The 133,508-nt window shown below is 45.7% G+C and overlaps 4 protein-coding genes across 15 annotated transcripts; 3 read left to right on the forward strand and 1 right to left on the reverse strand.

Annotated features, from left to right (window-relative positions):
- The first annotated feature begins 666 nt into the window (after positions 1 to 666).
- Positions 667 to 42,920, forward strand: luzp1 (leucine zipper protein 1). Of its 2 annotated transcripts, XR_010877401.1 has the most exons (6): positions 667 to 870; positions 13,148 to 13,228; positions 25,871 to 29,192; positions 36,497 to 36,753; positions 36,982 to 37,190; positions 37,584 to 42,920. XR_010877401.1 is itself a non-coding variant. In XM_067243096.1 (5 exons), the coding sequence occupies exons 3-4, from the start codon at positions 26,097 to 26,099 to the stop codon at positions 36,713 to 36,715; spliced, it is 3,315 nt and encodes a 1,104-aa protein (XP_067099197.1). In that variant the 5' UTR covers positions 667 to 870; positions 13,148 to 13,228; positions 25,871 to 26,096; the 3' UTR covers positions 36,716 to 36,753; positions 36,982 to 37,298. The 2 variants fall into 2 exon arrangements, 1 of the variants encoding a protein (XP_067099197.1); XM_067243096.1 differs by lacking the exon at positions 37,584 to 42,920 and having other exon boundaries at positions 36,982 to 37,298.
- A 3,152-nt stretch (positions 42,921 to 46,072) lies between these two features.
- On the reverse strand, positions 46,073 to 60,030 carry kdm1a (lysine (K)-specific demethylase 1a). 8 transcript variants are annotated; one of them, XR_010877382.1, is made up of 23 exons: positions 59,975 to 60,030; positions 59,174 to 59,225; positions 58,185 to 58,478; positions 57,555 to 57,723; positions 57,276 to 57,409; positions 57,057 to 57,135; positions 56,756 to 56,848; positions 56,504 to 56,610; positions 56,170 to 56,251; positions 55,897 to 55,991; positions 54,227 to 54,244; positions 53,749 to 53,891; positions 53,546 to 53,636; positions 53,284 to 53,418; positions 52,025 to 52,098; positions 51,824 to 51,935; positions 51,189 to 51,321; positions 50,712 to 50,899; positions 49,473 to 49,587; positions 49,250 to 49,377; positions 48,799 to 48,945; positions 47,271 to 47,994; positions 46,073 to 46,922 (listed from the first exon to the last, which is right to left on the reverse strand). XR_010877382.1 is itself a non-coding variant. In XM_067242659.1 (22 exons), exons 2-22 carry the CDS (start codon positions 59,216 to 59,218, stop codon positions 47,803 to 47,805), a joined length of 2,571 nt encoding a protein of 856 aa, XP_067098760.1. In that variant the 5' UTR covers positions 59,219 to 59,225; positions 59,975 to 60,030; the 3' UTR covers positions 46,073 to 47,802. The 8 variants fall into 8 exon arrangements, 5 of the variants coding, with proteins under 5 accessions (XP_067098760.1, XP_067098759.1, XP_067098761.1 ...); XR_010877384.1 differs by having other exon boundaries at positions 46,073 to 46,783; positions 46,843 to 47,994; XR_010877383.1 differs by having other exon boundaries at positions 46,073 to 46,783; positions 46,814 to 47,994.
- Positions 60,031 to 61,463: 1,433 nt separating this feature from the next.
- On the forward strand, positions 61,464 to 66,432 carry tmem30b (transmembrane protein 30B). Of its 4 annotated transcripts, none has more exons than XR_010877385.1 (9): positions 61,464 to 61,680; positions 62,157 to 62,367; positions 62,560 to 62,667; positions 62,798 to 62,905; positions 63,027 to 63,117; positions 63,219 to 63,356; positions 63,492 to 63,698; positions 64,375 to 64,668; positions 65,475 to 66,432. XR_010877385.1 is itself a non-coding variant. In XM_067242664.1 (8 exons), the coding sequence occupies exons 2-8, from the start codon at positions 62,176 to 62,178 to the stop codon at positions 64,551 to 64,553; spliced, it is 1,023 nt and encodes a 340-aa protein (XP_067098765.1). In that variant the 5' UTR covers positions 61,466 to 61,680; positions 62,157 to 62,175; the 3' UTR covers positions 64,554 to 65,263. The 4 variants fall into 4 exon arrangements, 1 of the variants encoding a protein (XP_067098765.1); XR_010877386.1 differs by having other exon boundaries at positions 65,495 to 66,432; XR_010877387.1 differs by having other exon boundaries at positions 65,525 to 66,432.
- A 59,190-nt stretch (positions 66,433 to 125,622) lies between these two features.
- htr1d (5-hydroxytryptamine (serotonin) receptor 1D, G protein-coupled) lies at positions 125,623 to 127,618 on the forward strand. The gene has a single exon (XM_067243259.1). The coding sequence runs from the start codon at positions 126,101 to 126,103 to the stop codon at positions 127,256 to 127,258; it is 1,158 nt and encodes a 385-aa protein (XP_067099360.1). The 5' UTR covers positions 125,623 to 126,100; the 3' UTR covers positions 127,259 to 127,618.
- Positions 127,619 to 133,508: the final 5,890 nt, after the last annotated feature.

Below are 133,508 nucleotides of genomic sequence, written 5' to 3' on the forward strand. Positions count from 1 at the left end.
AATGAGATAGAGAGAGAGAGAGAGAGAGAGAGAGAGAGATAGAGAGAGAGAGAGAGAGAGAGAGAGAGAGAGAGAGAGAGAGAGAGAGAGAGAGAGAGAAAGAGAGAGAGAAAGAGAAAGAGAAAGAGAGAGGCTTGGTTTGAGGAACAACTTGGCCTGGTTTACACTAGTGATTGGCCATGCAGCCAGTGGTCTGTCTCAGTCCAGCAGACGACGTTTAAATCACAAAAGGGACGAATTCTTCTGCTGCCGAGTCGTGTCCACTCAGGTAATCCAGAAGACTGAAAGTCTGCCACTCTCACATCACCATTGTCACTCATTGCTGATCTCACAATTATCAATTGTTGATAATATCATAATATTATGGTGAAGAGTTTTTTTTCAAACTGCATGTATTTTTTTCATAGGCTTTTATAATGTTAGGGGTTACAATAACCGGAAAATTCTAGGAACAGATTGTTATCCATGTCTCATACTCTTGGGTCTGAAATCTGTTACTACTAACCGGCTACATTTCCACAGGAGAGGCGGGCTGCTCCGCGAAGGGCGTTCTTTCTACGGACAGTCATACAAGGGGTGGGTCCTGCAGCGCTGAAGGAAAACCCACCTATTTCATTGTTAGGGACGCGGTGGAATGCGATGGTTTGATCCTGCAGTGCAGGGAGGGGAATAGGGAGAGAAAGAGAGAAAGAAGAACAGCGAAGCCAGTTCGGAAGAGAAAAAAATCCCCTGTCCCGCTGGTCAAGTCAAATGAGAGGAATCTTTGGAAGACTAGGCTACAAACCTTCAACAGGATCATCTTGTCGGCACCAACTTCGATACCAATCGTGTGAATTTTGGGGGATTACAGCGGATGTTTCTCGTGGAACGGTAGGCTAAGTGAATATAGTCATTTGTTTAGAGCAGGTTTTGGGTTAAGTTAACGGTTATATTCCGGTGATTTCCTGAGTTCGTCACACGAGCTGTCTGCTCTGCATAAACTCCGAACTGCGGCAAGTTTTACCCCTCCTCCCCGCTCTTGCTTCACTGCCGCAGCCAAAACGAAGCCTGCTGGTAACACCGGACTGCGGCTAAAAGCCAGGTGTCGAGAATGTCGCAGAAATAATTGAAATTTGGAAGATGTCTATTTCTTTATTGAACCTGTGAACATGTGGTTCATTACCGCAGCTACTGTTGAATGGACACATTTTGATTTCACGAGGCATAGAACTATTTCTGTGCACGTCAGCAAACGCAGTAGGCTACCTTGGAAGTTTTAGACTGGCTCGATGGAGTCATTTTATTCCTAAAATAATTTTCAGAAGGTCGATGCAAAAAATGTGACGGTAGCTTAAACAGTGTAGCTATCTGATTGTATCTGCATGTCTCTCTAGCTTTACTTACAAGGGAGACGCTCAGCTTCGCTCTTCGGACGTGTGGCTAGCGAATTCGACAGGAAAAGAGATGTTTTCCTCGAGAACAATGTAGCATAGGCTACTTTCTACCGGTTCCAGGCGCGCAGGATCTCCTCGATGTTCACTCCCACGGTTGGGCCGATTCTGTTTTTGAGTAGTCTAATATAGATTTCTCGTTTTTATGGTACTCTTTGGTAGTGTTGGTATTCAAACATACTTTTTGTCAGGCTACATATATAGGCCATCCAAGTTGTTGCGGATAGGTGTTCTACCTGGTTACTAAATGCGATGTTGACAGCCATGATGGGAAATTGCCTTCGATTTCACCTGTCGAGAGTTATTTGAACGTGCTAATAGATTAACATCAAGGTATTCTCAAACAGTTGTTTTGGTTTAGAGGCGTATTCAGGTGTGCGTGCATTTTTGTTGTTGTTGCAAAGGCAGCCTCTGTACACTTACATAGTGTGTGTCTGTGTACGGTATGTTAATGAAAGTGGTGAGAGTAAGCAGCTCTCTTTCCACCCTTGGTTCGTCAGCATCAGCAGCAGTGGAATAGTGATCTGCCAGGTGGAGCCCTTAACAGAGAAGGCGGAAGGGAAACTAGAGGGGGAACCTGCCTTGACCTGTTCCAGACATGAAGGCAAATCACTGATGGCTTTCCAGTAAGTCCCAGAGCCAGCCAGCTACCAGCTAGATCCACAGCTTCTGCCTCAATCCCTGCTTCTGGTTTAGGGAATGCAAGTAGCTGCAAGTCCTGTTGGCTGGGCAAGCAGACGGTCACAGCTGTGTGTGTGTGTGTGTGTGTAGTTCATAGTGAGTGGCTAGGTATCTATTATCTACATTACTCGATATACTGGTCCAAACACACATTCACACACAGTGCAGACAAACTAAGTCCGGCCAGTTGTCAATGCATAGCCATATGAACCTTACTCAGCCTGGGTATGAGATGCTTGGATCTACACCCCCCCCCCCCCCCACACACACACACACACGCGTTCCCCAGAGGCCCTTAGCTGCTTGACTCAGCTCCATTATACAGGAGAGCTGGTGAACTTTGGTACCTTCAAAGGGTTCTCTCTCTGACCGAGAGTGAAAGCAGAAATGGACAGAGTGAGTGTGTGCCTAAGTGTCGCCCATGCCAAGCAACCCCCCCCCTGCCCCCCCCCCCTGCACAGTACACACACCCCTTTCCTTCCTTCTTTTATGACCTGACGTTCTCATGATTGGTTTTCCACCCTGATGGCAGCCGTGCGACCAAAAGGCATCTGGTGCGTTCTGGAAAAGCCAAAGCCTGATCATTATGGGTGTCCAATAAGTGTAATTATCAGACTAACCATCAGACCTGCGGATTACACTGTGGCTAAATCACTAGTCTGTGGATTAAATTGAAAACGGCGGTTTTCTGCCTGGGCTGCTCAGACCACTGGGCACGTCAGAAGGAAACTGGCAGTGCCTGGGTATCAGAGCCGGCATGGTCGACACATCTGCAGCATTTACTTATAGACACGCTATGGTCAGAGCCGGAATGTCCATCACTGCATATTGAGCCTAGTTTAATAGACATAAAAGTAGCTGCTGGATAGAATGACATGGTGTTGATGTGTGAATGTTATTCTTAGGCAGACACTTCTGTGTTGTAGTCTCGTTTCTCCTGAGCCCGTTTGCCTGGGATAGAAGCAACCTTGACCATGCAGAGGGGACGAGGTTTCAGATTTATAAAAAGTCTCTCCCTGAAATAGCCCCATCTGAGATGAATCATACCGTTGTGAGATGGGTTTGTCAGCCAAGCCTAGAGAAGCGCACACACACACACATTGTGGTAATGTAATAATGGCTGCCGTACCCTGGACAGAGGCTGTGTGTTGACGCTATGCAGGCCAGCTGGACTCTGCTGCATGGACGCCGGCAAAGGGAGTGGATTCATGCCACTGGTAGTCTTATTTGGGTGTTGTCTATGTGCTTTTGTATTTGAATGTGTTCTGAGGATGTTGTGTTTGTCTTTAAGGGGGTGGATATAGGTGTTTGGGACAGTGTTTGCGTGGGTATTTGTGTGTGTCGTAACAGGGTTATAAAACCCCTCCCTTAAGACTGCTAGCTCCTCAGACTGGCCCTGCCTGTTTGGCCTGGCCTTCAGGCTGTGTTTATTGGTGTTTTTTCCTCCAATGCTGCCTGTGTACTCAAAGACCCTGGGAAATGCCCCTGTCCCCTTTTCCTGCCTGGGCCCTGCCCTGGGCTGGCCTGGCCTAGCAGCCCTTTATCACAAGAGGGTGGAACAGACCAAGGGGGTGAGAGGACTGGGCCCTATGATTTGAGCTGGAGGGCAAACCACTTGTTATTGCTGCACACACAGAGAGGCCAGAGTGCGATGGCTTGGAGCTAGATGCATGTACAAACACCTACTCCCACACACCAATCTGTCATCAGGTACTAGAGAGGGAGAGTGTCAGGCTGTCAGCAAGAAGCCATGTTCACACAGCTGTTAGGGCCCTTGTTAGCTGACAGCTTTCTCCTGATCTGCTGTCACTCGTCAATCTTACTTAAACACGCCATAGTCACTACTCTAGTAGTGCCATGTACACTGTTACTAGTTTTTGTTACACTGTAAGGCTGCTAATGTGAGGCTACAAATGTTTTTTAAATCAAGCTGGACATCATGCTAACTCCATCCCACCCAACCAGAAAAACAGTCTAATCAGTGGATCATGTGGATCATGTGTCTCCTGTATCCAACTGTGTAGGTGGCTGCGAATAAAACAGCATCGTCACCCCAACCCTTCACGTCTCCGTAATCTGAGAATAATCCTGCCGGTCACAATAGAGCAGCACTCACGGCGTGGTACAGGGTTAATCTGAGTCTCGTCAGCACCAACCTGCTGCATGCATGGGTGGCCTTCACTGAGTGGCTCTCTGTGTGTGTGTGTGTGTGTGTGTGTGTGTGTGTGTGTGTGTGCGCGCTCGCACCCACCCACGTGTGTGCCTGCGTGTGTGCCTATACAAAAGCCACAAGCCAATAGGGAAGCAGTGTCTAGTTTGTTGACTGCACACCCTTTTGTATGGTGTGTACATTCGCTGTCTTGGTGTGTGGTCCATATGATGGCCTTCCGTGTGTGTGTGTTGTGACCACGATCAAACCTCTTTGTTGGAGACCAAACGGTGTGAAAGGAACGGGATGCTCATTACCGTCTGGTGGGCCTTGCCTTGGCCCACCTCCCCATCACCCCGCAGGCGTGATTGAGGCCCGGCCATGAAGCAGGTGATTGTGGGGAGGCGAGCGCGGGCCTCTTTGTGCGGTGCCGTGGGCGCTCACTCCGCCGAGGTCCGCTGTGAGGGCGCACGTGTTACCGTGACTCCCCTGACTTCCATCCCCTGTACCAGTGACATCACCGTGTTGTGATGGCCCCCCCCCCCCCCCCCCCCCCCCAGGTCTGTGTTTCTCACGCCGCTTGGCGCAGCAGGGCTGGTCCCGGACCAGTGCTGTGGTGGGATTTAACGGATGTGGATATGTTAGGAGGCTGATCCCTGGTCAGTGCTTCTACTCTTGAAGGCACAGAGGGTTGCTGTGTGTTGCCAGATGTTGTGAGTTCATCTTCCTGGATCAGGGATTGGCTCTTAAACGTTATCAGGCTCCCACAGGCACACCTAATGCCTTAGAAGGAAATCACCGTCAAGAAGTTCATACCAGCCCAGCCTGGACTAGCATAGCCCTTCTCAGCCAGTTCTAACCTAGCCCTTCCCTTGATAGCTTAGCCTAGCCCTTCTCCTACCAGCCCAGCCTAGTTTAGCCCTTCTTCAAATCTGGCCTAGCTTAGCCAAGGTCTGGCCTCTCAGCTTGCATGTAAACCATAAGAAGGAACGGAAGGAATTTAGAAAAGCTAGAATGTTTGAGGCAGAAAAAGTGCCTGATCATCTGGTCTTCATTTGGGATGTTCAACAGACCAGCATTTACTTATCATTGACACACACACATACATTGTCACACACATACACAAACAGAGTTCATGTTGTCCATACTGTTGATGTGACAACAGCGTGTCATCATTCTTGTGGTTTTGTTTCATGATGAGTGGCACATGTTTTAACTGCTGTCTCCCTCAGAACACGCGGGCATTCCTGCTTCCACTCAGGATGGCTGAGTTTGTAACGTTGAGTCAACTTGTGACAAGGATAACCATATCTACCCAATTCCTTCTTTCCTTCCCTCCGGTTCTTTTTCTCTGTCATTCTCTCTTTCTGTCTTTTTAGCTCTCTCTCTCTTTCTCTCTCTTTCTCTCTTGCTCTCCCTCTGTATCTCTGGCACTCATTAAAAAGGGAACCAAAGAGGAAGGGCATTGAGGAGGCAGAGTGCTGAACTGGGGGGGGGGGACATGAGGGATAAAGGGAGGGACAGGAAAGTTTAACGGGGCAGAGAAAAGTTGAAAGACATGTCTTGTAAATTCCTCTGCCACATTTCTTTTGTGTGTTCTTGAATCTTCTGGACAGGCCAATATTTCCAACACGGCTCCCACTGATTCTTATCTGTGCTCTCATTCTCTCTTTCTCTCACTGCTCTCTCAATCATTCTCTCTTTCTCCTCACTGCTCTCTCAATCATTCTCTCTTTCTCCTCACTGCTCTCTCAATCATTCTCTCTTTCTCCTCACTGCTCTCTCAATCACTCTCTCTCTCTCTGTCTCTCTCTCCCTCTCTGTCTCTCTCTCTCCTAGGAGCCCCCACCTCCTCCCCCATCCTGGTCCGGGGGTATTTTTGGAAGTTAATGAAAAGAGAAATCTGAACCGCTTGCCCTTAAAAGGCACGTCTGGGTCAGTTGGGTGGAAACTTGTTATTAATGTCCTTAACATTGTGTGAGTGTTGAGCACAGGGGTTGAGAAGAGCACAGGAATGCTGCAGGTTGGTGGGCTGGGGGGTCATCTGCGGACAGGGGTTGTCTTCTTGGGCTGATGGGGGGAATTTTTGGCATATTTCAGCCATTCCAGGGTGGCTCAAGGTGAATTCTTCCTGTGGAGAAGAAGCAAATGAGTGAGACTGACGGGGAGATAGAGTAGCTTGCCAACATCATGCTCTATTTCACAACATCTATTCCCAACCTGGGACCTTGTGATTTCAGGAAGGGCATTTTTATTTATTTTTTTACTCGACTTGTTTATGATGAAATTGAACTACTTGCTTTGTACATTCTTTCAAACCACATATCTCTTTATCATCCAACAAAGGTGTAGCTTGACCAGTGGATTTCCCCCCCTGTAGAAGTGTGCTTTTGAAGGCACAGGCACCACTCGAATCTGTGCTCTTTATACTTGGAATTGTACTATAAAAAGTCTCTTTCAACTCTGCTTTCATGGTATTTTAGGAAGACAAACGTTCTCAAGCTTCTCTTTTTCAGCGCTGGCAGGATTTATGATGTTTGGTCTCTTATTTTCTGTTGCCTTTCCTGTCGAGGCGCTTTGGACTGTTTGGTGCCTTGTGGTTGGCAAGGGGCCGCTTCTGTCCTGCCAGGGCCCCAGGAAGGCCGGGTTCATCCTTGGGGCTCGAGTTGGCGCTCAGCCCCCGACAAAACTGCTGTTTCTGGGGGAGTCAACAGGCTGTCAGTGTGTGGGTGTTTGACAGGGGTGACTTTGCCAGAAGGGGCCTGTTCTCTAGCTCTCGCTTTCTCTCTCACGTTTGTTCTTGCTTTTTCTCCTTTTATATTACCCTTTTCTTTTTTTTGTTTCTTACGTTCTTTCATAGCTACCAGTAATATGTTATTTTCCATGCTTAACTAGTTCCTTGTCTGTTAAATATGAATGTTCAGATGGAACCTGCAGAGGAAGGAGAAGGGAAGGAGAAAGAAAGAGAGGGAGAGGGAAGGATGGGGAGAGTGCACACCAGGCGTCAAACTGCAGGCTACTTGTAAAACATGACCTATGGAGGGATCAGGAGCTGTGATTAGTGCAGCTTGCCAGTTGCCATCTGGCCCACGGAATAGAACACAGAGGAGAGGAGATAAGGAAAGGAGATGCAAAAGGAGCGATGCAGGGAATGAACGAAGAAGGGGTGACAAGGGCTGAAATCCATAGAAACAGGGAGGAAGAGGGAGCGTACGAGCTCAGAGGAGAGACGAGCACACGAGCCGAGAGGAAGAAACGGTGTAGAAGAGAACAGGAGTGGGAGGCTGCGTGTGAACACTGGACAGATCAAATAGAGGAAACACACAGTGGAGAGGAGAGGGGAGGGAATCCAAGCTCCGAGGAGAGGAAGAAACGCTGGGGAAGAGAGCAGGAGGGCTGCTGCATGTGAATGAGCCCTGGCAGGGTGATGATGTCACTAGGCATGTGTGATAAGAGCCCTGGCCTCCATCCAACCATGGGGTCCGGGGGCGGGCTTATCACTCTCGGCGACTTGCGTTACCGTAGTTACCAAACAGCCTTGCGTGGGACACGGATATCTCTCTCTCACACACACTCTTTTTTTCTCTCTCTCGCTCTGGCTCTCTCGCTCTCTGAGTAAAATGGCAACTAAATTACATATTAGGTCGAGCTCCTCCACCCCCTGCAGCTGATGGATGGTGAGGGGGAAAACGAGTGGGAGGAAAAGGAGAGGGGTGGGGAGAGAAGAATGAAGGATGAGCAAACACCTGTATCAACATCTGTGGACTGGCCTTCATAAATCTGCTTTTTCGGTCTGCATTTTGCAGGCCAGACACCATGGCGTTTGTGTGTCTGTGTGCGTGCTAGTATGTGTTTTTGTGCGTTTAGATCTGTTTGAACATGGGGGAAGGCAGGGTGACTTGTACTGTTGACTGGACAGGCGAGTGACTGGGAAGTTAAGGGTTAACTCTGTGTTGTTAGAGGGATCCTATTGCTCTACTACACACACACACACACACACACACACACAGCTCCCTCCCTTCCTTGTGCTAAGCCTAGGATCCAAAAGGCGGCTCTCAAAATAAAATTCCTGCTGCAGATTATTTTTCTTGTGATCAGAAAATATACATGTTCCCAGAGAGAGGAATGCCCGGGCGCCATGGCAACCAAGGCTTCCTTTCCCTGTACTCTCCCCTCTTCCCCGAGACTCTGCCCTGAGACTCTACAACGAGGCTCTGCTCTGTTGTGGAGCTGTGTTCAGCTCCAGTGTTGCTGCCTCCAGACACTGACTGACAGACTATTTTTACTCTGCTCCTCTAGTTGTTACTCTGGAGAAGCTTCATCCATCAGTCACCCCGCCGAGCCACAGGCCTGGGTTTCCTTCTCTTCCTCCGTGTCGTCCTCTCATCTCTCTGTCCTCCTCCTCACTGAGGCCAGACGTCCGTACCTCATGCAAGTCGCCGCGGCAGAGTGGCAAAGCCCAAGCAGGCCGGCTGTAAAAATAGAACTTTCTGGTTAACCACAATTCTAGCTCCAGTCTAATGAAGAATGTGAAAACTGTGGGCTCCTTTCATGTCCTGGTCTGAGCCCGGCCTGGCCTGCTGTCTGCTGGGCTAGGCTAGGATACATAAGTGGGGGGGGGGGGGGGGGGGTGTCTGGAGGCAGATAATCATGCTCACACATACTGGAGCATGCTCTTACACATGAAGTCCTAGACTCATAGTCAACAACCACACGCACACACACAGTCTCACACTCTTAATCACACTTGTGCTATACATATAGCATATTATATACACACACTCACACCGCGCAAACTCTCTCACACACGTGTACACACGCTCGCACACACCATATCACCTCTGTCTTACCATCTGGAGAACATTCTCTCCTTCACCAACACTCCCTCCTTTTCGCTCTCCTCACCGCTTTTCCCTTTTCTGTTCTTTTTCCATGATTGTTCAGAGTTCTCTCATTTTATGCTACATTTAGTCTGAGTTTGGTTTAATATTATTCTTTTTCTTTCATATTCCTTTGAAAAATCGTCCTGTCCCCAGAGATAGAGGTGCTTGTTTAATGTGGCTGTATACGCACATACCAGCATATGTTAGGTATTTCCTGGTCTTAAGAGATGTAGTTGGCCGCTGAGTTTGAGCTGGCCTGTGACATAATGGCCTGCCTTTGTCCCATCAGTGCAACAATGTTGAGTGCTGGAAGGTCCATTCTTGGACAATCTCAGCCCCAGCCTCCAGTTCTAGTCTAATCCTCACTCTCAGTCCTATTCCCCTCTTCTGGAGATTCCAACCACAGCCCCTTTCCCTGTCCCTGCCCCTGTCCCAGCCTCCGTCCTGGCCTTTGTCCCAGCCTCCGTCCCAGCCTCCCAGCTCCCCAGGATGACTTAAACCCTACCACACGTGACTAGCTCAGTTGGGTTCTGCGGAACACCAGGCATTTAGATGATCCAATATTCTGGACGTTCTCTTTTTCACGTGGATGTATGAGTCCAGTTAAGCTGCTGTGGCCTCCCTCCTCTCCATCCCTCTTCTCTCCATTCCACTCCTCTCCTCAGACCTGCCATGTCATGTAGAGTTCAGTGGCTACCTCTACCTAGCATGTTGTGGGTTCACTGTGACTGTCTGTAGATGGGATGGAGGAATGGAAAAGAAAGAGTGCATAAAGTAAAGCAAGACAGATGGATTGGTGTAACCGGAGCAGGACTAAGTGGGCAAGGTGTTTGTCTGGGTCTTGGCAGCCCCTCACCACGGTGCCCTGTGTTTGACCAGGGAGGAAAGGGCCTACATCTGGAGGTCTGTTTACCCCTGGCCTGGACCCTGCGTGTGGACTCTGGAGGACTGAGGTAGCACTGGGTTATCTTCCCCTCACACAGGCATCTGCTCTCTCAGTCATGCCAAGCACAATAGACGCTACCTTATAAGGAAGCAATACAGATCAATTGGCCATTCCCTCAGTCGTTGCAATGAATACCTCCACACACATGGCTCTGGTTCTGTATTTGTACAAGTGTGTGTGTGTGTGGATGTGTGTGTAAACATACTCTTCCCGCTCTTGACAGGTGTGTGTCACAAAGCCTGTCTATTCAGGGGAATATCTAGCTGGTTCTCACTGAGGTACAAGACATCTCAGTTGGACAGGTTGTTCAGGTTTGGGTAGTATTGAAGCAGTGGTCTGCTGTGGCAGGCATATGTAATGTATGTGACAGCTCTGGAAACAGTCGACAATATTCCTCCTCACCTATCCCTGCCGGAATGCCAATACAAGCAGGAGGAATGCAGTTTGCGGTTTAGGTGGCTGTAAATGAGAAATCGATTTGGTGTTCTCTCCTTTTGTTGTGTTCTCTCTCTCTCTCCTCCCTCCCCCTGCCTGCCTCGTTCTCTCCATCCTCCTCCTGCGCCGGTGTGGCGTGTTCTTCTCAGGGCATCCTGTTCAGCATGTTTGATTTGGGCATTCCTTTCCTTCGCTCGCAGACAAAACAACCCGAGACCTCTCCGAGCTACACACATGCGAACACACACACACCCACGCACACACACACACCATGTCTGCTAATCACAGACAGGAAATGGGCTTCCATGCTAACTAGCTCTGGAGAAAAGAACTCAACATGTATTTTAAGGCCCTGAAATGTTGAGTTTAGGAAATTGAACATGATCTCCACCCCCTCTCACTTTCTTTCTCTCTCTCGCTCTCTCGCTCTCTCTTTTCTACAATTCTTCATTCGGTACCCCTTGTTGCATTTCTGCATGAATTTCTCTCTTTTTCCTTACGGATAGCAACAGTTTGGCTCATGCCTTCAACAGTGTTTTTGTTTAATCCCGTGTGTAAGAGTGTGTGAGAGAAGGGAGGCACTCGGGAACCTTATCGCTGTTCTTCTGTTGTCCTCAGCCTGATAAAAGTTTCAAACAAGACAAACATTAGGCTACATGCTGGAGCGATACACACATGGGAGGCAGTGTGATTAGTTTATGTATTCGTTAGTTTCAGTGTTTGACAAGTATTATAAGATTTACATTTACATTTAGTCATTTAGCAGACGCTCTTATCCAGAGCGACTTACAGTAAGTACAGGGACATTCCCCCGAGGCAAGTAGGGTGAAGTGCCTTGCCCAAGGACACAACGTCAGTTGGCATGACCGGGAATCGAACTGGCAACCTTCGGATTACTAGCCCGATTCCCTCACCTCTCAGCCACCTGACTCCCAAGATGCCAGTTTTCAGTGTAACTAGGTCTTCCTTCATGGCTAGACCCATTCTTGATGTCTCTGACAGACATTATCCACAGCTAAACTCCTCTGACGTGTTTTCTAGTGCAGAGAAATGTGTCTAATTTTCATCTCTCCATGTCGGTGTGCGTGCCCCAGGGTTGTGGTACGCCTGTGGGCATTCGGCCCTGCCAGGGCCACTTGTTAGTGGGCTGATGTTTGATGTTCAGATGACCGTTTTGGTTTTTGATGATCCCGACAAACCCACAGGAAAAGTGCCACTTCGCAGTGTTTGTTCTCCGCTACACCGATGAGTCACCGAATATCATGCGAGCGAGGCAACAAGAGGAGGGGGGAGTGAGCAGAAGAAGGAAGGAATGAGGGAGAGAGGGAGGAGTGCACGATCCCTTTTTCCTTCTTTATTTGGTTGTGAAACTGAGTGACTGTCTAGCCCGTATGTGGTCACTGGTTGTCTCAGACGTTCGTACCCTGAGGAATGCCTCACAAACAGACTGGATCTCTGCTGGGATGAAGGGGAGGGTAGCAGGATGGGGGAGCCCTGATATAGCAGGCCAGGCACGGTGATGAACCAGAGCTGGGATCTCCTTTTCTCCAGGGCCTCTCAGTCTCAGGTCCCATCCAACACTCAGGAACAGGAGGGGGAGCAGGAGGACTGAATAGTTACACAAGAGGGGGCTGGAGGAGGAGGAGGGGAAGGAGGGGGCGGGGGGGGGGGTGCAGGATGAGAGATTGGGGTGACCTGGAAACGATCCTCCTGTTATTTCAGACCTTAATTTGTCTGTCTGAAATCTGGTGTTCACTGAGTCTGTTTTTCTCTCGCCCGCTCTCCCCGTCTCCCTCTCTTGTGGTCCAGCTGTCCTTACTTCACGAGTCTGCATATACCTGGCTTTAGATACTATACTATAGATTTGGGACTTTTATCCCAATTCCCTCCCTCCCTCTCTCCCTACACACACACACACACACACCCACAGTAGCGTGGACCAGATTTAGAGCATTCCATTACAGTAGCATTCCATATGTTTGGTTAAGCACAAAGAATCCTGCTTTAAGACTAGATGTCTGGACTGGATTATTTGCAGGGTGTGTGTGTGCTGTCTGCATGTAAGTGAGTATGTATGGTTGTGGGCATGTGTACTATGTGGTTTCAGAGGAGTGTGTGTCAGAGTAGGGGTGTGTGTGTCTATGAGTAGAGTTGTTGGGTGAGTGTGTGTGTGTGTGTGTGTGTTGGGGAGTAGGTGAGCGAGAGAGGATGAGAGATGGCCTGGTCTGTATGGAAGCCTGTGGTATGGATGGTGAGAGGGTGTCCCAGCCAGATACAGATGAATAGCGCTCTGTGTTGCTCCGCCAAAGCTACTTGTCCTGTCATGCATGAGACTATTGCAGCGCAGCAGAATGTAGCACATATCTGACCAACTAATGTCAGCTCCACTCAGCCACCCAGTGTGTGTGTGTATGGTGGTGTGTGTATGTGTGTGTTTGCGTGACTCAATGTACAGCGATGGTATTGTAAGCCAGGCTGCCTGAGGGTATATGCCAGCGTGCCAAGCACAACAATAGTTAAAGGATGGTATGACTGTGGATATTAAGACCATGACTGGGCTGCCACTTGGACGGCTCATACTAACGTGTTATCTCTCTCTCCCTCCCCAACTCTCTCTTTCTAGGCCTGTGGATGAGGTCCATTGAGAGACTGAAGCCTGCTGTACCTGCTGGAAAGAAATAATAAGCCTCTGATATTTTGTAAAGTAAGTCCAGTATATCTAGTAGATGTTAGTGACTGCTGTATCAGTACTGTGTGTGGGTGGGGGGTGGAGAAAGATGGAGGGAGGGAGGGAGGGAGGGAGGGAGAAGGGGGGTGGGGGAGGGAGGGAGAAGGGGGGTGGGGGAGAGAGGGAGGGAGAGGGAGAGCAGAAGGAAAGAAGGCTTTAAGCTATTGAGTGCCTGGGTCCAGCTGCCAGGCTGGAGGAGGAAGTGGACTGAGAATGTGAGGAAGGTTCTGGATTCCAGGGTCTTACCTCGGAACCCTTTGTGATCCAGCTTCCTGGTTGGCCAAGGGGCGGGGCCTGTGGTGGGTCAGGGCACTTAAGCCGGCGCCGTGTTTCCTTCCTTCCGTGTGTGTGTGTGTGTTGCTTATGTGTATGTGTGGGATGTACTGATTTTATGTGCTCTACAATGCACACACACACACACGCACACTGCTTTAGAGATGCCCTGAACCAGCCACTCCCACTGGTGTGTTCCCAGGCTGTCATTCCCAGCACAGCAATCAGAACTGATCAACCATGGTAGATGGTTCAGGGCATGTCTGGGCTGGCTGGTTGACTGAGTGGTTAGCTGACTGGCTGGCTGGCTGTTTGGTTTTCTGGCTTGTAGTCTGCTTGGCTGGCTGGCTGGTTTGCTTACTGGCTAGGAAGAGTATCAGTCAGTTTTGATTGGCCATTGACTCATGCTGCAGTATGTATCAAATAGAAACTGTTCATGTCTGATTTATGACATTCATCCTGATGTTACACAACGCTTTGTCTAAGTTTAGTGTCTCTTATCATTGTGTATGCGCATGTTGTAGCGTCTATCTTCAACCTTACTGCATGTTCCTTTAAACACCTCCATATCTGAGGTGGGGAGGGGGAGGAGGTGGAAAGGGAGGAGATAGAGTGGTGACGAACGAGGGTGGTTGGGTGAGCGAGAGGAGAGGCCGCGGTATGGAGACTGGCTGAAGGTGAAGAGAAACGGGAGAGGGTAAGAGGGAGGGATGGGAGGGAGGGGTGGAGAGGAAAGAGAGGATGGGTTTTATGGTGGTCTGACGTCTGTTCCGCAGGCAGCCACCATACGTATGTGTTCACCACCAGGGCCGGATTAACCATTAGGGCAACTGGGCACTTGCCCAGGGGCACATGACATCTAAGGGGCCCTGGACAATGTCAACTAAAATGTTACATCACGTTATGAACGCAGTCCTAACTTTCCTTAATGTGAGTACTTTATTACAACTCGTTCGATCAAAATGTCATGTTAAAATCACGTCAAAAACAGTGTTTGTGTAGTCTAGTAGTAGCCAGTGCCGCCGCTCCCATAACGCTCACTACGCGCTGTGCGTAGGGCACCAACTCCTGAGGGGGCACCAAAAAATAGCCAACTGAAAAATCATCATAGTTATAAAACCGATATTATTTTAGTATAGAAATATTAGACACGTATATTACAAAACAGGCAGAACAAGAGATGTAGCCTATTTAAATGCTCACAAAAAGTTACGATGGTGCCCCCCCCCAAAAACAAAACAAAACAAAACAAATAGGCTACACACTCAACTTCCCAAGCTCGCTGTGGGTGCCCTTCCCTTAGTGGGCTGACGAACTTTGACAGTAGGCTAGGTCAACTTTTCTAAGATGGGCTTAAAACGATAACAGGATTCAGGAGAAGGAAAAAAGAAAGAAAGAGACTGCGAGATGGTGCCCGTGCATCACTTTCAGGTAAGTCCATGTTTAATCATTGTTAAATACGGGAAATGTGCTACTAATTTAATGGTTAGTATATGCATACACCTCAAACTTGCTGACGTTATTGCTAATGTTAGCACATATGTTAACTTAGTTAGGTGCAAGCTAGATTGAGATTTTACTGTTAAACATTATCTATGCATTTTACAAGTAACTGCGCCAGATAGCTGTTACTTTCTTACCTACTGCCTGCAAAGATTTTACCAATTGAAAAACGGCTTGTAAAATGTTTATTTTACATAAAGCTCAAAAAAAACAATTTTGCGCTCAAATAAAGGCCCAAAAAGCATTATTTTGGACATCCGTAACTAGCATCACATCAAACACAGGGGGGGGGGGGCCTTAAACCTTGTTGCCCAGGGCACAGAAAATTGGTAATCCGGCCCTGTTCACCACAAACATGCCTCCTCTCCTTCCTCTCTGTCCTACCCTTCCCCCTTCATCTTCTCTCCTTTATTCTCTCCCTCCATCCCTTCCACCTTTCATGCCTTCTCTCTCTCCCTCCCTCTCTCTCTCCCTCCTTCTCTCTCTGCTGCATTCCTACTGCAGTGTTCCGGTCTGGCAAAACCCTGCTCAGCATTCTGTGGGCTTACTCCTCTCTCTCACTCACTCACTCTCACTCTCTCCATCTCTCCTGCTCTCTATCTCCCTTTTTCTCTCCCTCTCTCTAGCTCTCTCCTTTGTGCATGACTCCCTTGCTAATGCTCTCTAGTTCCTTACACACCCTACCACCCCATTCCCTCCTCTCTCCCTGTTTGTCGCCTTGTTCCTGAGAGCAGGGAAGTGAAGACCCCACAGTGCCGTGCAGCGACCTCGGCAGCTGTTCTGGGGATTACATTTAGTCATTTAGCAGACGCTCTTATCCAGAGCGACTTACAGTAAGTACGGGGACATTCCCCCCGAGGCAAGTAGGGTGAAGTGCCTTGCCCAAGGACACAACGTCAGTTGGCATGACCGGGAATCGAACTGACAACCTTCAGATTACTAGCCCGATTCCCTCACCGCTCAGACAACTGACTCCATGGCAGGATGTCAGGCACACGGGCAGTTTGAATCGTGCCCGGGGGCCAACCGGTCTACAGGCTGGCCTCCTCGTCTATGACCTTGAAGTGTGTTGTCTAGCCCACTCCCCCCCCCCCCCCCTCCCTGACTGACTGTCCGGGACATGCTGTTGACCTTGACCTGCTGTGCTGGCTCCGTGTGCCAGGGTGTCCCGCTCGCTCCTCGACGCCGGTGGTGCGTCTGTTCCACCTGGCAGAGGACGGGGCGAGGGTCCGCCGCGGTGCCCCCCCTTACATGCTTTGTTTGCGTGTGTGTGTGGTCTGTGTGTGCGCGCGTCATTGCGTGCGGACATAATGGAAGCAGTCAGTCCCTGACTGTCCGGGGGCCAGGCTGCAAATGGCCCATCAATCATGTTTTTCCACCTACCTGATCAGTTCTCAAACCCCTCCTGGGAAGGAGGGGGGGCGGGGGGGGGGGGGCGGAAGAAGGAGGAGGGGGATGGAGGGAGACAAGAAGGAGAGTAGAGAGGGGGGGTTCAGGAGAACCTTGGAGGAGAGAGAGAGAGATGGAGAGGAGGAGAGCGAACGGGTGATTGCAGTATGGAAGAGGAAGGAAGAGAGCTGTGGGGGGAGGAGAGGGTAAGAAAGGGAGAGGGGATGTGTAGGAAGGGAAGTAGAAGATGAATTCTAATGAGATGGTACGTGTGGTGTATCCTTGAAGATGGATTACTCATGTATAGCGACAGAGCAAAGTCTAGACCCTCAGACAGCATTTATGCTCCGGTAGGGCAGTTCACACTGTCTGGTGGTGGGTGAATGTGTGAATGATTGCTGGAAAGTGAGAGGGAGAAAGAGAGAAAGAAAAGACAGAGAAGGAGGAAGTGTTTTTCTCCTGACATCCGTTCTTCAGTAAACAGTTTGTTTGCTGCCGGCCAAAGCAAACAGCAGGTTGCCAGTTGGACTTGTACACAGACAGGACACTCTCTCTCTCTTTCTGTGTGGGTCTCTCTTTCACACACCCTCTCTCTCTCTCTCTCTCTCTCTTTGTTTCTTTATTGTTCTTTGTTTCTTGTCCTCTCTTACTGTCCATCTCTTTCTCAATCTCTCTCTCTCTCTCTCCCTCCCTCCCTAGTATCTCCAGTCTTATCAAATCACTAAGCGACCCTCCTGGTTAGGTTATGTAACCAGGTAATAAGGATCATAATGTTGTTCACCCTACAGGCCCACCCTGTGTGCGTGTGTTCGTAAGTGACAGTGTGCATTCCCACCTGATCACGTCACCCTCGGCCGTTGGCCCCGGCCCTATCTCTCATCCATTCTTACCTCAGCCGGGGACAAGCTCATTCAGCTGCTCAGGGCAAATATAGGCAGTCCCAGCTTATCTCCACAGCCTGCCTGCCTGCTCTGTCAGCCTTGTGGAGGGGCTCTGAAGAGGCCTGTTGGCTGCCTGTTTGTCCTGCAGGCGTGGTGTTGAGATTAATGAAGCAGGATGGGGAGAAGGAAGGTGTGGGATGGTGCGAGGGAGCAGAACTGTTCCTGTTTGGGTGTGTGTGTGTGTGAGGATGGTGTGTGCTGATTGCACCTGGAAGGGGTGGTTCTGAGGCAGCCCTGTGTGTGTTATCAGACCTCCCAGGTGTGTGTGTGTATTTATGTGTGTGAGCTCCTACTCATTGAGGGCTATTACATAAGCACTATTCTCTGTCTGTAACTTCCAGGGGGTAGCTGGCGGAAGGGATGGGGGAAGGAGGGAGGGGGGGTAGGAAGGGATAGGGGAAGGGAGGAGGGATGGAGGTAGGAAGGGATAGGAGAAGGGAGGAGGGAGGTAGGAAGGGATAGGGGAAGGAGGGAGGGGGGTAGGAAGGGATAGGGGAAGGGAGGAGGCTGCTATTGATGATGTCATTCCTATGGAGGTGGGGCCTTGACTCACAATGTCTCTATGGACTTGTGTGTTTCACAACAGGACTTCCTATTGATCACACCCCCCCACGTATGCCCAACACTCTGAGATCTACCATATAAGGCATGAAAGACCTCGGATCTTCCTGCAACCCTTACAACTGACCTACTGTGGTCTCCAGCTACATAACAGTGCATGTGATATTCTTGTAGTCTTGTGAATAGGCTTGTCAACATTTCTGGTTTTGGATTACTTGGGTGTGCCTGTTTGTGTGTGTGTGTGTGTGTGCGTGTGTGTGTGTGCGCAGTTGAGTGACATGAGTCTAGCAGTGTGGTGGCAGTGGTTTCATAGTAAACCTGACCCCTGCCCTGTGAACTAAGAGTCAGGCAAACTTCTCAGAAAGCCAGTTTCCGTGTAGGAGACGGGAAGCCTTGTGTTTACAGTGGAAACAAAACAACAACCCTCTTTGTCAACTGTCTCCTGTTCCTCTTCTTACTTCTAACTTCATCTCCTGTCTACATTCCTAACCTCCCATCTCATGTCCTCCCTCCTAACCTCCCCTACTAACCTCCTCTCCTAACCCCTCTCTCCCTTGCCTGGTTCAGCCTTCTCTCTCTTTCTTGAGGTCATCCCTGAGCAGACGTGATTGGACAGGTGAAAACACGTGCTTCTCTGGCCAGCTCTCACTGACCCAGGCAAGTCAGATCAGTGATTTTCCGAGGATGGGTGGAAGGAAGGTGGTATTGTAAGAGAATCTGTGTGTGTCCCCGGTCTGTGTGGCATGTTTACGGGACGCTGAGTAGCGATGCTCAAGTGTCTGTTTGTTTTACAGCCCAGTTCCCTAGAACAGACCACAGCTTGACAGAATGGGTGCGAGTGCGCCGGCCGACATTCCAGACTGGGTTAGACAGAGACGGGGACAAATATTTTGATTTGGGTTGAGAGGGTTGAAGGGGAAACGGCCGCCATTGTTGCGTCCCAGTCCCGGGAGGTGAGGCATAAACAAGCCCCTCGGCTCTCCTGCGGGGCTGCCCCCTCTCTCCACGGACGAGGCCCTGTCTCAATTCTCTAAAGATGCGGACTTCATCCTCCCCTCCAAAGGCCACCTCTCAACTACAATCATTGACGATGTGCCATGCCTCTGGCTTCACCAAATCAGCGATTGGAATGGAGAAGGGATCTGTGGAGTATTGGAGGTCGTCAACACATCCCATCTGACTGATTGATGGTGATGGGCAGATGGCGGCCATTCTGGCTCTGCTGTTGCGCTTCCGTTTCCCTCACATGCAGGCAAGCTGCTGCGTCTGGCCTTCCACAGGGACGGGGGACGTGTGTCCTGGCTGTCTGAAGTTCACACATCTCACTCGAAAAACACTGCTCTGATGTTTTGAGCTTCTCCAGGTCTATCTATCTCTCCTTCTTTTTCTCTCTGTGTGTGTGTGTGTGTGTGTGTGTGATGGAGAACATGCCTCAATATCACGTCTGTCTGTGTGCCAGCAGTGCTATATGGGGTTGGAACTATTTGAGCTGTTTAAAGTCAAGTCCTCATTCAGCTCGTAAATACCGCGAGCAGGCCAAAAGCATCCTCGCATGAGATCCAACACGTTGCACCCTGTAAATCCCTCTCTCTTTTTTTCTCTCTCTGTCTTTTTTTCTGTCTGTCTCTGTCTTTCTCTCCGTCTCTCTCTATCCATGTTTCTACGTGTCTCACTTTTCTCTATCCAACTCTCTCTCTCTCTCTATCCTCCCTGAGTGAAGGATGGGCTGCTGTCTGATAAAAACAGGCCCTGGCTTCCTGGCCAAATCCCTGGCTTTAAACTCCCAGCAGACGGGCAGGCAGGCAGGCAGGCAGGTCAACCTGACACCCTCTGCCCAGATCAGCCTCTGGTTGCTGGCCTGGTTTTGTGTTGGATGGAAGGTAGTGGTATGAAGCTGGGCTGTAGTTTTCATCCTGATCATTATGACCTTTTAAGGAGTTCAGCAGACTGTGTGTGCGTGTGTGTTTGTGGAACCAAGTCAAACACAGGCCACACCACAGAACAATGTTTTAACCTCATTCATTCATTCTCTCTCGCTCTCTGTGTGTGTGTGTGTTAGTGTGTGTGTGTGTGTCTCTCTCTCTCCCTGTTTGTCTCTGTTTCCTGTTTTGGTAGAGGGAAAGTGTTTGAAGAATTTACCTGTCGCACACACAGACACACACACACACAGCTGGACTGCATGTTGCTGGGGTCTATAGTGACAGCATTACTCTGAGTCAGATTTGACTGTGCGTGCTGGGCATAACTACTAAGATTATACTGGCCAGGCCCCCTTCTGGAGGGAAATATTTATCCAATAATCTCTTTCCTTCTTTGTCTTATTTTCTCTCTCTGGTCTCTCTCACTCTCACTCTCTTTTTCTTGGAAAGACATGCGTTACGGCTTTGTGACTCTAAACAGAACTCTTCTTGAACAGTAGGCGTAAAGCCTGTGTAGAAAGGCTTGGTTGTTTTGGAAAACCTGATTTTTGGTGTGCAGTCTAATGACTTGACATCCGAACCCCTGAACAAGCTATAGAGTCATGTTTCATGTTTCTGAATGTTACAAATCTAGTAGACTAGATTGTAAGACACACATGGGGGGAAATGAAGGTTGTAGTCAAGTTAATCCTGACACAATGTAGTTAACTGTCGATGTATGTAATATGTGTAATCGTTTGTGTACTTTCTTGTATCAGTAAGGATTAGGACGTGATTGAAGTGGGATGATGACTAGCCTGTTTTGAACTTCCTTGTTTTGAAGATTCCTTCTCTGATAACTTCTGTTTGGTCAGAGAAAATGGCTAATGAGCCCGTAGGAAGCAGACATAGGCAGAGCACAGTTCTCAGGGACTGGACACCATGCAGATAGCTAGGGTCAACAGAGGTGTCGTCCCCTCTGACGGTCTGCTTCAGCCATGGGTGCTGGGTCTCTGGGTCTGGGGCCCTGATGGGCTGTCACTGTGGGTCAACATGGAGGTCACTACCAAACAAACCCAGCCCCTTACGAGACACGCCTGTTTACACGCTGAAGCACCACATTTCATCACAAACAGCAAGCGGTCGTTCTTCTCTGTCTTTGGAGAGAGGAGAACAGATTACAGGATATGAATTTCTGTTTTAGTTCGTTCAAGGATTACGGGTCCTTCTGTTCTATATTGAACTGAATCTGAACATTGCCTTTCAGTGTTACCAGAAACTGCAGACGGGTCAGAAAGAGAGGGAGCGAGAGTGAGCGAGAGAGAAATGACAGTCCAGGAACAACCAACCAAATATTCTAGGATGGTTCTTTTTTCCTTGGAAAGCCATGAGAAATGCAGACTTAGCATCAGGTTGCCACCATCCGGTGGCTTCGTAGTCTCTGCCAGGATCCAGCCCCAGCCACGGCCATGTCTCAAAACTGTCCTGTGGCTTCCTTAGCTGTGCCAGCACCCAGCCTCAGCCATGGCCAGGTTTCAATACTATTCTGTGGTTTCCTCCACTCCAGCAGTATCCACCCTCAGACCCGGAGCTGGGGTTGTGTTTGGCGGCACCTCTGCAGCAAACCGCTGTTCTCCTGTCCTTTAGATGGATGAAGGTCCTATGGAGGATGTCCATCACACATCAGATCCTTTTTGTATAGGTCAGCAGGATCTGGAGGAGGGAAATGGAACACTCAGGAAGCCGCTTGGTGTTCTGTGCATTGTAGCCTAGTGCTTTAGAACAGGCACACTTACAATCAGAAACAAACAACAAATGTGTATTCACACGCGCCCACACACTCTAACCCACCATGTGGAGATGGACTCCAGTCCTTGTCAAGCACTGGAGACTGAGAGTTGAGGGTTATTAACTACTGTTTATGGGGAATAAGAACCAGGCAAGACTTCCAAAGTAACGTCAAGTGCAGGGGAAATGTGTTCTTTTTTTTTTCCTCTTTTTTTTTCCCCCCCCCCTCCCTCTTTCAAGGAGGGAACAGAATGTCCCAGAGAGAGCCGGCAGGAAGAGCGTGGCTAAGGCCTTAATGACATGGTGCATGATTGTAACCTTGGTGGAGAGGAGAAACCTTTGGTGTTGTTGGCATCCGAACATGATGCAGCTCCTCTCTTTTTCCCATTCCTGATTTCTCTTTATTTTATTTTTTTCTTTCTGTGCTCTTTGGTACTTCTCAGGTTCCTCTCATATTCGTTTCCCCCTCCTGGGTTCTCTCTCTCCTCCTCTGTATGTGATTGCTCCCTTCCTCCTTCACCTCCTTGCCCTTTTCCCCCACTGTCCCCTTCACTTCCCTGAAATCTCTTCTCTTCCTCTATACTCCGCCTAATCTCTCGGCTTTCTTATTTCCTTCCCTCTCCACCTCTCCGCTCTTTCCTTCAGATTGAAGTGGATCCTGTCATAGATCCTCTCTTCCCTTCTCTCTGCTCTGCTGCATTTAAGCCTCTGATCTTTCCTTCATCTTACATCCATCTTTCATCCTCTAGCAACCTCTCCTCCTACCGGCCTTCTACCTCTATGCCTTTATTTGCCCCCAGAATGCATCCTTGCATCCTTTTACTTCCACTGTGTTGTTCACTCATATTCCTTTCCCACGCATTCTCCTTCCGTTGCTCCTTCCTCCTCTCCCTCCACCCCTTTCTCTGTCTCTCTTCTTTCCCACCTTCCTTTCCTTTTCATGTCCCATGTCTTTACTCATCTAACCGACAGTGGTTCGAGGAAAAGAAAGCTTGCTCATTGTCTCACTGTGGAACACTTACAGTACAGATCTGAGTGTGAGGTCTGGGATTGCAGACCAGGTCTGTTTGTTTAGGACGGTGACAAGTGATGTGTCTGTCATTACAGTGACCTGAGTGGTTTCATGTTGCATTCCGACACATTGTTCATTCTAAGGTCATGGCTTTGAGCTTTTTGCAGGAATAAAGGTGGTAATTTCTATCATGTCAGTGGAGTTGTTTTTGAAAAAGGTTCTTTATTAAATTAAAAGATGATGAATTATCAAATGTTTTTACGCTTTTTGATTGATGGTCCAATCTCTCGGGCAGTCTGGTTTGCTGCCCGTCAGACCCATTTGTCAGGGTCAGGAATGTTAACTAAGCCACAAACTCCCGTTTCCCGTAATTGACTAAACAATGAGCACGGAGGTCAGGAATTAAACTATGTACAATCTGGTCTCCGTTCAGAGTGCTTTAGAAATGCGGTCCCCCACACCTCTTTCTTCCCTTCCCATCCGTAACAACTCCCACACGCACACACCCACTCACACACATGCACACGCACACAAACCTGTTCTTGCCCCAACAGCTCCACACCTTTGCCTTTGTGCAGTCATAATAAAAGACAAATCGTGTGATCTCATTGGATAATCAGTCAGAAGAGCTCTTGGCACTGGGGCAGTGTTGCCTATGAGAAGAGAGAGGGGCGTGGCCACAGGTTATTTTCCGCTCTCAGTTCGTCACAGGCACCCAAGTATGAAGCTCTGTCTTTCTCTCCCTCCATCCCTCCATTCTCCTGCTGGGCTGTCAGCATCTAATGAGGCGCCATTGAGTACTGTGATAAGGGCAGGTATGTTGATTGGCTTGGCAGAGCAGATTGCCCTTGCCACAGTCATTTTGCACGCACCACTTGGCTTTAAAGGTTTGAGCCTGGCAAGTCTGTCTGTGTGTGAGAGAGGGGGTAAAAACTTGGCACAGCCTGAAGGCAAATGCTGCCAGAGCACGACCAAGAAGAAGCCGGGACTAAGACTAGAGCACTGGGATACGCACCAACAACAGCCCAGAGCTAAGTCTGGACCATAATTGGAGCCCAAACTAGGACTTGGTTGGGGGAAGACTTGTTCAGAACCATGATAAATATAATATTCCAGTCCTGTCTTTTTCCTAGATAAACTTGGACGAGACTGGTGTTAAATCTATGCAGGGCCTGGACCAGAAGCACATCACGTTCATCTGTCTCCATGAAAGAGATAGTTTAGACACATACAAATCATCCAGTCCATTTGGAAATGGTTGACTTTTGGAGGAACCGACGGCTCGCTCAAGTGTCTTTCTGATCTCATCCATTGTTCCTTTGAACGTGGCACCTGCAGGAAAGTGTTTTGGAAGTGTGGATATCATGCCAGCACCCAGCATAGAAACCACCTTGACTGTGAAAGGCATCGAGGGGAAAATCCAGCCTGGCACAGTGTTCTACGAGCAGGCAACAGCTGGGAGAAGTTACAGCAGATATCTGCTTTATTTAGTAAGGTGTTTTGGCACCGAAACGGACAAGCATTTCTCTGAGAAACCCACCTCAAGCACCGGATGAATTCTTTCTTTCTTTTGGACTTGAAAAACTACTGAAGTCCCAATTTCAGATTACTAAACCACCAGACCACATCAAATGGGAGAATAATTGAAACACTTTAGAGAAATCCTTTGATTTATTTTCTTTTTATGGAATAATCATTCCCATATTTACTCTTAATCCTGGCTCCCTTGATTCATGTCGAACAAGCCTTTTAATGAATTGTGGGTGGAGCGGTTTAGAGTGTCATACCAAAATGAAAAGATAAAACGTATACAAAGCCATGCTGAACTAGACCATAACAATTTGACCTATTACTGGATATTAAACCGCAATATGCAAACATTCCTTGGGCCTGTATGTTGGCAGATAGATTACAAAGAAAGCATAATATGTCATATTAGTTCATGCACATTAATTATCTCAAGACGTAAAACATTACTTCCAAATGCTCTTTGAAGACTGGATTGCTTTACTGGTAAAAAGGCAGTGGCTTGCCTCACAATCTCTTCTTACTCGTTTTTTTTTACCTTGTTTGGTGTGGATGATTTATCTGATTATGAGAAAGTATTATATTGTTTGAGGAACTGCTTTGAGAATAACTGAGGGCAATCGAGCCAGGAGGACAAGAGGCTGTCGTGTGTGTGTGCGTGCGTGCGGGTCTATAAATAAACATGTGTGCAGATGTCGTCAACCTGGATGAGACATCACATGATGATCATGTTCATCACCCCATCTTGGTAGGGAGGGGAGAGGGGGATTAAAGATGGTTGGAGACCATAGAGCAGTACCTAAATCATGCAGAAGAGGAAAGTGTTGATGTCTAGATTTATAGGAGCCATCGGACAGGCAAGGCCCCCTGTAGTAACGCTTCCGGGGGGGCTTAGCTCTCTTACTCCCCTTTCCGCCCTACCTCCATAGCCCCTCACCTACTCATATGAAAAACTGCAAATAAGCGGTGTGTGTTTTCCCCCAGTCGTAGATGTGTTTTTCAAAACGGCTTTGTATGAAACATAATCTGCATTTGTGGAGGGTGAGAAAAGCAGCAGCATGTGTCGCATCCTCAGTGCTTTAGTAATGAACGGCCTGCAGACATGATCCATTGAAACAGTCATTACCATGGCAACATACATGAGCATGTGCATGCCTGCGTGTTAAGAGTAACTTGTGTCTGAGATGTGCTTTTGTCAGCAGAAATGATGGCCAGGCAGAAATCAATGCTGGGGACATTGGGGAAGGCATGGGGGAGGGACATAGGGGAAAACAGGGTTTAACCAACCCTGTCTCCAACATGTCATGTTGCCATGTCTCCAGTGGCTATATTATACTACTGTAGTTATAGGTGAAGGCTAGGTTAAATACAGCTATATATAGTCTGTTTCAGGCCATGCTCTAAGATTTATGAAGCCATATCACCCTATCTGACTCGGATAAATGTGTGTACCTGTGATAGTTTGTGTAATTTATCTATCTTGCCGCCACCTCCAGCATTCCTGTGCTGCGCTGACTGCATCCCAGCTCCACACTGGGTTTGTGTAATCAGACACAACTGTGAATATATGTTGCTGAGTGTGCAGGTCTGCTTCAGTGTGCAATCAATCTGAAGCAAATCTGCAGGCCGCCTTCTTTTTCAGTCAAAATAAATTTTTTTCAGCTTGACACACTGTATAGCTTGCGAGAAGGGATCACTGTATTAATTATTTTCTCTGTCTTTACAGATGAGTCGTGTTAATCGGCAGCCTGAGGGAATGTCTACCAATTAAAGGAACATCTAACCTGAAGAAAAGAGAGAGCATATAGGGAGCCAGTCTAAAACCCTCATCTGAGACTTGAACGTCACCACAGGAGACAGACGACCACCACGCAAATGTGGACCATCCAAAACGTCATCAAATAATATCCTCTTTCTCTGAAAACGGAAGCATATAACATCGACAACAAACCATGTCTGAATACAAAGACACCACTAACCGCCACCTGCGGCACAAGCTGCAGAGTCTGGGCCGGCGCCTGGACGAGCTGGAGGAGGCAACCAACAAGCTGCAGAAGTCTGAAGACGAGCTCCTGGACCTGCAGGACAAGATCATTCAAGCTGAGGGCAGCAACTCCGCCCTGCTGGGCGACGTCGAGGCACTGCGCAAGCGCCTCCTCAAGATCGAGGGGAAGGATGAGGAGGTGTGCAAGGCGGAGGATCTGTGCCGCACAGTGAGGGAGAAGCTGGAGGAAGAGGAGAGCTTGACCCAGGAGTTGAAGACGGAGATCGAGCGCCTGCAACGGAGGATGGCTGAGCTGGAGAAGCTGGAAGAGGCCTTTGGGAAGAGCAAGTCTGACTGCAGCCAGCTGTGCCTGAGCCTGAACGAGGAGAAGAACCTGACCAAGAAGTTGTCCTCGGAGCTGGAGGCCCTGAAGGCCCGCATGAAGGAGGTGGACACCTCCGAGGCTAAGCTAGACAGGGCGGAGCAGGCCTTAGCTGGGGAACTGGAGAAACTCAAGAGCTTCACCCAGGCGTTTGTGAGCGAACGCAAGCGTCTCTTGGATAAGCAGCGGGAGGACGAGAAGCTAATCCTGAAGCTGACTGAGAAGCTGGAGAGGCAGAAGAACAGGATGAGCCCGGCCGACCCTGGTCGTACGGACGTGAGGGAGCTTCGCATCGAAGACGACATCTCATCCGGCTTGACCAGCAAACTGGGCCGCAAGAAGAGCCTGGACTACATGAAGCTGGAGGACGTTGGGCTGAGGAACAAGTCTGAGAACGAAAAGAACAGCCTAGAAGGCCAGGAGGACAACAAGGTGAAAGAGCTCACCCAGGAGGTTGAGAGGCTCAAGAACAGGCTGAAGCAGCTTGAGCTGCTGGAGGAGGACCTCAAGAACACAGAGTCCAAGAACGGAGAACTTCAGGATAAGTTCCAGCAGGAGAGGAACCGAACCCGGGCCCTTAACGAGCAGGTGGAACAGCTCAGGATGCAGCTCAATGGCAGTGGCGATGGCAGCAGTAGTCATGGGAACGGTGGACCCACCGGTAGCCCTGCCAAGGTCCTGGAGAATGGCAAAGCCGAGAACGAGGAGATCAATGTGAGGGGAGGGTTCAGGCAGGACAAGCCCAAGTACAGGAGTGCAGCAGCTGCAGAGCCCACCACTCCAAAGCATAAGAGTCGAGAGCTGTCACCCCAACACAAGAAAGAGCCAAAACTGAGAAGCAAAGAACTGGCCCACTCTGAGGATGGCTCTCCTAAAGCTGCAAGGAGGGCTCTCAGTCCTGCACACAAGAGCAGGAGGACCCCCAAGACCACTGCTGCTTCTGCCATCTCTGCTGCCTCCGATAACGGTGTGAAGGAAACTGGAAGAGGAGGAGAGGAGAGTAGCAGAGGGATTGCCTATAGCTCTGTGAGTTCAAACTCCACTGATAGTAAAAAAGCATCTGTTCTCAGTCGCTACCCACCAGCAGCAAACGACCAGAAGTCGTGGAAGTCCTCTCAGAAACCTGGAGAGCTTGAGAGTAAAAAAAGCAGAGTTGATAAGTTTTCAAGACTGTACGTGGGTAGTGATAGTGAGTCCAACAACTCTGATGTTGTGCCAGAGAGCTCCAATAAAACCAACAACTCTTCGCCTCCAGAGAAGGACACCTCAGACCCTGAGACTCAGGCGCAGGCCCAAGAAAGTCTCCCGGCAACCGGCCTCTCCAAGGCCAATGGCTCCTTCATCGCCTACAGATCGCACGTCTCCTCTCTGCAGACCAGCGACCACGGGTCAGAAGGTCACTCTTCTGCCTCCGAGACCGAATCCACAGGCTCCAGGCCCTCAGAACCAGAACCGGCGGTTGAGGTGTCTACACCAAGCAGTAGAACTACTCCCAAGTACCCCAAGTACACGCGTCTGCAGCAGGAATCCCACTCAGAGGGCTCGTCCTCCAGGAGTTCGATTGACGAGGAGCTCCACAAGCCTATCCTGGCCGAGGGAGGACCCCAGGAGACTCGCACCCCCTCAGGGATTGAGATTCACCGGGTCTGCAGTCCCCGCGAGGCCCTGAGGTCCAAGGTTGTCATCAAGCCTGCCATCGTAGAGATTGATAGGAAAGAAGTCATGATATCCAGTGGCGGGGCAGAGCCTTTAACAACCAATGGCAAGCCTAAGATCTCCACTAAACCTGTTCTAGCGAGCAAGATGACCAGTAGCATTACCATCTACCCTAACGACCCCAGCTCTTCTCGAAATAGTAGCCGCAGCAGCAGTGTCTCCAGCGAACCTCCAACGAAAGAGCGACACACGTCCACCAGTAACATCTTAATTGGTCCATCCAGCGACCACCGGGGCAGCATCTCCATCCCTTATGAGATCTCGATCCCCAAGAGTGAGATCACCATGCGGCCGTGCCAGGACGGCGGAGACGACCCAGAGGCCCAGCGGGTGCTGGAGGCGGCCCGGGTGGTGGAGACCCACCTGCGCTCAAGGAGCAGCTTTGGCCTGCAGTCTCCAGAAACCACCTCAGACTTCAGCAACGACATGGAGTCCGGGTTCGAGAGCAGCAGCAGCACGACCACTGTCACCAGCTGGCGAACCCACGCCTACGGGCCCGGCCCTGGGCGTGGGCAGGCCCTCAGCCATGGTTCTCAAGATGACAGCCTACCGGAGATGAGGAACGTTACCGTCAGGAGCACCTGGAGGAACCGGGGAGCGGCGTCCGTGGATGAGCCTGGTTACCGTGGCATCGGCGGCAATGGAGGCACAGTCAGATCGGAGGGAGGGTCGGAGGATGAGGCAGAGTTGGCAACCACTTGGAGGGCGTATCGTGCCACCACCATCTTGGACACGGAGGAGACGGCAACCACCTCTGCTGCCGGAGGAACCGCCCTGGCGTCCCAGCGCGTGGCCAAGCCGTCGCCAGCGGAAGTGTACATGCGCAGGATCAGCAGCGGCCGGGACGGGCCGGAGGTGACACGCCGCAGCAAGAGCTCCCCATCCTCCACAGATGGGGGCGTGCTGGGGAGGAGCGCACCCCACGATCCTGTCAGCTCCCAGCCCTGGGGACGGACCCAGCCTGTAGTGAGTACGATACAACACTGTATAACATGGCATAACATGACAGCACATTATAGAATGACAAGACAACATACTACCGGGCAGCTGTAATAAAAGCACATTCTTACTCTTTACAAACAATACACATTTACTCTTAATATATCAAGTACTTGTGTTATAGTTCAATCCACTTAATATGACTAGCAAGATCATAGTGTATCATTAATCTAGACTAGCGAGTTGAAAAGGAGAAACACATTTTGTGGCAGTGTTATGCCTCTACTACATGTTTGGCATGTTCATGTCTTTTGAAGATAAGGAAAGAAAACAGTCCCTCAAGAAAGAATCAACAGAAGCTCAGGAGAGCACTCTCAACTCTTTCCTGTCGGCTTAAAAAAAGCTGCTGATGTTTCTGGTAATTGATTCTTGGCACGGAAGCAAACATCTAGAGATATTTGGCTCTATTAATATGATGGATATTTCCGTGTATTGGTGCTCCACTTTTATTTTCATTAGGTCCTGTTTACATTGGATCTCTAACTCTAGTCTTGAGACTTTGCATCTGGTACATGGACATTAGGACCGGCCATTTGTTAGCTTGAAATAAGTATTTTTAGTCGTTCTCCTCCCTCTCTAGAAGTCAGCCAGTGGGTGAATGTGTGTGGGGAGATGTTTTCTCTATGTTTGTACTGTAACTAAATCTCACAGTCTGTTTGGCACCAAGTGGCCCTGTGTCTGGCCTCATACTGGCTGCATACTTTACCTTCAAACAGCTCTCTTTAGTAGATAAAAACAATTGGCTGTAGAGTATCTATCTCTCTACCCATTATGCTAATAGTTTTTGCCTTTTGAAAAAATGCTGTCTCCTTCAAACCCCATGTTTTCCTAAGCCCTCCATTCCTTTGCTCTATGCAGGAGCCTTTTTTAGAGAGTGCCTTTTTCCCTGACTCCAGGCCTATAGCTTCAAGCTTAGCACAGCAGTTCTACAGGTCTGACTCCCCAGCCGGAGTCTAAGTTAGCACAAAGAGAAAAGGGTGGGACATAGAAGAAATGAAAGGGAGGATAGAAAGAGAAAAGACCTTAACAGGGGGAAAAAAAGGTCACGAAAACCTCAAGGGAGGAAAAATAGCTTGCTTATATGTGCACTAGCCAGTCAGAGTTTACTGACAGGGCACTTCAAGGCTGCCGAGGCTATTCCAGTCATAATTGAAGATGGGCCTTGTTGTTCAAAGACTCACCTCCTAGCAGCCAGCCTATGGACTGCTGGGGTCCCCCACAATGCAGTGCAGAGCCGACGAGCTGTGTGTCCAGGATATTGAGGTTAATGTTATTCCCTGTGGCAGACATTTTGTTTGATATTTCAGTAAAACGGGTGTAGCGGGTGTGGTTTGGAACCACAGTTTTGCGATGACGTAGCCTAACTCCAGACCTACCTGAGAGCCACATGTTGCCATTGGACCCAAACAATGTCCTCTTGGCCAAAAGGAAACTTTTAGTTTTGCCCACAGTTTGGGTCTCGTGGTGTTAAAGGTTAAACAGCGAGTCTGAGAGATGAGGTGATGGTTACTAATGTCCCACTGTAATAACCAACTTGTCTGTTTGTCAAATGGCTATACTAACACTAACAAACGGGTGATGTAGCTGCAATAACATCTCAGTGTGTCTGTTTGACAGACTGTCCTGGACCACAGGACTCTGTTTGGCATTCTAGTGTTGTCCTCTGTAGATAAACTAGACACAAGCAGGACAGAAGATGGATGTCACTGGCTACCAACCCTGCCTTCCACTCCCCCATAACCCCCACTCTCTCACCTCATCACCCTCCTCCATCAATCAGCCCTGATCCATTAGTCATTTATGAAGAATAACAGAAGTGTTGTTGATAATGTCATGTGTGTGGTTTATATACTGTGGTAAAATGTGTAGCCAGCATAACTACAGGATTACTCACAGGATTACTCACCAAAGGCATGTTTATTCAATAGAGACAAACATATAGTTTATATGAGGCCCCACTCAATTACACTAATGTTATTGTTGTTGCTCTGTGGGCCTCTGAAGAAGTGGTGAAGTAGGGTGCAGTGACCCCCAGGTCATAGGGTCTTGGGGTCAGGACCATGTTGGATAACAAAGCTGTTCATGACAGCATGAGGAGGTCATCTGGTTGATAGGTGCACACACACACACACACTAGCCCCAGCTTCAACCAAACAAAGCCAGGCCAGAACCTCAGCCCCTATAGTGGGCCCCTCGTCTCCAGAAACCTGACAGGCCAGCTATTAACTGACCACCATGAGGACTAACAATATGGCCGTAGAACTATAATTACTGTCATTTTCTGCTCTATGCCCCATTGATGATGGCCCCCGCCTCTCCTTATTAGCTGTCAATAGGCTTAATTAAATCAGTCCAACACTCCAGCCCTTGCTATGCCTGTGTAAAGTCCCCAGCTGTTTCTCCATGTGGATATATTTTCCCTCCTTTTACATTTATGCATTTAGCATAAATGCACAATGCATTGTTCTTCTGTTGACCTCTCTCTTCCTCTGTCTCTCCTAATGTATCTCCCTCTTCTCTCTCTCTCTCTCTCTCTCTCTCTCTCTCTCTCTCTCTCTCTCTCTGCCTCTTTCCTCCTCTCATGTTCATGCCATGACCTGAAGTATCATTTGAGGTCCTTTTTGAGCGAGCTGTCAAGTTCATTGCTTGAGTCAATTCAACCACATGGACCTGACCTGGGCCAGTTCGTAAGTCTAACCCTGCCTTCCCTCATCACTCAGAGCTGATAGACCCCAGAGAGAGCGAGAGACTCCCTGACTCCCTCCTTCCAACAAATTGGTGCCGGGGCACTCTACCAGCTGTGAGCTGACAGGCGGCCTAATCTGTTATCTGTTGTGATTCCTTCTGTCTTCAATCACTCTTTCTGTCTCTCCTCTCTCTTCTTTCTATTGCATCTAGTAAAAGGGGTCATTGGTAAGGGTTGAGGTGGGTGGGCAGAGATGGTATTGGAGCTCTTGAGACATCTCTCATGTTAGTCTACAGCCTCAATACTGGTTCGTCTCCGGGTGACGACTGGTTTATCAACATGATTTGGCTGCAGTAATCATGCGGAAATGACTTGTGGGGGGCACATTCAGTTCTTCAGTATGAGAATGAATTGATGCTGGCTTGACTGCTGCTCTTATTTTAACTGCTGTCTGTGCTGATTATGATGATTATATCGACCAGCCAATGTAGTGATGAGTGATATTCAGTTAGGAAAAGCGAGCACCTTTTAATCAATACTCCTTTAGGAACACACAGCACTTGATTCCATAATGTACCCTAGAGATATGTACACTTGCTGATGGCTTATTGATTGGCTGTCTTTCTCATAAATAATTTCACAGACATTCTCTGTCCTTTAAAGTTACACCTCCTTGCCCTTGAAAGCTTATTGTCATTGGATTGCATGCCATTATTGAACAAATCCCTATTTCAGTGGAACTTTGTAAACCAGGTTAAACAGGGACTAACTGACTTTGTTGCTTCCGTAGCTAATCCATAACATGGTTTAACCGTACCGTAGTGCAGCAGGGTTGGTCTTTGGCCTGGGTAGCCAGGCTGTAGCAGCTACATGGCTACATCCACAGTTTGTCTTCCATCACTGAGTGGTGTCACCTGGAAGTACAGAACAGAGGAACATTGTAGCCTTTCCTCCACTCTGCAGCACACTCAAACCTCAGCAGCTATGTGAATGAGCTCTGAACTTATGCTTGGCCAGGGCCCACCGACCGATGTGGCTGATTGAGATAGGAAAACATCCTTTGTGGAGCCCAAACCCCCCTGGCAGCAAGGTGAAATGTGAGGTTGATGCTGTTCGCCTGGATTTTCGCCTGACATGACCCAAAACAATCTGGAAAACCAATCTGTTGTTAGGAGTCGGACTTGGACGGTTCAAAAGAACACTGCGAGGCACTTTAAACTTCAGACACAAGATCTTGTGAGGCCTGGATTGAGCATGTTTGAAAAAAAATCTTCAAGGTATGCTTTGGTATGAATGATTAGAACCCTGACATGGCAGAGAGAACCTATTTTAACAGAACTAATAATGGGGAGTTTGAATAAAGGCTTCTCTGAAATCAATTGCCTTGGGTGTAATGAGCGTTGTCTGCTTGGAGAGCAGATCTGGCACGGTGCATTCCTAAAGGTGATCTGAATTTATAGATTTTGGAAAATGTTTGCCAGGAAAGACGGATTTAATGCGACGCTATGGCTTGTTCTCCTGTACAAGTTTAATGTATGTAGCGTTGCAAATGTGTTGTCTCAGGGTAAACATCAGGATCTCTATGATAGTTAGCTGTGACTTCTCTAATCTCCTAAGGTCTAATCAGGGCTAAGAGATTTCAGTTTTTAAAGGTCTAAACTCAAATCTCCTCAAAATCACGTTCTTTAATTGAAAGAGAATGTACAATTTTTTTACAGGTCATTGGTTTTGCAAAGATGTGCACATTTTTATATTAACATTTTAAAACTCCACAGCTCAAGGTTCCTGACCACTTCCTAAAAATAGCAGCACTGTCTAGTCATGGAGGGCAGAGACGTACTTGATTTGGGAATGGAAATCCAAGTCTTCTGCACATTGCGTCCCCAGTGTATTTTTTCTGTTGCTCATGTGACACATCAGATTACCTAACCGCATTTATAACATTCTGACAGACATTCCTACTTTGAAATATGTTCTCAGATTTATTATTAGGGCAGCATTTTTCTCACTCGAGTGACTTTGAGAAATATCTGCGTGTGTTTGTATATGATGTGCTTGTTGAAAAACTACTCGACTTGAGAGCTGCTCTTTGACTTACTTCAGTACATTAACAGTCCATGTTATGCTTCTTTTGTAGAAAAATAAGGTGTAACTAGAGAGGGTACAATTTCTGGGGAAATTGTAGGGTGTGCTTGCTTGCGTGGGTTGCACAGGGGTCCGATTTTGAATGACATTTTTACAACTGATATTTCTGTATATTTTATATAAAAATGCATACTTATTATTTATAAAGATTATAGATTTAAAAGCATTTTCTGTTGCTGCTCATTTACAACTGAAAATACGAGTGAAGTGTAGAATGAAATAGATGTCTTCTCATTTCACCTGCAAGAGGCAGCCTCATCGTTGAATCAAAACGAATAAATTTGGCAGACCGGTGTAAAAATTGACCTAATCTCTATGACTTAAACGTCCTTTTAAGTTTTTCCCTTCTCGTGATATTTTAAGGAATTTAGCCTACTCATATTGCATTCATTCATGAATAAAGAACCCCCTTTGAAGATTATTGTACGACGTTACCGGCAGTAGAAGATGGAATCAAATTCAAACAGTACCATCTGCTAACTGAAAATATGCCCCCAAAAACGTAAATAAGCTTGACATTTATTTAGTGGAAAATCGCTTTCATAAAAAGCTCACTGGTAGCGATCATTGTCAGTAACAACTCCAAGTGCGATATAGCCCTGTGTGGAGAAGCTGCCCCGGTAAATTGTACTACTACGGTACAGTACTAGACTGCGTTGGTTGAATTGGATTTAACGTTCCATTGTACGGTTTAGGCTGAAATTAATTATTTTCATGAACAGATTGACAAAGTTTAGGCTGTGGCAATGAAGTTAAGGTTAGCAGTTAGATAGACTTTTGATTTAAGTAAGGGGAGTGCCGAAAATGTTCTGTCGCCGTTTGACTTCCTACAGCTGTGTAGATGTTTTTGTAGTGTCTCACGTAGGCTACAGCGTTGCAGTGAGCAACACTGGTTTGAAACCACAGGTAATGATAATTTCACCCACAAATCGTTTACTTGTAATGTAATGTCATAATAAATCCTACAACGAAAATGTATTTGTGAGGAATGTTTATTTTAAAGATTGAAAACAGATGCATCATAGACCACTGTAGTATGTGTTGCCCGGGCAACAGAGGCTAATGTCATGATGCTAATGCTTCAGTGAAATAGTAGACTACCGTTTCCAAAAGTAGATGTGGGCCTACTTCCTTAATAATATCAGCTAATATTGTACATTACATTTCATAATTGTGTTTCACATCACAAAGTAAAATGAGTAAATAGTTATCACCCTGGCCTCTTTGATTGTGGCGTTCCTGCCAGCTCACCACAAAAACGCAATTTCTACTTAAACCATGCAACGGAACGTAAATAAAAATACAACCAACGCAATCGCTACCAAGACGAACCTTTTGACACCGCCGTTGTGTATGTAGTCCAAATATTGACTGATCCTTAGGGGGGCGAAAATAAATAATAAATAAATAAATATATATGTGAGAGAACAAAGGTTGTGCCCTTGCCGAAGGCAAAGCACACCCAATAATATATATGTGAGAGAACAAAGGTTGTGCCCTTGCCGAAGGCAAAGCACACCCATCTATTGGCTGTAAATGCCAAGAATCCCTTTTTCAATAGCTGAGAGAAATAGAGCAATACTATCCTTGTTAAGTGTGACAAAACCTATGGTAGGGATTCATCAAAGGTCAAGGACTCTGTCACGTCTGTTCACAGTTTGTTACTCAGTAACTGGGTTTAAAGTCAAATACAATGGCAGTCCGGTCCAGTGGCCCTCTCCCAGTGCTGCCTTCCATCCTGTTACCATAGAAGGAGAATGAGGTGCTGGGGCAGTTTCCTGCCTCGGGTGACTAGGACAGGAAGTGGCTGTGTTGGGCCGGCCCATTTGGCAGCGTTTGTGTCGTTACTGGCTTCCTGTCTGTGACTGCTTCCTCCCCAGGAGGCCTAGAACCCCATTAAGGCCAATTACCAACACTCTCTTCTACTTTGCTCTACTATACTCTACTCCTCTCCTCTGTCAGTACCAAGACTTGGGTCCAATCCTGCCTGCTTGTCACTAATTATGGTCCATTTTTAAGCCTGAATTACAGGAGTGTGGTTGGTCTGTTTTGGAGCTCCACCGCCATCTCTCACTGAGCCTGGAGGAAGGTCACTGAGGTTGTGTGGAGGAACGCAGGAACAGTTACAGAGCATTTAGTCACTAGTCAAGCCACCCCAAACAAACCCAATTTTAATTTCTTCTCTCATCCATCTGTGTGTTTGGGGTTTTACTGGTTGGGAATTTTTCCTGAGGTTATTTGGGGGAAGTCCATGAAGAAGACATAACAACCTCATTCGCTCACACCACTTCCTCAGAAATTGTTAACGAAACCGATTGGTGACGTAGAACAAAATATATTCACAGCTGCTTAAATAAAGGTTACGCAACAGTAAAAAATAAATACAAAATGTATCTAAGAATGTGTTGTGTCTGTTCCTCTGTGTGTGTTGGACCACCAGGCTGCTGAAGAGAGGGACCCCAGCCCCAGCCCAGCTTCCTGGAGGAGGGTACCTCCTGGAGACCCCGCCTACGAGCCCAGAGCGTCCCGGGCAGATGGAGCCAGCAGGGGGGCCTCCTCCAGAGGAGAGCTGTTGTCCAGTAGAGGTCAGGCCGGTCGAGCGGAGGCTAGGACCAGCGCTGGGACGCAACACTGGAGCAACCGTCAGTTAGACAACTAGAGAAGGTCTTCTCCACCACTGGGCTTCAAAACGTCCAGGTAGGATGGCAAGGCTACTACATCTGTCTCTATAGTCCCAGTGTCGGTTGTGCTGTGGTGACTTAGAATGTTCAGAAGACCTACTTCCGAGTGAAGATCACGTACCCAGCTGACTCTCTGGAGGGGGCCGGCCTGATCCTTGTACCGTAATTAAAGGAAGTGTGATCATGACTCATCCTGTTGTCAGCCCTGCAAGTGTGAGATCTCTCTGTCCTCTCTCTATTTCAGAGTTCTCCATCCACACATCTCTCCATCCATCCCTTCCCAAACTGCACAAGGATGAAATTGCATCTCCGACCAGCTACCAACAGCTGCTCCATGACTCTTAACCAACAACTGCATCTCAACTGTTTCTCTACATATATTCATTCCTGACCTCCAAAATAGTCTGCACCTGCAACCTCCAGTGATGAGCAGAAGCTGCATCCAGCACCGTGGTGGGTGGAGACTTATTGGCTGGAGGTTGGGGGTGACCAGTCTTTAGATCCTCTTCTGCTTCTCCTCCAGGATGTATCATAATGTAATCTTCAGATCTGACAAGGGAGAGGTCTCAGTGACTGGGGGGAGGCTAAACTGAGAGGAAGGGAGGGGGGAGAAGGGGAGGAGAGAGGCTTGGAGTAGGAAGAACTGGGAGGATGGTTGCTTTTAGGCAGTGGATTATGATGGGAGAGTGAAATGGCAATAGTCAACCTTAACACTTTGAAACTTTAACTGGAGCTGAACAGCTGCTCAGTGAATGTGCCTCATGGGACAAAAATACGGGGAGCAAGTCACTGAGAATGTAACTTTGAATTTGCGTGAATTGATGAGTTTCATGTAAACCATTGCAGGGTCCAATATGTTTGCATTCAGCCCTTCGCAGACACATGAAAATGACATGCATGTACTGAATGATGATACCAGTGTGGAGACCTGTGACTTCCAGCATGCACTTCAAGATGAAGAAAAACAGAGAGCTCTGCTTCTCCTTGGGCTCTTAACCAGCATACTCACTCCATCCCTTGCTCCACATCAAACCTCCATATGCTACAGTGACAACATGGATTAACACTCAACCCATAAAGTTTATCAGTCCCTGTATGAGCTTCATGCTGTCTTGACCTCGTGTTCACATTCTCAGTCATTCTCTCTATTTTACTTTCTCTTCCTCCCACCTCCTACCCCTCCTCTCATAGCTACCGTAGCAGATGTTCAGTATGTTGGGACACATGGCACTCTTTGAATTATGGGATGGAACGCACTTATATATATATCAAAAAAAAAAAAAAATACATTTACAATGAACTAATCATCTGTCACAAGACTACTTTTCCCAGGGTGCTTTGCTGCAGGGCACCAATCAGTGTTTTATGGCTGCCCTGCTCCTTGACTGTGTGAGAATCAAGTGGACATGCAGGAGGAATCGAATGCTGGATCTGGAGAATACCAGCATGAATGGACGTAAAAGAGGGCATGATGGCAGCTCTCAGCTCTCTGTGCATCTGTCTGTCTGCTGGTCTGTCTTGTCATAGGAATAATGTCAAAACTTGGATCACCACAATGAACTATCAGTCCAGGGATGTGAGACTGGGGTTCGCCGTGCGAATCGTATCAACTTCTCCTGAATCTCCTGTTTTCTATAGAGGTGTATTTTGTTTAAAATGTTGAATCTGTAGTTGTTCTTGTTGGATAAGGGTAGGAGGGAAGGATGACTGTCCACTGGCCAGAGACCCAGAGGCCACATGGTTGCCATAGAAACACATTTCACTAAAATAACCTTACAGACTAATCTATTTTAACTCTTGACTACTCGCTGGAGAAGGTGCCATGTTGCTTTTAGAATGGCAGCTTGACATGACCTATAGCTCGGTGGCATGGCCTTGACATTGGCCTGACCTTAGCTTGACCCTGGCCTGACCTTGTGCACACCAAACTTGTATCCTCTCTTCCCAGCAGATCCTACAGAATAAACAATATATGTTATCTATGATTATGGAGTTTAGACTCCACCAGCTTAACGATGGAACAGCATTCTTCCCTCTGCTCCAAACCCCCTTTCAAGTGTTGCCATGGAGATGTTTCCAGCTCTATAATGACAGTTATTATGGGATATTCAGTGGTTGGGGTGGGTAGTTTTACCTTGATGTTCTGGTCAGCCGTATTTCCACTCAGCCTTACATGTAATCTACCAGCCTTTTACCATCACACTTCAGATTTAATATTTAATGTGTTATTACAGTGGAAGACATATGTTCATCTATTCATCGTGATTGTGCAGTTTGGTGGTGGAGACTGGCGATGTTGAAAGTCCTTCAGATTTCATAATGTACTGAACGTAGGAGGGGAGTGAGTCAGTCACGATGTGCAATGACTAAAAAAAGACCCTATCTAAACAGCCCCAAAATCACCACCTCATTTTGCTGTCACAGTGGGAGGTGATTGTTCTCTTGCACTCCACACATAAAGAGGGTACAAGAATTAGTCACTGATTTCCATTTTTGAGGAATTCACTGTCTTCAGCTTCGGTTGTGTGACTGTGCTATACTCCCCTGTAGCTCTCTAGACATGCAGAGAACAGTATCGGTGCCTTGAGCGAGAGAGAGAGATTTCACTATTTCAGCTCCGAATTTTTTCTTGTCAGAATTTCATGAATGTTCATCACAGATTAGGTAATATTTTTACATTTTTGAAAGAATGTTTTGTATAAGTAAACTAATCTTTTTGTGGATTCAAATGAAGGGATTTTCCAGAAAAGTACCATCCTCAACAACAACAAAAATCCCCCTAAAGCTAACTTTTTCAAACTTCAAAGGCCCCCTAAAAAGAATGTAGCCTACACCGCCCAGAATGTTCTGCCCTTTCGATTTGTCTGTCCCAGGGCTCTGCTCAGCTCCGTAAAGTCTTAGTGCTGCCATGTGGTCCTTTCACAGCTACCGGACGATCTGTGAACATGTGTTCAGAACAAACACACATCACTGGCTCATCTCGGCCTCCCTCCGACTGCCTCACCTACTGGCCTTTGTCCCAGTTGTAGGAATGTACTGCAGTAAAGCAAGGCAGTGTATCTAGTCGGTGGCCTCAGATTGAGATTGAAAGGCAAGCCAAGCTGTCACCATAGCGATCCCAGTGTGTCTCTGCAGCTCTCCGAGTTTGTTTCTGGCTCCTGCTCTCTGGTGTTACCAGGATGAGGACTGTCTCCCCTTCCAAATGTGTATATTGACCTCATCAGCTCTTCCTGTACAGTAGTTCTGAGAAAAGGGAGAGTACAGTATTTCCCCCCTTCTTCCCCTCCCTCTTTACGTTCCTCCTCCTCTACCACCCTCCTCCCCCCCACCCTCCTACAGGAATGCCTTGATTCTTAACGGCCGTGATATGCATTGCTCTTTCTGGAGGCCGCTTTATTGGCTGCCAGGACGTGGACGAGAGCTGATGTATGGCCCCTAGGTAACTGATAGGTCAAAGGTCAGAGCTGCAGCTAATCATGTCCCTCCCTTGGCATTCTGGCTTATAAATACAAGAGGGGGAAGCCAGACAGTTTGGCAGCAGCCAGTCCGACCTAAAACAGACCTGATCATGAGCAGTGCTTGTCTTGGCTGTCCAGACCAGCGCTTGTTTGCCCTGTCTTGCTCAGGCGTACTGGCTGATCTGCACATGCTTAGTGTCCGCATTGGCAGTGCGTTTATAGCCTTCTGATGTTCCTGTTGTCATGTGGGGGCAGACTGAAGTCTGGTTGGTAGCTCCTAACTGAGGTCTGGTTAGAGGCCCCTGGGTGAAGTCTGGTTGGAGGCCCCTGGGTGAGGTCTGGTTGGAGGCCCCTGGGTGAGGTCTGGTTGGAGGCCCCTGGGTGAGACATATGTGGCTGCAGATCTCCCTGGCTGGCTGAGGCTCATTAACTGTCTGTCAGTCATCAGAGTTATGTCACCAGGGTTGGGTTTAGATGGTGACCTTATGATGTAATCTCCTCACACCCCTCTTCCTCCTCACCACACACGCCACACTACTGCCCCACTAACTGCCCGTCTCCTCCCTGACCCTTCACCCCTTCCTCCTCCCTGTAGACTCCCCAACCTCTCCCACCTCCGCGCCACACACTCACCCCTGGATTTCTCACCTCCTCCCCCAGCCCCAGAAGGGAGTCAGGGGTCCCAGGAAGAGAGCAGAGCAGCTGTCGGAAACCGTAGGTTTTATGTGCTCGGGAGGGTCATCCCGGAGACAGGCTTCAAAGAAAGGCTCTTTTGAAAGGGCAAGGCTGAAACTTCATCCTCTGTCATGCACGTCCACATCTTCCTTACTTGGCCCCTAGGTACACTTGCACCTTAGTGGGAAGATCCAACACACACACATACACACCCTTAACCATGCATAACCTTCTCACACACACACTCACTCTCATGCAAACTCTGTGAAGCAGCCCCTTTCATGGCCTAGTGAAGGGTCAAAGATGGGATTTACCTGTTGGTGGTTGGTGACGAATAGGAGGTAACAAGGAAAGGAGAGAGGCTGGAGTCTGAAGCTTGGAGTGTGAAGGAGCGATAGTTCCAGCCCACACAAACATGGTTACTAGACCAGTGTTCCTGATTCACTTCTCAATTTCCGACCAGTCACACCTTAATCAGAATAACTTCCTGATATCACCATTACTCACGTCTAATGTAATGTTTTTCAAAGCCGTAGAGAGACACCCTGGTCAGGGCTGATGCTGTTCAAAGGTCAGCGATTCTAAAGAATCTCCCAAATGTTGTCTGGACGTTCCAGGTCAGATCATACCCAGAGAGAAAGTATTAATGATAGACGGTCTGCTAAGATAATCAACATGGATGCTGCTATGGAAAGATAAGATATTATGAGATAAGGTGACAGACAATAAACCGAGGAGAGAGAGAGATTGGCTACCATGTCCATGACACTGGGCAACTTAACAGGCCCATGGCCTTGGCCCATGGCTTTTAAGTATCCATTATTGTACATATTGTTGGTGTTCCTTCTGTTAGAATGCAGTCTCGAATGCGTTCGGCTGGAGGAGAGGTGGGCCTGAGGACCGAAGGGAAACGTTTGTGTGAAGTGACTTAGCTGTGGTCTTTAAAGGCTTCCATTGTAAACAGAGGGTCATGGTGTCAATGAACGTCAGCAACACTAATCTGCACTTATCCAGCACTTAACTTAAGACCTTACACAAGTAAAGCTCCCCTTAGCCTTCTGTGTCAACAGTTACTCTGCATTTCTCACAGTCATTTATTCCTCTCTCTCTCTCTCTCATATATTAGAGATGAATGTACGGTCATCAAAGATGTGTATATAAGTCTGTATATGTGGTTTTGCACCGGCCAAATTTAAATTGGTAAAAATGTTGCTTGGAGCATTTATTCTTTGATAAACTACTCAGCATATTGCGTTAGGATAAGAGTTGAGAACTCAAGTTTATTGTACAAATAATTTAGTGAATAATTTTTTAAAGCTTGTGATTACTTCTTGGGGCATGGCACTCGATTATGTCTGTGTCTCTCAGCCTTTTAACATTGTGCCAAAATCATTCCACAGTGTTTACAGTTTACAGTCGGTGACAGGGCCAGCGATTCCACAGGTGGCTACCCTGTCTGCTAGACTATTCTTACTGAAATAAAGGGGAAATATTCAATTTGAGTTTGTTTTTTTCCTTTTTGTTTTACGCTTATGTAATATTTTTTTTGGTTTTGTAAAACAAAAGATGTCTTATTTTGGAATCTGTATCGGATAGATTTTATTTAATTAAATCTTGTAATTTTGTAAAGTGGGCCTCATTGAAATATATTTAGTATTTTGTCCTCTTTCATTTTGAAGGAGGACGGTTTTTTTTTGAGCTATGTATCTTTTCTCATCGATGCGCTCCTGGAGAGTACTTTGTTCCTGTCTTTTTTGTTTAATTGTTTTAATGTGAGCGATGTCTCTCCTGCCTAGTGGGATGTGACAGCGCTGCAACCTGGGTCACACAGAGTCGCGGTGGAAGGGGCAGGACCTGTGGCATCGTCATTGAAGAATGAGAGCAATGTGTGTTTTATCAGAGCAGAGCACGCCTGCTCGGTGTAGCACACAGTCGACCCTAAGTCCTTCTCCATGTGGCGTCCTGTTTTATTAGTGTTTCAGGAATCAGTTTGTCTTCCAGGTCCTCTGTTACTCTGTTTTCCTTCTCTCATAAATTCAGGGTTTGTTCATCTTGTGTGCTGGTGTGTAAGTGCTGCCAAAGAAAGAGATGTTCAGGCCTTGAGACACGCGCACACACACAAATACACACACACACACATGGCGGCTAAAACCACCGGATTAGAACCGCAAACATTCATGTGAAACTGGATATTGTCAAAAATAAACACTCCGCTCACATGCTGACAAACTCGTAAGAGGACGTTACGCCTGTAACAATCAAACACGGACGTTTGAACCCATGACCGTTTATAAATGGGTTGATACTGTTTGTCTGATGCTAGAAAGGGAACAGACAGTAGAGAAACATCTTATGATCAGATCAAGAAGTGTTATTGCTTAATGGGCCTAGATGCCCGTAACGTCTGTGTGTCATACACAGCAATCCTGCGTGGGACGAGGCTTCTTCTGTTTGTAGAGTAAATACATGGTGCATGTTTAACCTTCCCGCCCTCTGCATGTAAACCTCACTAGGCTGGCCAGCTGTACAGCCAACTATGTATTCCAATTAAAATAAAATAAAGCAACCTGTTTGTAGCTGTGTGTCCGCATCTTGGATTGTGTGTGTCTAGGAGTGTGTGTGTGTCTTGGTGTGTGCTTTTGTAGAGCAGGAAAGAAACGGAATGCACTTGAATTCTGCTTAGGTATTTAAATGGAAGATTAGTTTACAGTAGCAACCACAGCTAGCATATTTTTAACAGCACCACACCCTGTCAGAGAAAAGTCAAAGTAAGAAAGCGTGTGAGAGACAAAAAAGAACAGCCATATGGTGTCCTCTGTAGTTCTTACAATTGGGGCTTACACAGAGAAAGACATCTGACAGTGCGCAAGATAAGCAAACTAGTAGATGAATTAGGCAAATGTGCCATGTGGGAGTGGAAAACCACAGCCTCGTGTGGAGCGCTCTGTCAGCACACACACCTTTCTATTAAACAGCAAAGTCTCACAGTAGGGTGACTGGGCTGAGTACTGACTCGGTCAACTGGAAGCAATAGACTTCTGGCTCCAGGGGAAAACACACACACCCATGGCAGTGTGTTTCTCAAATGAAAGGGTTCATATGGGGTCACCATTTGATCCTTGTTTAGATATTTGTTTTTTTTTAGTTTGAGTTACATTTACATAGCAATATTGACCTCACAGTACATTCAGGTCTGCTCCGTCACTCCATCAAGTATTTGACAATACCTGGAAATAGCAGTTGATTCCTATCTGTAGTCCTCTGTACTGTGATATGATGCGAATGAAGGAGTTAAGCAGCTTTTGCTCCACATCAGAATCTGCTTATACTTCGGACCAGGGCGGGGCTTAGCAGTGAACCCCAGATCATGGTACTTTTACCCATGAGCACCCTGTGGTTGGTGGTGGCTAACCCAAATGAGTGATGTGAAGTCAACCATGGAAATGACTCATATCTTATGCAGAAATGCTAATTTATGCACAGGGGTAACAGACCTCAGCGTTCCAGTTTTCTTCACAGTGCTGGGAAGGAGCTGCTGATTAGAGAACATGGAGAATTTGAGGAGACAGCGTCTGTAAGTAGGCCTTCATGCCACAGTGCATTTGAGGGCAAACCCTAGGAAGGAGATTTGTTGCTACGGCATCAGCTAATGGGGAACCAATTAAACAAACAAATGAATAAATTAAACAGATGGAGGTTGACAAGAGCAATTTGGATGATTCTTTTTGATTGAGGAACGGTAGTTCACCGACGTCATTCGAGGCTTTATTTCCTAATGATGATGCATGAAACGTTCCAAACACTATGGCGTACTCATCCTTTCATTTTACACTGATTAAGACAGCAGGAGGATATCAAAAGAGGGAATTCTCAGATACTGGATATCTGGCCATCCAGCATATACATTCACATACGTTCAATGGCCAACACTGGAAGCCAAGGGAGCCACACGACACATCTTATACTTCCTTCTTGTGTTTTCCTTTGGGGAAACTGAGAATGTGTCAGTGCTATAACTTCCATAGAGAACCAGAGAGGCTGACAGGTCTCCAGCAACCTCTCAGTATCTGTAGGCGCGCGTCAGTTCTGCCGGGAGGTGGGAAGCCAGGAAGACATGACTGAGGTGTTGCTGACTTTCAGGCAGTCTCACTATTCCAACCTGGGCCGAGATATCTGGAGCGTCGGCGGCGTAATCACAGCGTGTCAGATTGCTGATTGGATTCACTGTCAGAGTGCTAATGTGGCGAGAAAATGTGCGAGTTTCTGGAGGAAAAAGTGTACGTGACGTGACATTTGCGTGTGTGAGTGCATGCTTGTCTGAATACATTTCCAACCCAACTGTGGTGTCTGTACAGTGTGCTCTGTGAGTCACATGGCTGGTTGAGAGGAGATCGGTTCAGACACGCAGCCGACTTTCAGCCAAAGGCCTTATGTAACTCAGACACCTGCTTGTAGGACAGGGCTGGAAGCACAGAGATCTGCATAAAGAATGTAATTAAATATTTCTGTCACACTGACATTCATAGGTCTGAGATGAATGGATTGGAATGAGCTGGCGATGATGGATGGTGCTAGATCCACCGTCTTAAAGGAATGGAAGTATTAGATGACACAATGAAGCTGTTAGCGTATTACCTAATCCTATATACATATCCAACATCTACAGTGACTTACAGGACAGAAGCTTGGGGCCGATGAGGGTTTCTAACTAGCGTCACACTACCCCCCACTGTCCCTGGCCTCGGGATAACCAAAGCAATGAAAGAGCCCAGTGCCAGTATTGATGTGGCTATTTCCATAGCAGCATCTCATCCAAGCTCTCCGTAGTTGGGTCAGCCCCCCCCCCCTGCTGTGCCCCCCCCCCCCCCCCCCCCCCCCCCCCCCCCCGTGCTTTCAGCCTCACTACCCTGAAACAGAGCTTGATACTGGGGTAAGACTGGAGTCATGCCGGGGTATTACGGAAGTATAATGCCAGGTTCCTATGCCAAACCCATTCTCCACTGGCCAATCAGTTGTTCCAAAATACATTCTGATGTCAATATTCTAACACCACACACTCCAGGAAGCAATCCAGTTGTGTGGAGGGGTCAGGATGGGGTCACAAAAAGGTCAGGGGTCAGCAGTCAACAAACGCACACCTAGATCCCACCTGGACAGGAAGTGAGTCGTGTCTGTGTAATATTTCCTTTTTAAGTTTTATTATTTTATAACCAAATGTTGACAAAATATAAAAAAGTATGCAATGATGACAGCAATAAAATAACAATACACTTCAAACAAGCTGCAGAACAAAAAAAAGAACATTCACAATTTTTTCCTTTACATAATATCTATCTTTTGCATTAAATACAAACAGCTAATTTGGACTAGTTTTCTATGCTTCAACCCTATAGTGAACTCCCATCACATCAACTAAATAGCAACATTAGCCTTAAGATGATGCATACAATGCCCTTGCAACATCCAAATTGCAGCAGCTACACTCATATTAATAAAAAAATAAAAGTAGTTTCAGTGGAGTGCTATGTGTGATGTATGCATGTTGAACTGTCTGCTAGGGCTGTTTCAATACTACTGACACATCCTTCCTTTTGAGAAACCGCTGATCTGTCGTGGCACAATGACGATCTCTATAAAGAGGCCAATGTCACTTCACACATCCATGAGGTAAGGCTATACTTCAGGTTATTCAGGTCTATGTGTGGCAAAATGCTGGATCACTTGACTCAAATCTTCCAATAAGCTCTAAAATGTGGAATTGTAAGGGGGGGGGAGAGCAGCTTTAAGACCTGCAATTACAGAACAAACGACCTTCGTTTCAAAACTCCGTCTTGGCTGTTGGCTTAGCAGCTCCTCTACTGCAGCTCTTCTAGATGAGTTTAATGCTGGGAGGATAGGGGCACAGCATCAGACCTGGAGGGGACCCAGCCTTACACATCAGACCTGGATGGATCCAGCCTTACACCTCAGACCTGGAGGGATCCAGCCTTACACCTCAGACCTGGAGGGACCCAGCCTTACACCTCAGACCTGGAGGGATCCAGCCTTACACCTCAGACCTGGAGGGACCCAGCCTTACACCTCAGACCTGGAGGGACCCAGCCTTACACCTCAGACCTGGAGGGACCCAGCCTTACACCTCAGACCTGGAGGGACCCAGCCTTACACTTCAGACCTGGAGGGACCCAGCCTTACACATCAGACCTGGATGAATCCAGCCTTACACATCAGACCTGGATGAATCCAGCCTTACACTTCAGACCTGGATGAATCCAGCCTTACACCTCAGACCTGGATGGACCCAGCCTTACACCTCAGACCTGGATGGACCCAGCCTTACACCTCAGACCTGGATGAATCCAGCCTTACACCTCAGACCTGGATGGACCCAGCCTTACACCTCAGACCTGGAGGGATCCGATCGCACCCACTCTGCTGACCCTTACTCTGAAGGGAGATGACAAAAGTGGACTACCTAAGGTCCTGCAGGAGTACAAAGTACAGTGGACCCATCTAGCAGTGTGAGCCTCAGACAACTGTGTTTCCTATAGCGTGAGAGCTGGTGGAGGATGCCATAGGAAGGGGACCAGAGAGGAGAGCAGGGTGGGTGGAGTTCTGCCAGAGTGCTGCTCGCTGTGTTCTCAGGGGGAATGTGCAGAGTGGTTTCACTGCTGGGCTGGGCTGGCATTGGTGATGGAAAAAAAACATTTAACTTCAAAAACTCGACAGGCACATTCTTACATCTTAAAGTCTTTGCAGAAATTAGAGTCACCAACGTCACTTGAATAGTTTGACGACTGGGAAGGGGGGGGGGGGGGGAATGTATGTGTGTGACGTGTGCGTGGATGTATGAGGCTGTTTGTGTTGTCAGTGTGTGTTTGAATCATGGGGCATGATGGGGGGGCAGAATGGCGGGGGCAGGAGGGGGGGGTTTAGACACTGGGGGAAGGCTGGGCCTGGGGGTTGGCAGCAGGTGTGGCTTGTCGGGGCAGGGTGTACATGGCTCCCAGGAACTGGTCTGCGATGCGGCCTGCCTCTCGGAGCCCGCTGAGCAGAGCCCCGTGAACCGTCGCCGGGTAGTTCCTGATGGTGTGTTCTCCGGCAAAGAACAGACGAGGAACAGGCTAAGGACGGGAAAAAGGGAGAAAACGACAAAAATCATCATCCCACTCATAAATATGAGCGTTACCATCAATCAGACATGTCAACATCAAAACAAGTAAAACATCTGGACTGGGATCGGCTGGTCTGGTCTTTTTCTAACTCTGGTATGGTCAGATATTGTGGCTTGGCCTGGATTGGTTCACACATGCTCTGGTGGTTTGGTTGGACGAGCCAACAGAAAATGTACTTCTACAGCAACTCTGCATGGCGTGGGCCAATATGGGGCCTTCTGATTGGTCCAAAATGTTGGGGCGTTGGGTTTACTTGAGGCTAGGGTCTGTATGAAGCAGCGCTGGTTAGAAGCCTGGACCCACTACTGACTAGGAAGCAGCCAATGTCTCTGTGTCACAACTACTATGAAGAAGTGGAGGTTATAGTGAACTACCAGTAAACTACTATTAAACAGCCAGTAAACTACTGTTCAACCACAGGTCAACTAGCAATAAACTATTATTAACCACATTGTTATCATACAGAGGCATGATGGGGCAGTGTGTGGGAGGACAGTGACCAGGAGGACAGTGACCAAGAGGACAGTGACCAGGAGGACAGTGACCAGGAGGACAGTGACCAAGAGGACAGTGACCAGGAGGACAGTGACCAGGAGGACAGTGACCAAGAGGACAGTGACCAGGAGGACAGTGACCAGGAGGACAGTGACCAGGAGGACAGTGACCAGGAGGACAGTGACCAGGAGGACAGTGACCAGGAGGACAGTGACCAGGAGGACAGTGACCAGGAGGACAGGTGGGGTGAGCGCTCACCTGAGAGGCCCCCGGGATGGTGGGGCCGGGGGTGATGGGCTGGGCCATGAGGTCATAGTCGTTACCGGAAGACCCAGCAGCCACGTACGAGTAAGAGCCCCTCGCAAACGGGTCGGCACGCCAACGAGTCACCACCGTCTCCTTAGGCTGCCATGGCAACAAGCACACACATACACGTTGTTGAGTTTCCATGTGGATGTGACTGCCCAGAAAACATAAGCTGTTATAGATTTCCAGAGCAGACCGAGATGCATGCGATTTCATTCTGTAGGAAATGCAGCTGAATGATTGATGTGACTGGTGGTTTGGGATGGGACTCCAGAATGTGGGTAGTGGGCACACGCATGCAAGGGGGCAGAGAAAAGCACCCACGCTTGTCACATGCTTGCACACAAGACTACATGATGCCCACGTGCGTGCACACACACACACACACACAGTCACAGCATACCTGAGGTACCGCGCTGCTTCCGAAGATGCCTTTCAGGATGGCGAGGCAACGCCCCACGATGACATCATCACTGATGTTCTCCATGATGCCTGCTGCCTCCCCCGCCATCAGAGCCAGCAGGATGGGTGCTGGGAAGGGACAAAAAGCACACAAGTAAAATATGTGGTCAGTTTGTGCCTAACCTTTAACCTGACACGTGAACCAGTGCAGGAATGATCCTCACCTTTGTAGAGGTTCCAGAAGAGGAAGAGCTCCCCCCGGCTGGCCGTGGTGCTGCCCACGTGGCCAAACAAGTTCACACTGGGGTCCCAGAAGACCCGGTCGAAACACAGCACCACCTACAGGCAGGAGGAACATACAGCAGCCGGATCGTAAGACAAGTGAACATCAGGCTCTGGCGCCTTGCAGGGGTCCTACCTGCCTTACATCAAATGTAAGGACTCTTCAATGACTTTCTAATCCTGTTTTAATATCACTTTAGCTATGGAGAGCACACAAAAAGCACTGCCATTTAGGTGAGCTGGAAGGAGAGGTCAGGTTGTGTTATAACCTCTGTGTGATTATGGTCCTGAAGCAGAGGGCCCTCTGCTGGTTAGAACATGGAACACACAGGTCACATTGCATAATAATGCAGCATTCTGTCAGCTGCAGCAGCACTAGGAGATAAAAACACACTGCAGTGAATGATACTCAGCCAGGAAGAGAGGGGGTGGGGGTCAGAGAGAGAGAGGTTGTGGGGGGAGAGAGAGAGGGAGAACAAAAAATAGAGGTAGGATGAGGTAGAGATGGCTCTAATCTGATTACTAACACATTGCCAAATCACTAAACAACATGCTCTCAAACTCCCTCTCCATTCATCCCTCCCCTCTTTCCCTCCCTCCAGATGATGTAAAACAGAGAGTGGAGCTACCATCCTCGGGGCTATTTCAGGAAGAGGTAACCTTGTTCTGTGGACCGAACACTGGTTTATGGTTCCTGCCGCGTTTGCGTGTGCATCTAATGATGGGAGTCTGTGTGTGTGTGTGTGTGTGTGTGGGTGTGTGTGTGTGTGTGGTGCCATGAGCTCATTTGGAAAGTGCATCCACTTCTAGAGTGGACTGATGTGAAGGTTGGGCTCCCAGCTCAAGGACAATGCCGCAGCAAGGACATCTACGATGAGCAGACCCAGGGCGTCCTCGACACAGCAGCCAATCAAATCCTTATCTCTCCAGAGAGAGAGAGAGAGAGAGAGAGAGAAAGAGAGAGAGACACTCACAGACAGAGAAAGAAAACGAGTGGGAGACAAAGAGAGAATGTGACAGAGAGAGATTGAGGGGGTGGAAGTGAGAGTGAACGAGAGAACGAGAAAATGTAAGGGAGAGTGGGGGCGGTGTTAGAGAGAGAGAGAGAGAGAGAGAGGGAGAGCCAGAGCAGGAGAGAATGAGAGCTATAGAGAGAGCGGGAGAGAGAGCGTCCGGTGTACCTTGTTGAGGTTGCCGAAGCCCATCCTCTGGATGGCGGCGGTCTTCCACTCGGGGAGGGGGGGCACGAACTGCACGGCGGGGGGCTGCTGCTTCATCACCCCCAGGGGGAGGGTGCACAGCACGGCGTCACACTTGTAGATGAACGTCTGGGTGGTGGAGCGCGTGTTCACGGCGATCACCTCACATCCTGGGAGAGGACGGACACAGGAGAGGGGTAGGGGACGGAGAAAGGGGCGGAAAGAGAGATATGCGAAACTGAAGAATTACATTCCGAGATTTGGGGGATTTTTTAGGAATGTTTTAGAATTTTTTTTCTAGAATCCATGTATTACATGTTTCGATATTTGTATATCATATAAAAGATATACTTCATTTTCGTATCTGAAATATTCGTATTTTCTATGTTCTGCCCAATATATCCGTGGCAGGCCCCAGGGCCCAGCAAGCCCCAGCTGCAGGGAGGAGTGTGTTCCTACCGGAGGCCGTGTAGCGGACCTGGCGCACCGCCGTGTTGAGCTTGATGTCCAGGCCCTCGGCCAGGGCCACGGGCACGCACGAGTAGCCGTTCCTCACCGTCAGGTGGCTGCCCGTGAACTCAAAGTCATCGTCCTGGAGAGGGAGCGGTCAGAGACAAAACCTCAGTGCACGGATCCGCACAAGACGCGGTGTGAGGGGTTTCGCTGTTGGATCGACACGTGTATTTAATGTACTGTGCCGTCATGCCTGGGTGGGTGGTGCCCAGGGGAGGAGACAGGGGATGTAAGCCAGAGATCTGGAGGCTGCTTCCTGGAGGCTGCTAGTGTACAGTGACCTAGATAAGCTACTAAGTTGCTGTCCTCTGTTTGCTCAGGCTGTGAGTCTTCATGTTGACATAGCATTACAAAGGTGGTGGTTCGAATGTTGACTGAATAAAGGATAGCTTGACGGGGAACCTTTACACACTTGGTGTGCTCATTACATCTAGCACCTTGGCAATACATTGTCAGGTACATATTACACACAGCACAGAACCTATGAGACCGTTTTAAAGATGTTTGTATGAGGGTCACGGTGTGGGTGGGGGCCTACCTGGTCCCAGTGTATGAGGGTCACGGTGTGGGTGGGGGCCTACCTGGTCCCAGTGTTTGAGTGACAGAGTGGACAGAGGCGTGGCGTTGGCAAACTCCAGGTTGGCAAAGTGCCAGTCGAGGATCTGCCTGTCCCTGGACGACAGGTACACATCACTGCGGAGGGAACGCGGAGGGAGAGAAACAAAGTCAAAACAAGTGTGGTGGGTATCGGGGGGGGGGGGGGTTGCTGATGCTGGTGTTACCTGGGCGGGTTGGCCTCCAGTTCCTGCAGCTTCTCCTCCAGTTTCACCTGCATCTCCACCAGCTCGTCGTACTCCTGCAGAGGGGAGAACAGAGAGGTCCTGGGGTCAGCTGGACGACCCAGCGGAGCGGGGCCGGGAGGAGGGCTGACTCGCCTGGCCCACTGTGGCTCCACCTAGCCCTGCAGACAGCTGAGACAGCTACTCAAGTCCTCACACGCACACACACACTAACCCTGACGGGAAACCCACAGCCCTAAGCTACGGCTTCCCTGATCTGACACACACACACACACACACACACAGACTAGACACACACACAGCTCCCAGACAGGGCCTGAGTCTCTTCACATGGTCACCGACCACAAGGCAGCACCATGTCAGACACCAGCTGTGCTTAAGCTGCTTGCCGGCCTTCACTACAGACAGTATAGTGATGCATCAGTGTGTGTGTCTCAGTTAATAGCATGCATGTGCACACAACTATCCTTCGAAGCCAGCTCCCACTCTACTGGTTGACTCTTACAGAGTAAGTAAATATTGCATCCATTTCTGTATTTTCTGCAGTAGAATTCACCAGCTGCTCTTTGTTAGTGCTGATTCTCTGGAGGACTTTGTCATAGAAAAACACCTCAATAATCACCCGAACTGGGTTCAGTTCTGGTGTGATTCAAAACACACACATTCAGTAATAACCATAACACTTCAAATTGAATCACACGCTAGTTTGGGCTCTTATTGCCCTGGCTAACACGTCAACCACGAATTCAACCATGGTGGAGTCCACTGTCTCTCCCTGGGTCTCAGGGCCTGGGGAAGCAGGGGGTGGGGTCGGGGGGGTTGGTGGTTAGAGAATCCCACATCCAGGAGAACCAAGTTTTGTTTTGGAAAAACTAAGCAAGAAAATGTCAGTACATCCGTGTAATGTGTGGTTGTAACTGCTCGCAGCATGAAGACGTTTTTATGGGAAACCAAACAAGGTGATGAGGCCTCTCGTTCCGTTTTCCTCCTGGTCGTTACAAACCGTTTCACTGAGAACATTGTGACTCTGCATATCTCACTCTTTCCAGCCCACCCTGTCAACCTCTTCCCCTCCATCCTTCTCTTATTCACATTCTTCCGACTATATCTACGTATTCCACTCCGTCCCTACGTCCTGTCATCGACCCGTGAGGGAGGGTAATGACAGGAAGTAGGCATGGGTAAGAGTGAGATACCCTAATGTGTGAGGGGAGGTTTGACAGCGGTTGAGTTGCGGTCACCTTGCAGAGGGCGGTCAGGTCGCGGTGCTTGCTCTTGACCAGGAACTCTGCGGTGATGTCTCGGGGGGGCTTGACCTCGCTGGCCTCCTTATACTGCTGATGCAGCTCCTTCACTCTCTCCTTAGTGGTCACCATCTGACAGAGAAAGGGAGGGAGGGGAAACGGAGAGAGATCAAGGGGATGGTGGTCAGTAACGAGTGTATCCACCACGTGGCTGGTCCAGAAGTCCAGGCTGTGTCCGAGGGTCAGAGGTCATGGTCACCTTGTTCAGCAGCTCTTTCAGGTCCTCCTGGGTCTTTACTATCTTCTTCCAGTGCTCGATCTGCTCGTCCTTCACATGTTTCTCTTGCAGCCTGCACACCAGCGGTTTGATCAGACATCAGATAACAAACAATGACCATGGATTGGTCTCTCTGTGTGTGTGTGTGTTTGTACCCCCCCCGTCCCCCCCGTCGTCAAACTTACTGTATGACCACCTCCAGGGCCTGGCCCAGGGAGACAGGCTTGTTGTTGAGGAAGTTGAAGTCCAGCTGGTGGCTGAGATAGGAGGTAGCCTCCAGCAGTCGGTTAAACTCCTGCTCCACCATCTCATCCTTCTCCTTGGGCACCTGCACAGCCCGGGCAACGCGGTGAGATAGAAAACAAGCGCACCAATGGCTGTCAGTCTTAACCTAGCACCATGCTCTCTTCATGCTCTACCAACCTGCACTTCACACTTTATATCTTGAGCCATGCTAAGCAGAGCCAAGCTAACACCAAGAAATAGCAGAGCCCTAATAGATTAGACCAGTTTGTCTGTGAGGGTTTTGGTTGGCTATACCTGTAATATACCATACATTTAACTAATAAAAGTACCTCATATGCATTATATACAGTGTCAAATGCTGTGCAATTGATAGAATGAGAAACATGTAAAGTATGACGTAAATAAACCAATACATACACTTGTGCATCGTTCACCCTTTAGAAGTAGCAGCAGGGGTAGGGGAGTGATGCAGAGAGAGGAGAGAACATTAGGCAAGCACGTAAACAGAAACATAACTCAGAGACACAGGTTTACACAATGCAAACAAGCAAACAATAACAATAGGCTTGATTCAATTAGCTTTTTCCTGTGGGGAGAAACCAGTTGCATGTGTGTGTGTAACCCCGCCGCTGTCGACTAGCCTTCAAGCTCGATGGAGAAGGCCGGAGAGTGACCCCAAACATCCTCCCAGTGTTTATTCCAACTGTAATGGAATTAAGAAGCTGCTCCGGTCTGAGCTGGGGAGAGGAGGGGTGGGGGGGCGCGGCTGCTATCGATGACACGCTAGGCCAAGCGGCTAACTGAACCCTCCCTCCATTTTGTGCGGAGCAGGAAACCCCAGCAGGACTGAGGGCGGACAGGCATGAACAGGCCCAGAGACGCGCCACGTCTGCTGCAGGATATCTCTACATCTCCAGCTGGAGGTCAACAGCACACAGGGGCTGGTTCACTCAGAACAAAGGCGGGCCAGGCCTCAGAGCTGCATTCAGATCATGCAAATATATTGTAGCGACTATGCATAAAATGATCTGCTAAATCAATTATGTAAAAAAAACAAAAAAAACATTATTGTTATCATTTCCATTTATATTTTCCTCTCCGGAATGATAAGGACGGCTGTGTCTGATTCCTCCTGTGTGGCTGGTTGGTTACACATTGTGATTAGTAGACAATTAGCAGATTCACCTGCGATGCAAACAAATACCTCGCTAGTGCAACTAATCATTTCAAGATGCTCACTCATCTTCCTCATCAGATACACTCAATCGCCGTGCTTTTGGGGTTCATTCAGATAGGGGCTCGTTCACAGACCCACACTCTGGATGTTCACAACCCCAGGGCCAACACCAACAGTCCTTAAGATGCTGCACGCAGATACACTTTAAAGGGATCTTGTAGCAGGGTCTATGGAGCCCACATATCAGTGTTTATGGTGATCTTGTAGCAGGGTCTATGGGGCCCACATATCAGTGTTTATGGTGATCTTGTAGCAGGGTCTATGGGGCCCACATATCAGTGTTTATGGTGATCTTGTAGCAGGGTCTATGGGGCCCACATATCAGTGTTTATGGTGATCTTGTAGCAGGGTCTATGGGGCCCACATATCAGTGTTTATGGTGATCTTGTAGCAGGGTCTATGGAGCCCACATATCAGTGTTTATGGTGATCTTGTAGCAGGGTCTATGGGGCCCACATATCAGTGTTTATGGTGATCTTGTAGCAGGGTCTATGGAGCCCACATATCAGTGTTTATGGTGATCTTGTAGCAGGGTCTATGGAGCCCACATATCAGTGTTTATGGTGATCTTGTAGCAGGGTCTATGGGGCCCACATATCAGTGTTTATGGTGATCTTGTAGCAGGGTCTATGGAGCCCACATATCAGTGTTTATGGTGATCTTGTAGCAGGGTCTATGGAGCCCACATATCAGTGTTTATGGTGATCTTGTAGCAGGGTCTATGGGGCCCACATATCAGTGTTTATGGTGATCTTGTAGCAGGGTCTATGGGGCCCACATATCAGTGTTTATGGTGATCTTGTAGCAGGGTCTATGGGGCTACAACAGTGTCGGTGTGGCCTGTACTTACGGCCTGCCCGTTGGCTTCATACAGTGGGCACTTCTGCTTGATCTTAGCCAGCTCCATGTTAACCTGCTTACTGACCACAGCCATGGGGTTTCCTCCTGAAAACACACACACCACAGTGAGAGAAAACACAACACACAGGCTGACAGCAATGTAGCATATGTGTCTGACAGCTGATTTGCATGGGGTGATTTTAAATCACAACTGGATTTATGGGGGCCAACACTGCCCCCTGCTGGTCAGAAGCAGGAAACTGGGTCTGAGTGTGTGTCTTACCCAGTCCAGTTACCACCATGGCCCCCAAGTCCGCCACGTAGTTGCCCTTTCGGAATGTCGCCACCCTCCCTCCGACACGATCCTGTCAGGGTGAAACACGCACGTCATGTTGTCACTGAGACTCTATGTGAGCGGAGGTCATTCGGTTACCTTCAACTTAGTTATGTCCATTAAATTCCTATAAAACATCCCAATGATACTACATGTCCGATCCACAAGTCCAGCATGATGCTGTATAATATCCAATGCCTCACTAGACTTTACTTTCAAGTAGACGTTTTTTGTTATGTTAATAAAGTTTTGTATTGTATTCTATGGTGCATCATCTCCTCACCCTGGCCTCCAGCACAGTAACATCCATCCCAAAGCTCTGCAGCTGTCTGGCTGCAGCCAGGCCAGACACACCTCCTCCAATGATAATCACTTTCCCTGTCTTCTTGGCTGCAGAAAGGAGGTGGGCACAATGATGAGAATATAAAATCACACGAATATTCCATCTTTAAACCAGGCTGGTCTAGTTTGAAGGACGACTTGTATAGGCAATGTACTGACATGACATACAAATGTAATTATTGTTTAAACTCACTTGGTAAAGGCTTGACTCTCTTATAGATGCCAAAGTTGATGAGACCGTGTCTCTCCAGGTAGCTGTGTATCCTGTGAACCAGTACTGTATCACCTTGGAGGGGCACACGGAACAGATTTATAGTTCTGGACCGATGAATTGTTTTTAAAGTCCTATGATTATGGTACTTGCCACGTAGGACAGTAGTCCCGACAACTGAGTTGGGTTACAAAATGTATCAGAAATAACAGGACCGCGTGGGAGTCAGGCTGCTATCATGCAGCGTCTTTTCTCCACTGAAGGCTGTGAATGTTGGACTCACTGTTGTAGGGGGCTTCAAGTTGCTGTAGCGTAGCCTCGAATGTCAGTTGGATCTTGGGGTTGTCAAGCCAAAGCTGGAGCTGGAACACAGTAAACATAACCACAGGTTTGAACAGAAGCAGAGCTCTTGGTGTGTGACCGTGTGAGAGAGAGAATGTGAGAGTGTGTGTGTGTGTGTGACAGAGACTGATAATGAGAGTGTGTGTGTGTGCATCCTCACCGTGCGGTTGCGGATGTACAGGAAAACCTTCTGAGTCTGCTGGGGGCCGCTGATGATGTCAGGGAAGCAGGCGGCCTCCTGGGAGGTCATGCGGTCGTGGGGGAGTCGGCTCTGAAAGGCGGCCCCCTCAACACCTGAACACACACACACACACACACAACCTTTAATGTACGCATGAGACAAGACCCTTTATATGCATTTCCTCAGGTGTTTCTACTCAAACAGGTTATGTCCCTGTCACCCTGTCATCCTGCCTGCCTGCCTGTCACCCACTCTGACCTGAAGGCTCCTCAGGCTCGCTGTCATTGTCCTCCTCCACCAGAGGTGGGGGAGGAGGGATGACTTGTTTGCGCTCCTTCTCGGCTTTGGCGTTCCTCTCCTCCTCTGAGTAGTATTCGTCCTCAGACAGGTTAGCCAGGCTTTCGTCCATCTCGCGGTACTCCACCTGCAATAATAAGCACAATAAAAGCGCCATTAAAACCTCGTTCTGGCTCAGCTGGGTGGAGGTCCATGGTGGAGCTCCCTCTGCTTCCCTGACGGAGGTGGGCGGGTGGTGCTTCACTGAGGATGACAGGCCCCAGACTCTTGAACACCTAGGACCGGGTGAGGAAAACTCAGAGAATCATCATATTACACAATTCCCTATGATGCAAGTGTGAAATAAATCTTATGTCAATGAATTATCCTGTTCCAAGTGTTTAGGTAGCAAGATATAAATCCAGGGCAAACTGACACACGTAAGAACGTTGTACTCAACACACAACACTGACAACATGTAAACTAACTTGATCATCAATCCTACATCCTCCTGACCTTTTTGTCCTGTGCTCTTGACTTAAAAGCTACTTTTTTAAGGGACTCGTCTTTCCTATCTAAGTATTAGGGGCACCGAAGATATAAGATACTTACTTTCGCTCGCTTGCGGCGGCTGGTTCGACGGACTTCCGCCGCATCCTGGTCCACCCCCCCTGGACCGGGAGGGTGGGGGAGCGGGGGCCCACCTTGCTCCCCACTAGGGGAGGCCCGCTCCTTCTTTTTGACGTCCATGGGGCCAGGAGCGGAGGGAGGGGGGCCAGTCTGAGTACTGGAAGCCTGGGCATCTGGGGCTCTCTCGGCCCCCGCCACAGAGGAGGAGGAGGAGGAAGAGGAGCCGGGGTCTGACTTCTTACTCGCCAGCATCATGGAAGAAGACAGAGGCCTCTCCTGGAGGAAGGAAGACAGATGTGAGACAACTGTACTCACTGTCCAAGGGTTTGCTTTGGAAATGTTGAGATGCTTGAAATGTGAACGTTTAGAACAATATTTTTGAGGCACAAGACTGTTATAAAATGATGGTTTTCAAAAAAAAAAAAAATGAAGAAAATTGATCTTTTCAAAACATGAATGGGGATGAAAAGCTAACTAAGAGCTGAAGATATTTCTGCAAAAGTTCCATCATGGCCCACCTGTATTGCCCATGAACAGTGTGTCAGTATTCAACAGTACTCAAATAAATAAACAACACACTGCAGTTCACACTACAAATAACCTCTTAAACCAAAAAAACACCTTTTATACATGTAAGTTTTTTTTCTTTTTTTCTTCTATAGAATAAATAGACTGCATAAACGGATTAATTATAATGATTTAAAAAAACTATATGTAAATCTTACGAAAGATTATGTTCTGCTTTTATTCCCATGTTATATATATATATATATATATTCTTATCCTTTTTCTTTAAAGCCAGGGGCTTTCGACGTTGCACCTGCAGCAGTTTCATTTGAATGGGACCAGTGCCTGGTTCTGGTTGGCTTTGAGGATGCACACAACAACACAACAATCAAGCAGCCTGGTAGATGCGTTGTGGCAAATATAAACATGATGGAAAATGTATGAGGGCTCCATAGTAGATTGACCTTGTCTTGTTTTACCCATTTCTCCGAGCACCTGGTTATATCCATTCAAACACTAAGAAATAAAGACAGAATCAGAGATACGGTTGATTGAACAAAAGCTGGCAGACCAAGGGGAGTAACGTCAGCCCATCACAACGAGAAAAATATTACTGCCTAGAATAGATAAGTGTATTTATGTCCGGCTAGTTAGATAGCTCTAAGTAAACTACCTACGATTAAAATAGACATCAAGATTCATCTAACCAATTATAACTGAGTTAACCAATGGCAGCTAGGGGATATAATGCATAGTTGGCTTAGTTAATTGGTTTCGTAAGGAAAGATGTCGGACTGACCAGGCAGCAAATGCGCTAGCTAGCTTAGCTAGGCTCGCTAAGAGCTAACCGGCCAAATCAATCGTGCAACCCCTAATACAATAAATACATATTATTTGTGCCCATGTTCAAAACAGTACCTTCTTATGTTTAATAGTTTGTTGTAGTCTGCGATATGAGGCTGTTTAACTAGCTAGTTCAGTAGTGTCGTAAAGGTAGCTACAAAGGTAGCAAGCTAGCTAACTAGCTAACAATGAGACTCGACCCCCCCATCCAGCAACATGTACTAGACACAGCTACAGCTAACCAGAAGTCAGAGGCAGCTGCAGTAAGATTCGTTAGCGTTATTGCTAGCTGGTTAGCAAGCAAACCAGAAACCGACATTGCAGTAATGCGTTAGTAAAATGGTAAAAATATATATCTACAGAATTGTGTGCATATACTGGAAAATAACTGGTGATTTCATTGAAATAACGACTCATATTACCTCTAGATCTTCGCACTTGTCAACACAAAGACAGCTTTCGGCTGGGTCCTCTCTGATTCTCCGCTGATTGGACAAGGAGGAGATCTACCCCAAGAAAATGAGCAGTATGATTGGTTGCACTCAATGTCAATCATAAAAGAGTCTCTCCAGTGTAGCCATGCAAGACAGTTGTTCCCAGTACTGATAAACCTGCACTTATTTGTGCTGAGTTAGATACGAATATATGTATTGAATCGTGTCCCGATGAATTTTTTTGCATCAGATTCAGAATCCTTACCTTAACCCTGTTGTGCGCAATCGCAGTACGCTGGTAGCACATGGGTAGCAACAAATGTTAGACTGCATAGATTGTCCAAGTGCTGTTCACTGCAGTCTGACTTTTTTCGTGTTATTACACACAGAAATTCAAAACCATGCATTTTAAAGCGGAACACTACTCATATTATTTTCGTGTTAGGTTAGGGTTAGCTCACTCTAACTCTTGATTTACCCTAACCACAACTCTCAGGTAAGTGTGGTGTTTCGTTTTTTCATCGGACAGTCGCGATCCAAAACGGCATGTTTTTTCACGAAAACAGCCGGACAATTGTGCTCTGACACAATAAAAAAAACACAACAATGTTCTTGTCTGAGCATGATAGACTACAAGGCTGCCACAATAACGCGTTATTTGATTGACAAAAAAGTCCCACCAAAAGTAGTTAACTATATTTTATAATTCACAAAGTGAAAAAAACGACAAAGTTGCCTTATTCTCGGTCCGAACAGACGAAATCTCTGTTTTCTCATGCCGCACTAGAGCAGAAACATCATTCGGCCAAAAACGTAAAAATAAATAAATAAAATAGCCTCGAAGGTGCCTACTATAGTGACAACTGTTTTGAGAGCCAGCAGCACCTTCTCATAAAAATGCGACCAGTTTCTTATGACTTAATTTAATAAAAAATTGAATAATGATAGACCATGTTATAACAATATCTTTAATATAGCCTATCTTTAAATGAATATAATGTTAGAATATAATGTTAGGCTAGTATTGATTGCTGATGCAGTGGGAGCCTAATTGGTTTAATACATGTATCTGCTGAACTCAAATACCAGTGAACACTGCATTTACGAATGGCAATAGATCAAGCTGTGCAACACGATCCAGTCAAAAACATTATGTAGTTCTTTAATTATCCTTTGGAGGGATTTGTTCAGTAAAAGATCGCAGACCTTCATTTTGAAGGTTTAGTAGGTAGGCTATTGACACTGGGTTCAATATTCTATTGTCGCCAATGGGACACCGGTATAGGCTACATTTGTAGTCAAATCCCAATTCTGGGATGTCTTGATAGTAACCATTCTTGGAATTGATTAACATATTAGTAGCATTGAATACAATAGCCTACTTTTCAGCTGAATTAGAATTGTTTCCACTCCTAAGGGTAGGCTTCTGGTTAGCAACGCAAATTTTATTTTGTTAGGAAACCCCAATTACGTTTATTTTTATTTGTCGCACAAAATATGTCTATTTGAAAGTTAAAGTTACTCAGGCAGAAGGACAAAACGATGACGCGTTTGAGGATGATCATGACAGACAGGAAAAGCAGAGACGGAAGAAGCCGCAGGTAAAGGTAGACGAGCTGCTGCGCCCCAAACCTTTCTGCTTCGAAAACGTTGAGAGAATTGACGAGCGGAAGAATATTTTGCCGTGTAAACAGGTAAATTAAAACTTTTAACGGATTAGCTTTGTTGACTGTATTTATTGAGAAATTGTCGTCGTCTTTGTTTCTAATGTAAAGCACCAAACACATGTATTTTAACTTGCCTTCATCCGCACTGCTTTCTGATCGAACATTGCCATCTCAGCTTCGTCTTTTGAAATCAATCTCTAGCCTATATATAGACTGGATGGAAATTCACCTTTTCACAGCCAACTGTTATTGGGAAGTGTGAGTTAATTGATATTTTGTTTGAAATAGTTAGATCTATGAACTCGCATGAGGCCATTCTGTTGATATCTGTCAGCAGCATCGCCGTCCTCCATCGGGTGAAAGGTAGCCTACACAGGTTATTTTTTGTTGTTTATCCATAGACTTAGGTGGGTCTCAGTGTTTAGGTACACATGTTGATGGTGCCGGTTGGGCACTTTCTAGCTTTGAACATATTCACTCACCACCAATTTTGTTTTTCACAGATTTTAAAAGAAGAAAGAAATGAAAAAACAGGAGGAGGAAGAGACAGCCAACAGGCCAGACAACACAGCCTTTACCCAGCAACGTCTTCCGGCCTGGCAGCCCATGCTCTCGGCTGGCATCGTCATCCCAGGGTTTCTTCTTATCGGCCTGGTCTTCATTGGCATTGGTGTCACCCTCTTTGTCACCTCGCAAAACATCCAAATGCTTGAGGTACAGTGGGCTTTAGTGAGACTGTAACTGAGAAGAACTGGGTTTGGTTTACAGCTGCTTTTTGTCACCAGAGCATTGATGGGGGTAACAGTGCCTGACAGGCCCCACACTGGAGGTGTGAGAAGTACAGGTGTATAACATGCCGACTGATCAATATTTAATGGCATGTTTCTCTTGTTGTTGTTCTGTCAGATGGATTACACTGGAGTAGATAAAACCTCACCCTGCTACAAGTGCAGTGAAACCACACATAAGAACTGCATGTGCACTCTGGACTTCTCGGTCAGCAGACTGGTTGAGGTACTGTTTCATACAGACACACACCCAGGCATCATTTCTGTGCTTTGCTTACCTGGATTGATTGAATGCCCGAATGTGGGTGTAAGACAGATTTCGTCATCTTCAAATACACAGTGTGCCTTGTTTTCAGGGTCCCGTGTTCTTCTATTATGGACTGTCCAACTACTTCCAGAACTACCGCAAATATGGAGTATCTAAAGACTTCTACCAGCTGTCAGGTGATCTCACCTACTTTACGGTGAGCTGATGTGTGTCAGACTGTATTTGAAAGCAACATTCTCATAGGCATAATTTCCAGAACTATAATACATGTAGTAAGTCTAGGTCTTAATTCTTTTTAAATGTTCTTTGTCTTGCAGACTCCTAGTGATGACTGCTTACCTTACCAGTATGATTCTAGTTCCAAGCCGATTGTTCCCTGTGGGTCCGTAGCAAACAGCATGTTCAACGGTACCAAAATTATTTCATGTCAGCATGGAATTATGTAAGTTGTTCTATCAGCATGTTCAAGGTACTTAATGTATGACCTTTTTAATTTTGTGACACTGAAGATAGCTTCACGCTCTACCAGATTGTCAATGGAACAAATAAGTTGGTCCCCTTCGATGGTAAAGGGATTTCCTGGTGGACTGACTACAACATCAAGTACCGAAACCCAAATGTTACTCCTCTGAAGAACGCCTTCAACAGTATGTCTGTTTCATATCCATTACAAACAATATACTCCCTTCTTACTGGTTACCTATGAGGTTGAACACTTCTCTGTTCCTGAAATATTTATATTCTGATAAAATATTTGATATTTCTATGCTTCTGTTATGCAGATACGGTTAAGCCACCCTATTGGTCAAAACCAGCCTATGAACTGGACACCTCAGACGCCTCCAACAATGGCTTCATCAACCAGGACTTCCTGGTTTGGATGAGAAGGGCGGCCCTGCCAGATTTCCGGAAACTATATCGAAGAATCACTGAGGGGGATTATGCCCATGGCCTGCCTGCTGGAAACTACTCCCTAAACATCACCTACAGTATCCTTCCAGCTAACAGGAGAGCCAGTGGAAAGATTGGAGGGGAAGGACTAAAATCCTGTTTTTGTTTGAAGAGCTGAGAGGTTATTAGATAAGGCATGACAGATGAATCAAACATTACCCTGCAATTCAGTGACCATTCACTTCAGTGTATAAGCCTCAGGCGTTCAAATGCCTCTCCATACAATGGCCATTTGGTTGTCTTCTGAGACAAACATCAGCTGTGTCCCACACACCACAATGTTCCACTGCCACTGTCAGCTGCAGTGTGTTGTGTTCTAACAGACTCCCACGTCCTGGCCCAACTGGTTCAGCCAGTTTTTACCAAAGGGTGTGGCTAGGTAGGAGAAAAACAATACCACTATGACTTCGGAGTTCTTGGGTGTGGAAAGTCACATTGCAGCCTAGGCAAATACATTGAAGACAGGAAAATTAGCCATGCAAATGTTCCATGTTGTACAATAGATGTAAAACTCAGTTTGGCCATATCTTTTGTACAATGTGAAAAGAACCATTTGGGCATTTGTTTTTGTTTATGCCGTGAATTAGGTTAAAAGCCATGAATGAAAACTAATAAGCTAATGTCCAAGTAGGAGATATTGTCCTTCGAAGCAATGTTCTGTACATGATGGCTAGTCCAGTGCACACCCAGTCTGGTCCTTAACCTCTTCCCCAGATTACCCAGTTATTCCCTTCGATGGCAGGAAGAAGGTGGTCATCAGTAACGTATCCTGGATGGGCGGCAAGAACCAGTTCCTGGGCATCGCCTACCTGGTGGTTGGCTCACTGTGTGTCTTCATGTCCATGGTGATGCTCATCGTCTACGCTAAGTTCAAGTTCCCAGAGGAAGACTAGACTAGTGATGGGAGCCCTGGACTGTGATGGAAGGTCAACGTTGTGGAAGGGGTTAATGGGGCCACAGAGATGGAAGCTGCTAATTGACTTGAGCAATTCATCTTAAAATGAGCTGGTGAGATTTTAAGATCCCTATTGATTCCCATTACAACATTAAGTAACATTAGGGGGTTAAAAAGGTGTCTTAATCATATGAATTCTTTTATTTCTATTACATGTATGAGGGAAGATTTTAACTCCTTTTAATAGATATTTTGCCATTTTCCATGATATTGGAATGTATGGTGTTCAATGGTCTCAGAGGCTTTTAGATGAAGTAAGTTTTTTTGTTTGTTGTAGTAACACACTACTAGTTGCTACTTTAATATTTTAGTGTGATACGTAAATATGCTCAGGCTGTCTGTTGTACCCTCAAATGCCTTCACACTCTGTGACAGGTCATATAAGCCATATTGTACTTAAGACTGTTCTCTTTGCGTGTATTTGGAAAGTTACATGGATGTCTTTAGGATATTTTTCTATAAAGTTATTGGGTATATGGATATCCCTCCCATTCTCAGGACTGTGATATACTTTGAAACTCAGATTCAACATACTGATTTTAGATGAGCTTTAGTATTTATTTTATTTTATACATTCAGACCTTGTTCATTTTGGCTAAGACATGCTCTATTTTTATTTTATATTAAATTCATCAGTTGGAGGAGTAATGCTTTGTGATGTCACTTTGTAACATTTGTTGCATAGTTCTGTCATTGTTTCCAAAGTTCCTACTTTCTCTGTGATTTTATGTGAAAGTACAGTACAGCACTGTACTGGTAGTGGTGGTAGCACATGGAACTCTTGAGCAGTGACATCATAATCAAATCCTGTGAGAAAAGAATTTTCCCTAAGATTTTGCTACCGCATTGGTTAATTCAGGTTTTGTCTCACCTGGGAAGGATGGCTTTTTGCTTGTGGCCCTTTTGCAGCCCCCCACCCCCGAACAAAACACTTTTCTCCAGCCTTCCTGCATGGGTGACTGTGGGGCTCGACTTCACTCCAGAGGAGTTCATTGCATTATTTCAATGTGAATCGGATCATTGGAGAAGCATGGCTTTCTGTATCACAGAGAAGCTGTTCCCATATCTTTCTGCTGTTTTGGCTGGCTTTGTTGTCTACCATTTCTTTAAGGCATACAAGAGGAGGCAGTTCACATCTTTCCCAGTAAGTGTTTCATCCACATTCCACAGAATTAACCACAGAGTTATCACACCTTATTAACTGTATACTGTCACTTGATCTAAACCCTGATAGCATTCTGAGAACCCAATACATTTCATGAAAATGTGTCTCATCCACCACACATTGTAATGGATGTATCAGCCACTGCACCCAGGACAGTAAACACAGAAGGTGGTTTATCATGCCTCAGCTTTGCTTTCAGAAGAGTCATGAGATGCTCAGTGTGGCTGCCATACTGTCGGAGCAGCTGAAACATGGCTTGGCCATGAAGCAGGCTCTGGTGGAGGGGCTTAAGGACGTGGAGATCAGACTGCTGGCCCTGGAGCAGAGGCTGCTGATGGTGGAGAAGACTGGACAAGGAAGAAGGAAGAAAGCCCTCCGGAGCAAAGGCCGGGAGCTGACCTACGATGACTCTAAGTGGTGTCAGTCATCAGGCGAGAGCGAGTCGGAGTCCAACTGTTCTGGAAGGGAGGCAATGCTGTCAAAACCTCTGCTGTAAATTTGATCCTAAAAATGTCTTGCTGAATAAAAATTATGATTATGTGAACTATGTATCTTGTGTGAATTTGTAGCAAACAGTTGTCAGTCATTCAAGGGGAAACTTCAGGTGTGTCGTTTGAAAAATGGAAACCAACCAAAATAAAAGTAATGGCAATAGTATCATTTGGAAGACTATGCGTAAACTTATTTATCCTTATATTGTTTTCATAAAGGAAATGCTTTCAACATTTGGATTAGGATATCTATTTAAAAACAAGCACTCCAGGGTGCTGTTTTGACAGTGATTTCACAAATTTCATGACAATTTCTCAGTTGCCGTGGGTGCAGCAATTTTGGTGACTTTGATGCAATATGACATCACAATGTGCCTAATGAGTTTGTAAAGGGTAGCAGAGACCCAACTCCTCAGTTGTATCAGACATAGCTGAATACACCTCTGGGCCTGCAGCTAAGACCAGGAGCAGCAGCATTCCTAGACAACCAGTAAACCCCTAGGCAACTTTTAGAACAACTTCAACCCCACTTCAAGATGGTCTGCATGGACGTTGGTGTGGAGCATTGCAAGCACCCAACCTGGTCCAGAGTGGGCATGGAAATCACCCCAGACGAGCTTAAGAAAATGTTGGAGAGCAAGGACTACAAGGCCTCCATACTGGAGACCATGCCTGACCTCGGTTGCGTCCTCCTGGCCCTGGGGGTGGCCACGCTGGTGGTCTACTTCATCTACCAAAGGTTCATAAGTAGGAGAAGAATTAGCCAGGTTAGTGAAGACAGACCTGCATCACTTTCTTTGTACTCTTTGTACTGTATATGCTTAAAGGGATGGTTTTCTCCATGCACCAGGGCCAATGGGAGAGCCTTCACTGCAAAAGTGACCAGCAGAAGCTGCGTCAGAGCTTTGAGCTCCAGGAGCAGGTCCTGCTGAAGGTGGACGGCATGGAGCAGCGCATTGTTGCCATGGAAGACTTCCTCAGGTGCCTGTGGAGGAGAAGGTCTATGGTGGAGAAGAGCAACCCAGAGAGTGACTCCGACAGGAGACACGCCCCCATCTTCTCCGAATGCTCTGACTGAGTGCGCCACTATCCCTCAGATAGAACATTTGAAATTAGGCAGTTTTGGTTAAAATATGAGCATTGTGAAATTATTTACAATTTTAAATTGAGGCAAATGCATTCTCGTTTGGAAAGTGTTTTTGTTTTACAGTGTCTGAACTTTAACGCCAACTCTGACCTAACACTTAGGAATAAGATCAACATACAGGAAAATGTGTCCAAACTTTTGACTGGTACTATATAAGATAATTCTATCTAATCTATATTTCATTCTTTAGAACGGTGTAGTCACAAGTTTATATACTACATCAGCGAACAAATATCTGGCAAGTTTTACAATGAGGAATAACTTGACTAAATAAATGAATGAATGAATGCCCTGGTGCATCTAGGCAGGAGACTCTGGGTCTAGCAGATGAGTGGAGGGGTCACAGTCCCAGGCCGGCCTGCTCTTAGACCCCAGTACTCATACACCCCACCCTGGAGCTCAGCAGATGCCCACAGTGTGCCTGGATAGCAACAGTCTGTAGGATGAGAACATCCAAATGCATCAAAGTGTGGTGACAGGTCAGCTTTGTTGGTTGCTTTTATACCCATGTCCAGAAGATGGCACTGCCGTACAGTGTTTTTCTATCATTTCAAGCTACTTGGACTGAAGTTAGGGTTTTGTCAGCCAAGTGGCTGTCTAAATTGGGAGGTTTTATGGTGACAAAGCTGACAGATTATCCACAAATTATGTCTCATGTGTCAACAAAGGCCACATGCACTAATTGACAGCAAGGTCAGTCTAATGGGACCGTGAACCACCGAACACCGAACAACCAATGTTCCTGAATCCTTCAGGAACATTGCTCCCAATTAGTTTCATTACATCAGGAGACCCAGTTCCATCTTAATTGGCTTGGTCATTCACTGAGCACCAGGCATGCCTCAGCCCATAGTCTCACATGGCTGGGATGTCTGCTTGGTGGAGCTGTGTGTAAACAAACTTTCTAAATCTGAAATCGCATAATTAGCTTTTTATGTCAACTAGACTATTCCACACTCTAATGGACAATAAACCCTTATAGTCCACAGAATCCATAGGTCTAACTGTAATTGTTGTCTACTGATTCAGTCTGACAGCAATGTAAATGGCATGGAATGGATTCTGTTTAAACAGCTCGCAAAAGTGTTGTTGCCCCTCTGGCCTGAGAAGAGATTGGGTCACTGAAGCTTGATAGGACACCATGCACCAGTGGTGGTATAATCATGAACACAGAACACACCCAGAGTGACCAGAGAGATTCTACAGAGGAAATCATTTTCCCTTCTTTCTGTTGACGCTTGGTGTCACTTGGTCTCATTACTTTTCTCATTTTTACATTCATTTTCATTTACTTTGCATTGTAACTTTATTTGCAATGTAACTTTAACATTTATACAGCTTAAATGTTCAAGGGAACACTAATCCCTGACATTTTGTACTATTGTCAAAGAAGATGGACAATAATAGAAAACACTTCCTGTCATTTACTGAGGCGGAATTGTCATTTGATTCGCATTGATTCGCGTTTCCACGTCACGTGAAATAATGGCCATTTATCAAGCCTGCCAATTTACTCTATATCATAATGTTGTTCTGTCTGTAAATATTGGCAGTTTCAACAGAGTTGAAGTTGGGCCCTGGTCTCCCTTGTCTGTGGCCTAGATTCAGTGTTGCCGTAGTTAGAGGAGAAGGGCCCCTGCTGGAGTGTGTTTCTGCTGTCTCAGTCAAAGGGCAAGGTGCTGTCCCTGACATGGCTGAGGGGTTTGGAGGGGTTTGATTCATGTTCTTTTTGCCTGACGGCCCCCAGCAGAGCAATGTCTCCTGAACACTTTCCGTGTCAGAAGCTTTCCAGGGGTACCACAGTGTTATCTGTCAGCTGAGACCTCTGACGTCCTGGAACTATTTGTACATGGGTAGGTGTGTATGTTCTTTTCTCTTTCTCTTTGTGGATGTGTGTGTCTGTGCACCTGTTTGCGTGTGTGTGTGTGTGTGTGTGTGTGTGTGTGTGTGTGTGCGTGTGCGTGTGTGTGTGTGTGTGTGTTTGTGTGTGTGTGTGTGTAAGGGTGATATTGATAATTGATGTATTTTGGGAATTGAGAGAGAGAGATAATTCTCCACAGGCAGCTTTCTGTCCAGAATGCTTAGGGCATTGTGTCAGCATCATATCATACTGTTGCTGCCAGCTCACGCCACATCACAGCATGTCCAATTGCATCAGCCGTACAGCATCAATGTGGCCCGCTGTGCTGCTTTGCAGCCTGTAAAACATACATTGTGAATGGTTCTGTTCCTCATGAAAAATGAAGAGCAGAACAGAAAGAGACAAGATACTGTATGCATGTTTATTTAATAATGTAATAATTCAACACAAACCGTATTGCGCATGGTAGTCAGTAAAATATTCTTCCAGAGCATTCACAGCTTTCGCACCTTTGAGAACCTTGTACGCATCTTATTTAGAAAGTATGCAGGCAATTGTATATTTTGTGGGAGACTCACCTTCACAAGAATACAAACATCCTTGTGGGATCTTGGGTGAAATATCAAACAGACACAAACACACATTATCTCTCTGTCTCTCTTTCTCTGGGTCTCGCTCTCGCTCTCTCTTTCTCCCAGGAGACTAAGCTTTGCAGATACCGTGCACCCTCTCAGAAATGAGTTTGTCTCGCAAACCCCAGAGAGCCAAAGCAACCAAGACAATGTATGTCAAGATTGAGAACTACCCTAGCAGATTGTGTCAGAGTCTGCCCACCGGATAAGCCCACCTGCACCTACAAGAGGGCCTGAAGGGCATATCCAGCTCCTAAAGACAGACTGGAAGTGCTATAAGACAAGTTAAAATAAGACAACATTTGTGAAGGCTCAACCTTCCTGGAGCTGATCCACTCGTCCTGGCGTGTGCTGGGTACTGGGAACAGGTTGTGTGTGGGTTTGGAAAGTATGATGTGCTTCTGTGCAGCGAGCTTAAGGACTGGATGGATCCGAACCAAAACCAAATGGATAAAATTACATATGAACTTGTGGAACAGTAAAATCTTAATACAGGAAAACTTTTGATCCTTATAACTATTTTAGAAAGTTTAATGAAGAAGACCTTGCTATTACATTTAGTCATTTAGCAGACATTCTTATCCAGAGCGACTTACAGTAAGTACAGGGACATTCCCCCCAAGGAAAGTTGGGTGAAGTGCCTTGCCCAAGGACACAGCGTTGTGTAGCACGGCCGGGAGTCAAACCGGCAACCTTCTGATTGCTAGCCCGATTCCCTAACCGCTCAGCCATCTGACTCCATTAAGAAGTAGCAATGTAGTAGAAGTGTCATGTAGCAATCTCAGAGAACATAGAGTGGCATTGGTTTTGAAGGATTTAATTCCTACTGATTTGTTCAGAGGTTCTTTCCTTGCCATACATTTTGCTTAGGCCTAAGAAAAATCCTATAGTGAAGAATATCTGTCTTGATGAGTCTCTTTGCATTTTTGGGGCTGAAATTAATCTCAATTAAATTTCAATTCATTCAAGTTTATTGTCATATGTACAGGATACACAAGTATACAAGTACTGGCCTTTGACAGGCACCGCCTGGTGTCAATGTCGCTCATACGGTGAACTCAGCTAATGAAGGGACCCTACTTAAACAGGGGCAGCATCTCCACAGGAACAGAACAGTGTTACAGAATGCTGTTGCATTTATTTTCATAACAATGAAATCGGAGAAGGGGGAAGAAAATGGTCCTCTTGGTTACACATCCACACACACACACGCACATACACACACACACACACACACACACACACACACACACACACACACACACACACACACACACACACGCACACACACACACACACACATACATACACATGCTCAGTTGGACACTGGCTGAACTAATGAGATGTCTTAATGAGTGGGCACCAGCCTTCGCCTGCCTTGTACACACAGTCAGGGATGCAGAGAAACCAGCATGGTGGCCTGATGGATTCTCCAAAGGATACACTGCCTGGGCACACAGCTGGGAGAGAGCACACAGTTTTTCAGGACAATTTTATTTTCAGGACCTATGAGATCTCGAGGGACATAACCAGAGAGAGAGAGAGAGAGAGTGTGTGTGAGTGTGTGCGTGTGCACCTTAATGTCGTTAGGCGCTGGGGTCCTCGGGTGATTAACTTGTGCTTGTACCTCCAAAACATCTTGACTTTACATTGAACCAAATTGATCACTGTAATTTGTTTGATTGAATGTGGAGATCAGAGGCAGCTAATCTTTTTTCCTCGTTGTTTAGAAAATGGATTTTCTCTCCAGTAACATAGCACCCAGAGAGAATGGACCCCTCAAAGATCCGATTCTTCTGGTCATGGTTGATGGGTCCTTTCCAAAACATCATGGAATAAGGGGTTCATCTCAAATAGAATAACTGGAACTCTTACATCTCCAATTACTTGTTCACAAGATGTGTTGTCTTAGTATCATACATCTGTGTGATGGCCAATTCCGTTCCCTAAAAGTACTTGTCTGTAATCAACCGTTTTATAGTATCAGGATGGCAGTAAGGGAACAAGGCAGATTCATGCTAGCTCACGGTTCAGTGCAATGTTCCTCTGCCACTTACTTCTGCACAGAAACTAGCTAGCTGCTCTTACTGATTTTTGTATATTTAAATAAATACAGTATTTAAATAAACAGTGAGCAGGCTATGTGATTTAATATGTTCTATAACTTCATGTTTAAATGAATGAATTCTGACTAAACAGACGGTGCTGAAAAAAAAATGCCAATCCTCTCTGTCTGTTCACAGGACTGAAAGCAATATATGAACAAGCGGCTTACAAGATGATTTCTGTCATGTGTATAGTAATCTGTATGTCTTTGTTAGAAATGAGTAGCTGGAATGGGAAACACATGGTTCAACTTTTCCCTCCTGCATGATTCTGTGATGTCGCATCAGCCTAGACCGCAGTATAGGCTGCTCTCCTGCCAGTCTGCTGTCTGATCCGTTCAGGCTGGAGCGGCTTTAGCAGAGGCCAGCCAACCACGTCAGTGCTGCCTCCCCCTGGGAGAGGTCGGGTGGAGGTCAGGCTCAAGTCACATGTTCTAGAACGTCGGTGACAGCTGACACAAGGCTTGGAATCTTAGTTCCAAGTTCCAAGTTCTGTCCCTGCTCCTGCCCATCCCCTGCTTCCTCTGCCCACTGAGATGCCCTCTCCGCTGGGCTTTGACGGTGGCACAGCAGCAGTGTGCCTCCCCCCACCCCCCGCCCATCCCCAGCTTGCCTGTCTCTGTCTGCACACACACAACAAACAAAAGGGGAGTTGAAAACTGATAAAACAGCAATGATAAGAACATAATATAAACCTGATGAGGCGCCACCTGTATAGCATTACACTCCATTATCACATAGCAAAATGTTGCAAAACTCAATCAAAATTGAGTTTGGAGTTTTTTTCCTCACTCTCTGCGATCCACAGGGGACTGGAGGCTCTCTCTCTGAGCCCGCTGAAGGCCTACTTAGCTCAGAATATATTCATGAGGTTCCTGGAAATACTGTGAAATAAGTCACCCCTGCCCCAAACTACTACTCTCTCTCTCTCTCTCTCTCTCTCTCTCTCTCTCTCTCTCTCTCTCTCTCTCTCTCTCTCTCTCTCTCTCTTTCTCTCTCTCTGATTTTTCCCGTTCTTCATCTCCCGGGAACGTTCTGCCAGTAAGAGAAACAGTCTCTCTCTCCCCTGAGGGGGAATTAGGCACCCTAAACTTAAAGTAGGTTGGCAAACTGACTGCCGGGTGATCTCCATATCACTTCATGTAAGTGAGTAATGCACATACATTACCAGCACCCCAGGCATGTTGGGGGAAAAAAGAAAGTGGGGAGTGCAGCAACTCCTCAGAAGCTAGCTTACTCTGCCACGGAAGAGGATTTTGTGATGCATTTTTCTCATGGCACACCAGCAGATCTTGGCACAAGGAAATATTAGGGGTGACCAGGGTGGGTGTGTGGGAGTACGGGACCAGGGTGGGTGTGTGGGAGTAGAGGACCAGGGTGGGTGTGTGGGAGTAGAGGACCAGGGTGGGTGTGTGGGAGTAGGGGACCAGGGTGGGTGTGTGGGAGTAGGGGACCAGGGTGGGTGTGTGGGAGTAGGGGACCAGGGTGGGTGTGTGGGAGTAGGGGACCAGGGTGGGTGTGTGGGAGTAGGGGACCAGGGTGGGTGTGTGGGAGTAGGGGACCAGGGTGGGTGTGTGGGAGTAGGGGACCAGGGTGGGTGTTCTCCCTCGCTCTCCCTCTTTCTCCGTCTTTCTCTCTCCTTTTTCTACTTTTTGTCTCTCTCGTTCTCTTTTTCACTTTCTGTCTCTCTCTCCCTCTCAGTCCTTATCTCTCTCTCAGCCTCTCTTTCTCGACATTTACATTTTTTAAATTTATTCAGTTATTCTGCTAGTAGACTTATGTACATCACTTCTATCTAAAGTATACAAAGTACAAGCCTGTTTCTCTCTCATTTTCTCTCTCTCTCTCCTCTCTCTCTCCTTCTCCTTAACCAAATTATCTTTCCTCACAGCACTTAAGTGACAGATGGGAATGGGGCTTACAGAAAGTAACAGGGGGGAGATCTTTTCTGGGACATGATCTCTTGTTTCCAGACATCATCACTCTATCCCTGGCCTCGTCTCCGAGGCCCTCTCTCCCTGCCCTCCGCCCTCTCTACTCTCAGGAGTTGTTCCACAGACCTCCAGAAGGAGTGTCTGGGAGAGTCCAGATGACAAGACGCAGGCCACTTTAGTCCTGGAACCCGCAGGAGACACCAGAGGGAACGGAAGATGAGATACAAAGTATGTGCTTATGTGTGCGTGTGACAGAATAAGTGAATGTGGGAGAGAAAGACAGAGAGAGACAGAGAGAGAGAGAGAGAGAGAGAGAGAGAGAGAGAGAGAGAGAGAGACAGACAGACAGACAGACAGACAGACAGACAGACAGACAGACAGACAGACCAAGAGGTAGACAGAGGAGGAGAAGGCAGAAAGGGAGAGTATTCTGTTCTCAAAACATTTCAATTCACAATTAAATACACACACATACACACCGACATTAAACTACACTTCTTTTTTTTACACAGTCTCCAGTCCCTCCAGACAATAATAACCTAAAGACATGAAAAACTGTGCTCAGCAACAGCAATCAGCCATATTAATTCCCATTACTATTATGCAATTATAGGTCACATTGAAAAACCCAGGCTTTATCTATTCCTCATTTTACTCTCATTATGCAGACCCTGTGCACACACTCACACAGACACACATACACACACACACACAGACACACACATACACAGACACTTACACACTCAAACACACAAACACACGCTCACACAACAGAGAATTTCTTCATGCCTCTGACTATCTGTATTTTCTATGCAGAGTACTCCTGAGACTCAATTCTTCTACTCTGTTGAGCACCAAGACTGCGGCAGAGTTCCAGCATAGATCTTTCCAAGAGGCCTGCTTGTGTCTGGGGTCAGACCCAAGAGATGCAACGTAGGAAGAGAGGAATGGAGCTGCTGCAGAGAGCAGCCACGGCACCGCTCAGACCATAAACCAGGGGGGCAAAGAGGAGATTACAAAGAAAAAGAGAGGGAAGAAGAGAGAGTGAATGATGAGAGAGAGAGAGAGAGAGAGAGAGAGAGAGACAGAGAGAGACAGAGAGACAGAGAGGGAGAAAGAGAAAGAGAAGAGAGAGAGAGAGAGAGAGAGAGAGAGAGAGAGAGAGAGAGAGAGAGAGAGAGAGAGAGAGAGAGAGAGAGAGAGAGAGAGAGAGAGAGAGAGAGAGAGGAGGAGCGGTACAGCGCAGATGGCATAGGGAATGTCAAGGAACTGGCAGCCTTTTTTTCACTTTTGCAATTCAGATTCAATTCTATCGTATCCCACCTCACTTCGCTCAAAACTGCTGACTCGCACAAACCCAGTTTAGGTGGAAGGCAACATTCAGTACAGCCACTTTACCAAAGTTCCCCTGAATCCTCCTCCTGCCAGGTGCCCAGGGTAAGAAAAACTCTGTGCTCTCTGTGAAACAGAGACTCTGTCTCCTCAAAGTAACACAGAGAGAAGTACTTTCATCCATTACATTTCATGTTTTCTCTACTCATCTCTCTCTATGTTTTTTTACTTTTTTTTTATTTGTGGTCCCAGCAGACATCCTCTTCAAGTGGAAGACACCAAACACATGAAATGGAATGGGTTAAAGTGCAGAAAGTGTCCTTAGGAGACAGGGGAAGACTTTAATCATCACACACAAAGGGGAACCGACATGGAGGGGGCCATTCCAAACAAGGCTGTTGTTATTCGGTCCAGGCGTACACCCCCCCACCCTCCATCACCTCCCCCACCCTTTGTACACACACGCACACACACGCACACACACACACACAGAGGCACAGGTTGAAGAACCACAGCACTATTTCTAAATATATTGTTACAGTGATTACGTTATTGATATAATACAAGCTTTTAAAAACAGTGTGTTGAGTAACTTCAGGTCATCCTGTAAATCATGGGTTATGTGCAATAATAAATAGTTTAACTTGCTAAATCTTGTAATGGTTGTTTCCTCAGACAATTGTATGGGCTGTTTTTCTCTTTGAGTAAATACACCCATGAAGAAATTCAATATGGCACCTGAGTGTTGCTTGCTATTGAGTTGGTTTCCTGCGATGCCTCTTTTCTCCTGAGTGTTTCAGGGAAGCAAACTGCATTCAGAGATAAAATCCATACCGAGGTAATGGGAAAATCTCCTATGCAGGCAGAAAGGATGAGAAGAAGAATAAGAAAAAGTTGAAGCACAGAGAGAGAGTGTTTTTGTTTGTGGAGAGATTCAGTTTTAGATTTTAGATTCAACTTCATTGTCAGATCAGTGGAGGCTGGCTAGATGCCGGCCGTTGACTAACAATATCTCTGGCCTCAGCCCTCGGCAGGGCATACTACTGTGCAATACGTAATGACTGTTAAGCATAGCTGGGCACCGTGATGTCATTGGTCAAGGTCCCTGTGCTGAGAGATTGTTGGGGGACGCTAAGACTAGTAATAGAGGGAAACTAACACAGATCATTAATCATGACAGCAATGAAATGAGATGTCTTCTTTTCTTTTTTCTATTCCTTTCTTTCTGTCACCTGCTGTCCCTCCTCTATCTCTGTCTCTCTCTTTTCTGTCTTTCTCTGTCCTCTCTTTCCCTCTCTTTCTCAGCCCCCTCAACTGTCTGCAAACTGCTTCTACAATGAGCCTGAGGATCTGTTTCTTCCCGTTTCGAAACTTTTCAGCCAGCTACAATAAATCATTGTCAATATAGAAACTAATAAACGTAAATGCCTGGAATTTACCTTTGTCTGTCTGGAATTTAGATTCAGGTCCCAAAGCAAAATGCAGCCACAAATTAACTAGAAAGTGTTTTGGTGCTTAGCATAGGTAACAGCTGAAGCATTATAATGATCTGCTACAATGTGGGCCACAAGACAATATAGAGAAAACATGAAAGAGAATCCTTTCTCTTAGGATGGAACGACATACTAGATCAGAAATACAATTCATGGTGTAGTGAGAAAAGTGTTTTAAAGAACTATTTAACCCTTTTTTATGGGTACTGTCACTAACCCGGCTCGGAGTGGTCTCCTCTCTCTCCCGGCGTCCTCTTAAAGGGGAGGAAACCACCAGGCCCCAGGTGTAGCCACTTAACGGCTGAGGAGGCCGTCACAGTACCGTATTTTACATTTCAATTTTGATACTGTAGGCATAGTGAGTCATTCTTCTTCCCTGGTTGCTTGTCTGACAAGGACAACATTCCCTCTCCAAGAGTCATAGTCTTAGTGAATCCTACTTGAATCATATCAAATAAACAGCATCTCAACATATGGGAATACACAGCATCTGTCAACTCATTGAGACACACAGAAGTAGGTTTAGTGTCAGGCTGCCAGGCTGACTAGATACATTTACATTTATTCATTTTAGCAGACGCTTTTATCCAAAGCGACTTCCAAGAAAGAGCTTTACAAAGTGCATAGGTTACTGATCATAACAACGAGATAGCCACAAAACATTGCGAGTAGCCAAAACATGAAGCACACATTGTGAACAACCAAAGTAAGTGCCAAAGGGAAGAACCATAAGAGCATGTAGTTAAACAAGTTTACAATTAAACAACATGAACTGCTATAAGTGCAAGTGTACCTGTGAAAAAAAAAAAAAAAAAAAAACAAAGACAAGCAACAATAATAAAAAACAATATATCACAGCGAGTACAAACAATTTTCAATCAGTTACCACTAACCACAAGAGCAACAAGTCTCTGAGCAAGAGTCATTGTGATCCTTGAGGAAACTAACATCGGGTCAAGCGAACCATTCCTAAGTACCGTTGTACTCCTGGAACAAGTGCGTCTTGAGCCTTTTCTTGAAGGTGGAGAGACAGTCAGTGTCTCTGATGGAGGTGGGGAGTTGATTCCACCACTGGGGGGCCAGACAGGAGAAGAGCTTGTGTTGGGACCGGGCGGTGGGACCACCAGGCGGTTGTCTGAAGAAGACCGTAGGTGACGGGTGGGGGTGTAAGGCTGCAGGAGAGACTTGATGTAGGCGGGTGCAGTCCCGTTCACTGCTCGGAAGGTCAATACCAGGGTCTTGAATCTGATACGGGCCATGATAGGTAGCCAGTGGAATACATATCTTACATCTCCCGCCTGTCAGAAACCATATGCCTCCTCAAAAATGTTACATCCATATACATACTGTATACAATACATTTGACGTGTGCAGGCAGCAGGAAACAGGAAAATGACATGGAACACTTTCTATCAGTGTATGACAGTCTCCCTCCCAGTTCCTCACCTCTTCACACAAATTATTCTGACACCAACGAATGTGTGCTGAATTTGCCTCATGAAGAGGAGAGGAATATATACAGCATGCAAGAGGAGCTTCATAAAGACAGGAAGGCAAGACGATAAAAAACAAATCTGATTTGATTGTACCAGTAGTGATAAATAATGGGCTGTGCTTTATACAGAATACTATAGTGCCTACCGCACATAACAATGTCACCATGAGGAGGTAAGATAAATGACTGACAAGCAGTCAAAACACACACACACACACATACACACTCACTCACTCTCACATGAAGGTGACTCACTAGCTGGGACAATTATTGGGCACACACTTTCAGATATCCAGGGTCACGTGACCAGAGGGAACTCATGCTGTGAAAGCCTGCACACTGAGGAGGATTCAAGTTTGATTTCTGAAGAAAATACACTTCAGTGTAAAATAAAAAGGTTGCCCTAACCCAGTCCCAAACCCCAAGATGCATATTCATGACTTGTCTTCCTGTTTATTTGTTGTTTATTTGTTGACAAGATGTGTTTACTGTACAGTGCTTGCAAAGAGAAACAGTGTTTGATCAGAAATTCTATGGCTGAACACAAGTATTTTCCATGGTCTCACTTAAGATGCACGACCATCTGATTGTACTTCCATACATTTTACTTCAGCCTCTTAGTGCTGGTGTAACACTGGTTATGTAACACTGTTCCTGCCTTGCTCTACAGTCAATACTGTCAGAGATATTCATGATGTGCAGTGGTGTAAAGTGTAATCTAATTCTCTGTAATCTCTCTACCCACTTCCTTTAGTCCCACACTGAAGAAACTCTAAAATGTGAGTTGCTATAATTGCTCTACTGTCTTTCCTTGTTTTTTCTTTTTCTTTTCCCTCTCTCTCAAGCCTCACAACAGAAGCCCTCTGTCCACATAGTCTGCCTTCATAATCTTATTCATACTTGCTGCTCTGACAGAAATAAGTTTGCAAGTCAGTTTTATAATCCTTGGAGAGGTGGCCTACTCTCTGCTTGCACTTAAACGGAGGTACTCCAATAAAGTGCTCCCTGCTTACACATGACAGACGCCACGATCTGTAAATTTCCCTGTTTGATCCCCCACAATCCTTTGTCACTGACATAGACATGAAAGACGCAATTCTTTTTTTATGATCAAAGTTGACTTTTTTCAGAAAACCCTCACTGCAAGGATGAAAGGCCATCTGTTGATTTCTGAGGTTGAAATAGTTGTTGGTTGGAAAAAATACTACTATTATTTTATTCATTAAAAGCATTTGATTACAAGTCATTACAAGTTATGAGGGTATCCATCTGCTTGCCTGCCTGAATGTGAGATATTTCTGTCGGTATATTAATATGCTCACATGCCCTCTTAAATTGATTAATCTGGTTTGATTGCACCCTACTTCCATGTGGCAATGTCACCCCAGTGAAAATGAGTCTGGACCGTTAGTTAGGTCTGGAGTTACTTTCTTTATTTTTTATTTTTAACCTTTATTTACCCAGGCAAGATACTTATTAATATGTCTTTGTTCATGCTGTGGGGGATTTGAGTATTTTCTTGACAGATGACAGCTTTGATAGGACAGTGTGAGTCTCTGGACCCCAACGTAAGCGATACATTTATTAGAGTTACTGCCTGGAGCATTGTAGTGAGAGATGAGATGGATCATGGTAAACAACATTTGTTTGCTGTGGAGGAAAAAGTGTTTGTTGGTTCCGTTTTGGTGTCCTCAATAAACCTTCACCTCCTTCACTGCATCCCTCTTTTTACAGAGTGTGTTCCAGATCTCTAACTCTGTCTGCATCGTTTTTTCAGCTTGGGAATACACAGGGCCTGTCATTTACAAGGAGCATTGTCATTTCCAATGCAGTCGACTATAAAATGTATTTAAAATAAACATCCCATTTCACTACTCATCACCTAATTAGTCCTACAACATTTCTGTGATTTTATATTACAGTAAAAAGGGAAAAGCATGTTTCTCCTGCATACTAAAGCAACTTTTTTTCCTCATAATTTTTTAGATGTTCACAGCAGATCAACCAGTGCAGTGAAATCAGTCTGTTTCAGTTTACTGGAGCACATCAGACTGATCTGTCTTCATTGCCCTTTCTCCAGATCACACACTTTAATCCTTCTAATGTCCTCTATTAGTCTTATAGACCTGACCTAAACTATACCTGTGGTCAGTATGTTTTTGTGCAAAAACACTGTGCTCAAAGTACCGCTGCCAAATTGTGTCTATCCTATGTCAGTTAATCCTTTGCTTAGCTTGCTAAAGTTGCCTGTGATTTGAATGACTCTACTCCTCAAGATTGGTGTTTTTGTCTCCAGCACCAGTCACAGTAATGTTTTTTTTCATCATAACATTACCCTTTAGAGATATGTGTCATATTCAATTTCATATTTTTCACATGGTTTGTTTTTAAACTCCAGTCCTGAAGTGTTTTGAATGAGATATGTCTATGGGCGTCATACAATCAACCCCAGCTTGATCTCAATTAAAAAGTCATAGATGACTGGGATTCAACTGTAACGATACACCCAGAGCTGCAGCAAGTGGATGGATTTAAATTTAATAAACCCTTTCTTTGAAGCAAGTTCTGGCTCATCTGGTGGTTATTAGGATTTCCTGCAGGGCATATATATTCTTATTGCTGTTCAGCAGCTTCATGCTTTAGGATTCAGAGGAAATGTCAGGCCAGGAAATAGCATAGAGCATAGGTTTAAATAGGAGTACACAGTATAAGATCCCCAACTAAAGGGTGTCTGGTAACCAGTCTGTCACACTCCAGTTAGTGATTGGACTGAGGTTGAATTTCTGCCAACTCTGTGACAGATGTGAAAAGGCTGCCATGTGACAAGCATGAAAGACCTCTCTCCCATCTCTAGATACCCACGCATCTTACCGTGGTCTCAGGCATGCTTAAACCGCCTTACCCCTTATGCAACGTTGCTTGGTGTATACATTTTATTTTACGTTTATCCAAATTGAGTCTGTCTTTCTCAGCTTGCTGGTTGACACCATAAACGGGGCAGAATGAAAGTATGAAAGGACAGCTGACTGCTTTAGGCCTTGTCTACAACTTCTCCCTTCAGGGAGAGGATGGTGTATATGCTAATATGCATGAGAACTGAGGGGAATTAACCTGCAGCATTCCTTATTCAGCAACACTGGTTCGCAGTGATGCAAAAACACTAAAGAATTCTGACATATCTCTGAAGTGAGAAGCTATGGTGCTTGAGAGATAATCCATTTGTCTCCATTTCATGGTAATCTGCAAAGCGACGGTGGAACGGTGCGATTACTGCTAGTGAAAAAAAGAACACTGTGCATGAAAGAACATAGACACATTTACATTTAGTCATTTAGCAGACGCTCTTATCCAGAGCGACTTACAGTAAGTACAGGGACATTCCCCCGAGGCAAGTAGGGTGAAGTGCCTTGCCCAAGGACACAACGTCATCTGGCATGGCCAGGAATCAAACTGGCAACCTTCTGATTACAAGCCCGCTTCCCTAACCGCTCTGCCACCTGACTCCCTCCACGTTAGCTTCTGATTCACAGTCCCCCAGAATGAATGAGGAAGGATGAGGCGACTTTTAATTTCAATATACAGTTTCATCTTGCAATTGTGTTTGGAGTCACAACAGGAGAAATACCAGCTAATCTGTCTTGGGGTTGGCAGGCACTGAGGCAGTATGGTGAAACCTTCACTCTCTCAACTCAGCCCTGATTGCCTCAAATACATTCCAGGCTAGTACAGCTGCATCCCAGTGTGCCAGGCCTGTAATTGGCAATGTATTGAAGTGCACTCACCAAAGGAATCAATTAAGTTTGTCCCACCAACCATATCCCAATCATTCTCTTCTTTGATAAAAAATAGGCTTGATGGTTTATAGTAAGAGATGAATGTGACTGATGGCCTTGAAAATTGACCCCCCTCCATCTCTGATGAGGGAAAAGTATGAATGCAAACGCAGGGTGTAGAACACACATTATCACGGAGGGAACCGAGAGCCTCAAGGCGGGGTAAGAGGAAGGAAAACCAATGAACCTAAGCGATGGAAACATCCTTGACGGTAAAGGAATAATCTCTCCCGATTGTTATGCTCAAAAGGATCCTGTCGGCAGTTTGGATTCAATAGTGGTGTGTTTACTTCCTGCGTGACACCGTTTCCTAGCTTTTCTTCAAATTTGCCAAGACAATCTTTTTCTTTGATTCTTTCTCTTCACTCCACACAAATGTACACACATCTGAAAGTGTATTGTGCTGTACTGCACAGAAATATAATCACATGCTCACAGACACACAAAGTACACACATACACCCCTTTAAGTACCCTCCCTCTCCCCACCTAAAGACACACAAACTCCACCACACCCACACACACTACTTTCAAAATCTATTTGCAGTAATAAAAAATAATAAAGACCATATGTTGTGGGATGATGGGCATCCAACACTTCATTTCTGACACTGCCATCACTCTCTCTCTGTTCCCTCCCAGCATGCATTTCTCCATACTGCACTCATTTCTCACCCTCAGCATGTGGTAGCTTGTCAGCAGCATGCATGGTGAGCCAGGAAGACTCTTGGTTCCACCAAGAAGTGAGCATCTCAGCATGGGTGCCTTCGCCTCCAGCCCATAATTACAAATTGAGGAGGGAAAACCTAGGTGGAGGAGACCTCTGGGAATGATGAATCAACTAGCTCAGAGAGAAGAAACTGCATATATCAGATGTGGGAACGAGGGGGTACCATGTCAGTTTTATTGGCCAGCACTGATAGAGAGATGACTGAACCCCCCCCCCACCTCTCCCACCACTTCCTTCATGTTGAGACTTTGTCTTTAAGGGGGAAGGGGGAAGAAGCAATACCATGTACATTAGCAGCATGTATTACACTTCCTGCACATTTCCCTCTCTCTCGTGCCTTTCTCATTCGTCATGGTCAACACATGTCAACACACGAATGAAAACCATCCATTTCATCCTTCTGTGTTGCAAATAAGGGTACTCCTTGTGTTTCTTTCAGGTTGGAATGCAGTTCTCTGTCCCTGTTCCTATCGGGGTAGAGCAGGCACGCTTTCATCTCCCCTCTGGATTCAATCTGGCACCGGATCACATTCTGGGGATCAAACCTCCACAGGAGCTCTGTGAGTGAAGGAAGAGTCTGACTCCAATATACGACACACTCTACCTGTCTTCCATGTTCCACAATGTGATTGGTCCTGTGAGTGTGTGCGGGTCTGTGTGTGTGTAAGACTACGTGTGTGTGTTTGTGTCGAGTACACCATTCATGTGTAGACCGGTGTAGGTGAAAAAAAGATGAGGATCGAACTTCAATTGGAAACTGCAACGAGGCCGTGGAGCTGGAGGAAGGAGAGGAGGGACAGGAGGAAAAGCATGAAGCAGTCAACAATCCTGTCAGGCACCATGAAGTTCTAGCCCAGCATTGTAGCTGGCAGCGGGTAGTTGACTGGGAAACAACCAGGATTAGGGCTGAGACAGATGTGGCAGTGACTTTGAGAGCTGGGATTGTAGGCTGTCGGCGGCTCAAAGGGCAGGCCAGGCAGTAAAGTGAGGTGGAGAGAGGCAGGCAGAGGCTGGGGGATAAAAGGGGAGGCTGGGGGAGGCAGGGGAGGTTGCAGAGGCTGTGTGAGGCAGGGGAGGCTGGGGTAGTGTAGTGTACCTCCGGGGTATGTTGTCCTGCTGACTCCACTATGTGACTTGCTCCACTTGTCCGTTTAATAGAGGTGTCACCTCACTGGCAGCCTGTCATACACAATGCCTGGGGCAGCAAGGGAGGATGCTAAAGGATGTAGAAGGGTGGAAATGAGATAAGGTATGACACACATTTACTCACACTCAAACAAACACACATATGAACACATTCACAAGCCTTGAAGGAAAGATACAATGCAAATGTTACAGTACGTATAGAGGTCTGAGGCTTTTAGGATTTGATCACATAATGGAACCTTTTCCAGAGGCTTCTTTTATTGTATGTTACATATGTATATGTTACATATGTTCCATGGTTCTATATACCATAGCATTAAAGGGTGGCTTTACTTGACGTGATAAGCGAAAAATGATGGGCACAGTTTGTGGAGTTCCCCTGCCACCAGAACACATCAAAGTGAAAGACAACTATGATAAAGCATCATATCTGCCTCTTCCTCGCCACCTCTCTCTGACAGCAGTTTGGAGAGAACCGTACACAGAAAGAGCTTTCTGTAGCTCCTCTGAAAGCATCCATCACTCAGTCTGTCCAGGACTTCCTCCTCCTTCTCCTCCTTCTCCTCCATCCATAACTCTTTTATTATTCATGCTTTTCTGCTTTGTTCCTGACAAGAAAAGGTTTTCCATCCTTTTTCGATGAAAGATAGTCAGGCACGAAAGTTGTGAATGTTCCTCTTCTTTTATCAGTGTGACTGCCAGGAGAGGGCTTCTAGGATTCAGAGGGAGTTTTCTATTTCATCGGCAAGTCATTCAGCGGTATTTCCCTAGCCTCTACAGACTCTCTCTCTCTCTCTCTCTCCACCTCTTTCTGTTCCTCTCTTCCTTTCTCTCTGTATTTCTGTCTCTGTCTTTCGCTCTCTATCTATCTTATCTCTCTCTTTCTTTCGAAATTTACTTTTATTTTGGGTGAAAGATGCGGCATGTAGAGATGTAAAGCTGTTTTCTTAGGTTCAGACAGAAGTTTATTGGGCCAAGCCTAAAATTGGATAAGGTTGTGCCCATGCTGTTGGGACAGTTTTATTTACACTCTGAACAACCACATTAAAAGTTATGAAGGAAATAGAAAAAAGTACAGATTGCCAAGACTAAAACTGCTAAGTTGTTGTTTTGAAGCGGTTAACACATGCAAAACAGGATGAGACAAGCTGCAATGATAATAACCTCTTAATGATGATGACCTTGGTAATGGTGATGAGAATGATCATGATGTCTCAATCTTCCCCGTAAGCCCCCTCATCTGAAGCCTCTGCATCGCAGCCCCCAGCATCCACAGCCCCCCAGCATGGAACACTCTGGCCCACAGCCCCCCAGCATGGAACACTCTGGCCCACAGCCCCCCAGCGTGGAACACTCTGGCCCACAGCCCCCCAGCGTGGAACACTCTGGCCCACAGCCCCCCAGCGTGGAACACTCTGGCCCACAGCCCCCCAGCGTGGAACACTCTGGCCCACAGCCCCCCAGCATGGAACACTCTGGCCCACAGCCCCCCAGCATGGAACACTCTGGCCCACAGCCCCCCAGCGTGGAACACTCTGGCCCACAGCCCCCCAGCATGGAACACTCTGGCCCACAGCCCCCCAGCATGGAACACTCTGGCCCACAGCCCCCCAGCATGGAACACTCTGGCCCACAGCCCCCCAGCATGGAACACTCTGGCCCACAGCCCCCCAGCGTGGAACACTCTGGCCCCCAGCCCCCCAGCATGGAACACTCTGGCCCACAGCCCCCCAGCATGGAACACTCTGGCCCACAGCCATGGAACCCACCTGCCTCCTCACTGCTCTTCCTTGTGAGCACATTCAGACCATGGACTGTTGGAGCCATTTTGTAATTTAAGTTTCCAAATCTATCTGAATTATTAATGTTGATAAATTCAAGTTAAGTTAATGAAAAATTCGAATTATGGTTTAAAATTATGCGAAGGTGAATACTGTGATTGCCATGTTCTGTCTGGTCAACTGTCTGGCTGTGATTGAATGATTGAAACACGTCTAATTCACATGTGATATAGGGCCGTGCCAGCGCCGAGCCCGGTAGAGCGGAAATGGCAAAAAAAATAACCGCGTTAAATAACCGCATTAAAACACTCATATAATTGAAGACGCGTTGTCCGGATTATTCCGCTCTCAGAAATGGCCGCTAAAAAGCTGCCCCTACAGAGAGAGTGACTCCAGTGGCCTGTGGCTTGCTGTAGGTAGACAGGTAGACAGAAAGGCAGACAACTTACTGTCCAAGATGTTAGGAGACAGACAGGACCATGCAGGCAGACATACAACTTCATTAATAGGCTTTTTTGTCTGCATATTTTGGCTCAGGGGGAATTTAGTCATGCAGTTAGTTTGTTGTGCGTTCGGTGACGTGGTGCCATGTTGATGAAGCCATTTTGTGTTCCAGAAACTGGTTGCACAGATTATGGTGAGTACAAAGGAGGTTGTGTGCGTGGAGAATGATGTTACGTTGATGTCTGTGTTTTCCTCGTCACACAGCAGTCATCTAACTGAGTCAGTGTGTACGAGCCATTAAGCATCTCACTCAGACTCACAGCTATGTCATAAACTGTGCAGAACATAACACTGATACTCTATAATCATTGTATGAGCTGTTTTTGAGGAATGGTGAGGAGTCGGACAGTGAAACATAGCATGTTATTTTGTAGCCTCACAGAGCCAAGGACGAGTCCATGACCACTATTTTTCTGTCTTTAGACAGTGGTTTAAATACATGAGACATATACACAAGGGGGCTAACTATGGCTAAAATACCATTTGACACTTGTGCCCCCTGACTGCAAAAAGTCTGACTATCGTGATGCTCTCCAGCTCATCCCTGTCATTCCAAAGACTGCTGACATAGCTTTTAGTGGGCGGGGGCCAGGGGCCTGACAGTGCTGGTGCCAAGTAATGAGGTCTTCGGGAGTCACTCACTGGAAGAATAATCTACAGTTGATCAATGCTCCAGGACAGCAGCTCTCATCGATCACTTTGCCTTACTCTTCTCCCTCCTGGCCTACCTCCTCCACGCTCTCTCACAGACTCAATTTCAGAAATACACATTTGTGCACACCTACACACTTAGCGTACATACTCTCACACACATACTTGCACATACTCACACACGTACGCATAAACACTGGCTGAAGTGATCTGAGGTGCTGATGTATTGACATCTACTCTATACATCTGTCTATTTCTTCCTTCCCCTTTTTATTCAACCTTCAACTTCCTCAGTCTCATTCTCACACCCTTTCTATCAGTCTCTCTCTCTCTCTCCTCTCTGCCCCCGGTTGCTCTCTCTCTCATTCTCTCCCCACCCCCACACCCTCGACAGACTGCCTGTTTTCATATGTGGCTCCAGTCTAGCTCTGTCAAAGAAAAGATTGAGTTTGATTGACTTTGATGTGGCTCTTAAGCAGAGTTTGAACTACGGGGTCTCAGAAAGCGTTCTGCAAACAGGTCTCGGTGGAAGCCAACCAGGACAGTGCCTCATGGGCATACTTAATGTGCTTGAATAATGGAAGCTGATGATTGCACGCCTGTCTGTGAGTTATTAGGCGACTTTGCGCATTAAGCAGGGTCAGAACCTGTTCTACATGGGGAAAGCAATCAAACAAAGCAATTTTAGACTCAGGTATGAGAAACCTGGGATTGCTTCTCTTTTAATGTGTTTGTAAGAAGACTATAGACAAACAAAAGCAGCCTCAATCTCCCCATTTGATTAGAATGTGATGAATTGTAAAGTTAGCTGGAGGGTACTGAATGCTCCCTTCTGTGTTGTCATTAGCAGCGTATCAATACCTGCCTCACCGAGGGATGGGGATTGCGTCCAGACATCCATCTCAGGGAGGAAGTGAAGCATTGAAAAGTAGTATTTTTCCCCACAACAGGTTACTGTCTATGTTCTTTTTGATTGGAGAAGTGACAAATAGTGCTTGTCCGACAACTGATGTGCATGTTAAGCTACCACTGTGACTGCCAGACAAACATTATTAGGGATCGAAATGGCCCGGTGCGTGCGTGGTTGCTCAGGGGAGGGGCTAAGGGGAGGGGCTCTGGGAAGGGGCGCCGTGGAGGGGCTCAGGGGAGGGGCTCATTAAGAGGCTGGGCAGACCCTACACACAATATGAGGTCTAGGAAATGTCTGTCTGTGGAATCATTGTTATAGTAGGGAAGGTGTTTATACTACCAGTGACGTAGGCCTGGGGGGGGACAGGGAAAATAGGTGTGTGTCTGTGTGTGTGTGTGTGTGTCTGTGTGTGTGTGTGTGTGTGGTGTATATGTGTGCATGTGTGTTCGATGGAAGGAGAAATGGACAGCCTTGCAATCAATTCAAGCAGCTGCAAGTCAAATTCAACATTCACTCAATTACACGTTTAGTCAGATAGCCAGAACAGGTTGCAGGGGTGTTGAACTGAATGATAAGTATAAAATACAAGTATGTATGGATGTGTATATGCCTGTGTTTGTGTAGCCTCTCTCCTGCATGCTTTAATATCTTAGTAAATTGATTCATAAACTGGGACACCAAGGGCTTAAACACCCTTGTCAAAACAATTTTCATCAACAACAAAAAAATAAGACACAAAACAAGATTTTTAACCCAAACAGTCTGGATGTGAAAGCGACAAGACATGCATAGCTAAGATATGAAGAAAAAAAAAGAAGTTTGCGTGTGTGTTTGTGTGTGTGTGCACTTGTGTGTGCAGACCTTATAATGAGTCTGTATTAGGATTCCGGCGGTGCCACATGTGCGGCGCCTCTCCTGAGCCTGACGTGAAATAGTTCCAGCTGAAATCAATGAGTGGAGCAGAGAGAGAGCAGCCAGAGGAGCGAGGTGGGGGAAGGAGGAGGAGAGAGAGGGGGATGGAGAGAGGGAGAGGCGTGGAGGAGAGTGTTGGAGGCAGTGGGCGAAGAGAGAGAGGGGGGAGGGGGGGAGGGAGAGGAGGGAAGGAGAGAAAGGGGGGGAGGAGAGAGAGCGGCAGGAGCCGAAAGAGAGGATGCTAAGAGAGAGAGAGAGAGAGTGAGGCAGAGAAGGAGAGACAAGGAGCAGAGGTATGCGGTGAGGCAGGAAAAAGGAGAGGGGAAGGAGAGAGAGAAAGACAGGCAGAGATAAAAATAGGAGAGACAGGAGGTGAAGCAGAAAGGAGCAAGAATAGGGTGAGGCGGGGGGATTCAAGAAGGGAGGCGGCTGCAAGGAAGGGGGAGGAGAGGGAGAAGCTAGAGTGGAGAGGCAGGGAGACAGAACCATCATGTTTACAGGACTCGGCTCATCCTGTAGAATTATTCATGGCCTGGCCGTGATTAGACACACCCTGGATGATGCTACAGGAGATGTATTAGCCCTGCACCAGGGCGTAGAACAGAGGGTGTGAAATTACAATTCAGGGATGACAAACCTCACAGTTTAATCCTATTCCTTTCCTCCATCAGTCCTTCAGTCTTTTCTTCCTTCCATCTGTCAGTGTGGCATTGTACTGTACTGTACCTTGCCTAGCTAGCTGGCAGTCTGGCTTCCAGCTGGCTGACTACGGTAACATCTCCAGTCCCCATAAGCTCATAACCTCATATATGTTCTGAAAACTACACAGAAGTAATTAACAGGCAACTGTTTCAATAAAGCGTTGGTATATTGTCATGGGAGGGTAAAGCACTTTACTATACCAATCACCACCTCAGGCAAATATTATTAGATTTTGTATCAAATTAATCTCCACTAATCTATGTTTATATAGTATATTTTGTGGGAATTAGGGATTCAATTACAGTCTAGACACATACATAACAATGTATTATGTGAGTAATTTAGAATCCCTGATAATTTGCTGATATATTAAAATGTATTGTATAAATTGCTCTCACTGACAAGGCTCACAAAAACACATTAGCTTGACTTAAGAAGATCAATAAAAGCAGAGAATAAAACTTGCGTTTGCCTCTTGAATTACATTAACATACATTATATAATTTTATCCAAAGCGACATACAAATATTGCATGTAGACAGTACAGCAGAAAATCAAGGATAAAGATGACAAATAGCTAGGTCTACTCCTAATTTAGCTCCTGAATGAAAAATCACAGTCGTAGGGGTCAAGGTGTTAAAAAAGAGATAGTTGAAACAAGAGCCACCAGAATTATGGCAACATGCAAAGACAGTCAGTCAATGCTCCACTTGATCTCATGACATGAGTAAATGTGACCTTGCCTGAGGGGGAAACTGTGTGTGTCCATAAGTGCATGCTTGCAAGTCTGTGTGTGTGTGTGTTTTCCTGCATAGAGGAGGTGGGTGTGTAAAGGCAGTTATCTCTGGTTACACACACTGCCCTCCAGTCCTGAACACACTCCCACCAACACATCACAGACAGAAGCTCTCCTTCTCTCTGTGGTACAGCCTGTACTCTACCTCTGCATGCCGACTCCTGGATCGGTCAGTTCTCATTCCTGGACCTTCACTGCTCTCTCAGCCCTCCTTTCCAGCCTGTCACTGTGACACAGTCATATCTTCATTTCTACGGTCTGTGTATCTTTTAATTTATAATGGGCCGACAGCGTTCTAGATTTGTACAGTACACAACTTGAAACCAAAGTTGATTAATTCAGTCCATTGACTCAAGTGATGAAGCGACTCAAAGGTTCTGAGTTCAACCCTAAATTATGAGTTTGCAAGTTCAGCCCACACGTTTGAATCTAAACCTGACTGATATGTTTCTGTAATCTTTGCTGGTTGTCAGTTTGCTACTTTATCAGAAAACGTTGCCTCCTGGTCCTCAATATGACTCAACCACAGCAGTCCTTATCCGTTCATGTGACATGATTAGTCTCAACAACACATGAGAAAGTAACCAGAGATATGGAAAGCTGTTAGAGAATTTGTGTTTCTAACGGAATTAAGTGCTGATACCACCTGAAACCATGATTTAAACACCGGCCATACCATTATTAAGCTTATAAGTGCGAGAGCATATTTGTCAGGTCTTTTTAAATATGGTGTCAGAAATATGTATTTATGTGACAGTTGGTCTTTTCTCAATACTGGCCTGTCAGATTATCCAGAATTCTAACTAATCCAAATCACAGCCGATCTGAAGGATTTTGAGCAGTGTAAATTGTATTAATTCTTGGACGCTTTGTCTCATAGAGGCTGTGCTCTGTGAGGGGATTCCCATCTAAGTGGATCTATTCTGGGCTTTGAATGCAAGAGTCAGCGCCTTAAAAACCTTGTGACACATTTTCTTAATCCTAAAACTAAACGATCCTTGGAAAATATGATCTGAGGGCCTGTGTGTGATGTCACACGTGAGGCTGCTCTCTCCAGAGCCTCTGGATATCCCATTCCCCCGACAGCCAGCGCAGAATCGCTCTGCAGTTTCCTTAACCAGGACAGACACGCAGAGCACCGGAGGGTGACAGCATCATTCACATGAGCGATCGATTTGGCAAATATTAAGAGAGAGAGCTATTATTCTGCGGCGTTCGCGTTCATAAGCACTGATCAATTCCAGTGTTGATTCTGTGGTAATGGATTAAGGTTGTGAAATCTTCATTTAAAAGATGATTCATGCACTCCCTCCGCTCTCCCTCCTCAACCCCCAAGGGAAGGCTGACCGTGGACTAGTGTGTGAATACCCATCAGAATACCCAATGGTGGTCGAGAAAAAATCATGAATTTGTAAACCAAACATGGGGATATTGATGGAATAGTGAACATAACTAAGAGAATATAATTACATTGTTAGGTTGTGATGTAATAAGTGGATTGAGTTTCAGGCAGGTCAGCATTACCCCACTTAACAGCAAAGGAAAACAACCATTAGGAAAAAGGACAACTGAGAGCCTGATGAGATTGCTTTACAGAAAAGCCTGCGAGCTTAGATGTGCATCACACTATAATGAATGAGATTGTGATTCTCCAGGCAGTGTGGTGTTGGAGGTTAAATGACTCTCACCCGAACGGAAGTTGTCTGCATATGTGGAGATTAAGAACATTTGCATTTCTCCATTTAAAAAAAAGACTGAGCCTGCTGCAAGGAGCATAGATAGCAATGCGCACGAGTCAACACGCTGCTCACGAATCTGCGTTTGGCAGTTGTATTTGTTTAAATACAACACTAACACTGCCCTCCCTTCCCCCCACTGCCTGCAGTGAATCAGCTACACTGTTACTTTAACCCTCAGTCTATGTCCCCTAGCTCCTATGTTGCAATCCTCTGCAACTGTATGAAACACCAGACGTTCTCACCCTACCCAGGGAGAGATACTCAGACATCATCCACATGATCAGAAGATTTCTACTCCCCCTGACCATTACTCCACCTAACTGATGTGTTGGAGGGACGTGGAACAGCCACAGAGCGTCGTCTTGGTTTGTCAACGTGGCCACCAACCAGCCGACGTCTCAACTGAGGCGTGGCGTTCCATCGCCTGTCAGCAGTAGAGACACGGCCCCTCGGATCTCTCTGTCATGTAGAACTGGAGCTCTCCTGTTAGCACGGTGAGCAAGGCTGTGTCATAACCCCACAACACTGGAGAGATGGGAAGACCCTCCAGCCCATGACACAAACTCACACTCTCAGACATGGAGTGCAACGCACACACACACACACACGTCTTTCATGACATCCAGCTGCTGTAACCGCAAACATGTACACTCACACACAGTCACACACACACACTTCTCCACACACACTGAGGAGGTGTGAGACGTGCCGGAGGACTTGTTAGGGTTGTGCTTCTGGCGCCCCTGGTGTGAAAACAGGGGGAGGAGGAAGCAGAAGAGAAGAAGAGAGAGGGGTATGAAGGAGGAGAAGAAGTCCAAAAGAAAGAGGTTGAACAGGAAGAAAAGGGGAGGGAGAGGAATGGGGGAAGAAGTATAAGTGAAGAAGAGAGAGGAGGGGGTGAGGAAGGAAAGGTGAAGAAAGATTAGATGGAAAGAAAGCATCGGAGAAGAAGGGAGAGGAGGAGGGGACGAAGAAGAGGAGAAGAAGGGAGAGGAGGGGCAGAAGTATAAGAGCAAAACAAAGAAGGTGGAGGAGGAAGTAGAGAAGGAGGGAAAATCTGCATATCTCATGGAACGTACAGTGCATGCCACAGACTAAAAGTATGATTTTTTTCATCCGGATGCTTTGTGGGGGGTGTGTAGAAGTTTGGGGGGGTTGTCTCCTCTCCTCTTCCCAGAAAAGGGGCCTTGCCGTGGGGGGGGGGGGGGGGGGGGGGGGGGGGGGAGGGGAACAGATCTGTGCAGGCAGGCCAACCAGGTGTTCTGGGAGATAGGCCTCCTTTTCAGAGCAGCCACATGACATGAAGTCTTCATTTCACTGCCACCTCTGAAGTCACTTTCACTCTTTCTCTTTTCATTCAACATTCTTACTGTTCTCACTCCATTTCTATTTTAGAGTTGTTTTTTTTTACAATTTGTTTCACGCATTTGTCCATACTGAAATCACATTTTACCTTTTAACTTTACCTAGCTAACTTGACAGCAAAATGTGTGGACTAAACTTTGGATCGTTTTTTCATTGCTTTCACACAGAATTCATTGAATGACTACATCATTCAAATTCGGTGGTTACATTTTTTCACTCAAACTTAACCACCACCATCTTTTTTCACATGCATCTCACAAAATCCATATTTTTGCACATGCCGATGTACTCTTTTTTAAACTGTTAACACAACTTAAAAAATCGAACAGTCCTATTAACTGAATTGAGTTAGACAGCAAAGTGCTACATTTGTACTGTCATATCATTTTTGAAAAATCAATATTCGATATTCATTCTATTAGAAAATCTATTCATTAAAATTATATTAATTACGTAAAATGGTTTTTAACAATGTAATTTACATTTACATTTAGCAGACGCTCTTATCCAGAGCGACTTACAGTAAATACAGGGACGTTCCCCTGAGGCAAGTAGGGTGAAGTGCCTTGCCCAAGGACACAACGTCAGTTGGCATGACCGGGAATCGAACTGACAACCTTCGGATTACTAGCCCGACTCCCTCACCGCTCAGCCAACTGACTCCCTAATTTAATTACAATTATTTAAAACATATTCCTACCCCAGCTGATTCCAATTTTAGCTTAAGCCCTAGATAAGTGTTTGTATTTTCCATCTTCAAAGACAGAAAACAGGACATCTTTGTGTGTACTTTAAACATGGATGCAGCCAGACAAAGAGAAGTAGCTGACAGAGGAAGAAGAGTATCCGTGATGGATCAGGCAGGCAAAGAGATTCTCAGGAGTTTTGCAAGAGAGGATATGATGTGGAAGAGAACTTGTTTCATCCGTTAACGCAGAATTGTGTGATTACCCCATAGATCTGAAGGATATGTGTTTGGTGTTATCTCAAATGCTTGAGAGTCCCATATAAAATGTGTGAACTGGATTATGATTATCAGGGTTAGATGTTGTCCTGTACAGAAAGAGACATAATTAGTTCTCTATGCATGCAAGTAATATAGAAGAATGAATAGCCAAAGATTATGCACTCTGCCTTTAACAGTGTGCCTGCTTTACCGACTGAGATAACTACATACACATGCACACGCACATATTTAAACAAACCCACCTTCTCTCTCTCTCTCTCTCTCTCTCTCTCTCTCTCTCTCTCTCTCTCTCTCTCTCTCTCTCCCTCTCTCTCTCTCTTTCTCTGTCTCTCTCACAGTCTCTCCCTCTCGATCTCTCTCTCTCTCTCTTACACACTCATATAGTATACACACACACACAATGATACCCATCAGTCACCTTCACGTTCTTCAGAGTAAGGTCATTAAACTTACAGAGGCTAGTAGTCGATTACAAAGTCGAACACGCAACAACACTGGGTGTGTATGTAATGAAATGTCGAGAGTGCACGGTACCAAGTGCACAGTGTGTTTATTGGAAGTGTTTGAACAGTAGGTGTGCATGTATAATGTAGTTGTGTGCATGTTTACTGCAGGTGTGCATGTGTGATAAAAGAAAATGGTGTGTGTGTACAAGTGTATTGGCAAAGAGGGAGTGTATATTTTTATCACCCAACTCTGGTATGAGGTCAGGTAGAGTGGCCCAGCATGGCGCTGGGAGTGAAATCAGAGTGTGGTGACTCTGCTGGTTCCAGGGCTGCTCTCTGCTCCACTGCTCCATGCTCCCTCAGAGGGAAGGAGGAGCTCCCAGTCACACGCCTGCAACTCATCTCTCAGTTGTTCCCCAAAGCCTTTCCTTGGAGAAGAGGCTGGATGCATCAGAGGAAGTGTGGATGTGTTGTCTGTTCTGTAGGATACTATGAAAGTGTACATGACTGGTACACAGACGTTACTGTAATTACAATAGCCTGTCAAGTTTCCATCAGTGAATTTGCTGTTAATTAATATGCACATATTCTCTATGATCTGCCTGCAAGTCAACCCCATTTGACTGAAAATTCATTTTATCTATTGCCTGTGGAGACAACCTCAGCAGAACAGCCTCTGAGGTTTTCCTCATTGGTGCCAATGGACCTGCAGGATGCATTAGTTCCTGTGCATTTCATGTTCTCAGACAATATGGGCTTATCCCCCTGAGAAGTGGGATAAATATATACAGTCAATATGTGTGTGTATGTTGTGTGTACAGTCATGTAACCAGAGGGAAGAACAGAGGAGCAGTATGATATTACTGATTTGACTATTACTGTTTCTGTTCAGAGAAACAAAATAAAAGAAGTGCAGTAGTGCAGATGAGAGGTTGAAGCAGAGTAGCTGCCTTTCCACATTGTTAGCACTCAAACTACAGACAGCAATTGCTTTAAGGGTTTGATCTAAAATGATACAAAGTACATTGTAGAAATTCTGTTTCTAAGACTGGGAAAAGGAGGTGGGTTAAGTGGATTGAATTTTTTTTACATTTATTTTGTGCTCCGTGAACAAGATCCTGCACATTTTACACACCCCTTTCTACACACCAAACTGTTTGCTCCACTCCTTTCCTTCATACCTCACTGTCTGTCATATACAGAAGTGATTTATTCTTTGACCATTTAGAAATTCTGATGCATGGCTCCTGTGGCCAGTCACAGAGGCAGCATTTTCCATTCTCTTTTTTTAATTCCCAGCTGTCGCTTCAGAGGTGAGTCTGTTATTAGAGGCTCCTCCGTGGCAACCCTGACGATCTTTTGATCATGAAATGACTCCCAGAGCGCCTCACAACGGCCATTTTTGAAAGCATCCCACAGGCTGCTTAGAAAGCAGAAATCACATCGACCACACTTTGAGATTGATAAGTCTCGGGACACAAGAGTCAGCTTGTTACTGTGTGCCACATTTTAGAGCACCAACAGTAGCCTGTCCCCTTCGATAAGTATACAGTGTTATTTTTTATCAAGGACCAGCAGGCTATGCTGGCTCTAGATTCCATCTTGATGGACACCTCTTATTGGACACTCACGTGCAAAACAGTTTGTCACGGCCACGGCCGTGGCCCAGTCTGAGTTCCTGGTTTTCCCTGTCCTAGTGTTTTCTGTCTGTCTCCCTGGGTCTGTTCAGGTACTGGTCTTGTCGCTCACTCTCCTTGCTTCCTGCACCTCCTGTCTCTTTCCATTCACCCAGCTGTTGTCCATGTGTGATTACCCTGCCCTGTATATATGTGTGTTGCCCTCATCAGTCCATGTTGTGACTCCCCTGTGTGAGTATACCCTCTTGTTCCTGTTTTTGTTGTATTTTTTTTATAAAAAAGTTTTTGTTTTCATGATCCTGCCTACATTTGGTCCCTCCTGCCCTCACACTGTGACACAGTTGAGCTAATCCCAGGGCTAGTTGTAGCTGCCACAGATTTAGGAAAACAATAATTGTCCAAGAAAACATGACAATCTCCATGTCAAATATCAGAGGAGATTTGAGACTTGACTGTTCTGTGTCTGAGAAAATGGCCCTAAACTTGACAGCATGAGCACATTTTCCAGGGTATACATATTACAGTAATGTAACATTCAGGCCTAAATATCGGCTTATTGAGTAGGCTGGAAGATAAAATAGATTTTCTTTGATTTCTTTGGGTCCTTCGGCCCACCCATCCCCTTACATTTCCTCCGAGTTAAAACAGAATTCCTGACGCTTGACATTCCTTCAGGGAGGAAAACCTCAGGGTAGTTACATTTATAAAATAAAAAGGGATATCCTTGAATTGAAAGGACATGATCACAATACTAGACTGAAAAGTGGTGAAATGCAGCTTCCCACAAGTGGGGATTGCTTGTAACGTGTGTCCCTGAAGGCACTTCAACTTTAAAAGCTTCTGAAATGATTTACATTTAGTCATTTAGCAGACGCTCTTATCCAGAGCGACTTACAGTAAGTACAGGACACAAAGCCAGTTGGCGTGACCGGGAATCGAACTGGCAACCTTCGGATTACTAGCCCGATTCCCTAACTGCTCAGCCACCTGACTCCCTGATTACTGGAAGATAATCATTACAGGATCCTTGTAAACAGTGACAATGTCATCACTTGATAAACATATACAGGGGAAAGTGTAGTGATTTCCCCTGGTTTAACAGAATACTTTTGCAAGAATGGAAAAAATACCCTTTATTGAAAGGGAATGGTATCTCTTGTTTGATTTGATTTATTTTACTCCAACCAGGTTCTAGGAATTGAAAACTGTAATTTATTCAATGATTCAGTTAAGGTCGTCTTTCCATCCATGCGCTGATCTGGCTTATTAGATGAAACAGTTTTCTTCAAATATTTAGAATATTCAAATTTCTTTACTTCTTGAATCAATCCCTACTTTCAAGATATTTTTCTGATCGTCTTGCATGATTTACTTAGGAAAATCCATAAAATTGAAATTGGATGAGGAAAAATGCACCATATATGCTTTCTTTTCAAGGTATGTTGAGGTAACAGAATCAAATGGTGCATATCCGTATCAGAATTGGTGTGCGTGTGTGTGTGGCAGGAAAAGAGGGAAACAGTTAAAAGTCCTAACAGCAGCAGAACATGGTAGCTGGCCTGGAACAATACAATATTGCTTCAATGAGCAGAGTGTTTCCTGAGCCTCTCAAATAACACGTCCAGAAACAAAACAGTCAGCATGATCTTTTCTAATGTTGGAGTCTTGAAAGTCACGGAGGAACATGAACGTGTCTGACTGGAATGGGTTTCTGTCTGTCAAGCACAACACTCACAAATCCAGAGAGGCATTCCTTCAGCCTTTACATAAAATAGGTGCAATAGGTCAAGAGTCTTGTCTGTAGTCCTCGCTCAGAGCTAAGCAGAGCTGACAGGTAACATCCCGCTCCATAGCCTCTTCCCCATCTCTAGTCTTCCTGGCATTCAGTATCAGGAGACAGAGAAAGCAGGCAAGTGGTGTGTGCCATCCTCATCCATGGATGCTGAGTGGATAACGTTTGTTCTCATAGAATTAGCAGTTGTTGTGTGAGCAAGAGATTATGTCTAACTGCGTCAAAGAGCTGTCAGTCATCCTGCCCTGCACGCTCTCTTTATCTCTCGCTCTCTTTCTCTCGCTCTCTCTTTCTCTTTGATTACCCTTTTTTCTCTCTATACATCTTTTTTTCTCTCTCTTTGATTACATCTTTTTCAGTCTCTCGTTTTCTCTTTGATTACCTTTTTCTCTATCAAACTCTCTTTCTTTGATTCTCTCTCTATCAATCTCTCTTTTTCTACAGCAGAGGACTGGTACTGTACTGGCCATCCTCATCACTATATGCATGCAGACAGAGAGGGAAGGAAAAAAAGAACCATCAAAGTAGAAGAATGAACACTATGATTGGGTGGATGGGAATATATGGATGGATAGTGAAGGATGGAATGGTAGCACCATTTCATTCAGCATGATATTCATGGTATGCTACACAAGGTCCATCCATCCCTCCATCCTTCTTCCTCCATCAGTTCTCGTCATTTGAATACGTTTTCTTGAGTTGCCGTCCAATGATCCTCCACTCCCTCTCATCAATCCAGGCCCTTCCACCTTTGCTCTTTTGGGGAAGAAGATGAATAGACCGTGAATTCACCGTGATTGTGCTGATGTAACAAATCACCGTCTCGTTCTGGGTGACCTTAGAGGAAGTCGGAGAAGGCAACACCAAACCAAATCCGTAACGAGGATGCTTCTCCTAGAGCAGAGGGCTTGACTCCTGAGAGGAGCCAGTGAGCAGAAGCACTGATCAGACCTCACACTTGGCTGCCTCCACTGCCTCCAGGAGCAAGGAGCCTCCACGGTGCAAAGGGGGTGGGTGCAGCAGGGGGGAATCGAAGAGCAGGGGGGGGGGGGGGGGGGGCAGAGAGGAGAGCGATGGGAGGAGATGGAGAGGGACGCAGAGGGACAGAGAGAGGGGTGAAGCATAAGAAAGAAGGAAAGAGAGACTAGGTGGAGGGAAGCGATGGAGAGGGAGACAGAGTTTACTGATTAAATGCAGCCAGCTCTGACCTTTTCAGTGTCACTCAGGCAGAAGCGCAGGGTGACAAGCAGGGGACAGAGGGACCAGTGAAGGATCAAATGATGTGTGACACATCATTTGATGACACAGTGAGGAAATTCTGGGATAGAAGATGAGGAGATAGAGAGAGGAAGACACTGAGGGAGAGAGAGAGGAAGAGGGGGAGAGCGAGAAAGAGGGTGAGAGGAGGTAGAGGTAGGACAAAAGTCAAAGTCAGCAAAAGCAAGGGAAAGCCATGGAAGGGATAATTGTACAGCATGGGCTGTTCTGTATGTGCACCCTGCAGAAAGATTCAGTCTGATCCATATTGAATGGACAGGAAGGTGAATGGGTATGCAGGTGTCTTCTTGTCCATGTTTAAACATGCAACCAATGTTTAAAACATGTAATCTCAGCCATTTTGCATCATAGTCCATGTACATGATTGATGATATTTTTGGTCTCTTAGAAGATTATAGTAAAATCCTCTGTTTAGGAATACAATCTGGAATCCAAATCCCTTTATCCCCCACGGTCTGCCCTGTGTCAGCAACCCAATGGATGAACCAGCTTGTTATACCAATTAAGACATAAAGAAACTCCACTTCCTCCCATGCTGGAAGGTCAACTTGCTGTCTTCAGTGTTAACCATTAATGGATGCACGTTGAAGTTTTAGATGGATAGAATAGCACGCACGACAGTTAAACTGCACCCTGACACTGCATCAATTTTCATTAGCTCCAGGCAATCAATTATAATTGCCGTGCACTAATGATGTCAGCTAGCACCTGATGCTAGCCATAAGATACTCCATGAACAGTGGGGGCGAAAGGCTGTTAATAATTTCATAATTATCTTTAGTTTATAATGTGGCTCCTTCCTCCTTAAGGTAGCTCATTATGATGTATAATGATTGTTCTGCACGGCTGAGAATAAAATTAAGCTCTGTAGTGTAACTCTCAGACTGTCAGAGACATCTGATGATATTAGTATTATTAATATAATGCCATCATAATTTAGCTGGTAGACAAACACGCTCTTTGTCACTATACATTGTTGACTTTCAACTAAAGCAAACATTGTACTGTTTGACATTAATCGGTGTCGTGTGGAAACATGCGAATTATATTTTGATCTTGATGCATTTTCAAAAGAGATCTATCCTAACATTGCAAAATGAGTCTACAACTACATGATTATAATATAGCTCCACTGCTTGAGTCATGTCTCATGAAATTCTCCCATCTCATTACCAAACTGTTCTCCAGTCTCCAAGCCGGACTGGAGCTGCCTTCACTGTGTCTGCTCTGCTGTCACCCCATCCTTACAAGACCCCTCCTGGGTGAGGGTCAACCACTCAGAGTAATGATCTACCGCTCATGTATCATAGTGCTGGGCTGGTCCCATCTCATCATTCAGTGCTCATGACTGCTTAAAAACGTGCATGTTACACCTGTGTTCATCCATCTCTTAGAGTAGCGTTGTTTCTCTTCATACAACTCCTGTCATGTGACGAAGTCAAGGGCATCCTTGCTCTTCGTCTCTCCTTGAACTATCGCGTTAACAAACTGGGTCCTCTCTCGTGACAGAGCCACAGAGAGGAGGCCACTGTGTCCTTTCTGCCCAGATGTACTTTAGAATACATGGCTTCCTCACCACCCTATTTGAAAATGTTTGAGGTGCGATTGATGTGTCTTACAGTGAAAGATGAAACCAACAGGGAAAGTGTATGGGAATGCACTGAATGAATAATCAAGCGCACCTTAAACTTGCAAGATATATTCTGCTAACCACATCTGATTAAATAAATTTACAGATCGAATGTCAACTGAAAGAATTTACTTAGCTGGTGTAAAAATAAAAATTAAAATTTGAATTTCATCAAGGTTAGGACAAGAATAAATAATTTATGATGCAACAAAATGGAAAATATTGTTCCACTAAACAAAAATTGTGTTACGCTTGCTAAGGTACATTTGACAGATATTTCCAAACAACAAAATCCAATATCAGCATTTTTATGCAAATTCAGATTGCCCACAAATCCTTTGAACAAGTTTTTGCACACAAGCGCACACACACATACACACACACTTCTTGACATTGAACAACAGCAACCAATTCCTTGTTTTCCCCCCTATTATCCAGACAATCTGTGTGCTGTCACATTGACCTGTCCCACTAATAGCCTCTGTTTTAACCGCTCACACACAGGCATGGGGCTCTCCTCCTGCCTCGCTAGTGTGTGTGTGTGTGTGTGTATGCCTCTCTGTCTGTGTGGTTTGTGTGAGTGTCCGTGGTTTGTGTGTGGGCGTGTGCATGTGGGTGGGTGTGTGAGTCCGCCCAGCCTGTCCAATTAAGCCATGGCTTGAGCTTCCTCCTGTCACACGGAGGCTGGACCTGCCTCTCTTCTGACTGCCTTTATGATGGAGAGCATATAGACACCCAAACATACACTCAATCCATGATCTAGCTCCAAGAAATCCCAACATACTGTAAATAAATACCCAAACATGTACTCTCCAAGACAAACATGCTCAGATCTACACGCCACATCGGCAGCACAGATGGTAAGAGGATGAACAGGCTGGGGATAGGAGATTTGCGTTAAGTTTCAAAAAGGTTTGTAGAGTTGGACGTGAAGGCTGGGTGGGAGGGTGCTGAGGCTGGCTATGAACGTGAGGGCTTGGTAACAAGTTCTCTCAACCATGGCAACAAAATAAGGAATAGTTAAGGGGAAATTACAGACCGCAGAGCACAACATCTCTGGATCACAATTAGCTGAAAGAAATCATTTGACATCACCTCCACTTAGGCTCGGTTGTTTCCCTCTGAGTGGAAGTGTGTGTGACAGGGCTGGTGTGAGGTGCGTGCCTGGCGTGGGCTGGTATCAGGGGCTTGGAATTCTGCTCAGTACTAGCATCCACATCGATTCTACTTACACTCCCCCTCTTCGCTCTACTTTGACACAAAGACACACACACATAAACACATGCAAACAGTCAAACATTTCACACACACAAACACACACACACACACACACACACTACAGTGTTGTACTATGCACCAGCCATCAGATGTGTCTTTTAGGCTCCATGTGCCTGGAACAGATTGCATTCCAACAGTGACTATTAGCAATATCAACTGCTGAGCAATTACAATCCCACTGGTGTGTAGAGCTGTGTAATGTAGCTTTGCACCAATCCCTCTAATACGCATACTTGACTAATCCATATTCCTCTCTAAGGAGAGAGGATGAAAGAAGGGAGGGAGAGGAAGGAGAGGGGAAAGGGATGGGGAACTGTTTTTAATTTAGTCAATTTAGCTTGTACATGTCTTGCAGTCAGATGACTGCAAGGCTGTGGAACAGCAGGGCTAAAAGCGAGACGTTTAATTTGGGAAGATCTCATTCGAAAGACGTTAATGAGGTCTGTTTTGAAGCAAAACTGAAGCTGGCGAGGCAAAATGATGTTGAGGGAGGGAGAGAATAATTGTAATAGAAATTGGGTGGGTGTTTGAGATGCAAGCATTCTGTCATTTAAGCAGATCTTGCCTTGTTCTATTCTAGAACATGTTTTTGGTCCGTTGATGGCTTCCCTATCAATGACAAGGATCATTTTGGTTTACCCAATTTATTCTTTTGCATTAGTGTTGCAGGGGATTGAGAATCTCTTGTAGTGACTTCTGAATGATTTGTAGGCATCAGGGTAAAAGCAGCCATCAGGAAAGCAGAGATGAGTGGCAAAGCTGATTTACCCAGAGAGAGGGTTCAGTGTGTTCAGCCAGATAGACCTTTCCCCTCTGACAAGATTGAACAAGGGACAACTGCACTGTTAAGTAAAGGCCAGAGAGAGAAATGGGTAGAAGGATGTTGAGCAAGAGACAGAGAGAGGTGGAGAGAGAGATAAATGGAAAAGTTGTGAGAGAATGGCACTGATTGCCCATTAACACAACCGCTGTAGCCTGAAGCTTTTCAGTGACGACTGGTAAGACAAAGGAAGAGAGAGAAGTGTCAGAGAAGGGGAGAAAGTGGAAGTAAGAGAGACACGGACAGAAAAGAAAATGCATGAAGAAAACCAAGGGACTTGCTTCCATCCGGTATGTTCTGGGGCGAGTACATTGTTTTACCTGGTGTGTTGCAGTGAGCTCGTGTTTACTGCACTTTCCTGGAAAGTGGTGTGGAGCAGGTGGCAGGAAGGGGACCATGGACACACGGACACTCCAGGCCTGCTGCTCTCTGGGCTCCGTGTTCCTGTAATGATCAGCATCAGCTGGAGAAGTCTCAGCTGGTGGAGAGGAGGAACCAGGCAGAGATCAGAGGTTTCATGTTTTCATCACAGCGACATCAATGCTACCTAGTCTTCCAGCGGGTCATCTCGAGGTAAACCCTGTGCTTTTCTGCACTGCAGACACCCACCCTGTCATCCAGTCGTTTACCAAGAAGGGGACAAAGGAAGGATTGCTTTTTGGGAGAGGTCTGACAGGCCTCATACTATCACCCTGAGGGAGTGATCTCAGAGACTGGCAGAACCAGGCTGGTATACAGAGTGTGTGCAAGGTTTGTAAATATCCTAAAAAGGCAACATTTCAATACTATAAGTGGAAGGTAAAAATTCTGCCGCTGTCATAGCGTGATCTCTCCACAGGAAATGTTTGTGTGGCCCGAAGGGAGTGAGTTCAGAGCCAGATAAACTGTATTAGTCAACGGTGTTAAAGAAAGTTTCCATTCCACCTCTACAACCCTCCTAACATTTCCTCTATCCCTTAACCTTGCCGGGTTTACAATTGAACTCCATACATCAAGGTCTTATTATCCAAGAAGATGTCAAAGGATGAGCACTTTGGCAAATCATCTGCTGAACAGAAAGTTAGATATTCAAATCCCACCACGGACATTACTTTGGATAAAAGGGTCCGCTAAATAAAAACATTTTTACTATTATTACAGTGACTGTGCGTCAGTGTTAGTGTACAGGTTGAGCATCAGTCCACATCTTGGACTGTTAGTTGCAACATGCAGTTCTTCAGATGAGATTTATTCCTGTGATTAAAGTGTAAGTTATGTTCCTCTATCCGTGTGGAGCTCAGAAGCGCTGCATGCTGAGTTGAGGTAAAACCTTCTCTTACTTCAAGAATGCACAAATTGATGTTTGCAAATGTTTTATTCAGGCTGCAGTTTGAGCAGCTGGGCATGAAATCAACTCTGTGTTACAGCTAAAGCAGTGAGCTTTCTCAAAGAACAACACATTACAGTTACATGGAACCCTGTAGTATATAGCTTTTTATATCACTTTAGCATTGTGCTGAACATTTGGAAATAATAGTAAAGCTTAATAGTGACTCGGGAGGGACTCTAACAACAGCACCAAATGCACCAATGTAGCCTTGAACTGATTTGTGCTGAATGTTGCCAGCTCTGACAGGTAGTGCAAGGGAAAATGAGCCCAAGCCAGTCAGTGTGTTTGAGTGTTTCAGAGTGTGTGTAGGATACCTGTCCAGCAGGATGTGGACCAACAGCCCCCTGGGTGGTGAGCCAAGGCTGTTGGAGCTCAGACTGCATCTGGCAGGAAGAGGGCTGTGGAGGTGAGCCTGATTCAGTCACTCTCACTGCAAAGCTGCCCAGGCAGGCCATGTGGAGACACTTCCCTCAGAAAAAGAGAGTGTGTGTGTGTGTTTGTGTGTGTGAGCGCACGTGCGTGGGTGTGTGTAGAGTGTTTGTGTATGTGTGTGTGTAGCGTGTTTGCTTGTGGGTGGATGTGTGTGTGTCTGTGACTGAGCAGACACACTGACGCAACAGCATCGGACAGGTGACTCAAGTGGAAGCAACATGGGCCCGGGGCAGATTGAAAGGGACAGAATAAAACTACCATTGGGATTAAGAACTTGGATAACTGGACAAGGTTTACGAGGAAGTATGTGTGTGTGTTTGTCTGCGTGAGGGTGCGTGTGTGTGTGTGTGTGTGTGTGTGTGTGTGTGTGTGTGTGTGTGTGTGTGTGTGTGTTGGGCAGCGCGTCACATCATCCACTGATGTCACTCACGCAATCAACTGCAGGTGTGCTAGTTGAAGTTCCAGGTCTTCCCCTTCAGAGGACTTGAACACTGCATGCATTCACATACCTGGACACTCACACACGCTCACACATCATGCATTACTGTGTACCTGCATATTTAGCAACTGCTGCCGCCCTCCATCCCTGGCTCCTCCATACTGTCTTCTGTATCGTCACTACAAGATGTTGTTAATGCTCTGTGAAGCGTTTTGACTTACTTGCTAAAAAGACAACTTAAAGTGTGAAATGATTCCTGTCCACAGGGCATCTTAAACCCCTGCCTTGTTAATTGTATGAACTTGTGCTATGCTAGCTATGCCCCAAGGTAGGGAGTTCCCCCTTAGATACAACCACACTGCCAAAGACAAACCTATTTCCATTGCAATAAACGGTTTAATAAAAACGTGAGTGTGTTGACAGAAATTCTGCTGTTAGAACAGAAAATGTACCTCTACAGGATAATCAGGAGAGCGTGAAGGGAGACATGCAGCCCTGCCTTGTCTGCTTCTCCCTCAGTTAGACAGCACAGCACCACAAGCACCCTGCAGCTTGTGGGGAAGGAACCTGAAGCCACTGTAACAGTACTTTAACATCAGCGGACAAACCTGGGGATCCTCTCTAGTTAATGTGTGTGGTCTTGCCGCAGTATGTATGTCGGCATCAAGCAAATCTGTGAGGCTTCATCCACACAAAACAGCATCAATCTGCCTGCCTCCCTGCCTGTTTATCTGTCTGCATGTTTGCCTGCCTGCCAGCCTGATTCTCCTGTCAGCCCTGCATGTCCTCCCATCAGTCAGTCTGTCCCGAATGTCTGCTTGCTTGTCTGACTCTGAGCCTTGAAAATCATCAGACGTCTTTGTCTGTGTGGGCTTTGTGTCTTCACATAGCATTAGTCAAACAGCGTTTTGCCCAACATGATGTTACTGTTTAATATTTAATGTGCAAGTTTCTGCCAAGAGAGTTCATTAACATCAATATCACACCCAGCCTCAAGGCCTTGAATGAAGAAAGAGATGGAGGGATAGAGAGAGAGAAGATTGGGGGAGTTGTGTGTGTGGGGGGGTCACCAGACTAAGTGGAGAGAAGACTGAGAGGGGGAGTGAGGTAGGTGGACAGAGAGATGTGGAGAGAAAGAGAGATGGGGAGAGAGACAGAGAAAAGAGAGAAAGATGAGGAAAGAGATATGGAGAGAGGGAGCAAGAGAGATGGGTGAGAAACATAGAGAGAGAGAGGTAGAGAGAGAGGGAAAGAGAGCGATGGGTTAGAGAGATCCTTTATCTACACCTTATTTCCTAAGGGGGCATGAAAACATGAAGCAGATCATGTTGCCAAAGCAAAAAAGCATTCTTGACATTTATAAAGCAGCACTCAGCATCGGTCAATGTCTGGAAATATTTTTGAGATATTTGCCTCAAGTGACAATCTTAGCATCTCACGACAGTGTCAATAGCCATCGACATGCTATTGACTCACATTTACAAGATTGGAATTAGCAGTCAACTCGATTCCCAGCAACATTTTCATTCATTCCATAAACAGGGTTTTGTAAACCTTATTTTCGATGCCTTATTTATAAAAATGATTTGGTTTGCGCAGTCTGGACTGGTTCCAGGCTATGCCATGCCATAAACAAGATTTATTATTGGTAATATTACAGTTTTTCTCGATTGGTTACACACATTTTCTGAATGCATACCTCATACTCTCAGAACACTACACACAAATCAAAAAACACACACACAATGGGCAAAACCCCTCACTTCTAATGCAAAATTAAACTTAACATTCAAAACAATGTTATTTAATCTCAAAATTGTATTTTGTTTTCAAATGACAAACACAAACCATCATATGAATAGACATTTATAAGAACCATTTGAACACTGATGTGCTCAATGTAAAACACTATGATGAGTGTAAAACACTTCTTCTTCATTCATCATAGTGAGTTAGGCCTTTTTTGTTCAGTGTTACATTTACTACAGACAGTACATACATAAGTGTGTTGTGAAATATTTGAGAATATTGTTTTTATACTCAGAACACAGAAATACACGGTAACAAATATATTTTACGTATTTTTCCCAGAAAAACAATGTACACAGTGTACATCCCAACCAACACAAAGTTGCACATACAGTGGTCTACATACAAAACAACAGAATAATTTACTGTATAGTGTATACAGTTACATTATTATTATTTTTCTTTGTATTTGCCGTAATGTTATGGCGTTATTTTCTAGGACCATGTTCATGATTTCAGTTTCCTGTTCAGGAGACAGAAGACGTTCCCGACCACCTTATGTTGGTAATCTTTCAGTTCTGCCAAAAAAAATAGTAAAATACTGTAAATACTGTGAAAGGAATACAAAGTAGGAATACATTTTCCAAATACTTGAAACATACTATTTTTACAGTCCTACATAACAGTCCACAGACAATACTGTACTACTGTACTCATTGAGTACTGTATTGATATGCAGTAGGCCTACTGCAATTTTGTAGTGAGAGTAGATTTCTTACCTATTCTCATTTCGGAAAGTCTGGATGATGGATGCTACAGTGTACCTACTCAAATTTGGCTGTACTCTTTGCCCAGCCTCCCTCATTGTTAGACCATGGTTGACTACATGGTCAACCAAAGTGGCTCGGATCTCATCAGAGATTATGGTCCTTGGCCTTCCTCATCCTCGTCCTCCCCGTCCTCCTCCTCTTACTCTCATTCCTCTGCCTCTGTTTCCAATGTTGGCATCCATTGCTCAAAAACAGAAGAGGTCACCTGTTGCCCTTTTATGCTAAAGCTCTGATTGCTAATTGTAAAACTGTGTGACAGGTGTTTGTCCATGCGGTATTTGTGTGTAAACAATTGAGAAAAACTGTAAGAAGTAACAGATATTCTGCTCCGTTTTCAAATATATTGACTGAAAATCTTTACATTTTACCAAACTCCTAGGTAGCCATTGCCCAGAGGGTCCTCAGCAGCATCGCAAGCACTTTGGTCTTTAGGCAGTGCCGTCTCAGTTGATCATAAGGAGCCAGAGAATCTTACATTTGAACTTTCAACTCTCTTTGCTGTTTTTCCCACCATTGGAGACTCCATTAAATACAGCAGCAGTAAACGACTGAATGACTCAACCTCCTTCTGAGAACCCATAACAGACGCCACAGGACGTGAGGCTGGCAGGACTTCAACCTCCCAGTAGAAACGTTGATACATCTGTCCTGTGATTGACTGGCCGTCATGTCAGTTCTCACTCAACATTCAACTCAATAACTGTATCATACGTTGTGGCATGTGTTAAGGCAGGTTTGTCCTCTGAGATGGCCCTCTGCTACGCTGTCTGACTCTCTCTGCAACATCATTTTTTTTGACTATTTGTCTTTGAGTGCAGTGATGTGTGCTGTGTGAAAGTTCTGTGTGTGTGCTGGTATGTGTATGTGTGTTTTCTGCAGGGATATCCCTGTCACTCAGACATTAATAGTGCTAGTCAGATGTGAAGAAACACTGACAGAGTAGATCACCTTCATTATGTTGTGTTCACACGCGATTCTGTATACCCAGAAAACTTAAGTGAATGCAAAAGTTTATGGGTGTCTCTCTCTGTAGAATCAAACTATGGATGACCACAGAAAGACTTTGTACACCAACAGTTGCACCTCCAGTCATCCGTCCGTCAAACTCCTGAAGTTTGCGGACGACACCACCCTTATTGGGCTCATCTCTGGTGGAGACGAGTCTGATTATAGGTGGGAAGCGGCCAACCTGGTGACCTGGTGCAGCCAGAACAACTTAGAGCTCAATGCTCTTAAGACAGTGGAGATGGTTGTGGACTTCAGGAGGAACACAGCCCCACTCACCCCCATCACCCTGTGTGACTCCCCAGTCAACACTGTGGAGTCCTTCCGCTTCCTGGGCACTATCCTCTCCCAGGACCTCAAGTGGGAACTGAACATCAGCTCCCTCATCAAGAAAGCACAACAGAGGATGTACTTCCTTCGGCAGCTGAAGAAGTTCAACCTGCCAAAGACAATGATGGTGCACTTCTACTCAGCCATCATTGAGTCCATCCTCACCTACTCCATCACCGTCTGGTACGCTGCTGCCACTGCCAAGGACAAGAGCAGACTGCAGCGTATCATCCGTTCTGCTGAGAAGGTGATTGGCTGCAATCTGCCTACCCTCGAGGACCTGCACACCTCGAGGACCCTGAGGCGAGCGAGGAAGATTGTGGCCGACTCCTCCCACCCTGGACACTCCCTGTTTCAGTCACTCCCCTCCGGCAGAAGGCTGCGGTCTATCAGGACCAATACCTCACGCCACAAAAACAGTTTCTTCCCTTCCGCTGTTGGCCTCTTCAACAAGGCCAAGGGACCACACTGACTCAAATGACTTATTGCCTAAAACACTCTGCTTTTGCACTGCACCATAACATGGTATCTTGTACATTTGTATTTTTTGTAATATTTGTATTTTTGTATTTTTATATTGTAATTTACGGCAACTTATATTTATCCCACTTAGTACTGCTAGTTTATGTACCCTTAGTATAGTTAGTCCACATATTTAAATTTTAGGTATATGTTTATTGTATGCACCTTCCTGCCAAAGCAAATTCCTTGTCTGTGCAAACTTTCATGGCGAATAAATCCCTTTCTGATTCTGATTCTGATTCTTTAGAAAGACAGAGATATAGAAAGAGATACAGTGTGTGTGTGTGTGTGTGTGTGTGTGTGTGTGTGTGTGTGTGTGTGTGTGTGTGTGTGTGTGTGTGTGTGTGTGTGTGTGTGTGTGTGTGAGAGAGAGAGAGAGAGAGAGAGAGAGAGAGAGAGAGAGAGAGAGAGAGAGAGAGAGAGAGAGAGAGAGAGAGAGAGAGAGAGAGAGAGAGAGAGAGAGAAAGAGGCTGTGGAGAGAGAGAAAGGGGGGGTAGGGAGAACCAGAGACATCGAACCTGATCCTGTCAGACATACAAGACTCTGTATGAGATGTTAAGGTTAACACAAACATAACAACCCTTGCAAATTGGGAGCATTGTTCAAGCGATGCAGGGTTACAAAAAAGCCAGACTCTTGTCAAGGCAGTAGGAAACTTCATTTGGTTGTTTTGCATTTCTCTTTTGGGAATTGATTTCTACCTAAAAGTTCATGCAGTGGCAAGGCAGCTTGCACCTCGCAAGAACCATTCCTGTATGATTTTTGCACTGATTAAACCTTGTGGGTCACATTGTTAGGGTCTTTGGTTTGAGTGTTATCATTAAAAAGTTTTAGAGTTGAATAATAATGGCTTTATGGACATCTGTTCCCTTTGTTAAGACCAAATCTGACAGGTTAAAGCTATAGAGCAAAACATGACTTTCACAGGCAGTAATAACTAACTATAGCAATTATATTACTGTTAAAATGAATAATATATGGCTTGACAACCCCCTTAACATTGGTCAGGATGGAGACAGATTACTTGTGAGTATAAGCTACTGGTAAGCTACTGTAAAACAATGTGATTGAGAGTAACAGGATGTAATTGAGGATGAGAATCCCTCAGGGTTGAGGAGATACAGGGCCCAGATCAACCCTGGGAATCTGGTAGAAAAACAGGCTGCACAGGAACCCACTTCCCAATGGATTCCTTCAACACAACTCACAAACACTGCACGTTCTGTCACCTGCTGGCATCACAGCAGGCCTCCGCTGGTAGACACAGTGCTGTATGATAGAGGTGAACAGCGTGGCCTTGAGTGAACAGCAGGGCTGAGGAGCAGCGAGGTAGTTCCCTCACATTGCTTCTCTCCCAGGGGAGAACAAGGAGTGAGCGGAAGGAGGACTGGAGGAAAGGAGGATGAAAGAGTCCACTCTGACCCATAGGACCGCAGAGATCTTTGATTTGCACTTCAAATAGAACGCTTTTAGGTGTGTTTGTGTGTCGGCATGTGTGCGTTGTACGTAGGTCGATACAAGTGTGTGCATGTGTGTGTTTGTGTGTGCATGAGTTGTGAAGTAGGGTTAAAACAATGTGCATCTTCTCCTTCTCCACATTTATATCACTTTATGAAGTTATGATTTAGTTTCTTGTTCAGACCTTGTATGAGTTCAATTACAGATTAAATAGAGAAGGAAGGAAAGGGGGGAATTTAGTTTCATCAAAGTGTTCAGAAATACTCTCATCCCCTCTCGTTTCTTCTGAGGAGAAAACATTTAGAATCTGTTACAGTTTTTCACAATTGCTAAAACACTAAAACCCATTGGCTGAACAAAGTTCTCAGTTGCCTGAACTCATGTAGCTAATTGTGCCTGTCTGTTGTCAATACCTTAAACCATTTCACATGGTAAAACACAATTTGCAGATCTCACATAGACTGTTCAGCAAAACTCTAAACACATTCTCATTTTTCTCATTTTTCATTTTTCATTCTGCACTCTAATGCACATGTCATCCATACTGGTAAACACAAATGGCAACAATCAAATACAAATATAGAAAACATGTAATTGACTAAACACAACCACCCAAAATTTATTTCACTTGTTTGAAATGATGTGACACAACCAATATAAGCCAGTTCAGAGAGCAAACAGGTTGTTGAAGGTGGTAAAATATTGCTTGTGATGTCGACAAAGTGCTCTGGCCTAACCCAGCCCAAAGACAAGAAGAAGCACATTGATCACGTGTTTACTCCTTTGATTGTTGTCCCTTTCAGTATTGTATACTGTAGTACAGTGCATTGTAGGCTGTATACTGTACAATGAACAAATTGTATGGCCCTGAACAAGTATTTGTGTTGGCTGCAACAACACACTAGTGACAAAGTAGAACCACAGAAAGACTTTAGAAAGACAGAGATATAGAAAGAGATACAATGTGTGTGTGTACGTGTACGTGTGTGTGTGTGTGTGTGTGTGTGTGTGTGTGTGTGTGTGTGTGTGTGTGTGTGTGTGTGTGTGTGTGTGTGTGTGTGTGTGTGTGTGTGAGAGAGAGACAGAGAGAGCGAGAGAGAGAGTGAGAGAGTGAGTGAGTGAGAGAGAGAGAGAGAGAGAGAGAGAGAGAGAGAGAGAGACAGAGAGAGAGAGAGAGAGAGAGAGAGAGAGAGAGAGAGAGAGAGAGAGAGAGAGAGAGAGAGAGAGAGAGAGAGAGAGAGAGAGAGAGAGAGAGAGAGAGAGAGAGAGAGAGAGAGAGAACACAGTGCAAAACACATGGTTGAACAGTGGAACCTAACAAGAAGTGACCTGTCCATCACTTTGGATGAAAGCTGCAAAATTAAATTTAGTTGGAAAATACATCTGTTAATTTGAAGAAAGCTGAGAAGGTATTGTAGAAAACTTAAGTCCTCCAGTCTCTCACATTACTATGTCCTCATCCCAAATCCTAACTTGCTGTATTCTGTCTAGGATGTAAACCATAATGCCTTCCTGTTTCCTATTGTTATTCCTGGATGAGAACTACTGAATTGTCTAATGGTAAATGGGTTTACAGTGACAATACAGTTTGTTGAGTAAAGCAGTGTGACTAAAATGGTCATTTAATGATGCTTTAAATAATCCACCTTGTCATATAGACCAAGGGTTTTATATTCCACCCACACCACACAACCCACTTAAGCTGTACAGAGCAACATGATTACCATCAATGTGATGAAGAGACTTTCTCATGGATCGAAATGTATTTCCTTTGACAGTTTGAACGTCATAGCTTCAGACGAGGAGTGGCACACTGTCAACTGAATCAGTATATTGTAAACCTTAGAAGCAAACCTGTGTAAGAGTTCTGCAAACGAACAGTGGTGTGACGGGAGCAATAAGTATTTCATGCTTCAATGTTTACGGGTGCTCTTCAGGGTACACATTTTTACGAAACCTGTCGCTTTTTCTTATTCATTCCGGACCTTGAGGTCCGTGACGGATCAGGAGAGGCGCGCAGCCCTCTCCCTCCCAAGGGGAACGAATACAGCTGCAGTACCGGCGAAGTGTCACAATGCCAAGGGTGGCACACGAGACGGAACTCCAGGCACTTCTTTTCACTAAACTTCCTATCAAATTCGAATGTGAAAAAACAAGTTTGCTTTTTTGGGGGGGGAATATGCCATTTGATGAAAACCTTCTTTTTTTTTGTATGTATAGGGGAGACCGAGGAGGAAGAAACACCTTTTGTGTGAGCTATATATAGGCTAATTGACTGTTTTATCTGTTTTGTCTGTTGAACGTTATTTGGATTGTACTTTCGCAGCGAAGTGTTAAAAATATAAATTTGAACTTGGTTTCAGCTCGGAAAAGAGGTTCATCGTCATGAACTACAGAGACTCCGTGACTTCAATCAAGTCTAGTGAAGCCTCAAGGACTGGGACCTTTTGCTGCGTCCCAACCTGGAAATTGACGTGCTTAAAACGGACATGATTTGTCAGGATGGACTTTTGACTGATGATGTCCAATGTACAAAAATGTAATTTATCACCGGAATACTTGGATGGTTCTTTGAGAAACCTGTGGTGAGTAACCCTTATTACCCGACAAATGCTGAAATGTCTAAGAGGTTATTGTAGGAATGTTTGTACCATTACGCACTGTCCAAAGGATGAACGTCCAGCCAAGGAGATCATTGACAATGACTGAAATAGAGAACCTAATAACCCTCAATGATAGAGTAAATGGGTTGGGAAAATAATGTGTTTTAGAAGTTTTTCTATGAAACGAATGCAAACTGAGCGATCGAATATTTATTGACATCTCACAACGCAAGTGTGTTAGATGTAAATACCTTTGGGTTGAGGTAATGCATGCTTGTTCATTTCTTTTAAAACACGCGGTAGCCTAAACAGTCGCGCATGGTGGCGGGTGGCGCTTGGGCGCTCGTCTAAAGGGCGCTCGTTTGAAGTAGGTTTTAATCAGCAAGTTACATAAATCTCGCAACCAATTGCTGGTTCTTTTTACTGCCCTCCTAAACGTTATTTCACTGACCACGTTTTATCGACAGTTCCATTGTAACTGACACCTTTGTAGGTTTGTTTAAAGAACAATTAAACCGTGACCTATTCTTCACCAACTGCTTAAATCTTGTAGGCCAACCAGACAAATGATCTACCAATACCAGTCTTCGGTCTATATAGGGTCAGAAGTTCAGCCGTAGATAAGACTCCCTGTGTCCAAGTGTAGACAGATCCCAGCAGCTCCAGTTCTCAGCTCATGTACCATGCTCTACTGCAGATCTGAGCCTGATAGGGGGTAAAAAGGTCGAGGAGACTGCCCTCCTCCTGATTCCGCTTGTGCTGCTGGAGTCATTAGAGAGACCATGGGGAAATAAGGTTGGTGTGTGTGTGTGTGTGTGTGCACGTGTGATGTGTATTCATGCTGACAATAACATTACAGCTTAGAGGTCAGGATCAAGGCTGTAGTCACAGACTGGAAAAAGCGAAGAGGAAGGACAGGACTGGGGGGATGATGAGAAGAAGAGGAGAGATGAGGAGGATCTGGCATATGAGAAGGGGGTGGAGGAGAGTGAGAGGAAGATACAAACATTTGCGGGAGCAATCTGAAGTGATAGAAGTGTACATGTTTCCGTTTCTGAATGATAGTTTTTATATTTTAACTGCATTACGTACATGTATTTTACACACACACACGTATGACCTTCTCTCAGATGTACCCTTCGTATCAGATTAGGCTACGTGTAAAAATCTGCTTTCATTATAGATGTGTGAACAGCATGTTACTTTATTCTGGGCTCCTTCAGTCAGCCTGAGACCTGCACTACCAAATGGAAAAATCCCCCCCCCCCCCTCTGCAGTCTTACCTGCTATCTACCGGAGAGCTAGTATGTGTCATGTACAGATGTGGCACCCTATTCCCCTGTTGGACACATACCCCCTGCAGGCTGTGGATCAGAGAAATCAATCAGTGGTTTGAAGTGATGCATTGGCAGGTTGGAGAGTAGATGCTGAGGGGAATGCTGAATAGGTCCAGGAGAGATGTAGAGCAGAGAAATAAGAAAAAAAAACCTTGCTCTCACACATTCAGTTTAAATTCACTTCATCCTCGGTCAGACACACACATATGTATGCATGCAGACACAGCAGCCTCACACATCCGTAGACTGAAATCCAAGCACACACTCCAAAACATACGCACACACCCTGTGTGTCTCTCAACATCAGAATGCGAGTGTGATTTGCCTCCACTTTGAGCGTGTAGAGTAGAAAGCCTGTCTCCAGATTATCTTGTGACTCAAGGCTCATCTCTTTGACTGTTGCTGTGAGGGACTTCAGGATAGCAGAGGGGCTTCAGCGAGTATTCAGCTGCTGCAGAAAACACACACTCACACATGCAAATGCGCACACACTGACACACTCACACACGCACACAAGCACAAACATGCATTGTGAGCTCCTGTTTCATTGTGATTCACAGGCAATAGCATAGACACGAATAGCACATCCTGTAGAGGATAAAACATATTTACTAGGATCTGTGGTGCATGACTGAATCTGACTCCAAAACCGGAGGTAATTGCATCAGAGTCAAGATGACTGGAAGTGAAGAAATGAGAGGCCGATACTGTATGGATGTGTATGACATAATCATCACCCTGATGGATAGTTTACAAACATGTACAATACAATACAGTTAGCTGCTGTAAAGAAATTCAAGTCAACACACAATTTATTTCTCCTTACAAGATGTGAGAGAGAATTTGTCCAAACCCTTGAGTCTTAATCGAATGTGATGCATGGAACAGGATATGTTCCCATCAGACCGTGCCAAGCTTAGATTGTTTTCACCATCGAATTAAAGCGACCAAAGGGAATAGAGATTGTTTGAGTAATCCCATTGGGTCTTAATCCCTGATTATTCACATGGGATTGTGGTGACAGTGAGACAATCACATCGCGTCTCAGTCAGAGATTGACACCCCAAAATTTCTTCTCTTTTTTGCTTTATCAATTTCCTTTCCTTTTCGGGGTTTCTTTATCCCTGCTTTGTTGGTGTGTTTTTTATCTTGTCTTCTTCACAATTTTTCTCTCTTTACCTTTTCATGCGTCTCATACCCCTGGCCCTCGTTCTTTTCCCTTCCCTCCACCACCCCTCCCTCTTTCCCATGCTCTCGCCTTTTTTTCCTTCTGAGATCTCCCCACCTTTGCATCCTTATCTCTGCGTAATCTATGACCAGGGAATGTAATTATGACTCTGCAGTATCCTATGATTGGTCTTCCAGATGGAGGATCTGTAATTACAGATCTAGAGCTATACATCATTCACTGAGGGACAAGATAAAGCAGAGCATTAGCTGTGCCGGCTCCCTCACTGCACAGTCCACACTAGGACACCATTAGTGGGAAATGGTACATTTAAAAGGCCCGGTGCTGAGTTGATAGATGCTTACTAATATGAATGTTTCTATAATTTGTCCACAGCAAAAAATATCTTATTTTAAGGAAAAGGCACTTTGGGATCATGTTAACATTGCATCACAGTTCAAAGTATTTTTAGCAGTCCAATCTGTCGCTTTGCTCTTCTATTACAACATGAATGAGTGCAGATGCACTCATTCATGTGTTGGCTGAAATGGCAGAAACAGTAGGAGAAATGCATGGGAAAAGCAACTTGAAAAGATACCAAACACAAGTGTGGATGTGTGTGCGTGGCTGATCCCAGGTGAGGCTCAGTAAGGTTGGACCCTGATCACCTCTATGTAGCTGGACAGGAGAGAATAACTCTTATGTCCTTCCTGATCTCATAACACCATAGTCAGGATTTAAATAGATTTTTTTCAGCTGGCAATCCCTAAAATACTGATGTTTACCAAATGAATTGCCATTGTCAGGGGAAAATAGGGTGAGTGTCAGGGTCAAGTGATGCTTTCCAGAGTAAAAAATAGAAATTTGTCCACAATCTTCAAATCCTAATTGGCTCATAAGGTCCGGTGAGATGATCTATGAGATCAGGCTTTCTCCCTTGATCTCCTCCATAACCAGAATGCACCACTCCAGTGATGAGGGGCTACAGCTCACTACTCTTTCAAGGTACAGTGTCAGTACACCCTCATCTGATAGGAAAGAGAGAGGGGGAAAGCAGAGAGAGAGACTGAGAGAGTAGGGAGAGAGAATATATATAATGGGGAGAGAGGAGGAAGAAAGAAAAAGAGATTGAGAGAAAAAAAGAGTGAGAATGATATAGATAAAAATAGTCAAGAGACTTAAAATGAAGCTTTGTAAAAGTAGTAAATCAGCCGTCTGGATCAACCACATATATCTCTCCACCCCTTGTGTACCTGTGTGAAAATAAACAATGATTGCTATACCGGCTGTATGTAACACCTAATTTAAAGAGGATTCAGTGGATTGTGAAAGTCAGGTAACAGAACTTTGATTTGCCCAGTAGAAGGACATGGAGGTGGAATGGAGTTTATATCTGTCGGGGGAATGGGGTTTGGAAAAAGTGTGTAAAGGTGGTCAGGCTTGTTATTCCTCTTTTCTAAATCCATTATATGAGTATTACAGCCCAGGTATCACTGGCAGTAAAGGAAACAGTGACCTCTCAGATGACCTTGGTAGATTTACCAGGGAGGTACATCCATCAAACCACTGACACATTATAGCCATACTCAGAATATATACTGTCTGTTAAAAAATGTGTATTTACTGCCTACGTGACGGGCAGAATGTATCACCCAGTATACTCTCACTTTCTTATTCCGCTCTGCTGATCAGCGGTTCAGTGAGCTTTCAGTCTTTAACACAAACTTAATAAAAAAAACGTCTCAAATATAGTCTGAAAAATCAGCTAGAAATGTTCCAACTTTCAGAGAACTGTGAGATGGGGTCAGGTGTGACATGCTAAACCCAACACCCGTAGATCCTTTATTCCTACCGTACCAGCATCTTACTTACGGGACTGTTTGCGCTATCATTGCTTTATCATGCTGTGCTTGTTTCCTTATTGGTTGTGCCTGGAACGCTGAGTTGACAACACAGCTAAGCAGATGAATCAAGGCTGGAGGTGGATGGTGACTCATGCTATCAGAGGATCAGCACCCTCCTATTAGTGGTAATCTTGGACTATGCCATTTCATCTATCTCATGTTAATATGCAATGTGTACAAACAGTATCATTTCACAAAAGGATCCCTGTACATATCTCTGTCTTCTACAGACAGAAGGACACGATAAGGCATGGATGCCCCAAGCTTGCCATTCTCCAATTAATGTCACACAATACCTCGGAGCAGATAAATGATTTGAAAAAAGTGCTTGGCTGGAAGTCAAGCCTGAGAGCTCAGCCGAGCAGCTCTCTCACACCAACAGTCGTTTTAATGAGGCAGCCAGAGTAGAAACAAAACCCTAGTGCTCATGTGGTGCCCCTTGGACTTTTTGTGGTGCTTCTAAATGGTTTCAACTGGTTTCTTTATAGTCCTCCTTGCTCCACCTGGAGCACTGTAACCATGACGAAGATACTCCCCGCATCAGCACATTCCTGCTCCACAAGGTGGAAGTCCCTCAGGTGTGCTAAATGTTCTCTGCTGGAAGTGTTCCAGTGTGCAGTTTCCATGTGGGATTCACAGCACACTGCATCACATGTGGTACTGGCCAGGGAGCTAGTGTTGGCCAATGATGTTTGTTGTGGCAGTAAGAATGTGCTTTGGCAGTTATGACTGTTAAGAAGCTTACATTTATAATCTTTAGTATTATTCATTTGTCCTTTATTTATGTAGAGACGAGAGAGACATAGTGAAGGAATGAAAAACCTAGACAAAAATAGAATAATGATAGAAACCTAAAGTACAGGGAAAGAAGGAAAAGGGAAAGAGATACAGAGATGGAATTAGAGAAAGTGATATCCCATCAAATAAACTGAGAGAAGACGTGAATATTTTCCATTGTGTTCCCCCCCATATCGGCTTATACTGGAGCACAGATTATCCTGCGCTGCCTGAGTGCTCTGACCTGAGGTTTGGTGTCCAGGGGGTGGGATTATGCCATGGTGACACTGCACCATCTGCACCTCCCACCACTGCCTGAACAATTTGAATCTGAATCAGCACCCTGAGCCTCTTGGAGCTAAACTGGCCTCTAGCAACGTGGAAGGGGAAGTTCGGTTGAGGGGCTGGTAATGACCACACATACCTATAAACTGTATGGACTAACTGAAAGTACATGTCCTGTTTGAAAGCAGGTAGGACTGTATAGTTTTGATTGTATTTCTTGTTTGTTTGCAACACAACCAACTAGGTTGGGGGTTTTTTCCCACTGGGGGTAATGCGGCTCCAACTGTTTGTGCATCCTACTGTGCATAGGTTTGTACTGTGTACAGCTATGGTGAATCGTATATTTCTATGGTGTTTCTCCCCTGTGGATCAGAGAGAATAGTCATTCACAGATCCTCTCCATCCATTTGTATTGATCCAGCTTTCTAAAGCCCTTTCATGTTCACATACACTGATATTACAAGAGTAGAGAGATGTAGCTCCAAAAATCTAATTTCATCCCCCATTTTTGTAATATTGCACACACACTGTATGGATCACTATGAATAAATAGAATAAATGAATAAATACCTAGTAGAAGATGCAAGCTTCTGAGATATTTATTGACCACAAAGTGACCTGTATCAAAATCTGTACCTTTAAGGCAAACTCTGGGTGTTGCTTTTCATGCTGGAGAGGGATCTCATCCTTTCTGAAGAACAAGGAAGTTAAGTACAGCAGTGGATATAAAGGTAATTCACCTATCATCGCCAAACTATCCCTGTCACCCATCCTCTATCCATCTATCCACTCAACCATTTACCTCTTCACACTGTACATTGACACTGCCCCCTGTCTGCCTTTGCCTGTACGTCATCAGGTAAACCAAGACCATTATCTTCAGCAGAACCATTGGCTTTCAGTTGCTAAATCGATTAGCCTGTTTGTCTCCACAGTGGTCATGCAGAGCCCACAGGCCTGCTGTATTCAACAAGGATTACCGCCAGACCAACATCAGTGCTACCCCAAACCAACATAAGCGCCAGCCCGGTCCAACATTAGCATTAGCCCAGACCAACATCAGCTTTATCCCAGACCACCTTTAGCACTACATTTAGTCATTTAGCAGACGCTCTTATCCAGAGCGACTTACAGTAAGTACAGGGACATTCCCCCCGAGTCAAGTAGGGTGAAGTGCCTTGCCCAAAGACACAACGTCATTTGGCACGGCAGGGAATCGAACTGGCAACTTTCAGATTACTAGCCCGATTCCCTAACCGCTCAGCCACCTGACTCCCACTAGTCAGACCAACATTTGCACAAGCCAGTTCAATGTAGAACCAGAATTAACATATCTGTCCAAAGATCAATGACCCATCATCCAGTGTACAAACTCCTCCAGAGTATGATGTCATGTAGCCTACTGACTGTTTATTGCTTTTGAGGTGTAAATTATCTAGTCTTCACTGTGTTCTTTCTGGCTGTCTCTGGCCGGTGATGGGGGTATTTCCAGATGCAGGCTATATTAGCTCCTAACGGTCTTCTGGCAGCTGGATGTGTGTCTGGTTCAGGTTCAGTCAGTCTGTGGCGCCTGGTTTGGTTTCAATTTTTTGTTTACTTCACATTCATTTAGGTACTCATTATCTGATTGGAGGACCAGCACATGGAGATAAGCCATGTTCTTGTCTGTTTGACTGGATGTGTAAATAGATAAAGATGCCCCTGTTCATCACAGACTTTCGGATGCTGAATAATATACACCCTATGTTATCTAAATCTATAGGTAGGATACTAAGATTAGTGTGTGTGTAGTCACTGTGATTAGATCCGTTTAGACACACGTTCTCTCTCTCTCTCTCTCTCTCACACACACACACACACACACACACAGGCAGCTCTCACAAATCTGTACACACACTGTATGGCATTTTTCCATCTAACATCGTTTACAAAACCATTTTCATTGCAAACTACCTAAAATATTTGACAAAGTTGTGGAGCAGACAGAAAGTCCTAGAAAGTTCTTTGTGGTCTTGTTACATTTTATATTAGAAAGAGTACTGCTGCCATCCTAGAAAGGGATTTGGAGCATCAGTAATTTATCAGAAGAATGTATAATTATCCTTGTCAGCTCAAATGAGTGTGGAAAATCTTTACAGCAACCGGATGAAACAGCTACAAACTCTCTGGCCTCTCAATTCAATGGCTTAATATGGGTGAAGTTCGGTTACTTAATTCCTATAACCAAATAGTTGTGGTTGTTTATTCAGGACAGAATATGAAAGACCGACCCAGAGTCTCACCTACCCGCTTTCACTGAAATTAAATGAAAGTACATTACCTTCAGAACAGAAGAATAGAACCTGCTTGTCCTTCGGTTCCTCCCTCAAATCCCCCTCAGCTAAAGGTTGATATTGGTTCATGCCTTCTGTCTGTGCCCTAAGGCTCGCTGGGCTAAATGAATGACCGTGGAATCCCATCACAGGTGCTGTAAGTCACGACCAGTTTACCTTTGCCCCTGTCTGAGAGTGCTTCATTCAGTTTGCTCAAGTAATTGAAAATAACTGAGAGCAGCCTCCTCCCTCCTTTATGTTGGAGGTTATACAGGCTTGACACACAAGCGAAGATGTTTCGATTCCTCCAGTACAATGGTTCCTTCTCATGCTTTCTCCTATGACTGATTGCCAGTGTCAATATGATATATGAATATTTAGATGGAAATGGAGAGTTATTTCCCATAGTGTCATCGTAATGTCTTTGACCGTGAAACAATTTTGGCGTGTACCTGCTCCCTGGCTGTATATCTTGGAACCAGTTACTCTGTGGCGCCTGTTTTGGCTTCAATTTTTTGTTTACTTCACATTTATTTAGGTACTCATTATCTGATTGGAGGCCCAGAACATGGAGATAAGCTATGTCCTTGTCTTATTGGCTGGATGTGTAAATAGATAAAGATGCCCCCGTTCATCACAGACTGTCGGAAGATACACCCTATGTAATCTAAACCCATGGGTGGGAAACTAAGATTAGTGTAGTATGTGTAGTCACTGTGATTAGATCCATTTAGATCTGTTGTTCTCTCTCTCTCTACCTGCTCCCTGGCTGTATATCTTGGAAGCAGTTCAATGTTGTACAGTACAGTTTTGAAGACAATACCTTTGAGTTTCGTCACAGAAAAAACTTGCTTAACATCTTATTGCAAATATGTCTCACTCACTTGTCGACTGTAGAGAGAGAGTAGAGACACCTGACAGAGAACAAACTCTAAGGTACGTTTCTATGGGAGATATGTGTGTATTAACAGAGTAATAATCCTTCATGTGGGAGTAGTTGTCAATCAACGAGGTAAGAGAGCGCTGCTCTAATTAAACAAGCTGTTACAGCGGCACTAAATATCAGCTTAGGTCCTTAGCTTGTTTGTCAGCTGTTTTTGCTGGCTATTACTAATCTGAACTTCAAGACCTGTCGATTTGGGTAAACATGAAAAAAAGAGGCCTCTGGAAATAATCAACATGAAAGGCAACCATTTTATAAGCTTTATCCCTTTAACTTCCTCCACCGAACTACCTAATCCCACCCTCCTAAGCTCTGCAACAATGGAAGAACTAAACACCACCTCTGCTTGGTCCTAATGAATTGTGCATTGTGGTTTCAGTGTGGTTGCCAACCAATTTACACACAGGCTAATTCATGCACATGAATTCCATCTGTTCCTTGTTAGTTACACAAGCCCTGTTCATTGTACTTCATTAGCAAGGCGCCATGTTACTACTAGTAATGGCCTGGGCACCTTACAATTACTCAGATAGAAATGTGACAGGCACACAGGGGGGTAGGAAAGCTTGAGCTTGTGAGGAAACATGGTGGGACACATCTGCAGAACTTCCTGGACCTAGTACCTCCAACTGCCTTCTTTATCTAATTACCTAAAGCCTCCACTGCCTGGCAAGATGGTGGACCAATAGAGACCACGAGAGAGAGAGAGAGAGAGAGAGAGAGAGAGAGAGAGAGAGAGAGAGAGAGAGAGGGAGAGAGAGAGAGAGGCAGAGACAGGAAGAGTCAGAAAGAGGTAGGGTTGCACCTGGCTGGCTGTCGCATCATGATGGCTATGGGATGTGAGCGCCAAGCTAAATGTTTCTACCACCTTGTCACTTCACATCTCTCACACTCCACAGAGGATGCTCTGTGACTGATACTTTCAGATGGCAGGCGGCCCAGGTGGACTGTCCCCATCTTGGGTGAGGGCCAGTTTGGTTGAGCAGGCTACACTTCACCAGACTTTTTCACATTTACAGTCTGTGCGTTTTCACAGATTAAGGGTCAGTTCAGGCTATTTGAATTATAATTAGTGAGATTCTGTGGACATGTCAGGTTCTGACCCTGCTTCAGCACTTCTTTGAAAAACTCCTTTGAGACTGCTGTTATATTCTCTGTGGAAGTGAGTAATTGTAAATTTTCCCTGCAAACAGGAAAAGCACAGGATGTGACTCAATGTCAGTGAAACAACAGTGTGTGCTGACCAGACAGGCCAACACAAGCCTGGTCATCATAGTAATATATTTAGAAGTGTCATTAGCAATGTCAAGAGCAATGTCGCAGTGTCATTAACTAAAATGAAATGAACTGTGGAAAAATACTTCCAGATGTTCACTAGATCCAACATTTGGGTGAGTGCCCATAGTGGGGATTAAGCTGTTCCGAAGGGACACCCTTCAGTCTGGTGACCCTGCCTACCTGCAGGTATAAAATCCCCCAGACAGGTGGGGCTGGGGCAGGGTGGGAGGAGGGCGGTACATCCTCTGATCTCCAAACAGACTGACATTCTGTTGTTTTATTCACAAAATTAATTGGTATTTAATTTTGAAAAGAACATCATTTAATTAACTTGGCTGTGTACATTTATATAGTTTTATGGATGTGGATCATAAACATTTGCAGCGAGTGACCCATTTCTCACATTCTGAAAACCTTCAGGCTTACAGCCAAGACAGTGGTTGACAAGAGGAACTACCTCATCAGCTTCATGTTAACATACTGCAGGCACTGATGTATTGACCTCTGGCATAAAGAGATACTGAAGGCTTTATAGACATCATCTTTCTTTTTATTTGCTTTTCATTTATGGAAATGGAATCACGTTAATATGAAATGTTGACACAAAGCTGGCTGTGTGTCTATGCATTTTGTGTGCATCTCTGTTTGCACGTGTGTGTGTGTGCTGATCAGTATAGCTGCTGAAGATTAATGAGAAACATGACTCAAGACAGCGTATTTGCATTTATTCTGGTATTGGCAAGCTTCTCCGATTTGTATGTAATCCCTGCTCCATTGGATTTCAATGTCAATCTTGCATGTAATGACAAAAGATGGTTTGGGATGTAGGTGGTGAATCTCAAATGCAGTGAAAGACGGAGTTTGCAGATTTCTCAGTCCTATTAAGCTTTTATTTATTTATAAATCTGTAATGCAAATTTCTAAATGTTGTCTTTGTTTCTTCCTAGGGTGAATGTGCTGTGAAAGAAGCTGGGTAAAATGGAGGTGTTCTGAAGCAAGTGAAGGTGTCAGAGCAAGCCCCTCAGCTCTTCAATCTGTACTGACCACTAAGTCTGAGACAGAGGTGTGTCCACACACACATTGAGAGATCGATAAAAGGACTCCCTCTGCAACCTCACACAGGACCTGAAATGTATTTTTCGGTACCACATTCATTCAGTGTCAAATGAGCCCAAAGTCTAAAAACGTCTCAAGATATTGACTTGTTGTGGTCCTTCACGACTGGACTGAACAAGATGATCTCAGGGATGAGGGGATCATGTTAACATCTAGCTTGGCTATTGTCATTACTCAGGCTTTGCTCTATTAACTCTCTTTGACAGAGTCTGGTCCAGTTTCAGATTAAGGGATCGGCAGAGGCAGGGATAGAGTAAGGGAGAAGGGGTGAGAGGGAAACATAAAGAGAGAGAGGGGGGGGGGAGAGAAGGTGTGTTTGATACAGAGCAAGACACAGAGGTGCAGAAAAGAAGCTGCAGACAGAAGAAGAAGAAGAAGAAAAGACAGAAAGAGGAAGCTGGAGGCCAGAGTCTCTGTTATTATCTCTCTGTGTGAGGTTTAGTGGAGAAGGGTGGGGTGGGGGGGTGGACCATTTGTGAAAAAGAGGTGTTGTGCTGGTCTGGCTAGCTGGAGAGGAGAAGAGAACAGTAGAGGCAAAGGGAGTAGGAAAGGAAAAGGGAATGAGAGGAGTGGAGTGGAGATGAGTCCAAAGAGAAAAGTTATAGAGTTGAATACCAATGAGGCCCTTTAGTCAGACAACCGGGACCAACCGATATTAGAGGCCTTGGACAGGTAGACAAAGATTCAGAAAAACTAATGCAGCCATTAGTTCCAACGATAAAATGATGGACGTGGACAAAAATAAATGCCTGATAACATGAAATCGAACACAGGCTAGCTCTCTGCTCAGAGGTGACCGAAACGGAGGTATACAGACGGATTTGTTTACCGAACAGGCTGCTATAAAGGGATAAAAAGCCCTCTGTGCAACAGGCACACGTCTAAACCAGCTGTGACATTCATCAATGCAGCACTGTGATCCCCACTGGGGGATAGGCAGAAAGAGTCCGGATCGATCATCTTGATGGGGACCATGAGCATCCTCTAACCCCATCCACATAAAAGAGGAGTGGCGTGGAGAGGACATCTGAGCAGAGAGGTTAAAGCACCAGGCGGGATGGAGCAAGATAACACCTCTGTGCTGGACCTGTTCTTGTCCAATGTCACAGATCTCCCTGGAACCACCACTGACCCCCCTTGGGATGAAACCACACTCCTGAGCTTGCAAATCTCCCTCTCCGCCATCTTGGCCATTGTCACCCTGGCAACGGTGCTGTCTAATGCCTTTGTCATCGCCACCATCTTCCTCACCAGGAAACTGCACACCCCCGCCAACTTCCTGATTGGTTCGCTGGCCGTGACGGACCTGCTGGTGTCCATCCTCGTCATGCCGATCAGCATCGTCTATACAGTCAGCAAGACCTGGTCGCTTGGGCAGATTGTCTGTGACATCTGGCTTTCTTCCGACATCACCTTCTGCACGGCCTCCATCCTGCATCTGTGCGTCATCGCCCTTGACCGCTATTGGGCCATCACTGACGCCCTGGAGTACTCCAAGCGGCGCACGACGCGCCGGGCAGGGCTCATGGTGGGGGTGGTGTGGGTTATCTCCATCTCCATCTCCCTTCCACCGCTCTTCTGGCGGCAGGCCAAGGCCCACGAAGAGCTGACAGAGTGCCTGGTGAACACAGACCAGATCTCGTACACTCTCTACTCCACCTTCGGCGCCTTCTACGTTCCCACCATCCTCCTCGTCATCCTCTACGGGAGGATTTACGTGGCGGCACGCTCGCGCATCTTCAAGCCACCGGCGTCCTGCGGAAAACGCTTCACCACAGCCCAGCTCATCCAGACCTCCGCTGGCTCCTCCCTCTGTTCGATTAACTCCGCCTCCAACCAGGAAGGACACACCCTCTCAGCAGCCGGAGGGGGAGGAGGAGGAGGGGGAGGCTCGCCTTTGTTCGTGAACAGCGTGAAGGTGAAGCTAGCGGACAGCGTGCTTGAAAGGAAACGTCTGTGCGCCGCCCGGGAGAAGAAGGCCACCAAGACGCTGGGCATCATCCTGGGAGCCTTCATCATCTGCTGGCTGCCCTTCTTCGTGGGCACCCTGGTCATGGCCATCTGCAAGGGCTGCTGGTTTCACCCTGTGCTGTTTGACGTCTTCACCTGGCTGGGATACCTCAACTCCCTCATCAACCCTGTCATCTACACTGTTTTTAACGATGAGTTCAAACAGGCCTTCCACAAACTCATCAAGTTCAAGAGATGCTATTGACACAATGGTGTGGAAAAGTTGTACACATACATACACTGGCTTTGTGATGTACACTCTACTGGGATATTAACAGGCGCATCTGACCTGGACTGCTCCACAGCCTGTGAAGATATGGCAAACATGGACTTTACTGAACTCACTGGTAACCCGTTTACACTAAAGACAGAACGTGATAAATGTGTTACCATTCTATTTTTCCTTTTCCTGTTTTGGCAGGAAAAAGCGGGAATGACAAGAAACAGAAGTCCTAATGTGGACATCATTATGTGGATTATATGGCCTGGATTATTGCGAAACACTGTGATGTGGCATTTGTTAATTGTTTTAAAAACACACATGTTCATTGTACTGTGTTTGTTCAATGAACATCTTTGAACTCATCTCTAGGATCCACGCCATTGCAGTTCTTCTAGATATTTCCCCTATCAAAACTTCTGCATGTATTTCTAAGAAGTTGAATAGGTTGTTAGAACTACAGAAATCACTTTCTTAACACCAAAGGGACCGATACAATGATTAACACTTCGAGGAACTCCTAGGAAAAGGTGTACCAAGACTAATGAATTTGACTACAAAGCAATGCTGTCACACATATGTTCATCTTTCATAACCTTTATGTGATTCAGTACAGTATATAGAGATGATATATACCTATATATAAATATTCACGCTGTGTTCTTCTGTGTCCCACTCTGAGTGTGAGAAAAAAGGAGTGTGTGTGCGTGTGTGCCTGCTTGTGTGTACTTGTGTGAGGCCCTCCATGTTTGCGGATGTGCATGTGTGCATTTCAGATTGGGGTGCATGTATGTGTGGGGAGCTTGATCTCTTTTTATTCTCTCTCATCTTCTTCACAAACAAGCTAAACAGAGGGTGATGTCATGGGATGTGGGCAGAGTGGAGGCTCAGCGTTACTGCAGTGAGAGTTGGGCTGGCAGGACCAGCCATCCACCTACTGGAGATGTGTTATCTAAACACTTCTGCTATAAATACACCAGGAGAGCTTTGAAGTTGCACAACCATTTCTATCAGGTTATAAGGGTTTGAACAGTTATTGTGTGTGTGCGTGGCTGCCTGTGTCTGTCAGTGTGTATGAAATAACTCCCTCGAAAAATTCTCTTCCGTACACCTGCAGGTAATGTAATACACCTCCACCTGACCTTTTATCCATTGGTGGATAAACGGATCCTTTCAAAACGCTCCCTGGTTCCACCTCCTTCCATGATACAATAACTTTCTTCACACTCCTCTGTGGCTAGGGAACAGGTTAGCACTTAGATCTGACAGCAGATAGACAGGGTCCCTCATCTCGGATGCAGCCAAAAGAACATGAAGGACTGAAGATGTGAACATCTTCAGTGTGGAGGAACATGGAGGACAGAGGCAAGGGGGGGGGGGGGGGGGAGTGATGGAGCAAAAGGGGAAAAAGGTGAGGGGGTGGAGGAGTTCTATTATTAACGCCCAATTTACTTTGTTTACAAAGGCTAACAGCTCTACCGTTCCACCTCCAGCACCAGCTTTTAATGTTGACCAGCTGTGGAGACCTTGTAATGGGAGTTGAGTGCCGCTGTGGAAACCGCCACTAGCAATGCTCCATAAAACCGATGAAGCCGTCAATATTGATTTGCATAAGTTAATCAATTATCAAGGTGGCTAGAGTGTTGCCTTGCTGGGATCAAACTAATTATAGACCTGCATACTATCTCACCAAACACATGCACACACGCATGCTGAACTCAGAGGGAGAAGATCAGAACCCAATGACATTCTGAACTAAATGAAAACTACCGCCTCATTTTCTATATTTCCTCCCGTGTCCCCAGACAAAAAAGTTCAATAAATAAATGAAACACAACTACTTTGATCAGATTAACCACACTGCTAGTAGCAGGCCTGGAACTGATTCCTTGTTTCCTTGGAAATCAACAGGCGTTTCAAATGGTCTCTATTGATTATAGAGGAAACACAGAGAGAAGGAAACGCAGATGACACCCAACAATGGCGAGCAGCGTGCAGAGATCGGGAAAGAGGCACGTGAGCCGTATACTAGGGGTCAGATTTGACAAGAGGACATGAGCGATTTCTGTAACTAGATAATTTTTCTCTAACTGACACCAATGGAAAGGTCACTTTGCACTTAACCTCCTAGGAATGTCACACCAGGTCACAGAATATCAACAGCATGGGAGGAGAGGTGACAGTAACGGGAGAGGACAGACAAAGAGAGAAGGAGAGAAAGAAAGGAGGGAGTGAAAAGAAAGAGCAAAAGACAGAATGATGACAAAGGAAGAGAGGAAGCTGTATTGAATATAGCCCAGTCCTCTAAATAGATAAACAAAGAGAATAAGGCAAGGGAGCTGTTGAAAACCTATGTTGAAAACAAAACACACTGTATGTACCCTCTCTTTGAGTTGTGGCACACTTGTTTCTTTCATGCTCATCAATATGCCATCCCATTTTCTTTTCTCTGATAACCAACAGAGTTGTCAGGGATGTGAGAGTGTGGAGGGTGTGAGAGTGTGGAGGGGATGGGGGTATCATCAGCAGAAGCAGAACTGAGTCAACTGCATCTGAACCCAGAGCAGATCTAGCAAAGGAGCTGAGATGATGTGGCGGCCGCTCACTCCTCGCTACACCCAGGCCCAAGTGTGGCTTCTCCACGGATGTCAGCTTTGCTCTTTGAAGAGTCACATCTGCCTCTGCGTGTGACAAGGGAAGCCAGGAAGGAGGGAGAAGAACAAGGGAAGAGAGAATTAAAATAATCTCGTTATTATCCAAACTGTTTCTGGTTCTTCTGTTATGTGTAATATGTTTAAGGCGTCTGTGTGTTATCACAATGGCTGCTAGCCCTGTCTAAAAATCCTAATTAGCAACAGTACTTAGAAAGCACTTTATCACCTCCCTCAGAAGGAGTGGGGCAGCTGAAGGAGAGATAAAATACAATAATGGCGGCCTGGTCTGGTGTCAGGAAAGAGGATGCAAAGGAAAGAGGGGAAATTATACAATCTGTCAAAACAGAATCTGCACTTCGACCCTCAACCCCCCCCCCCCCATACACACACACACACATATATAATATATATATAATATATTTTACACATATTACCACAGAGCACATCAAAAGTTATCTGAATGAACACGTCACATGAACAGCTGCACTCCAAGGCAAATGGGAAATAAATGTTTGAAGGAACCCTATGAATAGTTTATGCCTTCTCCTCGACCTTCCATCAAACTTTTCTCTCACCACATCTGTATGAAACTTGTATGAGCTCCAAACACACGTGTCTGTCCACCGTTACTGGTCACGATGGTCTGTCTCTCCCTCCCACTGGGTCAGTTTGAGTTTCAGAAATTCTGGTGTGGGTTAATTGTAATACCAAGTTTCTTTCCATTAGACTTTAAACTGCTTTAAAGAATCATGTCATATCTTTCTTTGGTTTTAATGACTTCAGTGACCTTAACCGAGTCTCTGAGCTTCTTAACTCCTCGGAAAACATTTGGGGTCTTTCTATTCCCAGTTTAAAACCTACCCCAGTTATAAAGCTTTAGAATCTCTCCCTCGAAGCTGAGGTATCAATTGATGTATTTGTCATTGGGATTCAATTTAACAAGCAACTGCCTAGAAGCCATGAAAGCCTCTCCTCTCTGTGGGCTCCTTCCCTCTATGATACAGGCCATGCTAGTTTTATCTTCTGTTCTTAACACAGTCAGCGAAAAGCCCTACCATGGCGTCTATAAATGATGCATTGGTTTGATGGTTAAAGAGTTACAAAGAGTGAGTGTGAGAAAAAGTGTGGACTGAAAGAGAGACAAAGACTCTGGGACATATAGAAACATCAGATTATGGTGGAGATGAAAGAGGTGCTGGACCGTAAATCTTTGAAAGTTGTAACAGCAACAACTTTCATAAATTCTGGTGTGAAGCTGTGCAGCGAGTTCAAAACAGCGGCACTCATGAAGATGATGGTTTTGCAAGACTGTCCTGGCAGTGTAAGACACATGCCGACCAATCTGTCTCTTTAACCATGTGACTCATGACACACAGCGTTCTACCATGTACCTTCAAGGCCTGGGGTACTGTATCAACTTGTAAGGGGGCTGCATAGATTGTGTAGGGAGGGAAGCAACTGAAATACCGGGAAACATCTGGGAGAATTGATAACCAGCTGTTTCCCTTGAGAACATCAATATTCCCTTTTTCTCTCAGACTCTGTGTGGGATAGTAACCCCTAACTTCTGTGTCCTTACTGGGTGGGAGCAGTAACAGTAAACTAACTCCTCTGCTGCCTTAGAACCAGGACAGTCTTACAGTAGCCTACATTCATGTTTTGATTCATGATTTGGCTGCTAAGGGTGTCACAGGCAAGTGTTCCAATGTTGTGACATATTTTAGTACCTGCTTGAAAAGCTGTATTAGCTTTTAATGACACTACTAAGGATTCCCTGACCACCACTGCCTGTCAGGCCTAACAGCCCCAACCAAGAAGGATTTACACAGTGGTAAAACCAACCGTCCAAGGGATTATGACTTAATTAAAGATGTCTGTCTGTTTGGGATGATCTTCTCACAACAGCAGCATTACTGCCTTCTCTGTTGTGGAGACACTCACCCTGGCAGATCCCTCAGTGTACTCTGAGAGAACATGCAGGGTGACAGAACAATGGGATTACCTCTTGTTAACTCGCAGAGCTGCCATAACAACTGGACACAGTAAGAGAATACTGAACATCATGATGCTAATCAACACAGCCTCGAGGACACGGGCGTCCCAGGGGGAACGATGCAAAACAACCCTCTCGGGTGTATCTGTGGAAGAGAGAGAGAGAGATGTAGCCATGCATGTCAAGTGGCTTGCTCCCACACGCTGGCTGTTAGGGTTAGCTCTCCTCGTTCAGCCTCTATCTGTTCGTCTCCCATTGTGTGTCCATGAGATATCGATTATTTGGGAGAAATACCTCATTGGACAGGAACAGGAACACCTAGGACAGGTTACAACACCATCCTAAATTAATCATTCTACTGAAACTATTATGATGATTACAAAGGTACAGAAGATTATTAATATACAATTTAGTACTCTATCAGAATCAGAATAGTGTTTAATCGCCAAGTAAGTGGTCACAAACAAGGAATTTAGTTGGTGGGCAGATGCATACAGTAAACATAATAAACTGTAGAAAATGAAGAAAATATTGGCAGAGCTATACAATATAATAGAAAATACAATAAAATAAATAGAATAAAATAATATAGAATAAAAAATAATACTGAACCAACCCTTACCCTATACATTATATATGGGTTCTATTTTCCTTCTGAAGGTTGTAGTCTGTCTGACTATTCTGGTACTAGCTACTTTACATTCCCCTATACCTATAGGGGATCAGGGGGCAGAGAGAGTCACCCACTAATCACAAGGTTGGTGGTTCGATCCCTGACTCCTCCTGGCCATGTGTCGTAGTGTCCGTGAACAAGACATTGAACCCAATTTAATTCCGGTGGGCAGGCCAGCACCTTGCATGGCAGCTCCATTGGTGTGTGAATGAGAGGCAAAAACGTGAAGAGCTTTGGGTATGCCAGAAAGTGCAATGAAATGAGCTATATAAAAGCAGTCAATTTACCTACCCCAGTCACAAGGAGGTTTGTAAAAGGACCCATGGTTACGTGACAGATAAGGAGGAAGGGAGGATGAATAATGAAAGAATGGAAGTAGACAGAGGCATGGAGGAAAGTGATAGTGACAGTGACACTCAGCTGGCGGGTTCAATCTCAGTGAGAACTCCCAAGAGGAGGGAACCTGTGACCCCATGATCTTCGCCAACAAAGCTTGTGAATACTTCATATCTCAAGATCCCTCCCCACTCGTCTCAGACAGGTCCTTATCTCCGCTCATCTTCCATCCTTTTAGAGATTTGTCACATTCTAATGCCTGACAGCTCAATGAAACTGTGTTCCTGAGCAGGACTGAGATGCTTTTTATGATCCTTGACGGTCACTGGCAACGCTGTCTCCAGATGATTTGTTATTATTCCTCTGTGCAAACCATGGACTTAACGTCAACTTGCTCACCCCCAGAAAAGTACCATTCCAGATACAGCTCTTTCTGAACAGAGACACAAGACAGCACCATGGACGATGACTTGTCAGTTATTCAGACGTTTTAACATTCTGGATTTCAGCCTCCCTTCTGAATGAGGACCAGGGTGAGACATTCTTTAGCCTGCAGATAGAGAGTGAAACTCAGTGCAT

This window comes from Osmerus mordax, chromosome 9, assembly GCF_038355195.1.
Source record: "Osmerus mordax isolate fOsmMor3 chromosome 9, fOsmMor3.pri, whole genome shotgun sequence".
Taxonomy (NCBI): Eukaryota; Metazoa; Chordata; class Actinopteri; order Osmeriformes; family Osmeridae; genus Osmerus; species Osmerus mordax.

Coding starts and splice junctions, on each gene's coding strand:
- luzp1 (XM_067243096.1), top strand. CDS start 26,097: ATGTCTGAATACAAAGACACCACTAACCGCCACCTGCGGCACAAGCTG. Junction 29,193..36,496: donor GGGGACGGACCCAGCCTGTA/GTGAGTACGATA, acceptor TTGGACCACCAG/GCTGCTGAAGAGAGGGACCC.
- kdm1a (XM_067242658.1), bottom strand. CDS start 59,218: ATGGATATAACCAGGTGCTCGGAGAAATGGGTAAAACAAGACAAG. Junction 51,936..52,024: donor CTGGAGGCCAACCCGCCCAG/GTAACACCAGCA, acceptor TTCCCTCCGCAG/TGATGTGTACCTGTCGTCCA. Junction 49,588..50,711: donor GCTTCGGCAACCTCAACAAG/GTACACCGGACG, acceptor TCCTGCCTGTAG/GTGGTGCTGTGTTTCGACCG.
- tmem30b (XM_067242664.1), top strand. CDS start 62,176: ATGAAAAAACAGGAGGAGGAAGAGACAGCCAACAGGCCAGACAACACA. Junction 62,368..62,559: donor AAAACATCCAAATGCTTGAG/GTACAGTGGGCT, acceptor TTGTTCTGTCAG/ATGGATTACACTGGAGTAGA. Junction 63,699..64,374: donor CTCCCTAAACATCACCTACA/GTATCCTTCCAG, acceptor CCTCTTCCCCAG/ATTACCCAGTTATTCCCTTC.
- htr1d (XM_067243259.1), top strand. CDS start 126,101: ATGGAGCAAGATAACACCTCTGTGCTGGACCTGTTCTTGTCCAATGTC.